Here is a 144,179-nt window from a genome sequence, read left to right on the forward strand (position 1 = left end):
TCGACTCTGGGTGAGGGGCGCGATGATGGGGTTGTAGGACGACCGAAAAGTACTCAGTACACGATGACAGGAGGAGACGTGAAGATCAGATATGCCAGGATACGTTACCCGCCCAGGACTGTGTTCCAAAGGGAAGCAAAAACAATGTGTTTGTTTTCTTTCCTGAGGCATAATTCTATTTCCTGAGAGCTCAAGAATGAGTTATTCATTTCTGTTGCTCTTGGCTCCACTTTGTCTATGCCAGAAATACAGTAAAATGGTAAGCGTTTCTAAGAATCTGAAGAAACTGTTTCCTGGGGGAAACAATTAGCTCTCATAAGTGTCTTCCATCTTTCGTTTTATTACAAGCAATACCTCTGTCATAATATCACACATCTGCTTAGAGCTTTGAGTTGTCAAAGCTGGACCTCACGGGTTATTTCATTAATCCTCACCGTAGTCCTGTAGGTAGAAAACAAATGAAAGCAAGTTGTTTTCGCCATTTTGCAAGTATATTAATCTGGGTTCAGAGAAGTTAAATGACTTGTTCAAGGTGATGTGATGTATGGTTGCGATTCACCTTAAGTCATCTCATTCCTAGCTTAATGTCATTTTCATTATAGCAGACATCCTTTTAGGAGTCACACACATAAATAGCTGAAGCTATTCATTGCAGCAGAACTTGGTGTTTGAAGCAAGATTTGATAAGCTTCGTTCTTTCCACAGTGACTGTCAGGTACCGGCCGGGGATGGTCCTGCCCTTGAGTAGCTTAAAGAGTGGCTTTGTTCTTTAGCAAATAATTGTCATTGAACAAATATCATTGAGCAAATAAATGAAATGTTGATTAATGACTTTTATCCTAAGTCCTATATAGAAAATGTACAGAGTATTTTGAAACAGACCAGAAGGAAAGAGTACTAAAAAGGTTCATACTCTTTAACCAGTAATTATTTCTAGGGAGAGGAAATAATCAGGGGTGTAGTCAGTAATCAATGGTGAAAAATCTCAACAAAATTATATGTATAATAGTAAGCCATACATGTGTCCAACAAAAGAGGAATGGTTAAATAAACTATGGCACAATCATATGATGGAATATTATGTAATGATGAGAAATTACGTACATGAAGAATAGAGTGAAAAAAGTAGGGATCAGAATACTATATATGTGTATATATGTGTATGTATGTGTATGTTCATTAAAATAAGACTTGAAGGAAATGGGTGGTGAATGTACTGATGATTTTCAGTGTTTCTTTATTATTTTGTGTATTTTCTAAATTTCCAACAATGATCAGGTATTACTTCTTTATTTCCTGACTAAAGGTAAAAAATTAGTTTTTAAAATCTACAAGCAATCATGAACGTATTCTCCTTGTAACAATTCTGAATGCAGGATTATGAAGTAATTATGAAGTAATGCTCTTCCCCAATCTTATTCTTCTCCCCAGAAATAACCCCTGTTTAAAACTATGTATAACCTTTCAAACGCTTTCTAAGCATGTGCTTTCACGTATGCATTCAGATAGGTTTTAAGTGATATTACATTAGTATTCTGAAACTTGCCTCTTGCATTTAATCATAAAACTTGGAGACCTTTTTAAGTCAGCACATTTTTTAAAGGCTTTGTGTTCAGTGTATGGCTTTACCATAATTCTTTAGACCAGATCACTGATGATGGACGTTAAAGATGTTTCTAATTTGTTTCCCTTTACAAACAATTCTGAAGTGGACATTTTTTACACACATCTTTGTGGGTACTGGCACTATGAGGATGGATTCTTAGAAATGGAATTTCTCATTTCAGATATCTGGGTATTTAGGGTTGTGATTTATATTGACAAAGGTTTTATGAATTTACTCTCCCGTTAGCAGTGTCTGAGAGAGTCCTTTGTTCTCCTTCTTGCCAACACTGGATAGTATTGATATTTATTAAATGTTTGCTACAATAATTTCTATCTTTTTAGAGTTTAAATGAATTGAACATATTTTCATGTTTGTTGATAATTTATGTTTCTTTTCCTGTAGTCTGCTCTTATCCTTTTCCTGTATAGTTTATTTTTTTTAGTTATTTACCTATTTCTTACTGATATTTAGCAGCCCTCTGTATATTAATCCTTTATCTATTATAATGTCACAAATATTTTCTCCAAGTCTGTTGTTGGCTTGTTTCCTTGCTTTTAACTTTGTTTATAGTGATTTTGCAGTACAGGGTTTCATTTTTGTATAGTCAAATCTGTTGCACTTTTCATTTGCACCTTCCAAGTTGTATCTTGCTCAGGAAGACCTTAGCTTTAGAATTTTAAAAAAAAGAAATACATTTTCTGTTTTTTTCTAATGCTTTTGTAGTTTAGTGTTTTACGTTTAGTTTTCTAATCCATGTGGAATTCATTTTTGTGTATGGAATGAAGGAGGGCTCTAACACCATTTTCAAAATGGAAAGCCCCAAAATAATTTATTGATTACAGTTTCTTTTTTCCTCCACTTTGAAATGCTACATTGTATACTATATGATCACACATTCAAGTTTCTGTATCTGAGCTGAAAATAATTATTTCTAACATATAACTGTTTCCAAACCAATATTGCTTATGTGTGTGTACGATTTCCCAGTATCAAAACCAAAATTAATTTTCTTGCAAGAAACAGTCTCCACCAGCATTTATGGCTAATTTTCTCTCTTCCATTGCATGTTATTCTGTGTTACTCTTGAAACAGTTTAACATACGAAGAAATTTGATTTCCCAAATAAATGGTGGCAGGACTGGTAGGTAGATGTTTCTCTTTTGCATATTTCCCAACTCTGTGTTATCTGGATATCTGAACTTAGCCAATTTCAGCAGACTGCCTTTGGATTATTTTTAGTCCTTGTTTTTGTTTGCTTACGGGAAAAATTACATGGTATCACAGAATCACGTCCAGATTCACAGATACCCTCCCTGAAGTTTCTGATTTATTTACTTGAAGTTTGATCCTGGAATCTGAACTTTTTGAAAACTAGGCCTTTGCTTTTCCTAAAGGCTAGTCTCTCATTTGTAAATAAGACAACAATTGGGCAACCAGAGCTGTGAGAAGAAAACATCTGGTGCCATAAATACTTCTCCTGCGTCACTCCCTGTAGTTTCATAGCAAGAGACAGTACAAACAAACCCTCAAGTCCTATTATTCCTAAAGCCACTTTGGCATTTGCTTCGCTGAAATAAGCTGGAGGTATCTTTCTAACTAAAGCAAAAAAAAAAAAAAAAAAAAGACAAGAACGAAAAATCCCAAACATCAGCTTGTAAACATCTCTGTTGAGTGTCCTGCTTTCTTTTACAATGAATGGGGATTGTGCCTTTACACCCACATACTTCTTTCTCTTCTAGACATCAGCAGAAAGAGTCCAGTACCGACATCAATCAGTTGCCTTGGAAGCTGACCCAGAATGAGCCATCACTCCTTTTTCCATCATCTTTTCTGGAAATTATTAAAAGATAAATGCCAGATAACACAATTTGAAAAAATTCCAGGAGTTAGTTTATTCTGATCTGGTTCCTTAGAGACGCAATTGCATGAAAGGAATTATGAACACGATGGATGGAATCGTATTTTAACCTGCCATCTTTGCATCAAGACCTAAAGGAATATTGTAATAAAAAGGCAAGCAGTGCTCTGTTTGTCAAGAGAGGAGGAGAAGGGACTTCTGGGAATTTTGCTTCTGACAGTTTGCTTCCAGACACAGAAAATTAGTTCACCATAAATGATTCCTTTTCTTGATGCCAATGTATATGCATTTAAGCCCCCTTGTCTCAGTACAGATCTACACACAAATGCACAGACAGAAACAGTGAGGCCTTTCTGTATGATGGCAAGACGGCTGCTGTATCTGGAGGTCTTGCATTCCTATTTTAGGCAGGAAGAAGGTGGAGGGATAAAAGCACAAAGTCAAGCCAGCAGAGTCTAACTCCTTAAAAGAGCTCTCCCGGAAGACCCACTCAGCAACTTCTTACTGGGTTGAAGAGTCAGTTGCAGCAGCAAGGATGGCTGGGGACAATGTGTGGCACTAGGGCATATTTCTGCCTTGAACAAAACTAGGATTCTGTTGAGAAAAGGGGGAAAAATATGTGCTCATAGGTAAGTAGCAGGATACACCTCTACTTACACCTTTTGTTGTGCCTCCAAAATATTTCTCAAATCTCCCACTTTGCTCCACCTCCACCATCAGCAGCCCATCAAACCACACTCACCCCTTACCTGGATATTGCCTCAGGCTTCTAACTGCAGCTGATTATCTTTATAAAATGATGTCAGTTTGTGTTGCTCTGCTGGTTAGAACGTTTAAAGGATTCTTGTTGTATGTTAGAATAAAATTCACACATTTTTCAATGACCCCCCAAGGCCCACATACTTTTGTGCCCCCCATTTCACTTTTGTCCCTCTTTCCTCCTAGCCTGCACAGCCCAGGCACATTGGCCTCCCTGAAGTACCTTGCACGTGGTGTGCTCTTGCATGTATCAGGGCATATATACTTGTTTCTTCCTCTGTTTGGCTCCTTTCTACCTTCAAGTTTTTGTTCAAATGTCATTTTTTAAATTCAGTTATTCAGTCAGACACCAAATGAGGTGTTCCTCTGAAGATATGTTGTAAATGTGACTATGTGTGTAGACGTTGTTGTAGCAAACCCAAAGCAGAGCAAAATAGAAAGTAGCAGCATTTGAAAGCAGGTTCCATAGGACTGCAGTTTGAACGCTCAATGAAATTGCCCATTAACTGCAGCTTCTAATACGTCTAATGCACTATAATAGGTCAGGGCACACAATACATTTAAAGGTGGAGGGTATCAAAGTCTTTAAAACCCATCAGCCCAAGAGCCACTGAACTGCAGGAAAATGCTTTTTATGGAGGGATCTAAAGCCATTGGGGGTGGGAGGCAATGGCCTGACTGTGGGGTGTCAGGGAGAACAGCGCCAATCTCATGGCACAGCGTCACACTGGAGGTCCACTTGCCTCAACCTGGTGCTCCCCAGGGCAGAGTCTTCACTGGGATTTATTAAGAAGTGCCAGTCTGACTTGCGCTAAGCCGGTCCGTATCATTTCTTCACACGAATGTCTGGTTATCGCCTATTACAAAAACATATTTTTCTCAATTTGTTTACGTTCTGTTTTGTGGTCAACATGTTTACAGGTTTTGGGAACTCAAGATCGTTGCTGTCATTTCGGTACTCAACAGACTAAAGTCTACAATTAGCTGATTCTAAGAAGGGGAAATTATCCTAGGTAATTTGGGTGGGCCTGATCCAATCAGTTGAAAGCAGAATTGAGGCTTTCCTGATGAAGAGGAAATTCCCCTTGTGGACGGCAGCTTCAGCCCATGTCCAGAGGGTTAGCCTGTCCTTCGCAGCAGACTGCCCTGCAGATTTTGGACTTGCCCAGCTGGCCTCCCACAGTTGCATAGATCAATTATTTGTAATACATCTTTTAATGTGTATAAAGTCAATCCTCATTATTTGCAAATTCTGCATTTGTGAATTTGCCTACTTGGTAACATTTATTTGTAACCCCCAAATCAGTGCTTGTGGTGCTTTCCCAGTTATTTGCAGACATGAAGAGAGCAGTACAAAATTTGAGTCATCTGATGAGCCCATTCCGAGGTGAGGTTGAATGAGGTGATACTCTGCCTTCCTGGTTCAGTTCTCTTACTATAAACAAGTGTGGCCTTTTCATGGTTTATTTAGCACAGTAATTTTTTTTCATGTTTATGTGTTTGTTGGTCATTGCACTGCTTAAAATGGTCCCAAGTGTAGTGCTGAATTGCTTTCTAGTTTTCCTAAGCACAAGAAGGCTGTGATGTGCCTTACAGAGAATATATGTGTGTTAGATAAGCTTTGTTCAAGCATGAATTGTAGTGCTGTTGGCCATGAATTCAATGTTAATGAATCAGCCATATATTTTAAATATGATGTCTTTAAAAAGCAACACACACAAAACAAGACGATATATTGATTGGTTGATGCAAATATTGTTACTAGAGGCTCACAGGAACCTAACCCTTTGTTTCTTCTAGCAGCAGTGTTTCAATATTTGCTAGTTCAGTGTTTGCAGTGATTGCATAAAACCTAACTACTGTAAATACTGAGACTCAACTGTATCTCCTAGTGGTTCTGCTTCTCTGGTTGAACTCTGACTGATACAAGCACCTTCCATCTACTTGTTGCTCTCTGTTTCACTGCCCTTCCTATTATCCCTAAAGCACTTGTTCCTATCTAAAATTATCTTATTTATTTATGTATTTACATGTTTAGGTTTTCCCCTACTTAAATGTCAGCTCCAAGAAGGCAGGGTCAGTGTCTTTATCATTTAGAACAATATGTGGTCAGTAGGCTGTGGTCAGTAAGCATTTGTTGAAAGAATGAATTAATGGAAATCTGGCAATAAAATTTAGTACACCAGTTCATTTCCAGATTCTACGTAGTTACACTTCCAGGGTACACCGAAAGCAATGATTTGACAAGACTGTAAGTTTGTTGATTATGACATTGCTGGAAATAACAAACAATTGGGAGTTAATTCATACTTCCAATGCTAGGAAATCTTTTAAATAAATTTTGGAATGTTCATTTGCTGAAATGTTATGTAACTGTTAAAAATATTGTGGATAGGAAATAATTCCAAGAAAGGAGGATATTGAACAACATATATAGTATGTTATATCCACAATATGAGATTTGTATATACATCCACAATATTATATACATATATATATCCTCAAGTGTGAGAGGAAAAAGATAACATTAGACTATATATTTTACTTTCAAAGGGATGCTTTATAAAATATATTTGTGAGTAACAAAACTTCTAAAGTGTTTTAAAGTATGGAAAATGGTGAAATTGCCTGGTTAAGTCATTGAAAAAAATTATCAAATGTAAGATTCTATTACATTAAAAAAAAAAAAACAGACAGATGGATTAATTAACATTAACTTTCGCCTGGGTTGCTACCTGAAGGTTGATGTGGTAAGGTAAATGCCATTCTTTCCTTTACTCTGACTCCTCAAAAGAGTATCAAGGGAATGTAATAATTATGTAAATAACAAGCTTTCTGGATATACTCTATTACCTATTTGGGCTAGTCCCATCTGGACTAATAACTTTCCACATATTTCTTAGTTATTTATTCATTCATTCATTCAACTAGCAAATTAACTGAGTGGCCTTGTGGGCGCTGAGCATGGGAAAGCACAGATTTATTAGCTATCCTCTCTCTTCAAGGAGTGTTTTAACTTTCTCCTGTGCATCTCTCACATTGTGTGATCCATATATTTCTCCAAACAGCTGTTGGAGGACAACAGGGTAGGTTTTATTATTATACGCGGAGACAGATGTGGAAAGACACCTCACAAGGATGAGTGACTAGTTACGGGGAACCCTGAATGGTCCCTTAACTGGCATCCAAGTATCTTTAAAAGCTGGAAAGTGCTCCTGGGTTTTTTGTTTCTCGACTCTTTTATAGAAGGGTGCTAAATCTTACTTCTTAGAAAATATTTGATTTTTCATGTATGGCTGATTCAACCAGAAGAATCAATGTGGAGGTCAGGAAATTTGGAGACAACAAATGAATAACATCGATATACAGTTTGATTCAATTAAAAGAAAACTTTATTCAACATGTCCTCTACCAAGTGCTGTGCAGGGAATTGAGAGCTATAAAGTAAGACAAAAGGCTATGTGTCTTAAGCAAGACATATAAGGAATGAATAATCTAAGGCAGGATAGGGAAAGATAAGACAAGCAGACACATTTATGTAAAGTAGTACTGTAAGATAGGTCCAAATGCTACTGGATTTAGGCAAAAACCAGATTGAATTATATGGGGAAGATCATGCAAATATTTTTTTAAAAGAAGTAGTATTTTCTTTAGGCCCTAAACGTTGGTAAGATTTTGACAGGTAGAAATTATTGGGAGAAGGAGGGAGGGAATTTGTGGGAGAAATTTTCAAAATTTTTAAATTTTATGTGAATGTGAATTATAGGAATTTGAAAATATGTATAGATACATTAATAAATTCTCATGTACTGTACAAAATGTGGAATTATTAATATTCTCAAAATTAAAAATAGGAATCATTGTATTTCCAAGCTGGTGGGCTCAGTGAAGAGTAAACTGTGTTTAAACTATCACTCAATGGCAATGCCTTTATTGCTGGTAAAACAAAATACTCACTATTTCATGTAGTTATCATTATTATTCCATGAGCCAATCTATTGTTTGTGGATACTGGGATTTCTATGCATGATAGAGACAATTATTATGCTATTATTTTAACATTGACAATTACTTAAAAATCTTTTATGTATGTTGTAACAGTATTAACCTAAACTTTTATTAAGTCCTGGTTCCAGGCCTGATACATAAAAATGTGCCTAAAAAATTCAAGAACTTTGGAATAAAGTTAGATGTGCTAAATTGCTCTGAAGGAGATCAATTAGTGGCAGTGGTAATTTAGAAGAATGCACTCTGCAAAATATTAGAGATAATGTTGAGGAAAAAAACCAGAGCACTTTATAGTGGATACACTCTAGGTTCACAAAAACTCTGTAATTGGACAAGATAATGGTGAAAAAGGGAAAACAGATGGTTACACATCTAGAACAATTTTGGTTGTAGATTTATGTGCTCAGAAAACTTATACTCCAAACTTGATATATATTCCCATGGGAAAATTGGTTCTAAGGTATGTGAATTGAAGAATCAATGCATTTCTCATTGATTCCCAGTTACCTCTAGCTGGGAAGATCATCCCAAGGTGGAGAGGAGTAGAGGTGGGAAAGCTGAGAGCTGTAGTGAAATGGTGATGGTCTGGCTTGGTGGGAGCACAGAGGAGAGGGAGCTGAGGCTGGAAAGGTGTGTAGGAGCACACATGGAGGTTCTGCAACTCCCAGGTGGGACACTGACATTCAGTCTGGTAGATGATTGGGGAACCACTGAAAGTTTCTGAAATGCCTGAGAATGTGGATGCTCAAACAAATTGAATATTAAACAAATGACTGATCAGAACCATCCTGTAGAAAGTTCTCAGTTACCTTTGCGGGGCAGACGTCACGTGAGTAGCAGCCAGGTCCTGAGTTTGAAAAGAGGTGTGCTCGTTTAATCCCTCTTCTACTAAGCTCAAGTGTCCTCCTCCTTCTATAGAAAGAGCTGTGACAGGCCCTTGGTCTTGATTCCTGGAATCTCAGAAGGAAAATCTGCTCTGAAATACATTTGGTCCATATCAACAAGGACTCATTGTAATAAGAATTTGTTGCTGGCAAAATCACAAAGCTGTTTCCTAAGTCAAAGATCAATTGGTTAGATTATTTTTACGGTGGCATAGTGGCAATTGCTTCTGTAAAACATCTGTTCTATAATTAGAACTAACAACAATTTCTTTGCCCCAACTTAGTATAGTTACTTAGGGGTAGCAGAGGGAAAGTTTCAGGATCATCATCAAAATTCAGTGATGGTTGTTTGTAGTTGACTTTTTCTTTTTTAATTCTTCTAAAGTAACTGGGAGGCTATAAGAAAATCAGTTTGTAGCATCTTATAGGCTGTAATAGAATAAAGCAAAACTCCCAAATCTGTGTGGTCTTGTTAATACTAATGACTGCAGTGAAGTCAATTCAGACAATTTGAATGAATTCCATTTTGAAAAGAACAGAGGTGGGAAGGCTAAGAGTGATGGTGAAATGGCGATGGTCTGGCTTGGTGGGAGCACAGAGGAGCTGGAGCTGAGTCTGGAAAGGTGTGTAGGAGCACACGCAGAAGCTCTCCAACTCCCAGGTGAGACACTGACATAAGGACTGGCAAGTCCATGATAGTTATAATTCCAGAGGATCCCTCAACCCCTTGAGTTTAAGGTTCACATTGGAGAAGATGAGTGCTATGTCCAACACAGGGCTGCTCTGATTGCTCCGTACCCTGATGGACCATGGATGCAGGCTTGTTCTGATTCCACACATCCCAAGAAAGTGCCAGTGTGGAATTTGTCAGCCTTGGCTGTTGCTTCCCAATGGATCATTACCACCATTCTCACCACCCTATACCATCGTTCCCTGAACTCTTACTTGTTTCTGCAGTTCTCCCTCCATCACAGCCAGGCCCTGATCTTGTTTATCCAGTCTCCTGAGCTTCCCAGCCTCAACCTTACCCTGATTTCACCAGTTTCCTAAATCCATCCTCACCAAACTCTCATTTGCACTGTGCCTGTTTCCAAAAGTAGGCTCCTGACACTAGTTGAACAAGGATAAAAACATCCATTCCTCTCCCCTTACTTTTCCATTGTACTTTGCAGGCTGCTTTTCCTCTGATCACAAATATTGATCAGTTCTTATAATTCTGTCCAACACTGTCTTTTTTCACTCTACACATACTCTAAAAGGCAGCTTCATCCTCTTCTACAACTTTAGTCACTATCTATTTGTTGTTCATTTGCAGACTTCTGAGCTATAGATTCTTGCAGCCAACCAGCAACTGACTGCCTCTTCTTGGATGTCTTACAGGTTTTCAAGCTCAAATGCCCCAAAGTGGGTTCATCCTCTTTGCCCCCAAGCCTAGTTTACTGCATCATCCTCACGGATGCTCCAGTCTTAAAACTCGGGGCTTCCTTGACTTCATACTACTGTTTCCTTGCTTCTCATAGCCAAACGATGACAAGTTCTATCAGTTGGACCTAAATATTTTTAAAGCTATATGTCTCCATTCTTGAGACCCTGTCCTCATCCAAACCAGCATTATCTTGCTCCCAGATTCCTGCACCAGCTGCACAGCTGGCCTGCCTCCTTGACTCTGGCCCTGCTCTCCACCAACTTTTCTCCACCCCAGAGCTAGAGTGGTCTTTTAAAAATGCTACTCAAATTGTTTTACTCCCTTGCTTAAAACCCTTCAGTTACTTCCCATTGCCTTTAAGGTAAAGTCCAGATCCCTTAAAGTGTATTTCTCAATACTTCTTACCTCCATGCTCCAGCCAAGGATTTACCTTCCTTCATTTTTCTAATGCATCATGTTCTTTCTTGCTTTTGGGCCTTTGAGCATGCTGTGTCCTCCATCAGTGTATGCTCCTCTATCTAGAACACTCTACCCTATGTTTAACAATGTATAGCTCATTCATGTTCATCCTTCAGTTCCCAGCCTAAGCTTGTCTGCTCTTCCTGAACGAGGATAGATGCCCATGCTATGTGGTCCCACAACACCCTCTTAGAATCTACTCCCACACACTTTGTTTCAATTTCTCATTTGTCTCTCATCCACATTAGCTTACACCCTCCCAAGAAGGTGAGTTGTATTTATCATTGAATTTCTGGTGTCTTGTACAGTGATTGGCATTCACTACTCCTCAATAACTACTTCCAGAATGACTAGGTGTTGAATAAAAACAAGACAGTGGGCTTCTTGGACTGAAGGTCTGTAGCAGATGTGCTCAGTGTCCTGCCATTGTCCCCTCTGCCTCCACTGGAGGTTACCACAGTGCATTTCCATGCACACTTTGAATTTTCTGTGTCTGACCATACCCAAAGTGCCAGGGAGTGAAAGCTTCAGGAACAACCTGTTTTGTTGTTGAGGGGGACAATTCTTGGAGGGCTCCCAGTGGGGCTGAGTCTCGGTTGGTAATGTTTATTATGACCTTTGTCTCTCTTCCTCCTCTCATTCTCCCTAGTCCCTCACCAGGCTTCGTGGGGTCACTCCTCAAATAAAAACTTGTACCCAAATCCTTGTCTCAAGAGTCTGTTCTGGAGAAACCCAAACTGCGGCAGATACCATTGAGGGGCAATGCCATGCAGAAGCCTACTTCAAGGCAGGAATGTCCAGAAACACAAATCCCAGACTCCAGCCTGATTATATTTAACTTTTAGCTAAAGAGAGGATTAGAGATCACCGGGTCCCACTCTTCACTTTACAGATGAGGAAGCTAAGCCCTGTCCAACCTCTCCCCCTCTTCACCTCTCTCCGTCACTCACTATCATATCTTTCTTTCAACGTTAGAACTTCCCCTCAGTCGACTGTTCAGATCACATTTCCCACTGAGGTGGCCAGAGTCCTAAGCCTGGAAGCCCTGGGTGTTCTTGGTAGCTGTTCTGCTGTGGCTGATTATGCCATGTTGCAAAGCACTTTGACGTGCTCCTAGGAATTACTGTTCAAAATAATGATGTTGAAGTTCAATGTTTGGTGGAGAAGACCATAAGAAATTATCACCACTCCGAGGAAGAATTTTATTTTGTTCCACTTTAGCCAAAAAAGCCCTTGAGTTTTTCAGCTGTTTCCCAAATCATCTTGCCCAGCTTTATGGGGGACAAATGGAATGCAAATGCACAACAAGAGTGGCGGAATCACGTCAGTCTTTGGTGATGCGTCTTCACTTCAGTTAATTCCTCCATCCGTAGAAACCCTTCTTCAGAGTTACTCTGTTCACGGTAGGATGTCAGGGTCAGCTCCCATCTGGCTTGAAAGGTGAGGGTCCTGGACTCTGAGCACAGGGTCTGGGCTCTACTTCAGTGACACATTATTGCCCATCTGCTCTCTGGATGTAGAAGGGACTTACAGATCTCAACCCAGAAGCAGGGACCCTGGAAATATGGGTGTATTCTGTTTTGTACAGCTCATTCCATCATTCAATAATAAATATTTATTGAACATCTTTTCTGCACCCTGCGCTGTGGTAAGGGCTGTGGATACCACAGTGAACAAAACAATGTATGTAGTGGGGGTGAGGAGAGACAGACATCCAATTTAACAGAGTAATATATAATGACAGGTGATAATAGATTCTGGAAGAAAAGTAAATCAGGGTGAAAGGATAGAGAGTGACAGGGATTTGTTTTTGATCAGGTGGTCAGTGATGGCCTGGTATTGGTGACATTTGAGTAGAGATATTTTTCCCAAGTTAACACATATGAGCACGTGTTCTGTGCTGAGCAATGCTCTCAGAGCTTTACATGTGTTAATGCATTCAATCCTCACAACAGCCCTATGAGGAAGGAACTATTGGTAGCCCCATTTCATGGGAAACAGAGGCACAAAGAAGGTAAAGAAGTTTCCCCAATTAACAAAGCCACTAAGTGCAAGAACCAGGATTTGAATATATGCTCCGTGGCTCCGAGCATATAACCACTCTTCTAAGCTGAATCTACATTTGGTTCATTGACTTACATGCATCATATCAAAGAAAGTAAAGAAATTAAAAATAAGCACATGAAAAGATATTCAACATCATTAGTCATTAGGGACATGCAAATTAAAACAACAAAGAAAGAACAGCACGCAGCTTTTAGAATGGCTGAAATTAAAAACACTTACCATACCAAGTGTTGACAAGAATATGGAGGAACTGAAACTGTCACACACCACTGGTGGGAAAGTAAAATGGTACAACCACTTTGGCAGTTTCTTAAAAAGTTAAACAAATACTTATCATATCAGCTCTCCCTTGCTCTAGAGTAAGGACAAGCCCATATATCTAGGACCTAGGGATGAATTTCCCCACCTACAGGCTAAACTAGCTTTTGAGTGTTCAACCTCACCTTCATTGGTGTGAAGCTACTGTACCTCCTAGCTCTTTCTGAGACCTTCAGACTAGATAATTCTGCCGTGCCTCCCACTCCCGTCAGCCTGAGTCTCTGCCATCTGCTGTGCCCTCTTCCCCACACTGTCATGTGGTCCTTCCTCTGTTTCCCTCCAACTTAGCCTTTTCCTTATACCTCTGGAGTCTCCATCCATGACCCCCAAATTCCCCTACACCCTCACCCTCTTTGCTGACTCCTTCACTTTGGCATTTAAACATACATGTTTACTTAATCATAAAACATTTCTGTGTCCATATATCCAACTACCCGTTGGACCCTAACCACTTACATATTCCATAGGGAACTTAAACACAGTATGTATAAAAGAGAACATGTCATCTTTCCCCTCGACTATGTCCTTTCTCCTGTGTTATTTTACATTTTTAATTGACATAGCATTTACATACATACTTGTCAGCCAGCTAGTTAATACTTTAACTAACCAGTCCCCATATCCCCATATCTAATACCAAGCATATCATATGAAGGGATCTTAAAAAAGTGAAGAGCATTAATTCCAGTGTTCCAATTTGGAATCTCAAGGCTAGCTGTTTCTTCACCCAGTCTACATATAGCACTTATTTTCTTCTCCTCCACATTTTCTTTTTTCTCAACGTGTTTACGTGTTTGTTGCCTCCACAACACTGTACACTCAGTAGGCACAGTTTCCTTATCTTCACACACACAACATAAGAAGCACCCAACACTGCACATGACATAATAAGTAAACCAGAAAACACAGAAGAGTTAAGATGGACTTGATCAGGGCTGTGATTTAGAATTTGAGTCATCACAAGGTGTTGTAGTGTATGTACTTCAAAGTACTTTAGCACAGACAATGGCAGTTTTTTTTTTTTTTTAAGTTCAGTTTTATTGAAATATATTCACATACCATACAATCATCCATGGTCTACCATCAACTGTTCACAGTATGATCATATAGTTATGCGTTCATCACCACAATCTATTTCTGAACATTTTCCTTACATCAGAAAGAATTAGAACAAGAATAAAAAATAAAAGTGAAAAAAGAACACCCAAACCATCCCCCCATCCCACCCTATTTGTCATTTAGTTTTTATCCCCATTTTTTTACTCATCCATCCATACACTAGATAAAGGGGGTGTGATCCACAAGGTCTTCACAATCACACTGTCACCCTTTGTAATCTATATTATTATACAATCGTCTTCAGGAGTCCAGACTGCTGGGTTAGAGTTTGGTAGTTTCAGGCATTTACTTCTAGCTATTCCAATACATTAAAACTCTAAGAGATATTATCTATATAGTGCATAAGAATGTCCACCAGAGTGACCTCTCGACTCCATTTGAAATCTCTCAGCCACTGAAACTATTTCATCTCATTTTGCATCCCCCTTTTGGTCAAGAAGATACTCTCAGTCCCACGATACTGGGCCCACATTCATCCCTGGGAGTCATATCCTGCATTGCCAGGGAGATTTACACCCCTGGGAGTCGGGTCCCATGTAGGGGGGAGGGCAGTGAGTTCACCTGCCGAGGTGGCTCAGTTAGAGAGAGAGAGGCCACATCTGAGCAACAAAGAGGTACTCAGGGGGAGACTCTAAGGCACAATTATATGCAAGTTTAGCCTCTCCTTTGCAGTGACGAGCCTCACAAGGGCAAGTCCCATGATCAAGGGCTCAGCACATCAAAAAATGGCAGTTATTTTAAGCCTTGACTTCAGAGGTGTTCGGTCACCCAAAATAAGAATTCACAGCCGACAAGGGTGCAGGTGGGGGAGGGAGTGGCTATCCAGTTAGCAGTACCAGACGGGTCACATCCAAGGCAGCTACTACAAGTGCTTCTGCTAACCAGGTTTTGATCAACACCTGAGGCCTTTTAGAAAACATAGTGAATGTCAGAAATGCTTTTATTGGTAAAATTATTATCTTGTTAATGAGCATGATGGTTGTTAAAAAGGAGCTGTCGTTGGAGAAATGAAAGTATTCAAGTTTTGTGAGCTGGCTAAAATGTTTTAGACACACTCCTTGCACTCCATGACTGGGGCATTGAAATCTTGCAAGGTTATGCCCGTACCTCTCGCATGGACATGTGAGCCTGGGTCACTAAATGGTCTGGTGTCCAGCCTCTGACTTTGGAGCATTTCTGATTGCCTGAAGCCAACAACTGAATTGTGTCTGCTCTGACCAACCCTTTCATTTAAAGGTGGTGTTCATAGCTCCCCAAGGTCGGAGAGCCGGAACTTCATTTGAGTCTTCCGAACTGATTGCACAAACTATCTCGTGCCTTTTTGCCAATGAATATTAAATAAATGCCCTGTGATAAGCAAAATTTGGTCTGAGACTTGCTTTCCTTATAACCTGGCAGAAAGGTTGTGAGGGGAAAATGAAATCATCCCCACCGTGGACTTTGGCAGCAGCTACCATAATCTACAAAAAAAAAAAAAAAAGCTGTTGTGCATAACTCTTAGTCTGTTCACAATATATGTCTATATAGAAATAGACCATTTCATTCATCAACCTATGAATTGAAAAATCAGACTCCAAATGGAAAAGTATAAAGTCCTTTATCTAGACAGGTCTAGATGAAATCTAGAGCAATTGCTCTAAAGGAAAACTTCTTTTAAGCCTCAAGAAATATCCAGGGGAAAGTGGAAGAGGAGGAATTCAAGATTAACTGGTGGCCATGTTAAAGCCCAAGAGAATGGGCACCAGGATGCCCACTCGTGAGAGACAACTGTAGCAGGGCCTGGTGGGGTGGAATAAAGAGGCAATGAGGAAAAGGCTTTGGTAAAGAAAAGACTTTGGTTAGGAAAAACATGTTCCATTGCAATTCACTTTGCCCATAAAGATTTGTGATTTATTTCCTTCTCTTAAATCAAGACCAGACCAGACCAAAATGGCAGCAAGTACATAATAACAGTGGCCTACCAATCAGTAGGGCTGTGGAATTTAGGGCAGAGCCATCTGGCCTGAGCAAACAGCAATTAAAGTTCAAGCCTCGCCTTGTCATTGTTTTCCCATTTCTCATTTCCTTTGGATTGAGACCCGAGGTCAACCTCCCGGGGACCAAAAACCAAACAGTAAATGACAAAGAAGAGGAGATTAGGTTTTTGGGCAAACATCTTCTTACCTAATCAAATATTTAACTGTGTATTTTAATCTCTGGACAGGATAGTGGTAAGAATGGGAGGTGGTTCAATGAAATGACTTCTGTAAATGTAGATAAACCCTCTGCTCATTCTTCCTTCTGTTGTTTTTAAATGTTATTGAAACAACCCCACATTTACTTCTCTTCCCTCCAAGTCAAATTACTTTCTTATTTTTATTCTTGTTCACATCACAACACACTGACTGACCCGTGAGTTACCTTCTGAACACGTGTTTGCAATTTCAGGGGGGAGAAGTTGAGAAAGACTGATCAGCCCAGAAAGGAAGGAGATAGGGATGGGATGATTTTAAATAACTGAAAGAGACAGCTGGAAAACCTTCCTAAGTCTATAGGTGTTCACTTTCCAGCTAAACTGTGCACCTTAAAGAGACCAGGGAGGTAGGGAATGAGAATGGAACCAGCTTGGAGGTGAACTAGTTGGGAGATAGGGAAACATAAAATGACACATGTGTTGGCCCTTCTCCCATCCAGTGTGTGTGGCAGACTGTACTTTCCTGTTCACTCCCGGGCCATGAAGGTATTTCCAGAGTCCTGAGTTCCCAGACTACCTGTGCTATATTTAAAAGAATGAGTTCTAGACCCATTGAGGACCCCAGGAGATTCATTGCGAGAAGCCCTCCCATTTTGCATGAGGAACCAGAGTCCCCAGAGCAGGGAAGTGACTTGCCTTGGGTGACCCTCTGTTGGTGGCAAAGCTGGGACTGGAGCTCAGGTTTCCTTATCTCCCTTCCCAAACCTAGCACCGCCTGCCTGGCTCTCTGGGTCTGGGATCACATGCTGCAAACCCTCTGTTTCCAAAGCGGAATTTGTTGAACATGCTAGTTCACACTTTCTACTCAAGTTCTTCAAGGATCTTTCTTATAAAAGTTAGGAAGCATGGCTGGTCCTCAGCAAATACTGATTGTTGATTATCCTCTGCAGACTGACTAAAGGGGAGATACTCTAAAAGGAATGGGGCTGAGTTGGGAGAACCAAAGGGTATAGTATAGGCTCAAAAAATTAGAAGGCCATTGGAATTAATGGCCTTCATTAATCCTGTTTGAAGTGCTAATATGAAAGATAGATTTGTTCCTTATTATACCTTAGTATCAACTACTCTAATCTGGTTACTGATGCCACAGCCAGTTATGGCAGCAGTATTCCTGGAGTGGAAGTTTTGATTGACAGAAGAGAAATTTTGAAGTTGGAAGGTAGGCTTAGGGGTGTTACAGGGAGGTTTGAATAATGTAACAATCAACAACAAAAACCTTGATGACTACAGTATGTTATCCTATTGTTTTATCTTATCACAGCCCACAGCATCCATCTTGTTTTCATTCAGAGAACTACTAAGTGATATGAGCTTTGCACTTCTGTTCCCTCTGCTTGGAAACTTTTTCTCTCCTTCTTCCCATCACTTTCTGATTTTCTATCTACCCCTTCTTATTTTAGCCCAGAATTCACACCTTCCAGGGAGTCTTACCTGATGACCCATGTCTGTGTTAGTTTCCCTTCCTTTGTACCCTTGTGTGCTACAAGTGTCACAGAACTTCAAGACTGTGCTGTAATTATTTACTTGTGTCTCCATCTAGGCAGGAAGCTCCAGGAGGACTGGGGGCTTCTGTGTCTGTACACTCTTGTGTCTCTAGCACTTAGCACAATACCTGGGACAGAGTAGGCTTTCAATAAATAATGGCGAATGAAGGAATGGGTCATTTCGTTCCATGAAGAATGTCAGGGGCAAAGAAAGGAAAGTCAGATGGTAACAAAGGCATACACTATAATTTTATTTAGGGTTTATTGGTGCTGACTCCTTTCCCCTTCACAGATCTAATCCCAATAAATTGGATCTTTGCTTGCACACCCTTGGCCCCCCATGTTCTTCTTTCTAAGGTACACGTTCATTGTGGTGGGGAAGGGGAATGTTGAAGGGGTCAGTCATGGTGAGCTGGATCTTTTTGTTCCACTTCCCAGGAAAGTCCAGGGTTAGGTGTGTAGCGCATAAAGAGGTATGTGTGAGAGGGTGTAGTGGATGCTGTAGTGTGTCACCAAGACCTGCCCCCCCCCCCCCTTTCAGGACTGGGTGCTCACTTCTACAGATGCCCCTAGTTGCCTATGGCTCACAGCTGAATCCTTCCCCTCAGCTGAAGAGGTCTGTCCCCTGCAAGAGCAGGGTTAGCCCACATCTAATGATTGGCTGATGCAAGTGTACAAACACTCAGGGTCACCTCAGCTTCGGAACTCCCCATGGGATGGGATGGGGCTTGGTTGCAGCTGCATCACAGCTCAACATCTCCTTGCTCCCCTCACTCCTTTACAAGTGTTGCTCCTAAGAGCACTCCCCAGTTAACTTTTAGCACACAAGTCTCAGAACCTGTTTCCTATGTATCCCATCCTAAGACAGGTAGTTAACGCTTTATATGCCCAAATGTCCTATACACGCATGGTTAGGTGAGAATCATTCATATCACACATATACTTGAGAACTTTAATGTAAGTTATGGTATCTCCAGGCTAACTGGCCTGGGGATCAAAATGAGTCCATATTAATAATAGCAATCAACTGTCTTGGTGTTGGCTCTGCCCCACTCACTATTGAAGGATGGAGGGCCCCTTCTTGGTCACCACCTTATTGCTGGCTGTCCTAGAATATGCTCAGAAATAAATCTTTGTGCTTCACCCAGCCTCTGCCATGTTCTTTTTCTTCCACCCTGGGCTGTCTGATGCTATTTTTGGTCTGCTGAGCTGTACGCGAGGACTTTGCTGAGGGTGCCCATCATGGAAGATGCTGGCATCTCCACCAAGGGCACTGTCTGCGGTTGGCCCAGAGGTGCTGGTGCTGCTTCCTGCTTCCCATTTAGGGTTCTAAATTCCCATTTAGGGTTCTAAATGCTGGAGGGTTCTCAGTGCTGGAGCTTTGGGAACTGCTAATTTTCTGTTGTCTCTGCGGTGCCAAAGTTGCCCATGTTTTCTCCCCAACAGGGTCTCCCCCTTCTCATTTTATATTACCACACCTGGGTTCCAGAAAATACTGTCTGAGATCCCACGGTCTCGTATTATTCCCATCATTTTGCTTGTAACCCGTTCTCTTTGGACTTAGGTGTAAGTCCTGAGGGACAAACCCACTCCCTCCACCATGCCATGCCAAAAATTGACCCTTGTCTCCCAATCATTTTTATTTGGCCAAATTATGTGCCCAAGACATCCCAAAGATGTGTCTAAACCTCCCTGAATCCACAGGGGAACACAGCTTAAGTTCCAGTCAAGATCCCTGCTACACTAAGAGCAACGGCAGGCTGCTTGCTTGAAATGCCTACGAGAGTTTTCAGTCTCTTTTGTTTGAAAAGGGCAGAGCAAAGATCCAGATCCTTCAGTTCTAGCAAGAACTCAGGGCAACTACTTTTAAAGCAATTTGCTTCTTGACCCGAAAATCTTACGGTGATTTTTTTGTTCATGCAGATGTGGAATAAGGATGTTTCTCCAATCTGCCTGTGAGCGTTCTACTGGTGCTGTCACAGAGAAGAGCGGGCAGGCAGATCCAAAAATTCAGACACACACAGGTGCCGATGCCATCAGAAAATGAGAAAGAACCAAGCCGGGTGGATTCTAAGGGGCAAGTGCAGTTCAGGGCAAGTGGAGACAAGGCCCCACTGAGCTGGTAAGTGCTGCCCGTCAGACTGATCAAATTATATCTCTGGGACAAGGACTTCATTAAAGGCCTGCACCTCCAAACATTTCGGCCAGCCACCGTGCATCATTATGAAAGACTGGGGATGATGATAGTAATTTAAATGAAAATTAAAAGAGCAGTTTGAATTAGAACAGGTATTCATGTTTCAACTTCTCTCAAGAAGAGTCTCTACTGAATGAAGAAAATTCACTGAGGGATCAGGGAGCAAAATAATCTTTTGAAGGTGAATTTTACCAGCCCTGGTGAGCAAAGTTCAGAAACACGCAGCACATTCCAGGGCTTCAGGGGTTCTATTGTTTTCTTCCCCATCATTTCATCACGGAACAATTTTCAGCAGCAACTTGGTCTATGCTATGGCTCAGTAAGTTATGTGGGGCTTTTCATCAAATGCCGAGCTGTCCCCACTAGCATAGTTACTGCTAAATAGCTGTATGGTTTCCTGTTAGGGAGAGTTGCAAATGACTCTCGTCAGGAATCCTGGATGCAGGATGGAGTGTTTTTTCTACGTCTGTCTCTAGCTGTGCCTCCCCCAGGCTCCACTGAGATCTTTCCTACATTCTTTCTGGCAGGGTACCTGCTACATAGCTTTTTGGGAGAAAGGGAGGGGAGAGGAACCATTTTCTTGCCAACAGAGGAAATGCACAGCAAAGGTGTGGGAGTCTAACTGAGCTGTGGTAAAAAATAAACATGGTTTCCTGTTTGACTCTTATTTTCATTTCTAAGTTGCTGGTACTTCCTGCCAGGACTAGCATTTTATGCAGGCAAAGAAAATGTGATTTGGGGACCAGAAATTATCAACACCTGCAACCTTCCTGAAATTCTCACCTCTCATGCATCAGTACCATTCCTTAAAAAAATATTTTGAGCATTTTAATTTGGGTTAAATTGTCATATTACTAGGAGTGTTGGCAGATGGGTGCCTCAAGCATCATGATTGTCTCATTTATCTGATTAGCTAGAAGCAATTCCAAGTTCAGAGAAATATTCAATCATCCATCCATCCATCCATCCATCCAAAGAGTGGGGTCAATGTTCCATGTTGAGAGAATAAAAGATGCAGAGGCTCTGAAGGATGACAAGCTTGCTGTTCCTAAGGAAAAAGAAATAGAGCACGGTGGCTGGGACATAGCTAAGACAGGGAGAGGATGCAGAGAAGAGGTGTTGGGGGAGAGGGGCTCAGAGAGGAGGCGGACGACTATGGGGGCCGGGTCATGGAGAGTTCTGTAGGCCATGGGTGAATATTTTTGATTATTTTAATCTCAGTGCAATGGGAAGACAGGAGGTGTCATGAATAAACTTATGTGCCAGAAAGATCACTCTGGCTGCTGCATGAGAGTGGGATTTAGAAAGGCGAAAATAGAAGCTAATGGCCCAAGAGTCCAAGACAGAAGCAGCAGTGCTAATGGAGAGATGGGACAGGTTCAGGATATAGAGCTGATGGGATTTGCTCATGAAACAGAGATGGAGAGCGAGGGAAAAGGACTAACCAAAGATGGCTGCTAGGCGTGTGGCTTGAGCAACTGGTCAGATGTTGACATTAACTGGCAGAGGAAACACTGAGGGATGAGCAGGTTTGGGTGAATGGAGGACAGTCAGTAGTTCTGTTTTATGTACTTAAGTTGACAGTGCCTATGAATCATTCAAGAGAAGATGTCTAGTAGTTTGGAGTATATAAAAGATTGGAGGTCAGGAGAGAGGCCAGGCAGGACTTAGACATTTAGAGGTCATCAGGAAATAGCAGATGCTTAAAGTTGTGAGTCTAGAAAAGATCACCCAGGAAGAGAGTGTGGTCAGACGCTGGGCACTCCAACATTGAGAGGTTGGTAAGAGGAGGAGCCAGCAACAGAGATGTTTAGTCTTCATTACCATGGATTGGGGCTCGTGGATGCGGAGGGTGGGAGAGTCCAAGTCACCCATCCATGGAGCGTGTTTACTGAGATGGGCAGTGGTCCTCATACCAGAAACCAACATTTTGCAGTTATGTTGACTGTCCACGCTGCTCAGGTGGATGAATTATTCTGTGTAGAACATGTTCTCTGCGGAGTACCTTAAGATTTCATAAAGTAGGAAAAGTTTAAGACATCTATGGTCCTTTGAAACTTTCATGGCTGGAATCCTGGGAAATTTTCAGATTATTGAAGTCAAGATACTCCATAACAGAACCTGGGTTCAGGTCCTGTCCTCTTCAGCTACTAGCTGTGTGACTTTGAGGAAGTTATTTAACTTCTCTGAGCCTCACTTTCCTAATATGTTATATTGAGTTGTTAGTAGAAACCACCTGATAGAACATGTGTGTGTATGTGTGTGTGTGTGTGTGTGAGAGAGAGAGAGAGAGAGAGGGAGGGAGGGAAAGAGAGAGAGAGAGGGAAAGGGCAGAGTTAGCACATGAAAAGTGCTTAGCATGTGGTCAGGCCCTTGTAAACAGTCATTCTAATGGTGGTGGTGATATTATCTACCCTTTCCTCCCCAAAGTGTCTTCTCTGTACCACCTTGTGCTCATTTTCACTTTTGTAGACGTGTCCCTCCCACCTCCACTTTGCAATGCCTTTTCTCTTCCTTTCTGTCTTTCCATTTCCTACGCATCTCTTCTTCTATGTCCTTTATTCAACATTCAACAAGCATTTGTTAAACTTGACCTATGTGTTCAGCTCTGTGCCAAGTACTGGATGCCATGAACTCTTCTCCAAATATCTCAGCTCACCATGTATCCATCAATCATCCATCCATCCATTCATTTCCTAGGTACTTCTTTACTTATTACCAGTTTTATACCATACAACCTTGATCTTATATAGTCTTGTGACTATTTATATCAGCTTTCCCAATACGACATAGTTTCCTGAGTAGAAAAAGAACACTCAATACTTAAAAAAAAATTCATCAGAGTGTAGAGCAAAAGGCCAGTCACTAAATAGGTATACAATATATTCATGTTAAAATAAACTGAGACGTGGGAATTGATTTGCCCAGCCTGGCTAGGCAAGTCCTTCAAACAAAGCCCTCCTCATACTCCCATGCAAGAGTACTGTTTTGTGGCCATTTTCAGACTGTGATTTACAAGATGGGCTGAACTGCCTAAATTACATAAAACACATTGTGCTGCCTAAATTACATAAAACATATTGTGCTGTCTAAGGGAAATGCCTACTGGTTGCAGGGCAGTCTGCTGACATTCATTTTCATTTTTTTTGGGTTTTCAAACATCCCGTTTGCCCTCTCTCACATGCATGTTCACCTCTGAGTCACCTTGCCCTCTAGCATCATCTTCAGTCCCTGCCACATTAATGTAAAACCACACCTGATTTTCCAAAGGCTGAGTGTAATGTTTTTTTTTTTTTGTTTTTTTGTTTTTAAATTCTTCTACTTCTTTGCCAGACATTTAATGAGTAACCACTGAGTGCCAGGCATTGGACTAGGCATAGGGGATTACAGAGGTAATAATGTATAATTACTGCTCTTTAGGAAATCAGCACTTTTAAGGCAGACAACAGACAACCACAATGGTTGTGATAAACATTGTAATAGTGGAGCAAAATAGAGAGGAACCAACTCTGCCTGTGAGTTGGGGGAGGCTTCCCAGAGATGGTGACTTTCCAGCCGGGTCCCGCAGGATCAGTAGGAATTCCTAAGGAGAATTAGGAGCAGGGCATTCCTGGCAGGTGGAATAGTACTTGCAAAGGTTCAGAGGAGAAAAAGAATTCAGGACATTCAGTGGTGGAGAGAACGTTGGGTAAAATGGGAAAGAGGAAGGTGGGAAAAAGGAGGAGATGAGCTGGAACAGTAGAAGGGCCCTGTGTGGCATGCTAAGGATTTTGACCCTATGCAGGCATTGGGAGCTATATAAGGGCAAGGAGGAAACATGGGCACATTTGTGTTTCAAAGAGATCACTCTAATAGAGAATGGTTACGGGGCTATTGCAAGTTCAGAAAACTCATCAGCTTTATGGGGGACATGGTATGTGGCAGCTTTATGGGGGAAAATGGAGGGAATCAAGTCTTTGGAGGCAATATGATGTTATGGATTTGGACATGCTGACCTTAGAGACACTCAGGCAAGTCTAGAACTCAAGGAGAAGGGGATGAAGATTCAAATTACATTGTTTCTGAGCCACAGAACTTCTCTGCACTTTGCTCTGCTTCTCCCATTCTCTTGCCCTCAGCACATGATTGACAACTTCAGTGTAAAATTGAAAGTTTTATTTTCATGAGCTTCAGCATTAGATAGGCTTGGGTTCAGATTCTTTCAGTGTCATTTTTACTAACAGCCTCCCTGCTGTTAGTGAACGGCCAACTGCTACTAGCCCACTTCTACATCTGAAAAATGGGGGACATTAATATCTGTCTATAGGGTTTTTGTGATAATGCGTGGAAACAGAGGGGGCACTCTGTAAACAGCAGCCAGCGTGGTGCAGAGTTCTAAAAAAGACCATTCTAAGGACTCTAGTAAGTTCTGTGCAGATTTAGCTATTCCCAAATTCCTCAAAAACAAACAAACAAACAACAACAACAACAAAAAAACAAAACAAATGCCCCCAAAAATTAAAAACTCCAAACCAGAAGATCATTTTGGGAAATGCTCCCAAGCCTGGGTGCAGGGATTCGCTTTGCTTACCACGGCCCTGGTGACTCAAACTCAATGACTTCTGGATGAAGGCTGCAGATTCCAAAGGATGCTGGGCCCTGAGATTCAATTCATGTGTTTCCTTTCCGGGCAGTCCAGAAAAAAAAAATGGAATTTAAAAAACAAAACAAAAAAATAACTGTCCACAGAGCAGCCCTCAGCATTGACTGCAATTGCTCAATTACATGGTTATTCATGAAGTGTGGATTATAGGGTTACTTAGCTGGGCACTATGACAGAGTGAGATAAAACTAGATAAATAAAAAAGAACAACATGTAAACACTGGACATTTTCTGAGCATATGGCTGCATTTAGTTCTAGTCAGCAAGAAACAGGAACAAAACACAACTGTAAGCAAGTTTTTTTGGACTTGTTTTGTTTTGTTTTGCTTCTCAAGGATATGGGTGTCTGAGCCCCTGGGCTGGGTTATAAGGAGCATGTCTTGTTTGAAAATGTCTGATATTCATGAAATGATGAAAGTACAGGTTATTTGCAATTTTTATATGGGCCCAGTTTCAGGTTTGTTGTTAAGTCTGTATTTTGGAACTTGCATAGAGATGGTATATCTAGGCCTCCAGGTCAGCTTTGGCAAATCTATTTAATACTGTTTCCACAAATGACACCACTATCCACCTGGCTGCTCAAACTGGAAAGGAGATCTCCTTCCCAGGTTTGGGCTGTGGGGAGGGAGAGGGGTTCTGCTCTTCACAATGGGACGGCAATTTCTTCACTTCCAGGGAGAAGAGTAAATATCAGAGAGAAAGGCTGTGTTCCCGTAATGGCCTGAGGGAGTGTTCATAGAATGTGAGGTTTCTATGTTGGATTTCATAGCTTCAGTCACGTCTATCACCCTTTCTGCCAGTTTGAATATATTATGTCCCCCCCAAAAAAGCCATGTTCTTTAATGCAGTCTTGTGGGGGCAGACATATTAGTGTTGATTAGGTTGGAACCTTTTGATTGAGTGTTTCCATGGAGATGTGACTAGCCCAACTATAGGTGATAACTCTGACTGAATTATTTTCATGGAGGTGTGGCCCCACCCATCCAGCATGGGTCTTGATTGGTTTACTGGAGTCCTTTAAAAAGAGCCACACAGGCCCGGCTTGTTGATGCTGATACTTAGAGATGCTTGGAGATGCCGACAGAAGGAGGTTTGGAGATGCTAAGTAAGAGAGGAAGCCCAGAGTTTGCCCTGGGATATGCTAAGACAGGACCCCCCAGGCGCTTAAAAAGAAACGCCCTGCAACGTGGAATATGACTCCCAAGGAGGAATGTAGACCCCGCATCGTGGGATGGAGAACATCTTTTTGACCAAAAGGGGCATGTGAAAGGAAATGAAATAAGCTACAGTGGCAGAGAGATTCCAAAAGGAGCCAAGAGGTCACCCGGGTGGGCACTCTTATGCACAATATAGGCAACCCTTTTTAGGTTCTAGTGAATTGGAGTAGCTAGCAGTAAATACCTGAAACTATCAAACTATAACCCAGAACCCATGAATCTTGAAGAAGACTGTATAAAAATGTAGCTTATGAGGGGTGACAATGGGATTGGGAAAGCCATAAGGACCACACTCCCCTTTGTCTAGTTTATGGATGGATGAGTAGAAAAATGGGGGAAGGAAACGAACAAACAAACAAAGGCACCCAGTGTTCTTTGTTACTTTAATTGCTCTTTTTCACTTTCATTATTATTCTTGTTATTTTTGTGTGTGTGGTAATGAAGGTGTCAGGGGTTGATTTTGGTGACGAATGCACAACTATGTAATGGTACTGTGAACAATCGGATGTACGATTTGTTTTGTATGACTGCATGGTATGTGAATATATCTCAATAAACTGAATTAAGAAAAGGAAAAAAAAAAAAAAAAAGGGAAACGCCCTGGGAGAAAGAACCAAGAACATGCTGCAGCTGAGAGAGACATTCTGGAGACGGCCACTGAAGCACACTTTTGCTAGCCCAGACTTTTCCTGGGAGAAATTAAGAGAACACCCACAGAGGCTTAGAGAGAAACATCCTGGGAGAAAGCCATTTCAAAACCAGAACCCCAGAGCAGATGCCAGCCACGTGCCCTCCCAGCTGACAGAGGTGTTCCGGACAGAGTGCTGGGCACTTTCTATGCATTGCCTGGGAGTGAGAGAGGTACAGTATGATCTCCACCACTTCCACGAGAAACACCGAAGCTCAGCTCACATGGCAACTTACCCAAGGTCCCACACCTTGAATCCACCTTCAAGCTCCTACCATACAGGACAAACTTTAACTTGCTCCCTCCCTTTCTCCTTACCTCTTCCCTCTAAGTACATTGTGCAACTTCTAAAGCTCCAGTGTCTCTCTCACAGAGCTCTGACTTGGCATGGAACCTGCTTTCCCCCAAATATCTACCAAACTCAGGTCCCGGGAGGTGGGATTGACTTTCTCACTTCCGTGTTTTTGCAGTAGCAGGCTAGTGCTACCTAAAAGCAGTGATAGACGAATCCATTAGCATTTGTTGTAAGCATGGGTTATTTTATCAGGAGAGGTGAGAAAAGAACATAGAACAAATCAACTGGAGGGCAGATTGGGGGTGAATCTGTGAAAAAGGTTAAAGATAACAAAAACCAGGAATAGGTTTTGTTTTTGTTGGCTTGGTTAGTAGCTTCAAAAGCCCGAAGCAAGGAAAGGATAGGCCAGGAAAGAGGAGCTGGGGCCTCAGTAACCGCGACCACCTGGGAGATCAGCCCAGGACCCGGAGGTAGACCATTCGGCTCTGAGAGATGGTGGGCACTGGTGCAGGAGACAGCCCAATCGAAACTGTGGGAAAAAGCTTTAGGACCAAAGAGAACCTCCACATTATTGATAAAGGCAAGAGACTGAAAAGCCAATCTAAAAGTTCCCAGATGCAAACACGAGTTATCTCCAAGTGGTGGGATTTGGGGTAACTATTATTTCCTCACTGATGCTTTTGAGTAGTTTTTATTATAAATATATATGACTTCTGACATTATTAAAAGCCCTTAAGAGGGAGGAGGCTGTTAAAGCAGCAGCCTTACCCTTTATGCTTAAAAATTACAAGAAGGCAGATTATTGCTCGGCATCAAGAGAGCTTTCTCACTGTAATGGTCTGGCTTGCAAAATAGTGAGTGTCCCGCTGTGGCAGGCATTAATTGCTTCCTCATCAGCCATTCTCCTGTTTTCCTTTCCTGTTGACAGAACTTGCCTCCTAGAAAACATCCAATACTCATTTTTCCAATTTCACTGTTAAGGAAGGGGTAAATCATCCCATACTGGCCAATGAGAATTGATGCAAAATCAGCTGAGAGGCTCCAGGGAGAGCTTTTCCTTCCACCCATGTGCACTTGGCTGTGTGTGTGTGTGTGTGTGTGTGTGTGTGCTCGAAGAGAAAAATCACCCTTCCTATGCTTCATGTGCTCAGATGAGGATGAGGTGTTTGGGACTGTGGCAGCCATCTTGTGATCATGAGGAGATAAGTCTGATGCTTCCAGCCTACACTGAGAATAGTAGGGCAGAGAGATAGAAAGAGCAGGATCCTTGGTGGTATTATTGAACTGTAACCATCCCCTTTCTCTCAGCTTCAGACTTCTGAGATAAGTGCTCTTACTGAGAATTCCATTCTGGTTGGGTATTGTAGTTCCTAGTTGTTTCACCCTCCCCCAAAAGGGTTCACACAGAGGCATATTGGTGACATAACGAGTTACTAAATGTTAAGACAGGCTTGACCATGTCTTGGCATTGCTGAGTTCCTGGGCTCTAATCATTTTAAAGCAGCCTTTGCTCAAGGGTCCAGAATACAGTTTGACAACTTATTCATTCATTTATTATTTCATGTTGTTAGATTTGGTTACTCTAACTATTGGGGGAAATAAAGGTGTTCTAATGTGGTTCACTGGTTTCTCTTTCTCATGGTTGTTGTCATCCTTTCCCAAGTCGAGCTCTGTGGAAGTCAAGGGTAAATCCTGGAGAATTGCATCGGGGTTTCGTGAAGCACCATTCCTTTGCATCTGGGGACTCATGGGCAGAGCTCGGGGAAGCATTGGTCTTCGCATCTCCTAGGAGGAAGAGAATAATGGCAGTGAGCAAGTGGTTAAACCCAGGCTCTGCACTGACTAACTCAGTAGTCTTGGGCAAGTAACTTAACACGTCTCAGCTTTTGTTGCCTTCTCTATAAAATGGGAATGATGAGACTAGGGCAGAGGTCATGAAGAATAAGTACTTGTAAAGTCTTTGGCACTATAACTGGCTCAACATATGGGTGATTTTGCTCCCAATACATGGGACAGCTGCTTTTTCTGAGTGGTGCTGAGAGCAGAGGGGGTATCCCTGTTTGGGGTCTCTGTTCTTTAGCAAGACCTTAGTGGCTGTTTTTGCAGAGAGCAGCTCAAACTTGGATAACCTTAATTTCCTTCTGGATCTGTCAATTCATGGAGCAGTTCTGCTCATTTGTATTCCATAGGATTTGTGTTTGTAGCATGATTTTCACACGTGGCTCAGTTTCCTTAGCAGATTAGGAGCCTGTTGAGAATAGGGGTTGGGTTTTCCATTCCTGGGCTCTCTGCAGGATCTAATACCGGTCTGTGCCTCCACACTCGCTTAGGGAATGTTGGCCAGTGAATGTATAGATTCCTGTGATACGAGGAATGGGGGCTGGTTCTAGCAAGCCAATGGAGCAGAGGTTTTCAACCTTGAATACACATTGGAGTCACCTGCAGATGAGGTGACCATCCATCCTGGTTTGCTCAGGACTGAGTGGCTTTTTGGGACATGAGGCTTTCAGTTTTACAACTGGGGCTGGGGGGCTTCCTGGAGCGTGGGAGTTTCAGCGCTAGAATCAGACAAATCCTGGGCAAACTGGGATGAGTTCTTCACCCTACCTGTGGAGATTAAAAAATGCTGATGCCTAGAGCTTCTGATTTATTGGTCTGGGGTTAGCCTGGGCATGGGCATTTTGCCAAGCTGTCAAGGTGTTATGGATTAAACTGTGTTGCCCAAAAAGACATGTTGTAGTCCTCATCCCCAGAATCTCAGAATGTGACCTTATTTAGAAATAGGGTCATCACAGATAGAATTAGGTGAGCTAAAATGAGCTCATACTGGACCTTAATCCAATATGGCTGCTGTCCTTATAAGAAGAGAAAATTTGGGCTCAGACATTGGGGAGAACACCCCAGCAAGCCACTGCCAGGAGCCAGGAGGAGGCATGGAACAGATGCTGCCCTGCAGGCTCCAGAGGGAGTGTGGCCCTGTTGACACTTTGATTTGCTACTTCTGGCCTCCACAACTGTGCAGCAATAAATTTAAGCAACCTCCTAGTTTCACCCCAATGTGCCCTTCAACAATAATGATTTTTTTTTGCACATGCTGTGAAGTGAACATGGTTGGAGGCACTGGCTGAGTTATATTGCATTAGAAAAAGGAAATTCTAAGGCTCTAACCACACCCTGAGAATTGGAATTGCCACAAGCCTGGGAATCTGCATTTTAATAAGGCTTTCCAAGTGATTCATATGCATTCTTGAATTTTTAGAACCACAAAAATGTATATTGAGAAAGTCTCACAGAGTCATAACAATAAGTTTCAAGGAAATGAATTTTGGGGTGGTCCTACCTTTTCTTTGAATTGACTTGGTTCCAGAAGGCGGCAGGTAAGGTAGGGGGACGGAAAGAGGAACCATCTTCCTTTCTCTCACAAAAAACTTCCCCCTCCCCAAACTTCTTCCTTGCCTTGAAATGACCTTATCCCTGGACACCACAGCTGCAACCACCTGCCTTCGTCTCTTCCCCTAACCCTCAGGCCACCTCCCTACAGGTGGGATGGATCTGGTCCCTTGTGGTCGATGGGGTTATTGCCCCCAATTCTTTACTCCTTCCTGCCACGTGAACTTGTGAACAGAGAGTATATTTCTCTGCACACCACTGAGAGAGAAAAATAGATGCCAGCTATTGTAAGCCACTGAGTTTTAGGGTGGTTTTGTACACAGCGTTTTTGTGACTAGAACTGGCTACTACATCCCTCAAAGGGGTGAAAGAACTGGGGGTTGTCACGAGTGCCACCCAAAGACTCTCAGGCCCTTTACAAAAGACGAGCTTGCTCACCATCGTGGCCAGGGCCTGGAAAGGGGAGAAGGTCCGCCCAAACTGGTAGCACTTGTGCACGTCGATGTCTCCAAAGCGGCTGCGGCGCTCCTTCCGGCCGGCCAGCCTCTGCTCCAGCATCCTGTCCGTCAAGTGCCGGAAAGGGCCCTGCGGGGCAGAAAGGGGGCCGGCATGGAGGGGCGCGGACGGCACGTGGTTACCAGGTCCCAGGGCTCACACGGAGGCAGGGCGTGTGTAGGAAACCAGGCAGCTCTGCTTCAAGCCTCTCAGGTATTAGTGGGACTCTGTTTCCCTCACATAATTTTCCTTGGGAGGCAGATAAAAGGGCAGTTCCTCCATTTTTGCTGGGCGTTTGTCCCAGTTGATTGGGAATCAGGGTGCTGAGTTCTGGCCGTGGCTGGGACCGTCATGGTGAGATTAGACTCATTACCCACTGCCCTAGTGGATTACTAATTAAGGTCTTTTTCCAGTCTCGAAGTGGCGTGATGTGTGTGACAAAGGTTTACAAACCCAGCAATGAGTTGAAGGCCATGTTCCCAGAGGCAGGAGGCTGGACCTATTGGAAACTCAGGAGCTTGGGAGCAAAGTAACCCCGTTTGTGTTCCATTAGGAGTGGCCCCAACATAGGCTGCCCACTCAAGGACTTCCCCAGCCCCAGAGCTACCCTTAACAGCATCCTCTCTGCCTAACACAGGCCTCTGGGCTTTGGATGGAAAACAGCTCCTGCTGGGAGCCCACAGCTCCAGAAGCTCACCCCGGGCCCTGCCCATCACAGCTTGTTTTCCCAGTTTCTGACCATCTCCCTCTTATCTAGTTCCTCTGGATGGACAGCACCATCCCAAATTCTGCCTTTCCATTGGTTTCTCCATTACATCGGTGCCTTCTCCTGCTCTGCCCCTGTGTGACCAGTGGGAGAATGTTGCCGACCCTGGATTCTTGAACACTGGGTTCCCCCTATTTGGGCAGGAGGCCCAGCAAGTGCTGTCACCATGCACCTCTTGGTTCTTTTGCATGTCACAGAGGTGGGGATGTGGTTGGCAACATGGTGGATGAACCCCAGCTGCTGCTGACCGACTGTGCCTTCCTTCCTGGACATGACATCTGGGAGCGTGGGGGTGTGCTAAGAGTAGGCAGCTGGACACACCACAGGAACCTCATCCCAATTAGGGGGTGAGGCCATTTCCTGCCTGATTGGTTTCCTCTCACCCAGCCAGCCTCCCACACGGCAGGAAACAAAGATGTGTGGTTTTTAAAAATTTTTTCCAGTATGGACCTTAAGGATGTCATCTGGGAACTGAGATGGCTCTGGAGGCAGGCAGGAGATAGAGATGCTGACAAAAGTCAGAGGCTATGAGGGATTTCAGAGATCACGCACCCCACTCCTCAGACAAAGGCGCTGAGAGCTGGCAAGGTGGGGGCACGTTCCTGAGTTCTCACATACTTGATTTTGTCCATTTCCCTTACACCAGGCTTAAATTCACATATGCAGCTCAGGGGTGGCAACTCTGTTCCAAAGAAGGTGGTGCCAGAGTCTAGCTTGAAAAAAAGAGGTGGCTCAATGCCAATGGGTCTTAGATTGGGCCAGCCCACCCTGGATACTTGGGATTGGGCCAGACCCAGACCCCAGCTGTGTCTGCTCCTGGCCGCTCTCAGCTCTGCTCGTGTCCCTGATTTGCCAGGTTGCGTTTTTTAAGCAGAGTCTGCAGCAGCTGAGGCAGCAGCACATTTTTAACAGTGGAGCTGAATTTTGCAGACACCCCTTTTCCTGACTGCTTTACCTTCTCCACCCCTTGGCTCTTTTACTTCCTCCTGCCTCTCTCCTATGGCTCTTTCCAGACCCTGATTTTGGCTTCCAACTAAGTGTCACCCTGCTGGAGATCTTTGTAGTCCTCCAATCAGAGTTAGCTCTTCCTCCTTTGGGTGTCGTTACCACTTACCCTGGGATGTGTCCCTCGCCCTACATGACTTACTGCTGGTGTCTGTTTACTGATCAGGCCCCACTAGACCAGAAGGGCCTTGACTGCAGGGCCTGGATTTTGTCCATCTACGTGGATTCTATGTCATGTGTAAACACACAACAGAAGTTTGTCACATGAGGACATCTCCGAATTTTAAGACAATTGGGAGAAAGGGCTAGCTTTACATCAAACTTATCCAAAACACCTTTTTTATACAAAGCAAAACGACCCTGTTAACTACAGTAAGGCATTATTAGGAACTAAAGACACAGCATCTTCTATAAGGCAAGTGCAGCAGAAATTCAGGACAGGGAGGAGGACAAAGATTCCTTGGGGCTGGAGAAGACCTTTAGGAAGTTCAGAAAACTGTCAGATTCTGAGGATTTCTTTCTTCTTTCATTTTAGGGATTCCTTTTAAGGATCGTTTAGGTTAACGATGCATGATGACACGTAGTTGGGGCTTCATTTCTCTCCCCACACTCGGTGGCAGGGAAGTGGGGATGGGGGTGGCGGTGAAGAGAAACCACTTACTCCTGCTCTTTTGGTCTCCATCACAGCAGCACCTCATTTGCTCAGCTCCCCCCTCTATGGGGCACATTCTCACTGCTCAGTATGCAAAGGATAATGGAAAAAAGGGATCCTTGAAAGACTTACGTCGTGTATTCGGAAGCTCTTTGCTACTCGAGGAGATAATTCCCAGCTTCCTCCCCCAGCTTTGGTGCTCACACTTGAGGAGACCAGTGGTGGATAAACAGGTCCTGGGGGGATCGGCAGTTTCCAATCTGTTCCAAGAAGCAGGGGAGAGAAAGACTACACTGTAGGATCCCACGCGCGGTGCTCGCTTCTTCCCCCACTAGACCAGATTGGTTTTTTGTGGCCGACCCCAAAGCATAACAAAGAAGGGGCTTGTGCAACTGAGAAGGAAGGAGACCCTCAGTCTAGAGCCAAGGATGAAAGCTCTTGTGAGGAGAGGCATAGAACCTGTGTGATGTTTGAATTTGCTTTTCTGGAAGTACTGAGAATGTGATAACGGTGGGCAATTCTCTTTGACAGGTGCATTATTGATTAGTAAGTTGTTCTGCTAATGCCACATGTGTTGAATTCTCACTCTGGGGGTTTAACTGAGTAGAGAAGCTCCTTAGGACTCCAATATGGTCATTTAATTCAGTTATTAAAGAATCAGTTATGTGAGCCTCTCCTTTGCTCAGGACTTTCCTTTTAACCTTAGTGCAGGAATCGGCAGACTTTTTTTGTAGAGGGACAGATAGTAAATATTTTCTGATGTCTGTTGCAACTCAAGGTAGCTGTGGAGGGCAAGTGTAGCTGCAGACAATATGTGAATGGATGGGTGTGGCAGTGTTCCCATAAAACTTTATTTGTGGACAGCGAAATTTGCATATGTCAAAAAATATCATCCTTCTTTTCATTTCTTGTCAATCATTAGAAAATGGCAATGCCATTATTAGCTCATGGGCCATAAAAAAACTGGTTGCAGGGTGAATTTGGCCCAGCGGCCATATTCTGCAACTCCCTGTTTCAACGGATGCTTTGACACATCACCTGTTTCAAGGAAACAAGCTCTGGTTTCACACATGGCCCATGACCAAGCCTTAAAAGAAGCAAGCTCAGGCTTTCCTGTCTAATTCAAATATAAAATCCAGGGCTCTAAGGGACTTCAAAGTCATTCTGTCCATGTTCTAGACTTTAGATGTGACTACATTTAAACTAACTCAGGGATATAAGGCTCCCTTCTGTTTCAGGGGGAAAACCAAACAAAAAACTACTCCCAGAGAAAATGATCTAATCATCTTGTCCCTTAATCACACATTCTCACACTGGCCAACTTTTGGGGATGCGATGCAATCTTGCCCCATGTGTAGCGTAACTTCCTAGTGTAGTTAGAAAGGGTTGTTTGTTCTCCTTTACATGCACACTGAGGGGTGAGCACTGTCAAGTCTCCGTGTCTAGCTTTTCTTTGACACCCTCCCTTATTGGGCCAGCCATGGCCTGAGGATCTGCTTATTTTCTTTCCTCCAGATTGAAGGAGCCGATGCTGTGGAGAGCTCAGGTGGGAGACCTGGGTGGGGTTCACTGATGTGGTTCCTGAATTGCCCCAGCAGCCAGGGCTGCAGCAATGCTCTTCTAACAGAATTTAAAAATAGAGAATAAAGTAAGCTGAACATAGCAGTTTCCCCAGGATGCCAGAGTAGGTATAAAAAAATAATTCAGAATGATTCTTTCTGGGGACTGCCAAAACAATTATTTTTTGAGGCCATGGTGCGACTCTGATATTTAAAAAAATTTAATGGGTGAGGGAGGAGGATGCTGGCACAGCCTTGCACAGTGTCTTGCATGTAGTAGACGTGTAATAAATGTTTATGAAACAAATGAATGAGGACGGGTGTTTGGAAGGCTGTTTTGTCTGAGCAGGCTCTTTGGTCTCTATCCAGCTGAGCTGCCCCCCAGATCACACCTCAAGTCTTTGTAGAAGCATGCAGTTTTCTGGGTCCCCTTTAGACCCAGGCAAAACAAATCCAGTCTTAATTTTACACCATCTCAAATGGTTGCCACTTTCATCCATTTGAAAGATGAATCCAGTTTCCCTGGGCTTGCCAATGCCTCCCTAGTCAGAAAGAGTCTACTTTGTGCTGCATTTGATCAGCTCAGTTGAAGCAGGGATGGTTCAGCAGGCAGAAAAGGGGGGCCCCCACCCAGCCCAGGGGGCGTCCCTGGATTGGGAAGTTTGCCTCCTTGTGTAGGAGAAGAACTGGTGGGGATGGGGGCAGTGAGAAGGGGTCCGGGAAGGGGGGCTGGGCTCCACATTGCTTTTTTCCTTGTGAGACAACCATGGCCTTTTAGCAATTTTTAGGTTCTTATCCTTTTGCAACATATTTTGTTTGGAGGAGAGAGGGAGTGAAAGAAGACGGAGTTGGAAGGAGGCTGCTTTCTGGAAGTGGTTAAACTCTAGAGAGTAGCTTATATTCATAGAAAACAAAATATTTTTAAACGATTGCGTATAGTCTAAAATCTAATTCCATGCCCTTGGTGATGAAATCGAGCCCTTCTGCTCTGGAATAAAAGGGCATCTTTGCTTCTTGGCATTTGATTCTGTGTCCTTAAGGCAGAGCGTGGGTCCTATTGATCCGTGAAGTCCTGGCACCCAGCGGGAAGCTTGGCATGCAGCAGGTACTTAGTACATGTAGGGGACAGAGTAAACATTAGATGGACAAGCAGAAAACATCCTGAACACCAGCAGCTTTCTGGGATATGTGGGACATTGGCTCTTTTCTGAATACTGTTCCAGCTTCTCCCCACCACAGCAGCAGGCTGTCCCTGCTGGAAAGCAGCAGGCAGCAGTCCGGACCTGGGGTAGTGGTTTGAAAAGATGTGAAATGTGTTGAGATTTAATCTCTTGGCTGAAAGTAAATGGAAAAGTGCTTTATCGCTGCTCCCATCTCTTTAGCTGATCACGTCATCAGCAGTTTCTCCTTAAAAGAATTTAGCTTTCAGATTATTGGGAGGCTTCTAGACTTTGGTTACAAAAGCAGTTCCCAACCCTGGTGGTGTGTTGGAATTTCCCAAGGGACTTTTAAAAATCTTGAAGCATAGGTGCACCCCAGGCCAAGTACGTCAAATCTTGGGGGGTACGGGGTGGGGAGTGGGGCCCTGGACAAGCCTTTCCAGGTGATTCAAATGTGTACAGGTGAGATTAAGTTAGTGGACTAGAGTTTGAGCTTGCCTATCCTAGAGCAATAGATCAAAATAACTGCTCCTTTGAATATAATTTAGCAGAAAACCAGAGGCTTTTAGGGCTGAATAATAATCCCGTGGATTATCATATATGGTTGGAGTTAGCACTTATTATTTTTGACAGTGGCTCTCACAAGCCAAGAAAAAATCCTGAGTCTTTATATCAAAAAGTTGTTTAGTTGGATTAAAGTCCAACTGCTTTTTGCCAAATTTTGAACTGAGGAAAAAAGCCTTAATGCTGGGAAAACGCCATGATTTCTTTTAGAACAAGGTTTGTGTTATTTTTTGAATCTCTAGCACCTAGCACCTATCATCTTCAAAAATGCTAAAAAAATTATAGCAGCCGTCGCTTGCTGGGTACTGACTATGTTATAGCCACTATCTTGTTTTATCTTCAAAACAACCATATGAGATAGGTCCTATTAGTGTCTTCATTTTATAGGGTATGGTAGGCAGAATTCTAAAATGACCCTTAAGATTTCTGCCACCCTGTTGTGCATGCCCTATATAATCTCCTCCTCCCTCAGCGTGGGCAAGTCCCGTGGATATGATGGGATAGCACTCTTATGGTTAGATTATATTATGGAAAAGATGCAGGGCTATTGCAGATGAAATGAAGGTCCCTAATCAGAGGAATAAATTAAAAGGGAGATTGTTCTTGGTGGGCCTGACCTAATCAGGGAAACCCTTTAAAAGTGGACCTAGAAGGATTGAAAGCAGGGACTTCAACAGATATTTGCACCCTGATATTCATAGCAGCATTATTCACAATTGCCAAAAAGATCAAAGCAACCTATCAACCAATGAATGGATAAACAAAGTGTGGCATATCCACACAATGGAATATTATTCAGCCATAAAAAGAGTGAAGTACTGATACATGCAACAACATGGAAGAACCTGGAAGACATCATATTGAGTGAAATAAGCCAGACACAAAAGGAAAAATGTTGTATGAGGTTACTGATATGAAATAGTTAGACTCTAGAATACAGATTACAAGGGAATGGGGTGGGGATGGGGAATGAGAAGTCAAGGTTTAAAATGCATAGGGTTCCTATTTTGAAAGATGGAAAGGTTTTGGTAACGGATGGTGGCAATGATAGCACACCATTGTGAACATAATTAACAGCAATGAAATGTATATCTGAATGTGGTTAAAAGGGGAAATGTTAGATCGTATATATGGAAACAGAATAAAAATTTTTAAAACATCCATGAAACTACCCTACCCAAACAGTGAACCCTAAGTTAAACTATGGACTATAATTAATAGTACAATTATAAAAATGTGTTATCATCAATTTTAACAAATGTTCCACCTCAAAGCAAGGTGTTAGTAATAGGGTGGTATATATGGTAATCATGTATTTTATGTATGATTATTCTGTAAACCCACAACTTCTTTAATAAAGAAAAAAAAAGTAGACCTAGAGGTCAGAGCCTCAAGGCCTGCTGCTTGAAGAAGCTTTGCATCCTACAAGCTGCAAGGAAATGATTTCTGCCAACAAACCTGAGCTTCAGATAAGACGCTGAGCAGAGGGCCCAGCTAAATTGTGCCCTGACTCCTGACCCACAGACACAGTGAGATAGTAAGCAGATGTTGTTTTAAGCCATTAGATGTGTGGTATTTGTTACGTTTGTGGTCGCTAATACACTGGCGACAAAATAACGGTACAGAGAGGTTAAAGTTCTTGGCTGAGGACCCGTGCTGGGAGCTGGAGGAGCTGACACTTCTCTGTCTCCACGTTATTACTCTCAGCTTGTAAAGGAGGCTCATCCTGGTCGTCAGTAAGCTATAAACTGGGACAAAACCGAGGTGGATCCCAAACCAGCTGCTTTTTAAAATGAAGTGGAATTAGAGGCAGGGGAGGGGCCAGTCCACCCCACACACGGTTTATATGCACATATAGTTGGAGATCTGGGCTGGTGGTATGGGAAAGGTATCTTTTCAGACCCATGCCCCAAGCTCTCCTCCAGAGTTCACAAATACGTAAGCCATGCACAGGAGAAGGGCTGAGGGAGGCTTTTTTTAAAATCAATCCTGGGAGCACGAAGCACAATTCACTGAAAACTAAGGAAATCTTGAGAAAGAAAAAGATGCTGGCTCCCATCTGCTTTGCTCCTGCTTTGCTCCTGCTTAGAGGCTGCCAGCCTGCTTTTCTGATCAGATTCAGAGTTTAGACTGTTATAATTCTTTTGGCTCCCCTACCTTAAAGAAAAGCTAACCTTTCCCTCCAGTACTATCGTGGGTTTAATCGAGATTTTCCATTTTGTAAAAATGAAGAGAGAGGGAAAGTCTGCTTGGGGGTTTGATTACTCTGGGACTGGGGCCACCTGGCTTCACTCTGCTGGGAATGGGTGCGCTGGGAGGCCGAGATGATGGGGCAGATGCGTGTGTTCTAGTGGCAGAATCTGAATGGGTTCTCCGAGAGTGGTCACCACCCCTATACCATCTGAAATCATACTCTTACACAAAGGCCAGGGATGCCCCACACAAGAGCAGATCGCGGGTGTTTATAAGCCGAGAAGTGCTATGTGAGCTCTGACGCTGCCAGTTGTGCATTCTTGGAGTCAGGAATCAGCTGAATCTTGCTCCACTGTTTAGCAGCTGTGTGACCTTGGGTAAGTCACTTAGCTTAGCTGAGCCTACATTTCCTCTTCTATAAAACAGGGACAATAATGCTTGGGCAGACCTGCTACTCAATCCTGACTGATGAAGCAGTGCACCCCAGCTAAAAACATTTCATTATTGTGTAGCTGGGATGGCCCTGTGATGTAATTCTGGTCAGTGAGAACTGAAAGTCTATTGGAAAGTTATTGTTTTCCTGTACTCAGCTGGAATGTGCCTTTTTCTTTTCCTTCATTCACCCTACTCTCCTCTTCTGCCTGGAATGTGGATGTGATGCACAGAGGTGAGCAGCCCTATTGTGAACATGAGGATAAGGTGGAGCAGAAGGCTATGAAGGGCCTGGGTCTCTTATGGCATCATGAGTCACCTACAGACCTGTACTACCTTCCTCTGGACACACTGTCATATGGGGAAATAAACTCCTCTTTCTGTTGCTGATGATTTTCTTTTTATCCCTGAGGCCAAATGCAATTCTGTCTGATAGACAAATCTGCATAAGGTGCAGCCCCCAAGAAGTTGATAATACTTGAAAAACTTTTAAGTGTTAAAATGTGGAAGGAATAATTCAATATCTTCGTTGTAATTTAAGGATCCCTCTCTAGAGCTGTCATCAGTGTGAGAGGTGAAGGGACAGGATGCCTCTCTCTTTCAGTACTGACTCATCGGAAGCACCGACACTGATGTGGGGTAGGGACTGGGCTGGCCTAAGCAGGGTTTAACTAGGATAGCAGATCATCTCCCAGGCCTGATGCATTCTAAGTTTACCAGAGGCAGAGAAGACCTAGAACATATATTTATATCTTCAGAGCATCCTTGCCTGAGGGGTTAAGATCTCAATAACTGATAGGAGTTCATGATGACATAAATGGTCACATTCAGCACATATGCTAGTGAGGCTGTAATCTGTGTGGTAGGTTGCATTGGGTACTCTCCCCCATCCCCCCAAAAGACACATGTTCTTAATCTGCATTGCTGTGTGTGTGAATCCGTTACAAACAGGACCTCTTGAAGATGTTATTTTTAGTTAAATGTGGCCCAACTGAATGAAGGAGGATCTTAATCAGGTCGCTGGGGTCCTTTAAAAGCAGAAGAAGCTCAGACATAGTGAGAGAAAGCCATGAGAAGGAGCCAGAAGTCAGCGGGAACCCAGAAGAGAAAGGAGAGGACAATCACCCTGAGACAGAAAAGCCAAGGAAGACAAGGATTGCTATCTAGCCAAGACACCACCAACCCCAGGAGGTGGCAAGTCTTTCATACTCCAAAACCGTGAGCCCATAAATTCCCGTTGTTTAAGCCAATGCCCTGTGGAGGGTTTGTCGTAGCAGCCGGGAAACTAAGACAGCCTGCCTCAATAGGCACAGGATTTGGAAGAAGACGGGCACATTCCACTTTTGTTTCCCTGGTCCAACCCCTGCTGAATCCCTGGATTCAGCTCAGTGATGAAGATGTTGCAGAAAATCAAAATAACCCAGTTATTTGGGAGCAGGCCTGAAGGAGGGGGAGTAATTATCCTGAAGAGGAATGGACCCAGTGGGAGATATGGTGGTCATTTTTCAAATATCTGGAGGGCTGCCATGTAGAAGGCGCTCAGACTCATCAGGTACACTGAGGGGTGAAGTTGGACCAATGGTGGCAGCTTCAGGGAGTCTGATTTGGATTCAGGGCAGTACATGCAGTGCCAGCAGCCACAGATGCCAAAGCCAGAGTGGCCCATCTCAGCAGACAATCCCACTGGTGGTGGCATTTAAGCACTTACAGAACTAATACTTGCTGGGATGTTATGTAAGGGATTTCATCATGCATTCCCTTGTTGGTTTCTTCATTCGCTTCATTAATTGGTGAATTAAACAGTTATTTAGCACCTGCTATAGGTCAGGTTCCTAGTGATCAGACTATAAACTCTAAGATCCCTTTCAATTTTGTGACTCTTTGATACTCCAGTTTGCACAAGAGTATTCCAAGGTACACAGGTCTGGGAAGAGCTGCATGGAGGCAGCATGCAAGTGGCCCACTTTACATTCTCTCTGAGACTTTACTCTATCTCTTCTCCTTCCAATCATCTGTTCCTTTCAGGAAAAAAAAAAAAAGCACAAAACCTAAATCATATTCTACTGACCCATCTTGCCTTGGTGAGCCTGTTTGGACATGGTGTGCATTTATTCAATATTGGTCTGGAAGATGTGTTTTCCTGACTCTGGACAAATTGGAGCAAGCTCTGCCTTTGATCTGTGATCTTCCAAATCTCCCCAGATGCCCTCAAGCAGAGGTGGATTATGTGCAAGGGCTGCGGCTCAGATTTCCTACAACACATCCTTTCCCGAGGGGAGTGGCTGTGGATTCTTCACCAGATACAGGCTCCCCCGCTATTCTCTGCATTTTGTTTCCAAAAATTGTTGTGGAAACCACACATTTCCAAGCAAGCCTGTTTCTTTTTAAATGTTTCTGAATCTCTCTTTTTTTCTCTCTCTCATAGACACACACACACACACACACACACACACACACACACACACAAACATACACACACACTTCACCACGCCACTGCAAACCTTATGTCTGTGGACATTTCCTGCCAGGATCTCTTGCCTGGCAGAAACTGCAGGAGTTTAGAAACACTCAGGCAGGCAGTGAAAGCCAACCTCACTTTTGCAGCTGGGCATTCCACAAGTGAGCAGGGCTTTCCAGCTAAGCCTCTGCTTCTACGTGCGTCAGGCTCGCAAGATGTAGCAAGAGCAAATTGGCAGCTGTGTAGGACGGTCTGACGCTAGTGAAAGCATCTGTTGGGAAACTTGCTTTGTAATTTCCTAAGCCTTTCACAGTCAGAAGTGGGTAGAAACCCCCAAATGGAAGAAAATCCTATTTACTTTCAAGTGGGAGGAAAATAAGAAACAGACAGATTCACATTGGAGTAGTCCGTGGATTCTGAAGATTCCCAGGGTAATTGTTTCCAAAGCTCCACACTCTTAGGAAGCCAGCCCTGACTTTCTCCTCAGTTGATTTACTTGGACCAGACTGGAAGATAAGTGAGCGGAAGTGGTGTTCAAATTTGCCCTTTCCCAGACTTTGTTCTGCAAGGCTGGAGAGTAATTGGAGACTGGAATGGGGCTACTGAGTGCATTCTGTGTTAATCTCTTTGATCTTCTGAATGGTGTCATTCACTGGTGTATTTTCAGCATATAGAATAGTGCCTGACACACAGTAGGTACTCAATGAATATCTGTTGAACGAAGGAATGAATTTTTTTGTATCCTATGCACTTTCTAAAGTTCCTGTCACTTAGTTGACTATAAACGGTTGCTGCTTGAAACTATGGTCAAAAAGCAAAGGGGACTCTAATCTCTCAACACAACTGGAGGGGGATGTAAGTTAGGGAAGTTGGAAGAGAAGGCAGAATCAATATGGCAGGGTGGCTGGGGTAGGGGAGCAGGGGTATCTAGGCAGGCTCATGTGCAGACCCACAGAAAAAACATCTGAGCAGGAGCAGACCTGGAGTTTCTGCCTCGTGCCTTTTTAAGTTTCCATCTCATTCTCAACTCTGTCTGCGGTGAAGATTTCACACTCACATTGCTTCAAGGATGAGCCCTCTGTCCTAAGAAAAAGGGTTTCCCCCTTTTCTGCCTTCCACTTTTGCTATGCCTCTTCCCACCCCTTTCCTTACCCTTATTCTTCTTTAATTGCTAGTTTCAGTCCTGGGGAGTAAGATCCAGGCTTTGCAAAAGACCCCCCTCCCCCATCCGGTTCACATCTTTACAGATTTCATTGGCCTGAATGTGACTAAAATCAAGAAGACGTTCAGGGAATCAAAACTGATTTTCAAAATGTGTGTAGCATCTGCATAACTAAAAATCCTTTCTGATTCTGTGTGAATAGGGCTCTAGAGGTAATTTGGAGAATATACGTATCCCTTTCTGGCAACTACAGTTTGTCACTCCATTTAGTACTTGGAGTAAGTGACAGCTCTATGTTAATGATCAGGAAGGTTTGCATCCTCCAGTTGGTAAATGAGGTGGCTTAAAGATAACTGTTCAACTTAAACATATCTCCTTGCTTTCCACTCGCTGTTAATGAGGCACACTTAGCAGAAACATCATGTAGACTGATTTGCAAACGTTTGCTTTCCTAAGCTAAGGAAAGAACTAGAAACCCAAAGGTGAATTGCCTCTGTGCTTTCCCTCAGCTCTCTTAGCAGAGACAGTGTAGGCTCATCCATATGTCTAATCCAGGGTTGATACATTAGAGCTTTGGGAGCCATGGGCAAGGATAAGTAATTTCTGTGGGAAAGGGACAATGAAGGAGAGACAAGGAGAAAGAAGTTACAAAAGGAGAGAGAAGAGATCGTGATGTGCTTCTATATCCAGTTTAATTGCCACTCCATGGCTGCTATGCCCAGATCTGAAAAAATGATAGATATTTTTTAATGTGGATAATTAAAAAATTCCACATTTAAAGAGATATCTCTTTGGCTAGTGGATGTCCTTGCCTTAATGGGATCTGCCTTGGGCCCAGGTATGGGCTTAGCTGGAGTTGGAGACTGGATCCAACGTGGAAGGACCTACCTCTGCCTAAGCAAAGGCAATTGGGCAAGGAACTGTGGGCCTTCCTCCAGAACCAAGCCATCCTTCAGAGATGGTGCTGTCTTCTTTTCCTCCAATAATCAGATTCTCCTTCTGCAAGGACAAAGCTGACTCTCTGGGACTGCCGACGCCATATGTGGTAATTGAGCTAATTGGCATGTGTATGGCCAACCCTGGATAATAACTAAATAAGAAAATTAGGGTTTTGGAGCCAGAAGCTCAGTCATGAATAGCGGTAGCTCTGCAGACCTGCTATCTACAGCCTTGAGGTTTTTCCCTAATAGGCTTGTCCTGTGGCATCCCTTACCCTCGGAGGCTGCAGCTCCAGGTCCCCACTTCGTCACACCTAAGAAGGATACCTGGCAAATGCACGGGGACTGAGTTCATACCTGGGCTGGCCGTACCCTTGGAGTCCTTTCGCGGTTCTGTTATGCTGAGGGAAGGGCCTTCCTCAGGAGCTTGGTCCCCTTCTGTCTCCTTTGTTTTGTCCTCAGAGCCCTGGGCACCTTCTGCCTTCTGTGACATCTGACCCAGAGCCAGATGCTGATCTTCAGGCAGCTCCTCTTGCTTCCTGTTCTCCCTCTTCCTCTCACGGAGAGCTCTAAATGTAGAAAGTCCATCATCAGGTGGGAAGTTCTAAGTGACTCAACAACCCCCAAATGAGCAGCCCAGCATGTGGTCATGAGAGGAAGGGGTTAAACTGAAACCCCCAATTTCACGAAAAATTGTTTAATCTGGAAATAAAATAAATCGGTGCTGTCAGCTTCTTCTGGCTCATGGTAGTAATGAGAGAATGGTGGGAATCCTCTCCTGAGAGGTAAGACAGCTGGAGAGCAGGTGTTCCACATTAAGGCCTCCCGTGGTGGCACCAAGGGAATGAAAAGACATATACATTAAAAAATATGTATTTGGATTCCAAGGGTTGTTTATTTTGACTCATTGCTGGTTTTCCTGGAGAAGAGTAAGGCAGAAAGTTGTTTTACTTTGGCTAACATATGATGCACGCAATCACACTGAGCCCAAATTTCAGATAAGTCAGTGGAGGCGGCACAATGGTCCAATCTTCTTTCACCACCTCCAAAATTTATACCATCAGGGGTAGAGAGAAGGGACGCTTCTGTACATTTCAGCTTAAGAGAAACGAAGGCGAGGCTAATCTACCATTGAAAATACCTACTAACTCAAAGGTGGAAAATGCACAGGCCTCCCTGTCCTACTCCACCTTTCTCCCTCCCTGTTCCCCAGTTTGGGTCCTCTACACCGCCTTGTCACCCTGCACTACATTTTCTTAGTGCTGCCAGATCACTGTGTTGTCATTGCTCTTTACAGAGGGTGTCTCTCCCTCTAAACTGCAAGGCTGCCTGATGGCTGAATACATTCCTGGCACATAGTAGGTGCACAATAAACATCTGTCAAGCTATCATATATCTATATCTGTATCTATATCTATATCTTTATCTATATCTATAGCTGTATCTATATCTGTATCTATATCCATATCCATATCCATAGCTATATCTATGTATCTACTTTTAATCTATCAATCTATCATCTATCTATCAAGTAGAAATAAAACAATTCTTACACGGATTAAACAGGTGATTGTTCTTGAGGGAGAGCCTAAGGGAAACATCTACGCACTAGTATTTCATCTTTGTGTTGTTGGGGTTAATATACTGCATGTCAAATTGTGTATTCCGGTTTCTTTTTTTTCCCTGTTTAACATTTTAGCAATTATTTTTATTTTTTAGGAGGGTTGACCATTCTTCAGTGACCCTCAGACACCCAAGTCATCTCCTATTGGGATCCATGCAAGCCCCACAAGGTCTTCTGTGATCTGACCCCTGCTCACTGCTCTGTCCTCTCTCCTCCTCGACATAGTTAAGTTTCACCGGAAAACCCTTCTGTGTCCTGGAAATGCCAAGGCTCTCAGGCTTCTGTGACTCGGCTTGTGTTTCTCCCTCTTCCCTGGGTGCAACATTTCCCCTCTTTTCCTCCCCTTCCCTCCCATCCTGCAGGAACACCCCTGTGGCCACTTCCATGCCACCTCCCCACTCCCACCCCCAGGCGCTGGTCAGCCGTGCCTGGTGAGAGCCTCCATTTTAGTAATGACTGGGTGCATTATGACAGTTTTCACTTCTATTTAAACTTAAGAGATTATAAGTTCCATGAGGTCATGGATGTGTCTACATTTGTTCATCAGTGTATTCCCAGCACGTAGCACTGTGTCTGGAAAGAGGTAGCTGCTCAATCCATATCATATTTGTTGGATGAATGGATAAATGACAAATAACTGGATGAGGGTAAAGAGAAACAAAAGACAGTGGATGCAAAATATTAACTACATGGAAGGGAGAGTTTGGGGGAAGTGGCATTTTTTTAAAAGCCCCAGATCCAAAACAATGACCAGCCAGGAGCAGAAAGTCAAGGGCTGCTTCCCTGCTCATGAGGGCTCCTCTGGGATTGTCAAGTGTCCTGCCATAATAAGGGCTTGGAAAGCAGGACATGACTTTGCTTTGGCATTTTGTGGTCATCCCATCTGCAGAAACACTAAGTGGTAACACATCTAGTGGGTTTAAATTTTTTTTTTTTCTGAAAGCCAAAGAAATTTAATCTGAAAACCAGCATCTTGGAGGTGATAATTAAAAGAAAAGTTAAGGATTTGGAAACAACAGAGTGCCTATCGGTGGCTTTACAGCATCAGTCATTGAACCATCCTCACTAGTATTGGAAAGAATCCTGAAATTTTCTGTATGCCATCCAAAGAAAAAAAAAAAGTGCATCCTTTTTTTTTCTCTGCGTTTCAGCTTGGTGGTTTCTGAAGTCGTGGTTTCTGAAGCCTTACTTCTCTTCCAATGGCTCTTTCTCTCCTTTCCAAAGACCCAGCTCATATGCTGCACAATCTTGAGTAGCTGCGCAGATTTTAGGAATTTCTTAAGCTTAGAAGAACATCTGCTCTGTGTCAGATTACTAGAAACTTCCAGCTTTTCTAACAACTTATGATATTTGAACTGACAACCTGAAGGCATATTTCAGAGCATTAAGGAAATCTGCACTCCATTGAATGTGCTATTTTGCATTTCTCTACTGCCCAATTCAAGGATCTTAAAGTGCTTCACTCACTTTGGGATTTTCATTTACAAAGTTGTAGCTAAGTGTCACCTTCTTCCAAACCAAGAGAGATATGCAAATGAGCGCAAACCCACAGGACTCAGTTGAACCACGGCTTGTCAAGAGGATTGGGGCAAGTCAGTAGGTGACTTCTTGGGAGCTGGGGATGTCCTGGACAGAAGTGATTTTTGGCACTTAAAAATTATTGTCATAAAATGTTGAAGAGAAGAAAAACAATTTTTTAAGGGTCCCAAATTAAGTAGCTAGTGGGGAACTGACCAGATTTCCATCTGCTTCAAATTAAACTTGTTTATTATGTTAACATCTTGTTCCCCAGCTCTGCATAATCACTTAGAAAATATCTTCTGTGATCTTAACTGAAGGCATGTTTTTATAAGTTTATCTGGCTGTTTCTTTCACATACAAGGCAGTGATATTTTGTTCATTACTTTGACTCTGATGTGTGCTTTATTGGAGCTCTAGGAAGGTGTTTATGGGCTCCGTTTATTCAATACTCATTTTCTTGTCCCCCATGATGTCTCAGACTTTATGCTAGGCGTGTGTGTGTGTGTGTGTGGTTGGGGGTACAGTGGGAACACGGCAGTCAGTAAATAAACATATAAGTAAAGTGCTTGTAAACCTGGATGGGCAGAAAAAGCTCTTTGGGTAGAAGACTTTGGAGCTGAGAACTGAAGGGTGAAAAAGAAGCCACTCAAATAGAAAATGAGGGCAAGTGTTCCAGGCAGAGGAAACATTTGCAGAAGCTTTGAGACAGTCAAGGGCTTTGAGTATTTGTGGACGAGAACAGCCAGTATGTTTAAAATGGATGGAGCAGGAGGGCTCCTGGCATGAGATCAGACTGGAAAGAGGCAAGGACCTGGTCAGGCAGGGACTTATGGAAATGTTTAGGGTCTTAGATTTTATTCTGAAGGCAATGGAAAGCCAGGGTGGAAATGCCATATTTGGATTTCCATTTTATGAAGATTAGTCTGGCTCATTTTTGTTGTTGTTGTTGTTTTTTGTTTTATCATTATGCTTTATGTATTTTAGATCCTGTAGGAAGTAAATAGTGGAGTTACAAATAAAAAATACGGTAGTATTGGTATTTATATTTACCAGGTGATCTTTACTGGAAATCTTTATTTCTTCATGTGGTTTCAGTCAGTTGTTTAGTGTCCCTTCCTTTCAGCCTACACAATTCCCTTTAGCATTTCTTATAGGACTGATCTGCTGGTGATAAAGTCCCTCAGCTTTTGATTATCTGGGGATGTTTTCATCTCCCCTCATTTTTAACCTCCAGGTATTTGTGAATTTTCTAAGTCTCTGATGGTTATTGACTTCTATTTGTATTCCATTGTGGTCAGAGAATGTGCTTTGAATAATTTCAATTTTTTAAAAATTTATTGAGGCTTGTTTTTATGTCCCAGCATATAGTCTATTCTGCAGAAAGTTCTGTGATCACTAGAGAAGAATGTGTATCCTGGTGATTTGGGATGTAATGTTCTATATATGTCTGTTAAATCTAATTCATTTATCAGATTGTTTAGGTTTTCAGTTTCCTTATTGGTCTTCTGTCTGGTTGATCTATCTATAGGAGAGAGTGATGTGTTGAAGTCGCCCACAATTATTGTGGAAACATCCATTGCTTCCTTTAGTTTTGCCAGTGTTTGTCTCATGTATTTTATGGCACCACGATTGGGTGCATAAACATTTGTGATCGTTATTTCTTCTTGTTGAATTGCCCCTTTTATTAGTATGTAGTGGCCTTCTTTGACTCTCATAACATCCTTGCATTTAAAGTCTATTTTATCTGAGATTAATATTGCTACTCCTGCTTCCTTTTGGCTGTAGCTTGAATGAAATATTTTTTCCCATCCTTTCACTTTCAATTTCTTTGTGTCCCTGTGTCTAAGATGAGTCTCTTGTATGCAACATATTGATGGTTCATATTTTTTGATCCATTCTGCCAGTCTATATCTTTTAATTGGGGAGTTTAATCCATTTACATTTAATGTTATTATTGTGAAGGTATTTCTTGAATCAGCCATCTTATCCTTTGGTTTATGTTTATCAGATATATTTTTTTCCCTCTCTTTTATTGTCCTTTAATGAACCAATATTGAATCTCTTTAGTACTGAACCTTTCTCCATATCCCTCTCTCCTTTCTTTGTTTCTCTGTTGGTAGGGCTCCTTTTAGTATCTGGAGTAGGGCAGGTCTTTTATTAGCAAAATCTCTCAGCATTTGTTTGTCTGTGAAAAATTTAAGCTCTCCCTCACATTTGAAGGAGAGCTTTGCTAGATAAAGTATTCTTGGTTGGAAATTTTTCTCTCTCAGAATTTTAGATGTGTCATTCTGGCTCGTTTTTGAAGAATGGATTGGAGAGGGGGAAGAGTGGAGCAGAGAGGTAGACAGGAGCTGTTGCATCAACTAGGGAGAGATGGCAGCATCTTGCAATGGGGTAGCAGCCCTGGAGATGGAGGCAAGAGGATGGGCCTCAGGGATGCTTTGGAAGTAAAAATGGCAGGCGGGTGAGGGAAAGGCAGACCTAGGGAGCTGCTAGTGTTTTCACCTGCGAAACTGGGTGGATGGTGGTACCATTTGCTGAGGGGGTATCCAAGGAGAGAAACTGTTTGAAGCAGAAATGAAGAATGGAAATCTGTTTTGAACAGATCAGTTGGAGAGACCTGTTGCTAAGCACTATGACGAAAAGAAGTCTCTTGCCAAGAAGTCTCCTGAAAGGACAAACCTTGTAATTTATAATCGTCACTCAAGAATGATAGAAACATTTGGGAGACCATGAGATGGAGCTTGAGACAAACAAAGATTGAGGAATTAGAGATAATTCAAGGGTTGGCAATAAATCTAGTGGATGATTCCATATAGAAACACAAAATCCTGTATTTTCGTCTCTACTTCTTGTCTGATCAGAACTGCATTCCTGCACTCGAATAAAAATGCTGGATGAGATGTGGGTGCAGAGATCTGAAGCCTCTTGTGCTGAGAAACATGACTGAAACATCCAAAGAGAAAGAAGAGAAGTATGATCCAGAAACAGAAGGAAAGGATTGGGGTTTGGTGGGCATGTCTAGAGGATGATACAGTCTACATATTTGATACTATCTTGCTCACTTTATTTTTTAAGCTACTCTTTAAAATGCCATTTTCTCTATAATCAGGCATGGAAAAAAAAAAAACAAAACACAACAAACCTAGGGCCTCCTCTTAGCATTTTTTCAGCGGAACCTCTTTGCCTTCCTATTATTTTCCAGTAGATTCTGTTTGCTTTCCCACCTGTCTGCCCACTTTCAAGTACACATTATTTCATTCTTTACTTTGCTTATCTCTTTTGCTGTTTGTGTTCTAAAGGTGTCCATAGTGCTTTTAGGAAGCATAATATTTGAATGGTTGGTGACCAGCTTTAAAAGCAAAATGTCTTTCTTTCTTTAAAAACAAATGTCAGGTTATCACTGGTAACCGACTTGAAAGGATAGATTGCTCTGGTGGGTTTCTGGTTTCTGGGCCTAGAATCTTAGCTGTGCAGGAGAAAGTTCCTCTACTGGTGGTAGAAAAAGCCTTAAATTTTGTACTCAAAGGGGCCTGGGTTCAGTCTTTAATTTTGCTGTTTTCTATTTTGTGACTTTGGGCTTGGGACTTAATGTCTTTGAACCTAATGTTTTCATCTGTAAAATGTGGATAATGATACATATGTAAATTGTGGGGTTGTTGTGAAGATTAAATGATGAAACATATAAAGTTCTCAGCATGATAACTCTTTATGATACCCACAGTCTATTATCTTATTATTATTTAACTTGGAAACACAGTGGTGATCAGTTCGACAGGGAACAAAACATTTTGATTTATAACCCTGTAAGGGCTGTTGACAGGAATTGCAGACATGGATGCAAGGGTATGGGGTTATGGGGTGGGGTTTTTCTCTTTTAGAATCTAGCAAAAGGTGCAAGCCAGAGACTCCTGCCTCTTTTCCACTTTTCCACTGGCCTGTCCCAGAATCCCGGTTCCTGCTGGTCTGAGAGAGCCTGGGCTTAGATCTTAGAATGACTATTGACTAACTTGTGTTTAACTCTCTTCCTCTCAATTTCCTCATCTGTAAAGTGAAGGTGACAATAATAATGCCTACCTCAGAAGGTTCTTTTGAGGATCAAAAGCATAGCAAAATGTTTTTTCCACAGTGCTTGGCAAACAGAAAGCACTTAAAGTTTGCTATTGCTATTATCATCAGAAAGCTTTCAAATCAGTGGGCATCTCCACCCATATTTGAAATGCATCCTAGACGGACTCAGACAGAAATTAAACTGTGGGTCAGGCAGACATGTTACAGGATATAATATTTTTGAAACATATTAATGAGCATTTCTTTTTTCAACTTTCCTGTACTTGATCGCCCACTCACCTCCTCCATTTCAGAGAAAAGCCCTTTTTTTAATGGACATCTTTAGTCTGCCCACATCTCCTCTCTACTTTTCCCCCTTCAGGGGCTGCCTTGTATGGTGTCCACTTATGTTTGCCCCTGCCTCTGGCATCCAGTTATGTTTGGCCAGTGAAGGCCTCCAAAAGGATCAAAAGAAGGGATGAAAATGATGTCAGTATGTATTCCTCCAGCTGGCTTCCTCCCTGGGGGGGCTGCTCCTCTTGTCCACTGAGACCTAACTGAGTGCTGCTGCTTCCTCCTTCTCCCACACACTCTCTCCTTCTGGGTCCGGTCACCCTCTCTCCTGTCAGAACATGAGCCTATGGCGGGCGGGACCTACTGCTACTGGTCCCAGGGCCTTTCTTGCAGTTCCTCTACGCTCCTCCCATCCTCTGTAAATTGTCCGTTTTGTTAAACCCACTTTGATTTATTCTAATTTGTGTGAGTCATTGGCTGATATAGTGTCTACTGTCATGAAGATTAGGATGGTTAAAGTGGAAAGCTAAGAAAAAGGAGTTAATTTTGAGGTGCTGATCTCAGAACGGTATTTTGAATCCTCAGCAACAAGGTAACAGTCTTAGAAATCAGGCTTTCAGGAGAGGGAAAAGGATTTTGTAAATTTCTGGAGGTTTCCTTTGACATAGAAAGAGCCAACCTTTAGATCAAGTAGGAGCAAAGTCATGGTGTATAGCAGATGGAGGACATGACTTATGGGAAATTTCTACCAAACAGGAAGAAGAAATAGAAAGCGTTGCCACAGGCGGGAGAAGGGAGATTCTAAGAGGCTAAACCTAGGGTATGGATCAGATCAGACCTTGGTCACTGAAAGGTGACTGCCTCTTGCCCCAGTCCCCCCAGTCCTCCTCTTAAGCAGAATTAGGGCTGGGGATAAAGCGGCATTAGAAACCCTCACAGACACCCCAGATGGTTTGAAGAAGAGCTGGCACATCTTGGCTAGTCGCCAGCCTCACCACTGGGACTGATGTGTTATGGAAGTGGAGGAGCAGAAAGGGCAGAGGGAGTCAGGGCTAGATGGGCCTGAGATGCTCCAGGTCCCTCATGGGTTCCTGTCTGCCCTGCTGGGGGATGCCAAGGTGCCGAGAGCAGCTGAGTCCTGGCGGAGCTTGTGGTCGAGGCGAGGAAGCAAGAAGCCGTGACATACAGGGACTTGGTGACTTCAGGGACCACAGGTTCAGCAGCCAATGCCAGCAGCACACCCACAAAAGACGTGAGGACAGCCTCACCTACGTAAACACCAACCCAGAGTATTAAGGGATGAGACCGTCTGCAGCTGAGGACATCCAGGACTCCAAGGATGAGGATATGTCAACTGCCCCCTGCCCCAGACACCATCTTGGAAGGAGTTGTCGGGGCAGCGATCAATTGAAAGAGGGAAGAAATAGCCTTTGCATTGACTGGATATTTATCCAAAGGGGGCTGAATCTCAAAGAAAAGGATCCAAACAGATACAGAGTATGCTACCTTTAACTGGCAATTTTACCTTTTCTCTGCCATCAGCAGGAATGGAGGCTCCGGTGTAGGAAGAGAGTAGTGATGAACAGTAAAGAATTTCCTTTTTTTTCTGTACGTCTGAGTGATCTGTGTACATTTTGACTTCCTCTCTCTGACTCCCTCACAAGATTGACCTTTACCTTCAAGCTACTGAGTCATATTAAATAAAAGTGGTGAATACATTTTATCTAGCACAATCATTACTTTTACTGATTAAAATAACTTTTAATATTATAACATTAAAGGAAATTAATACAGAGAGAAAAGTGTCCATATCTCCTCCACTCTAACCCAATGACATCCGTTTTTTGTGGTTTCTTTGCCCATGTTGTTAAAACGCTGGCTGACAGAGAGGCCCAAACTGTTGATTGTCCTCTGCCTACGAGCTTCTCCCTGGTGACATAAAGAAGAGAGATGGAGGTGAGCTGATTACCTGATGTTGTCATATGCTGCCGGGCTTTTGTTCGCTTGGGTGACGTTCCACTTCGTGAAATGGGACATTCTCAGGATGACGTCTAGATTCAGTAGTGCTGATAGGCGCTCACTCTTTATTTCCTATTCCTTAGCCTTTGCCCTTATACCAAACCCCAGGATTCATGGGCATTCCTTTCCATCGTTTTTCTGGCATCCTAGACCTTGATTCTGAGACTGGGGACTCCTTTGGAATGTTGACATTATGACGTTCCTAGGAGAATGCTACAGATAGAATTTCTAGACTTCATTTAGCTGGAGTCCTAAAGAACAGATTTCACTTTTGCATACACGAGTGTATTTTTTACCTGAATTAGCTTTGCTTACCTCTGCATGTTTTCCCCCTTGGTGCTTTAAGGCACATGATATTTTGAGGAAGTGTTCTACTTGGATGACTGCGGAATGAGCAGTGAAGCAAAACACATTTCCCTGCTCTTATTTGTATTGTTTGATTTAGCAGCTGTGCCAGTTTGAATGTATTATGTCCCCCAAAATGCCATTATCTTTGATGCAATCTTGTGTGGGCAGACATATTAGTGTTGATTAGTTGGTAATTCTTTGATTGTTTCCATGGAGATGTGACCCACCCTACTGTGGGTGATAACTCTGATTGGATAATTTCCATGGAGGCGTGGCCCTGCCCATTCAGCATGGGCCTTGATTAGTTTACTGGAGCACTATATAAGCTCAGACAGAAGGGGCAAGCTTGCTACAGCCAAGAGGGACACTCTGAAGAATTCACAGGAGCTGAGAGAGGAGCTGCAGTTTACGGAGACATTTTAGAGACTGCCTTTGATAGCAGATTTCGCTCCGGAGAAGCTAAGAGAGGACAAATGCCCCATGAGCAACTAAGAGTGATATTTTGGAGAGCAACTGAGAGTGACATTTTGAAGAGCGGCTGCAGCTAAGAGAGGACAAAATGCCCCAGGAGCAACACTTTGGAGAACACCATTTTGAAACACAATCTGGGAGCAAGCAGATGCCAACCACATGCCTTTACAGCTAACAGAGGTTTTCCAGATGCTAATGGCCTTTCTCCAGTGAAGGTACCCTTTTCTGATGCCTTATCTTGGACACTCAATGGCCTTAAGACTGTAGCTGTGTAACCAAATAAACCTCCTTTATAAAAGCCAATCCATTTCTGGTGTTTTGCATTCCGGCAGTATTAGCAAACCAGAACAGAAGCATATACTGCTCTGAACTATTGCTTGTTCATGAGCTCCTACTTACTTGGGACTCCAGAGGGACAGGATCTGATCTTCTCACATCCATGAGTGGGAGAGATGCCTGTTTGAACAGCAGTGCCTACCAGTGTTAATCTAGAAGTAGTATCATGAATCGGGAAACCTATTTGTGATAAGTGAAAGTAGCTGACATTTTGAGATTCCATTTGGTTGTCTGCCCAGGTATTCCCATGGGAGTTCCCTCAGCAGCCCACAGTTTGTAGGTTCTGTCAGAGGTCTTGGGGCCAACACTGGTGATGACCTGCCCATGGGCTTTTCAGCTGTAAGGAAGGGAGCACTTTGTGGATGTATAAAATTGAGGAAAGACTGAAAATAACTGGACACAAAATCTGCAGACAAATGGGTGAGATGCTTCTCTTGAGGTTTCTAAAATCCAGGCAAGAAGAAGACACTAAAAACACTAAGAAGTTAAGACTCTGTACTTTTTCCCTTTAAAAAACAGACAAATGATGATGATGACAATGATGACAGATTGTTAGTGACTGTCCATCAAGTGCTGTCTGTGTATGAAGTACCAGGCTGTTCTAGTTTGCTGATGCTGCCAGAATGCAAAACACCAGAAATGGACTGGCTTTTATAAAGGGGGTTTATTTGGTTACAAAGTTACAGTCTTAAGGCCATAAAATGTCCAAGGTAACACATCAACAATCAAGTACCTTCACCGGAGGATGGCCAATGGTGTCCAGAAAACCTCTGTTAGCTGGGAAGGCACATGGCTAGTGTCTGCTCCAAGTTCTTGTTTCAAAATGGCTTTCTCCCAGGATATTCCTCTCTAGACCACAGCTCCTCTTCAAAATGTGACTCTGTTGCTCTTGGGGCATTTGTCCTCTCTTAGTTTCTCTGGAGCAAGAGTCTGCTTTCAATGGCTGTCTTCAAACTGTCTCTAAAATAAGCTGAAGCTCCTCTCTCAGTTCCAGCGCATTCTTCAAAGTGTCCCTCTTGGCTGTAGCTCCTCTTCAAAATGTCACTCTCAGCTGCACTGAGTTCCTTCTGTTTGTCAGCTCATTTATATGGCTCCACTGATCAAGGCCCATGCTGAATAGGTGGGGCCACGCCGCCATGGAAATATCTCATTAGAGTTATCAGCTATAGTTGGGTGGGGAGCATTTCCATGCAAACAACCTAGTCCAAACGTTCCAACTTAATCCTCACTAATGTGTTTGCCCCACAAGATTGCATCAAATAATATGTTTTTTTCTGGGGGGCATAATACATTCAAACCAGCACACAGGCTAAGTCCTTGTTTTATTTAATCCTTTCAAAGATAGCTTTTTGAGAGAGGAAATATTTCCATTGCACAGATGTAGCAGCTTCTTCAATGTAATATAGTTGAACAATGAGAAACCCAGATTAGAACCCACTTCTGGATGACTACAAAAGCCCATCCTCTAACTACTAAGCTCTATTTTTCTAGACCAACACATGCATTTATTTTTTAATACTGCTATCCAATCTGCTCCAGGTTATCTGGTGTCCTCATGACTGCCCTACCCACCTCCCCCAACACCGTTATCAGGCTATTTCTTGTATGACTTTGTTCATGCTCTTGACCCATTAGGATATTCACACTTCCCCACCCACCCTCACTATGCCTATCCAATTACTATCTAATTTTCCAAATCCAAGTTCAAGCCCAAGTGCAATCCACAACAGCATATCTACCTCCATTGCTACCAAGGTCTTTCCGCTCATAATTTCTCTTACGCTCATCATCCACACCTAATAATTGCACAATTCTTTGTGGACTTCTTAGTGTTTTTAGTGTCTTCCTCTTACCTGGATTTTAGAAGCTTCAGGAGAAGGGGCTTCACTACCCCCATAGTCTCTCCTACAAAGCGGACCACACAGCAGGAATTCAGTAAATACATGAATATTTACTGAGCACCTGCCTACCATAGTCCTACCAAGACCCCCAACTCTGGTGACCTTGGTTTTTCCAGGTAAACTCACACCTGAGCTCCATGGAAGTATTCCACATGTGGATAAATGCACAGGTGTCTCCAGAGACCAGGATGCTTTTTATATGTTCACACATCACCAAATCACAGGTGCACATACAGGGCATGGGGCATAAAATGTGCCTGGGTACAGTGGAAAACCAAGAGAGTCATTTAGTAACTTTGGTTGATTTAGTAACTGAATTTAGTTCATTCGGTTCTCACAATTGTACAGTATTTTGCCTTACTTAGATCATGTTTCTAAAACTTTAATGAGCCTCTATTAGGAGGGCTTGTGAAATGCAGATTGTTGGGCCCCCACCTCTCTGATTCTGTAGGTCTGGGACAAGCCAGAGAATTTGCATTTCTAGCAACTTCCTAGGTAAAGCTGTTGCTACTACATGTAAGAACCACTGTTTCAGATTAAACGTGATGGGAGATTCTGTATCAGGTGCCTGACACCCACCCCTTGAGTAAATACAATCCAATATTTGATTCACTAGGTCTATGGAATAAAGATTGTGGTTTGGCCTCCAGGGGCTTTTAACCTTCAGTAATTTGACTCTTGGCTGAATATCTCAATCCAAGTCCCAAAGCTAATTACATTTGACAGCACATTGTTTGTTAATGAGGGCTGAGTGGTGAGGAGCATCTCCTTTGATGATGGAATTTAATAACTTGGACCTCAAGAAATTGCCAATGGCAATTTCATGGGGTTTAACCTAATCTGTTTTTCCCCCTAAACCATGTTATTTTTTTTTTTTTTTTTTTTACTTTTCTATGTTGCTCCATTGCTCACACCCTCCCTCTGCATCTCTCTCTCCTTCTCTCCTCTCACTGACTCTCCGCTTGTGTTTCTGCCTCTACTCCCAAAGCTCTATGAGAGGAAAGACTGGAACACAGGAAAGAAGTGTGAATCCTGAAGCATTCCGTGAGCGCGGTGGTTAGAAGTGGGACTCTGGAGCTGGACTGCTGGCATGAACAGGTGTCATCTGCGTGACTCTGGGAAAGCTGTTTAGCCCCTCCGTGCCTCGTGTCCTCCTCTATGAATGGAGGATGATGAACATCCCTATCTCACAGTTTGTTGTGAAGGCTAAATAAGTTAATACATATAAAGGATATAGAAACTTACAAGTTAGATGTACAAAAAAACATTATTTAATTTTCCGGGGTTAAAAATCTTCTTTTTCTTTTTCTTTTTTTAGTTTGGGGAGTAAGTTGAAAGATGCCCACCATATATATTGAGTGAAAAAATAGGTTTACACAACAATATATGCTATATAATTTCATTTTGTAAAAATATCATCTGTGTGTATACATACAAAAGGAGAAACATAAAATTCCCTGGATTTTGGGTTATTCACAGCTTTCTTTTGCTTATCTGTATTTTCTCATTTTTCTCAAATGAACATATATTATTTGTGTAATAAACCAAGCTTTAAAAACATCTTGAAGTAGACTTGACCTACTTACATGTTTGCTATATGCAGTATTTAAGTTAGTGAGTTATAAAATAAAGAAAGACTGTGTACATATGTGAGAAAACTACGGATAATTTTGTTCACCTGTGTAGGACGCAGCTGGTAGACAGCCAAATCAGGTAGGTACTTGCAGTCTAATTAACAGAAAATATCCTTCCAACAATTCTAAAGCTTTGGGTACACACAAAGGACTCTATAATTCTCACCTATGCCTGGGATAGGATTTTCTCAGAGAGAAACAGGCCATTTCGTTAAAGTTCTTGGGGGATAAACTGTACCTTGTGCACCTTCTGAAGGAGAGTAGAGAGCCTCAGGGATCTGGGCACTAGAAACTCCACCTAAAGACCTGGTAAATTACTATTGCCCTTTGCTTCCTCTTTGCCCACTCCTTTGTTCTTTCTTTTTCTTTTAAAAGAACACTTTCTGGAATGTTTTTAAAGGAACACTTCTGGTGGCCAAACGTCCTGGTTTTCCCGACAGAGCTGGCCTAAGCCCTTGTCCTGGCTGCGATGTCCAGTTACGTGTCTCCTCACACCCAAAAGTGTCCAAACCCAGTTCCACGCAAGCCTGGTCATGGCTGATTGGATACCCAGCTAGATCCCCCCACTAAGCTGGGTCAGTTTGGAAACTGGGAGCCACGACATGGAAACTAAGGCAGTTAGCCATGATGTCACGGAACCGAAAGGCCATGTAGGACTTGGGATGGCCGTGGTGGGGGCCCTGTGGGGAGTGATGGCCAGCAGGAGGGCAGCGAGGCTGAGGTTGGGACACGTGGCCCAGGACAGGGGCACCCAGAGAGGCTCTGCCTCAGTTCCCAGCGACAGTCCTGCTGCCAGGTCCAGTTTCTCCAGGGCTTGGATTGTACTCAACAGGTTCAAAGTAATTCCTGTTGTGACTTTATGATCCATTTCCCTTTTTGTTAGCTGGAGTGGGTTTCTGTTTCTTGCAAACAGATGCTCTGGGAATTTTCACAGTCTGATTACTGTAAATTAGAAGGGACAAAAGAAGGCCTTCTGAGAAAAGGTTCATAAAACTGCAATTGCTCAACTAGAGAAGCAGCTGAGGGACAGTTCTGTGTGGGCTCAAAGGTTGACTCAACAAAGACAGTGTGTTCTCCAAGGGGCTGGTTCTACATGTAGATATTGGTGATCATTGTTGCTCTTATCTCAGTACAGAAATAGATTGAGATTTGAACATAAAGTGTGTGTTCTAGTTTGCTAATGCTGCAGAATGCAAAACACCAGAGATGGATTGGCTTTTATAAAAAGGGGGTTTATTTGGCTATACAGTTACAGTCTTAAGGCCATAAAGTGTCCAAGGTAACACATCAGTAATCAAGTACCTTCACTGGAGGATGGCAAATGGCGTCCGGAAAACCTCTGTTAGCTGGGAAGGCATGTGGCTGGCGTCTGCTCCAAAGTTCTGGTTTTAAAATGGCTTTCTCCCAGGACGCTCCTCTCTAGCAAGCTTGCTCCTCTTCAAAACGTCACTCACAGCTGCACTCCGTTTCATCTCTGAGTCAGCATGTTTATATGGCTTCACTGATCAAGGCCCACCCTGAATGGGTGGGGTCACACCTCCATGGGAGTATCCCACCAAAGTTACCACCCACAGCTGGGTGGGGCACATCTCCATGCAAACAACCTAATTCAAACGTTCCAACTTAATCCCCACTATTCTGTCTGCCCCACAAGATTGCATCAAAGAATATGGCTTTTTCTGGGGGACATAATACCTTCAAACTGGCACAGTGTGTAAGTTAGATGCAATGCAACCTCCTTTAAAGCACTAATTCTGAAGTTATAATTATTTAGATGGAAAAAGGCTGACATTTACTTTCACATTCCCTTAAAAAAGAGAGAATAGTAAAATTTTCTTATACTTTAGAAATATCTATTTGTGTAAGATGTTCAGTACGTTAATTAAGTATTATTACTATCTATTCATTAAACAGATTTCCAAGTGTTACCACTTCAAAAACTTTTGGCGCTAATTGAAATCACTTCACATATACATGAAAAGAATCAAGACTGATTTCTTGAAACTCTCTGAATTCATACACTTCACTGAGATCATTCATTCAGTCAGTCAGCAAAAATATCTTGAGTGCCAACTCTGCACCAGGCATTATGCTCATCTTGTCCAAAGTGGAGAGGTATCATTACATAATGCAACAAGTAAAAACAACCTCTTTTCTTGGATTTCTTCTTTACAAGTCACTTTTAATGATTTTTTTTTTAACTGATTTAGGAGAGTTTAAACACAAACATATGAGGGTTGGATGGCATTTCCAGTCACAAATGACAAATTATTCCTTTGTCTTTTTTTTTTTTGAGAAGTTGTAGATTTACAGATAAATCATGCAGAAAATAGAGTTCCCATAAACCCATCCCCATTATTAACATTTTGCATTAGTGTGGTACCTTGTTACAATTGATGAGAGAATATTATTATAATTGTCCTATTAACCAGAGTCCGTAGTTCCTTCATTTTTAAAGACGAATGGACTTGAACTAAGCATTTATGTCTTAATAGGTTGGTGATGGAGCCACAAATGGTTTACTTAGAAAAAGGCTTAATTGGGGGTGGATAGAGAAATTTTTGTGGCACATACTGTTTTTTAGTGACCGTACACAAATGATTCTTTTCATCCAAGCATATCATGTAACCTCAAACTTGGCCCCCAAGAAGAAACAGAATTCAAACAAAATATTGGAGGTTTGACTCAGATCTTTCAAAGAGGCAGAGAATGTCATTAGTTCAACCGGGACATCTTCAGTGCAACAGGACAACTGAGCACCAAAGAAATAAACAATTTGGGGGGAAGAACGAAAGCATCTAGGGGCCTTTAGCGAATGTCCTAATGTAGAATAGGTTGGGGATGATTTGGAAGCATAGCGGTTGACTGGAGCAATCAGGGGACTTTATTCTGATTCATCCTATCTAGAAGGGAATAAAGGAAATGTATAATTATTGGTCATCTACCCTGGGTTAGTCACAGTATTAGATTACACATACAGCACATATTATATGCATATGTATTAGATTAGACATGTATACATGCATACATATTTATAATATAATAATGTCAAATAATGCACTAAATAATTTAAAGTTTTGCAGGACATTAGTGCCACCGTGGTGGGCATTATGGCTTCACTCCCTGCCTGTCATCTATACATCCCCTGACAGGCAGACCACGTGCTCCACATGCAGCTGTCCATCTGCTTAGCCCATATTTAGTGAATACTTATAGTACTTATTTACATTGGCTATGTATTTGCTCCAAGAATTTGTTTTTGTTTTTGCAATTCCTTTATTGCAGTAAAATACACATAACAAAAGTTACCACTTTAACCATTTTAAAGTATACAATTCAGTGTCATCAAGTCCATTGGCAGTGTTGTACAACCATCACCACCATCCAGTTGCAGAACTTTTTAATCACTCCAGTCCACATAGAAATCACATGCTGATTAAATAGTCCTTCCCCATCTGTCCTTCTCACCCCAGCCCCTGGGGAACACTAAGCTTCTCTATGGATTTACCTATTCCAGATATTTCGTATAAACGGAATTGTATATGTAGTCTTTGTGTCTTATTTCTTTCACTGAGCATAATGTTCATCCACATTGTACATGTATCAGAACTTCATCTGTCTTTATTTCTGAACAATATTCCATTTTATTGCTAAACCACAATTTGTCTATCTATTCGTCTAAAGATGGGCATTTGGGTTGTTTCCACTTTTTGGCTGTTGTGAATAGAGCTGCTATGAAAATTAGTGTACAAGCTTCCATTTGAACATATGTTTTCAGTTCTTTTGGATATATACCTACAAGTGAAATTGCTGGATGATAAGGTAATCTAGGTTTAACTTATTGAGAAACTACCAAACTATTTTCTACAGTGGCTGCACCATTTTAGATTCCAATCAGAAATACTTGAGTGTTCTAATTTCTCCACATCCTTGTCAACACTTGCTATTTTTTGTTTTTGTTATTAGTTTTTTTTTTATTATAGCTGTTTTAGCGGTATGAAGTGATTTCTCATGGTTTTGATTAGTATTTCCCTGATGACTATTGACATCGATATCCTTTCAGGTGCCTGGGGATCATTTGTATATCTTCTTTGGAGAAATGTCTATTAAATCCTTTGACCATTTTTAAATTGATTTCTTTGGCTTTTTGTTGTTGAATTGTAAGAGTTTTTAATATATTCTGGTTATGAATCTTTAGATATATGATTTTCAAATATTTTCTCTCATTCTGTGTTTTTTCACTTTTTTATAATGTCTTTTGATACACAAAAGTCTTTAATTTTGATAAAGTCCAATTTATTTGTTTTTTCTTTTGTATTCATACATTTGATATCATATCTAAGAATCCATTGCCAAAACCAAGGTAATGAAAATTTAACCCTATGTTTTCTTCTTCCAGGAATTCATTTTTGCCATTGTTTGTGTTGTGAAGTAGGTCATGTGCTCAGCTCCAAATGTTTGTCTTCATTTACTGCTCTATTGGCAGATGTTCTTCCCAAATTAATTAGCTTTTAAAGGCATAGTCTCCTCTTTTATCCATCCATCCATTCATTCAGCAAATATATAATGAATGCTTTCCATGTATCCAACAAGTGGGGCATCAGAGATGGCCACACTCTTGATTACAGTAGGGATAAGACCTAAACTTGAACTGTGATTAAATGGCTTCATACATAAAAAGTGCTTAGAATAGTGCTTGGTACCCAATAAATATTAGCTGATATTTTAAAATCATCGTTATAACCATTACTACTACTGTTACATGCTAGGCACTATATTGGGTGCTGGGGCTACATCCTTGAATAAAACATGGCACTTCCCCTCTAGGAGTTAGGTTTGCCTATTCTAATTTATGATGCCTATTTCCTCTTTTGCATTCTCCCAGTCTCCAGATGGTGAATTCCTACCTGGATGTAGGAATTTAAAAATCGATCTAATCTAACAAAATAATCAAAGAAAATCTAAACAAATGAAGAGATATTCCATGTTCATGGATTGGAAAATCAATATTGTTAAGAAGTCAGTTCTTCTCAACCTGATCTATAGATTTGACACAATCCTGATTGAAAGTTATTTTGTCCATATCAACCAATTGATTTTAAATTTGATATGGACAGGCAAAATACCCAAGCTAGCAACTACAAGAACAAAGTCAGAGGGCTGACACTACCCAACTTCAAGGCTTACTGTAAGCTACACTACAGCATGGTATTTGCAAAAGAATAACAAATAGATCAATAGAACAGAATAGAGAGCCCATAAATAGACCCACACAAATATAGTCAACTGACCTTTGACAAAGAAGCAAAGGCAATTCAACAGAAAAGGAATAGTGTTTTCAATCAATGGTGCTGAAACAACTGAACATCCATATGCAAACAAACAAACAAACAACAAAAAAGGAATCTAGACCTTATACCTTAAACTCAAATGGATCAGAGAGAACCCAAGATGCTGGCTAGGTAAGACAGGGCAAAAAAACATCTCTGTGAAAAACACTAGATAAAAGCCAGAAAGTGACCCAGAACACCAGTTCCAGCAATGCACCAGCCCGACAAGGTCTGCTAAATCCACAGGGACTGTGCTTTTGGTGAAACCGGAAGTCTGCATTCTGGCTACGCTGCAGTGTGGGGAAACCGTGGGTTGATGTTTGGAGATGGACTCATTCTTTTTTAAAAAAAAAAAAAAAAAACAAACCTGGGACCGAAAGCAGATACAACAGTGAGAACCACACAGTGAAGCACGGCAGGAGCAGGCTCTCCCAATACCTTGGTGTCTGGTGTGGAGGATAGCCCTACCTACACCTGCTGCTGATTGTCTCAGGGCCAGGGGAGCAGAGGGGAGCCAAAAGGAGAAAGAAACTGCGCCCCTTGCAACTGTCTCCCTGGCGGGCTTGGGACGCTCCCACCCAGGGCTGGACCCACAGCCCAGAGCCGTGCCAAGAAACCCAGTGTGACGGGGAGTGATTCCCGCAGCACCGTGCACACACCACAGTATCAGAGCTGGGAAGGCGGAGCTGTGTGAAGAGGGGGAAATTAACACGACCCATTCAACCATCTTTACAGCAGGCTGGGAATGCCCCTGCACAGCCCAGTGGCCCAGGGCTTCCCTGGAGGGCCAGCACACACTTGTGACATGGTGCAGCCTTCCCTCATCAGGGGTCCTGGAAGAGCACAGCTGAGAAGGGGGACCCGCTTGGAAATCCCAGGGACCCTACGCCAGTGCCAGGGACTTGTGGGTCAGTGGCAGAGACGATCTGTGGCAGGACTGAGGTGAAGGCTTGGACTCTTTCAACAGCCTGATCTCTGGGAACACCTAGGAGGTTTGATTATTAAAGCTGCCCTGCCTCCCTAACCGCTCAGACACATGCCCCACATTCAGGGCGGACAGCACCAATGCACCCAAACTTGGTGCACCAATTGAACCTCACAAGAATCAGACCCCCACACACCAAAAAGACAAAGCTGGGGAGACTGACTTGAGGGGAATAGGTGACTCGTGGATGCCATCTGCTGGTTAGTTAGAGAAAGTGTACACCACCGAGCTGTAGATCTGACAAATTAGAGATTGGTATTTTATAGACCCTGAAAGAACCCTATCAAGTAAAACAAATGCCAAGAGGCCAAAAACAACAGAAAATCTTAAAGCATATGATAAAACCAGATGATATGGAGAACCCAAACCCAAACACCCAAATCAAAAAGATCAGAAGAGACACAGTACTTGGCACAATTAATAAAAGAACTAAAGTCAAACAATGAGAGCATGGCACAGGATATAAAGGACATAAAGAAGACCCTAGAAGAGCATAAAGAAGAAATTGCAAGAGTAAATAAAAAAATAAAAGATCTTATGGAAATAAAAGAAACTGTGGCCAAATTAAAAAGACATTGGATACTCATAATACAAGATTAGAGGAAGTTGAACAACAACTCAGTGTCCTCGAGGCCCACAGAAAAGAAAATGAAAGAACAAAAGAAAGAATGGGGAAAAAAATAGAAAAAATTGAAATGGATCTTAGGGATACGATAGATAAAATAAAACATCCAAATTTAAGACTCTTTTGTGTCCCAGAAGGGGAAGAGAAGGGTAAAGGTCTAGAAAGAGTATTCAAAGAAATTGTTGGGGAAAACTTCCCAAATCTTCTAAACACTATAAATACACAAATCATAAATGCCCAGCGAACTCCAAATAGAATAAATCCAAATAAACCCACTGCAAGACATATTCTGATCAGATTGTCAAATACTGAAGAGAAGGAGCAAGTTCTGAAAGCAGCAAGAGAAAAGCAATTCACCACATACAAAGGAAACAACATAAGACTGAGTAGTGACTACTCAGCAGCCACCATGGAGGTGAGAAGGCAGTGGCATGACATATTTAAAATTCTGAGAGAGAAAAATTTCCAACCAAGAATACTTTATCCAGCAAAGCTCTCCTTCAAATTTAAGGGAGAGCTTCAATTTTTCATAGACAAGCAAATGCTGAGACATTTTGCTAATAAAAGACCTGCCCTACTTCAGATACTAAAGGGAGCTCTACCAACAGAGAAACAAAGAAAGGAGAGAGAGATGTAGAGAAATTTAACAGACATATATGGAACATTACATCCCAAATCACCAGGACACACATTCTTCTCTAGTGATCACGGATCTTTGTCCAGAATAGACCATATGCTGGGACATAAAAACAAGCTTCAATAAATTAAAAAAAAAATTGAATTTATTCAAAGCACATTCTCTGACCACAACAGAATACAAATAGAAGTCAATAACCATCAGAGACTTAGAAAATTCACAAACACCTGGAGGGTAAAAATGAGGGGGAGATGAAAACATACCCAGATAATCAAAAGCTGAGGGACTTCACCACCAGTAGATCAGTCCTATAAGAAATGCTAAAGGGAATTGAGCAGGCTGAAAGGAAGGGACACTAAACAATTGACTGAAACCATGTGAAGAAATAAAGATTTCCAGTAAAGATCACATGGTAAATATAAATACCAATAATATTGTTTTTTTGATTTGTAACTCCACTATTTACTTCCTACAGGATCTAAAATACATAAACTGTAATGATAAATCAGTGGTTTTGGACTTAATGTAAAATGTGTAATTTTTTACAAGAACTACATAAAGGTGGGGCAATGGAGGAGTAAAGGAACATAGTTTATGTGTCCTACTGAAGTTAAGTTGGTATCAAAGAAAAACAAGATTGTTATAGACTTAAGAGGTTAAATTTAAGCCCTACGGTAAACACAAAGATAGTATCAGAGAATATGACCATAGAGATGAAAAGTGGAGTAAGGGTTATGAGAAGTGGGGGAAGGGGCAATGGGGAGTTAAGAAATGAGTGTAGGGTTTCTGTTTGGGGTGAAGGGAAATTTCTAGTAATGGGTGGTGGGAAGGTGATGACATTGCAACATTCTAAATGTGATTAATCCCACTAATGGAATGCTAGGGAGGGCTTGGAATGGGAAGATTTAAGCTGTATATATGTTTCCACAAGTGAAAAAAAAAAAAGACAGTCTAAATAGACAATGACAATTAAATGCCAAGGATGATCCTGGATGGGATCTGAGGTTGGAGGAGAGGAGGCTCAAAGGGACACAGTTGGGACATAATAATAATAAAAAAAAAGGAAATAGAGAACACAAGCTTTGTATCAATGTTGAATTTCTTGAACTTCTTAGCTGCACTCAATAGGGATGCATGAAAGAATGTTCTTGTTTATGGGAAATGTATATGTGAATTATATTGTTTGTTCAAGGATGTGTGCAGCTTGCTCTCATGTTCAGAAGACAGAGCAATAGATTATGGATGATAGGGAGGGAGGGAGGGAAGGAGGGAGGGAAATAAAGAAATAGTGGTGTGACAGGATGTTAAAGTTGGTGGATTGGGGTATTGGGTGAGGGGAGTTGGGGTATGCTGGAGTTCTATGTATGGGGTTTGTATTGTTTGTGCAACTGTTCCTGTAAGTTTGAATTTATTTCAAAAAAAAAAAAAAAGAAAAAAGACATGAAAATTCACTAAAAAAAACAAAATTCAAATGTATCAAAGACCTAAATGCAACACACAAAACTATAAAATTCTACAAGATAACATAGGAGAAAATCTAGGTAACCTAGGATTTGGTGATGAGATTTTAGATTCAACACTAAAAGCACAATCCATGAAAGAAAATGTTACGTTGGACTTTATCAAAATTAAAAACTTTTCTGATAAAGATACTGTTAAAACAATGAAAAGACAAACCAGAGATGGGGGGAAAATATTTGCAAAACATATATTTGATAAAGGACTTGTAAACAACATGTACAAAGAACTCTTAAAGCTCACCAATAAAATAACAACCCAATTAAAAAGTAGGTAAAAGAGGTGAATGGACACTTTTTCCAGATTGCTAATGCTGCTGGAATGCAAAATACCAGAAACTGATTGGCTTTTATAAAGGGGGTTTATTTGGTTACAAAGTTACAGCCTTAAGGCCATTAAGTGTCCAAGGTAAGGCATCAGCAATAGGGTACCTTCACTGGAGAAAGGCCATTGGCATCTGGAAAACCTCAGTTAGCTGGGAATGCCTGTGACTGGCATTTATTTGCTCCCCAGTTGTGTTTCAAAAGGGCATTCTCCAAAATGTCAGTGTCAGCTTTCAATGGCCATCTTCAAAATGTCTGTCTCAGCTGCAGCACTAAGTTCCTTCTGTTTGTCAGCTCTTTTATATGGCTCCATGATTTACTTAAGACCCAAACTGTAGTATATCAATACAATGGAGTATTAGTCAGTGATAAAAAGTAATGAGCTATAAAGCCACAGAAAGACATGCAGAATCTTTAATGTATGTTGCTAATTAAAATAAGCCAGTCTGAAAAGGCTACATAAATGATTTTAACTATGTGACATTCTGGAAAAGGCAAAACTATAGAGACCATAAAAGAATCAGTGATTTCCAGAGGGAAGGAGAGGGTAGAGGGATAAATATATGGAGCACAGGGGATATTTAGGGTAGAGATACTATTGTATATGATACTGTAATGGTGGATACATGACATTACGTATTTGTCAAAACCCAGAGAACTGTACAACACAGAGTCAACCTAATGTAAACTATTGACTTTAGTTAATTATAATGTATCATTATTGGTTCATCAATGTAACAAATATACCATAAAATTGCAAAATATTGATAATAGGGAAAACTGCGTGTAGGGTAGAAGGGAGTATATGGTAACACTTTGTACTTTTCTGTGCAATTTTTATGTAAACACAAACTGCTCTAAAAATTAAAGTCTATTAATTTTAGAAAAAGATGGGCCTTCACCTACCATATGACCCAGCCATTCTACTTCTGGGAATTTATGCAAGAGAAATGAAAACATATGTTCATACAGAGACTTGTACATGAATATTCATAGTAGCTTTACTTGTAATAGCCCCAAACTGGAAACAACCTAAATATCCATCAACAGGTGAATGGATTATTGTAGTATGTTGATATCCTGGAATACTACCCAGCAACAAAAATGAAAGAACTATTGATGGAGTAACATGGGTGTATCTCAAAATAATTATGCTGAAGGAAAGAAGCCAGACCAAAAAAAAAAAAAAAAAAAAGGATATGGTTTTTGGACCCATTTTATAAATTTCTGGAAATAACTGACTAATAAGGGACAGAAAACAGATAAGTGGTTACTTGCAGGCAAGTTAGTGTAGAGGTAGAAAAAGATTCCAAAGAGGCAAGAGGAAACTTGAGGATGATAGATATGTTCTTTATCTTGATTATGGTGATGATTTCACAGGTGTATTCTTATGTCAAAACTTATAAAATTGTACACTATATATGGCAGTTTATTGAATGGCAACTATACTTCAATAAAGCTGTTAGAATATACAAAAATATAATCTATTTATGCTCTTCTTCCTTCTGCTAGAATATCTTTGAGGCCGTGGCATTCATATTAAAAGATTCCTTAACTTTGATCCATTGTAAAGCTAGGTGTGTGACATTCACTAGAACTTTCCAGTTCAAAGGAAATTCCGGGTCCTGGTTTTACCATGCTTGCCACCAATACTGTGTTGCAGCACCCAGAACTAAATAGTTCGAGTACAACTAGACACATGGAAATTCTGTGTCATGGAGGACACAGCTATTTTATCTGGATTCTCTTAGGTGATGCACCCAAACGTTAGAAGCTTGAATCTTCTGTGGGTTTACTGCCATTATTTTGCCACTGAACAGATTTTGTTAGCTCTAGAGTGAAATAAAAAATAGAACTAGACCGATTATGTAGGCTTCTTGAATGTGAGGAAGCTTTCCCATTACCTCTTCTGGTGTCACGTGCTTACTCTTTCTGAATCAAGCTGATCTGAGCTCATCCTATGCATATGAAGACATATCAGACACCATTTCAACCTCATGCGATGTCAGAAGGAAAAATGAACACAGGAAGTTGAACTCACTCTTATCCCTTAAGGAAGAATTAAGAAAACGTCAGATACACCGAGGCATTGAGAAATACTCATAAATAAAAACATCTTTCAGTCCTTTTTAGTTTGAATGAATTGTATTTCTGAAGATTGAAGTTAAATAGTCAAGTGCCACACCCTGCCATTTTGAAGAAGGGAGTGGGAGTTTTGACGATCTGTCAATTTGGATTTTACTGCCCCTCTCAAATCAGATAGACAGTGCCCTCTGTTCACAGTGAGGGTAAAAATACTATCAGCAGTAATATAGCCAGCATTGGAATATTGTTAACTTTCAGAGAGGAGAAGCATGCGTTTTCTCATTTGATCACTTCAAATGAGTGGCGTGCTAGCCACTTACCTAAACTGCTGAGCTTGACTTATCATCTGTGACGTGGAGGAGAATTCATTGTGGGCATCTTGCTCCCAGGCGGGTGGAGGTTGACTTAGACCAGTTTATATAACGGTGTTTAGCATCACGCTCAACCCTGCCCTTAAAACATGGCAGCTGCTAGAATAATGAACATAGCAAGGAGGTCTTGGGTTCTTTTTTATGTGAAGTTGGCATGGGCCTCCCTGGTACCATGGGCGCTATTTCTGCCCATTCCTTCCTGACACACTGCAGTATCTGAAGGCCAATGTCACAACCCACCTATCCACCCGTCACACCAACAAGATGGGTTTCCCCTTGACAGTGAGGATCCCAAGGCTGGGGACAGGCCCCAAGGTCCAGTGAGGAAGAGGTAGAGCTTGTCCCCTTGGACCTTCCATGGTGTCACACATCCCCAGTACCTCACCCTTATTCTTCTAGAAGAGTCCCATAAAGATGTCTGCAACCCAGAGGAGGGACAGATGACGCAGCATCAGTCAGAAGCTCATTAGCTCAAGAGAGCTTTGGGAATGTGGAAGGGGAGAGCAAGGTTCTGAGGGGAAGGGTGCAGGCCCCGTCTTCCCGGGGTCACATCCTGCAGCAGCGGGGCAAAGCTGGGGCGGCTGGATCCTAAGTGTCTTCCGGAGATGAACATGCACCCCATGGGCTTTGGGGAAACTTTTCTCTCTTTTTCCAGGAGAGAGAGGCCCCTGAATGCTGTCCACTGACAGGCCATGGTACAGTGGAGGACATTGCAGATTTTTTTAGGACTCTGAGACCATCCCAGTATCTTCCTCCTGCCCTGAGAGACAGTAGCAGAGTGGCTGGGAAATCAGGCTCTGGACTTCACCTCTCTAAGCCTCGGTGTTTTCATCTGTAACGAAGGGAAAATAACCACCTCACATGGTTGCTTTGAGAAATATTCGGGGTGGGAAACTAGTTATTTCCATTTTAAATTGAAGAAATTGAGATTCAGAGAGATTATGAGCCTTGCCGACCATCACAGAACCACTGGTGGTGGACTCAGCGTATGAACCCAGATCTTGACCTAAATAATCAAAATATTTTTTACTGCATTTCATTAAAGCAATGAACTTGTGTAGTAAAGATTGAGGTGTATAAAAATAGACATCACATGATACCAAAAATATATGACATTTATAAGCAAATGCCAAAAAAAGAAAATTGGTTCATAAAATTGTTCTAAAAACAGCAACCCCAGGTCTTCAGTGGATGCTATCCATTTCTACTAGTCTACTAAAATGTTTTTCCAGGCAGATAGGTAGGTGACTATTTGCAAAACTGCTCAATGGAATGGTTTAGTTTTTTAAGAACAGTTTTCTAGTTTTCTGGGCCACATTGACACATTGCTAAATTGTGCCATCAGGAATTCTTAGGATAGTCAAATATAGAAAAGGGAAGCCTGCTGATTTATCCAGTCATTAAGATGATGTTACAGGAAGAAGATAATAAGAGTCTTTCATACAAAATGGTATTTCTTGAGATTTATGTAAAAAATATTGAATACAAATGAGTATGGAGAAGATAGCCTATTAGCAGAAAAGTTCCCTTTTCACCTACTCGCCAATTAAAGTAACTTGGAAGGAAGCCAGCGTGACATCTCCTAACCTTCCTTTGTCATTCAACATCGCTCTGAGAGGGACAAGTACTGACCTCCAGAGCCAGCAGCAGCCCTGCTGGGATTCCACGTTCCGTATAATAATTTCTCCATCAAAACTGGTGATCATAAGAAGATCAAGAAGAGGAGAGTCATCTGCAGCAAAGATAACTTCTGTGCAAGGCTGCCCTTCCTTCCAGGATTGATCTGCAGCCACACGCATCTTCTAGAGACTCCTCTGGTTGCCAGCAGGGATGGATCACTGTTGCAAAGTGCACTGGGTGGATCTTCTTCATGATCTCACACTCCTAAAAGAGCTTTACGAGGTCTGGGGCAGATCTCTGCTGATCCCACCCTTTCCACCACTGGAGAACGTGCTGTGTGAGGCCCCTTCCAGGCTGCATTCAGGGTTTTCTCCTCCTGCTTCTAATGGCTGGGTCAACCAGAGACCATAGCAGCCTCCTCTGTCCCCAGTGATCTGTGGTTCGTTTCTCCCACCTTACCCATTCATTCTTCCCCCTCAACGTACTTTGGAATTACTGTATTTTTCTCTTCGTGTTTATGCCGATTACATATTTGTTGGTCTTGTCTCCCATACACCCTCTTTAAAGGAATGGTTCTTTTCATCCCTGGGCATCATCTGGAGTTCCTACTTACAGGAGGGGATGTGGAAAGGCTCTTTTAACCAACTTCCTAATTTCCCTTCCACTCTTTTACTCAGGCAGGTTGTGTGGCCAAACCTTGGTTCGGATTGGGCCAAGGCAAATCAGGTCAATCTCATTCACAGTTAGTAAGTTCCTTCAGTGACAGAAGCACAAGGCTGGGATAAGACAAAAGCTGTGCCTTTCATGGCCTTTCAAACCGGAAGAAGAGTTTGCCCAGCAGTTTTCAGTCTTACTTTTAAGACACTCTGGTGGGTCCTATTAGTGGTGAGACATGTCATCAGTAATTTGTTACTAATAAGAGCTAAAGTATTGAGTGGGGATGACTTGATTTTTAAAGATATATTTGAGTGGATTCAAATTTTTTCAGGATTATTTATGAGAGTGAAACTCTGTAGTTTTCAACTGGTTTTTCTCTGGATGCACCTGCTTTCCCCACTCCCATGGATCATATGAGAAGTGGTACTCTTTTCAGCTGAGACGTAGACAGTAGTGGTGGATGTGGGTCAACCAGCTTCCCAGCTCTGATGCCATGGCCTTCTTGCCAATGCAAGGAACTTTATCTGAATGCAAGTCATTAGCAATGACATTATTACAGACACCACCTACCAGGGGAGAGGAAGATCAATTCTGATGAGGAAGAAAAGAGAATGAATGGGTAAGGTTCTTGGCTTAGGGCAGACTGAAGCGAGGCTTTGAAAAATGGGCACAACTTGGAAGCTAACTCTGGGGTACAGGGGCCAACGGTAAGAAGATTTGGGCAAGTATCAGAGAATATGACCATAGAGATGAAAAGCAGAGTATGGGTTGGTTACGAAAAGTGGGGGAAGGGGCAATGGGGAGTTAAGAAATGAGTGTAGGGTTTCTGTTTGGGGTGAAGGGAAATTTCTAGTAATGGATGGTGGGAAGGTGATAGCATTGCAACATTCTGAATATGATTAATCCCACTAATGAAATGCTAGGGAGGGGTTGGAATGGGAAGATTTAGGTTGTATATATGTTTCCACAATTGAAAAAAAAAAAAGAAAAAAGACAGTCTAAATAGACAATGACAATTAAATGCCAAGGATGATCCTGGATGGGATCTGAGGATGGAGGAGAGGAGGCTCAAAGGGACACAGTTGGGACATAAGAAAAAAAAAAAGGAAATATAGAATGTAAGCTTTGTATCAATGTTGAATTTCTTGAACTTCTTGGCTGCAGTTAATGGGATTTCATAAAAGAATGTTCTTGTTCATGGGAAATGTATATGTGAATTATATTGTTTGTTCAAGGATGTGTGCAGCTTGTTCTCATATGTTCAGAAGACAGAGCAATAGATGATGGATGATAGGGAGGGAGGGAAAGAAAGAAAGAAATGGTGGTGTGACAGGATGTTAAAGGTGGTGGATCGGGGTATCGAGGGAGGGGGGTCGGGGTATGCTGGAGTTCTGTGTATGGGGTTTGTATTGTTTTTGCAACTGTTCCTGTAAGTTTGAATTTATTTCAAAATAAAATTTAAAAAAAAGAAAAAGATTTGGGCAAAGTTGTGTGGGATGAAGTGCAGAAAGTGTTCAGGGCAGAAAGAATTGCCCAATGTGGGAAGGAAGATGCTGGGAGGGTTGTAAACAAGGCTGGAATGAATTATGAAGGGCTGCAAAGAGAAGATGGAGGTGTTTAGATTTTACCCTGTACATAATAGAGAGCCATCTCTGGGATGGTTCATCTCAGGCTTAGAACAATTCTAGAGGACGAACTTCTAATTCCATCCCCACTGCTACGAAGGTGTGCTCTTGAGTAGGGACCAGGCCAGTCACTTCTGTACTGTCTACCACGTCCAGCTTGTGAAGACTGGGGGCTTTGTGAATATCTCAGTCCCATTTCCATAGAAAGTGGGGGGTTATTTGGTGCCTACCTGCTCCATAATTGAGGCAGTATAAATTGCTTCAGTATCTTTGTGATAGCATTTTAATTGTTTCCTAAGGAAGTGGGTTGTTGTTCTTTGTTCAATTCTTTGAACAAATATTTATCAAATGCCTTTATGTGTTAATCATTGAGGATATGAAAGTAGTTCTTGTTTTTTGGGAATCTGATATTTAATGGTTCAAGGTGATATCCACATGAAACTTATTTTTCTTAACTTCGGGAGTCACTTAAAAATGATCCAAGGTCACTCTCATTAGGTTATCCTAGTGTTAAGCATGTGAAGTATTTGCCCATGAATTAAAAGAAAAGATTTGTCATTATATTTTTAATAAAATTTTTAAAAGTCCCAATATCAGTGCTTGGGACAGGACATGAATTAGATCAGATATGTAGGTTCAATTGCTAAGTGGGTCAAGTATTAGTTTCCTATTGCTGTTATAACAAAAAATAACCACAAGTATAGTGGCTTAAAACAAAGTAAATTTATTATTTTCTGGTTCTGGAGACTTCCTCTCTATTAGATTATACTGGAGAAAATGGGATGTTCAGAAAAACAAATCCTTAACAAAATGACTTAACTTAGCTGGCCAGGTTGGGAGGCAGGTAGCTTCTGTTGAAGAGATGTTCATGTTATCTTTGAAAAGAGAATTAGAAATGGATGGGTTGTGTCCTATTCCGTGCTTGAATAGTTCTGTGGGTTTAGATATAGCTCTCCCCTCTTAAGGCTTTTGAAACATTATCTGTTACTATAGCACAGTGGTTAAGAGCCCAGACCCTAGAGCCAGTTAGTTTGGGTTAAAAAACTGGCTCCATTACTTACTGGCTCTAGAACTGGGTTCACTGTGACATGGGGAAAATAAAAGTGGTTATTTTATGGGGTTGTTACTAAGTCTTAAATGAGTTAAAATATGAGTGCTTAGAATTGGCACTGAATAAGCACTCAGTAAATGCCAGCTGTGAAAATGATCACTGACTGTTGTCATTACCTTTGCTGAGTGGCGTTGAGGTTATTCTCTGGTCTTTTCCTGGTGGTGTGGGTGAAATAGCACCTTCTTACTAATAAACTCATATTTGTTATGTGACCACTGAGAGTCACTGTGTTATGTTCTCTGAGGGACACAGAGAAGTAAGTCATGGACACGGCCCTCCAGGATATTCCAGTCTGATGAGAAAAATAAGACACTTGTGTGGAAGAGCTAATTGACAGCAAACCAAAATCGTATCCATCTATTGGACAGGAAAACCCATTGCCAAATGAAGTTTCTCTAGGAGCTTGGAGAAGCATTTGATGGCTTGTGGATTGGAGGGATTTGGGAACTCTATGAATGAGAAGGGATTTAAGTTTGGGGAAAAATTAGATGTTTAGAGATGAGAAGGAGGTACTTCTGACATGTCTGGATATTTATTTAATCTGATAGTGCTTGTCAAATTTTTCCCTCTTTCAGTTATGTATTGGTTGGTATTTTAAAGTGTTTTCTAAATTTTCTCAAGTTCTGCTCTGTCTATGTTCCTTGTCCTTTCCTTATCATCTTTAGCATGCCTTCCCTGTCCCCAAGATTAGGCTCTGTGTGTATTGTGTGTTCAAGACATGATCTTCCATCTCCAGTTCCATAATTTATAAATATGGCCATTGCATTCATCTCTTAGAGACAGATTAATATGCACATTCAAATCTTTGCATTAAAGTTTTGAGAAATAAATTCTGTGTTTTGCAAAATTCTTTTTCCTATTGTTTAGTGGGCAACTCCTTTAGTCTCCTAGGCTCCTGAAAGCAGATACCCTGAAATGGGTTGGCTAAACAATGGGAATTTATTAGCTTGCAGTTTTGAGGCTGAGAAAAATGTCCAAATCAAGACATCACCAAGGTGGTGCTTTCTTTCCAAAGACTGGCTGCCAGTGATCCTGGACTCCTATCCCACAAGGCAAGACACATGGTGGCATCTGCTTGTCTTTCCCTTCTCCTCCAGGTTTCAGCTTCTTGCTTCCATGACTTTTTTTTTTCTTTCCCTCTGTATTCATCTTTTTAATAAAGGACTCCAGTAAGAGGATTAAGACCCATCCTGAATGAGACGTGTCACACCTTAACTGAAGTAACCTCATCAAAAGATCCTACCTACAGTGGGTCCATGCCCACAGGAATGGCATAGGGTGACTCTCCATTCACTCCGCATCTGTTTAAAAAAAATGCTTCAACGAGAGCTTTGCAATATAAGCTCCACTGACTCCACTGAAAGAGGGGGAGGAGCAAGGGAAAAGGAACCAGATCGGGATGCCATTTGTTCAGTTTTGTCAATAACAAAGACAAGGCAGCCATGTATAAGAGAAGTGGAACCTGGAGATATTTGAAACAGGTGGGCATCAAGACGACTTTAAATTCTATCTTTGCTATCTCCTGCTCTTGATTATTCTTTATAATCTGCCTAAATTTTTTCTGAAGGGGATAAACACCAGAGAGGGAGGGATTGCCTGTCATGTCAGACAGATGGCCTTTAGTGTGAGTAAATGTTTGCGGAAAGTTCCTTGACCATTACAAAAGGAAGCAAAGGGCACGGTGATGGACAGAGGATGGTCAAGACCATAGGAGGCAGCAGTCCAAAGCACATGTGGAAGATTCCATGAGCAACCATATCAGGAGGTGATTCTTATTCATCAGTGCCAGAGTCCTCCATGACCAAAGGATCCAGGACAGAGCAAAAGGATAAGATCACAGGGGGGAACAGGAGTCAGTGGGAGGGTGGAGCCTTTCCATTGGCTCCGAGTATGTGTTGTGTGGTGAGGCGGACACTCTGCATAGCTCACCTCATTCTCTCTTGTTCAAGCTCACCTAGGTACACCGTGGCAGAGCCCATATTCCAGTCCCAGTCTGTTTGATTTATTCCATGCTCTGCTCATGAAAACACCTTCCTTGGGACCTGGTGAAGGGATGTGTAAAACTGCAATCTGGATCACTGACTTCCTGTTTGTGTGGGCATCCTAAGAGGATCCTAGGAGGAGATGTAATGGAGGATCCAGTAACTGGTCTAGCTGCCTTGCTGTGCTGTGCTGTACGAAACACAGCTGTGCTTCAAGGCTGAGAAAACACAAGCTTGGGCTCTTGTCAGCTCGGGGTGGCTGGGATCCAGGTGACCTGGTCCTTCTGAGACCTTAGTGGAAGGAGAGGGGATGTTTCTTTCCATCCCAGGTGCCGAGGAATTCAGCTGGGGAACCCATCATCCCATCAACAGTCTGCTGAAAAGATGCTCTGCTTTTCCATTACTTGTCAGTATTTCCTGGCAGCAGCCTCTGCCTTTGTTCCTGCCCCCTCCCAGTCTAAACACGGGACCAGGGAAGCACAGGGCTGAAGGAGGTGAATTCAGGGTCCATGAAGAGGAGAGGGGCTATGGGCTGAGGGATGAAACGGCTCCATCTTGTTAACCTTCCCTATTGTTAGGACCAAGAAGGAGAAGGCCTGAGATGAGAAGGTAATTTTCTCATGATCCATTTCTGCCTTTTGGCAGCTTGAGTTGCAGGACTGCAAAACCAGAGCAAGTTTTTCCAATTGCTTTGGGCAGCAGAGCGAGTCCCAAATGTCACATGCCTGAGTTTCCCCACTTCTTGAAGTTACGGCCAGCTGCTTTACAGCCAGCAGCTGTGGAATGTGGAAGTGGATGGGAGGCATAAAACCCACCATCCCACTTGGCTTTTTGCTCCATTGGGCACTGAGAACAGAAGGAAGGGGGGGGGGGCATTGTAATTGTTTTATTCTTCAATGGTTTTCTTTCCATGGAATCTATGATTTAACTAAATAAGAATGATCTTTTAAATATTTAGTATATCAAAAGTTATACATCCCAGGAAATATTAAACCGTCTCAATGTAGTCATCTTGATTATATGCTTATTCCAGATCTTCGCTGGAGTGAGCCTCTTCTGTAGTCATTGCATTTCTGTTTTCAGAAGCCACGCATAAAAGCCCATACATTCATCACAGAGAAGGCAAATCAAGAATAAACATATCTGGCATGTCAGTAGCTGGACATGGGCTAAATACTATGATAAAAAAATATAGTACAGGATTTATAAAGCAAAACCCTACTGCAAACTAAGAGACACATTTAAAACAAGGTGACACATAAAGTTTGAGAATTAAAGGATTATAAAAGGTATGCCAGGCAAGCACAAATTAAGAAAGCATGAATCCTCAAGTTAGCACCAGACAGAGTTGAAGCCAAGGCAAAAATCATTAAATGAAATAAAGAAGGGTATTTTTACAATTTTAAAGAGCGCTACATTCAAGAGCTAACATATGGTCCCATGATCCACAGGCACGAAGATCTGTTTTCTTTTTGTTTGTGTATTTTGTCCAGTTCTATGGTAAAAAAAAAACTTAGAATTTATTGAGAACATTTTATAAATAAGCATATTTCAAATTTTAAAAAGGCATTCAAATTTTTAGTTTCTCTTGTAAATTTGGAAGATCTGGCAAACACTGGGCCAGGCTTCTCATGTGCATTAACCATCCAGGCAGGGGTTGGCAAACTATGGTCTGTGGGCCAAATTTGGTCCACCACCCAGAGAAATCCAAGCCAAAGAAATCTATTGTCGACACATAATAATCAAACTCCTAAAACTAAAGATGAGGGAAAAAAATCTTGAAAGCAGTGAGAGAGAAATGACACCTTAACTGTAATCTTTCATCAGAAAGCACAGAGGCTGGAGGAGTGGCCCAACTTTTTCATGTGCTGAAAGAGAAGATCTCTCAGCCCACAATTCCGTAGTCAGTGAAAACATCCGTCAGAAGTGAAAGGAAAACTAAGAGAATTTGCTATCAGTGGATCTATCCTAAAAGAGATTGGTAGAGTAGAATAAGAAAGGAGGAAAGGTTCAGAAATATGTGAAATACCTGAAACAAAAAGTTGGTCTTTGAAAAGATTAATAAAGTTGTCAAACCTCTAGCAAGACTAACAGAGTGAAGACACAGACTGCCAATATCAGAATGAAACAGGAGGTATACACATATAAATTTGACAACTGAGGTGAAATGGACCCATTTTCCAAAAGGCACAAACAACAGCAATTATGAAATAAATAGTCTGATTAGTCCTATAACTATTAAAGAATTCAATTTGCACTTTTAAAATTTCTTTAAAAAGAAATCTCTAAGCCCAGATGGTTACGCTGGAGAATTATTCTGCCAAATGTCTAAAGAAGAATTAACACCAGTTCTAGAAGAAACACTTTCCAACTCATTTTATGTGGTCTGTATTACCCTGATCCCCAAACCAGATGAAGATTGTACAAAAAAGGAAACTAGAGACCAGTACCCTTCCTAAATAGAGCTGTCACATGTTTTTAAAATGAAGTTTTATTGGTACACAGCCATACCCATTTATTTACTTATTATTTCTGGTTGTTTTCATACTGTAAAGGCAAAGATAGGGACTATATGGTCCACAAAGCCTAAACTATTTCTTATCTGGCCTTTTACACAGAAAGTTTGCTGACTTAATTTAGAGCTGAGAAGCAGCTGTCCCCTTTAAATAGGGCATGTCTTCTCAAGTTAGCAGGGTCCTCTGTATCTTACTGTCTTACACCTGGCCAGTGTCACTCATTTGTATTTTTCCTGCTTAGTCTTTGCACATATTTGAAAACCGCTTTATAAACACACTTTGTATTTTGCCTCTGCCCCTCAAATACAACCCTAGTTGATGATTAGCTCTTTTTGCTAGAATTGGTTGTGGCTGATTTGTTCATTCTCAAATCTTTAAAAAATGAAGATTCTGCTCCCAGCAACTATGAAATGACTTGCAGCAAATCGACAATCTGGCTGAAAACAATTAGGAAAGATGGATAAAATAAAATAAACATCTCCACGAGAGCACCAAAGGGCAGCCAAAGCAGTCAGACATGAGAGGTCAAGATTTTGGTGGGAAGAGAAATAACTTGAGGTGACCTCTATGTTTGCTTTCCTCCTCTCAGGCTTGCGAGTTCCAATCATGAGTCAAAGAATTTGGAAAAAAATGAGGTTTGTGTAAGTTGTACTGGAATAGAGGGATAAAACTTGGCAGTCAGGATTTAGGGGTGAATTTCCCAGAGACAAGTGAAGTGCAGGGAAATTAGCCTAACATTCCTAAACTGCACTTCTTCAGATCACAAGCCTAAAAAAATCAAGCAGAAGAGAGCCTTTGAGAGGCTAAAAAACTAAGCAGATATTTTAGCCATCTCAGGAGGATCCAAGAGGAAGGGGTCTAGTAAATATCCTAGGCATTACATCCCCTAAAGTAACATGCACTGGAATTAAGGTAAACCAGAGATTGAACAGATCTCTCAAAGCCTAAAACACAACTTTGTGTCATCTCCGTTTCTTTTCGGATCAAAGTTATCTGCATTCACCACATTTACTTGCCAGACCAGTACCTCTATAATTTTCATATGCAATGTCTGGCATTCAACCAAAGATTGCCATACATGCCAGAAAACAGCACCAAATGACCCAAACCTAGGAGGAAAAGCAAACAGTAAGAAAAATACCCACAGATGATCCAGATATTATACCCAGAAGACAAAGACTTAAAAATAATTATGATTAATATGTTAATGAAAATGATAAAAATATGGAGAATTTCACTATGGAATTGTGAGATATTTCATTATATAAAAGAAAAAGATTATTTAATTGAAAAACAAAATAACTGAAATTGAGAATTAAATCTATAGGTTTAATAGCAGATTAGACACAGACAAAGAAAAAATTAGTAAATTGTTTTCTATGGGTAGAAAACATCCAGACTGAAGTATGGATAGAAACATGAAAGATGAAAAAGCATGTAAGAGATATATGGAACTTTGTGAAATGAACCAACATATTTAAGTGGCGTGCCAGAGAGAGAGGAGAAATCTGCAGGGAGGAAGCAACATTTGAAGAGATACTTATTGAGAGTTTCCTCAAACTGTCAAGATTCAATTCATAAAAAAGCCATGCTTTCTCCCCAAAGTCTGCAGCACTCTGGTGTGGCCTGCCACAACTGGGGGCTCCTTGGCTCACCTCTCTGCCTCCCGTCACATGGGGATCTCACTCTCCTTGTGTCTATTCTTGCAGTTTCCACTAAGTTCTTGCTTCTTCCCATGGCTTTCTCTGACTTCTGGCTTCTCTTTATAAAGCCTCCAGTCATACGGACGGAAGGCCCAACCTGCTTCAGTTTGGCCACTCCTATATGGATCTTAGATGATCCCATTCACAGATGAGTCCACACCTTCACTGATAACACATCTTCCAAGCGTCCCATTTATAAATGGGTCCACACCCCAGGAATGTGGATTAAGACTAAGAACATGTCTTTTGTTGGGATACATGATTTACTCTACTACGCTTACAGCAAGAATGAAAATCGATTCTGTATGGATCACTGACCCAAATGTGAACGTTAAATCAGTGAAGTTTCTTTGAGAAAACAGAAAAGTATTTTCATTAAATTTAGGTGGGCAATGATTTCTTTACAGAATACAATACATGCTAACCATAAAGGAAAATTGATATATTGGATTTAATGAAAATAAAGAACTTCTGTTCCTCAAAAGATGCTAATAAGAGAGTAAGAACAAAAATCATTGACTGGGAGAAGAAATTTGAAATACATATATCTAACAAAGGACTTGTATCCAGTGCTTATACAAACTAATAAGGAAAAACACCTTTTTTAAAAACGGGTAAGTTGAATAGGTACTTTACAAAGAGATTATCCAATTGAATAATCAGCAAAGAAAAGATGTTTGAAATTATTAGTCATAAGGAAAATACAAATTAAAATCACACAAGACAGTATTAGACACCTAAATGGCCCAAATTTTTAAAGCTGAAAATACCAAGTGTTGAGGACATTGAGTAAATGGAATGTTCATATTTTACTTGTCAAAGTATAAATTAATACAACCACTTTGAAAAACCCTTTGCTGATAACTATTAAACCTATGAACACATGCATATCCTTCTGCACAGAAATTACATTATACCCAATAGGAATGAGGGCTTATGTCTACCAAAAGACACATGCAAGAAATGTTTATAGAAATGTTATTCATAATAGGCAAAAAGTCATAAAAACTCAAATATTCATCAAAATAGAATGGATAAATACATTGTGATATATTCAAAAAGTGGAAAACCATATAAGAATGAAAACAAAAATAAAACCGCAAACTATGGCTACATGAGAGAATAAGAAATTAGATTCAAAATTTATGTATGTTATTATTCCATTAATACAAGTTCAAAAACAGGAAAACTGCTACATAGTGATAAAAGACAGAATAGTGCTTGTCTTTGGGTGGAGGCTATAACTGGGAAAGGAAATGAGGGAGCCTTCTGGGAGGCAGTTACATAAGTGTTTTGACTTTGTAAAGGTTCATTGAGCTGGATACTTAAGATTTGTGCATTTTACTTCATGTACATTTATTTCAACAAAAGTTTATAGAAAAGATGGAAATTTGCTAGTGCCGAGGAAAGCCAAAGGAATGTCGTCACTGGAAATAGAATCAGTTCCTACGCTGATTGCCAAACCATTCAAGAAATGAGAGTTGCAGGAAATAATTACTTTATAAGGGACAACATTTAGATGTTCAGCTATGCTTCTTAAGAAACAAAATCTAGTCTTCTTATGGGCAGTCCTTGTCAACCAGGGTCCTGTGAGAGAATTAAGCCTTGCAGAAAATGATTTGAATGACTCTTTTCTCAATTCTCCCGGGAGTAGTACATAGTTAGGACCATTCAAGACACAAAAGAGAGAAGTTAATTCATTGCAATCAGTGGCTGCCTTAGGGCGTTAGGACTTAATTCCCTGGCAGAACCCTGGTTGAGAAGGGCTGTGACTTTAGAGCCTCACCTGGCAGTGTGGTGAAAAGTGAGGCTGGATATCCTATCTAGTCTGCCAGCCTGCTCTTTGACTCTTTCAACATAAAGGCTGTTTATTTCCAGACAGTGGAGGGTATTCGTTTTCAACATTCAAGGAGTCATTGTGTACTTGAATGTTTCTTTTTTTCTTCTTTTTCAGAACAGATCCTTTGAAGCACTTGCTGGACTTGGATATCCCTTTCTCAGTTCCACAGCACTCACCTCTGCCACTGGATAATGTTTTCTATTTAGGAATCACAATTGAAGAAGTGTTTGAGCCATTTATGATTCCACAGACTATCGTTTCTGGACTGCAGATTATGGTGAGGCTATAAGAAGATAATGGCAAGGCTAAGCTTTTGGCAAAACAAGTATCAATTGCGAATTGCCTATGTCTGGGCATTTCTGAACTCATATGAGGATTGTATTCTTTTTCCTTTCACTTCACACTTACTTAGTTTCACTGTTCAGATCAGCAGCATCCAGTGTAATTGGGGAGCAGGCTACAGACCAAATCTAACTTTGCCATGTCCTCCTCATGGTCCATCACTGTGGTCTAAAACCCTAAGAGGTTTCAATCACAGAAGGGATTGGTGGTGGTAGTTGTGATTGCACAAAGCTCCACACATTTGGGTCCTGGTGCAGGTTGGCTGTCTGTCATCTTAAGCAGACAGGCATAGTCAGCACAGGAGACCAGGTGAAGGGGGACAGGCTGCTGGACAAGCAGAAGGGGGAAGTTCCCTTGCTCTGGTGGGGGATCCAGCGAGATCACAGACTGCAGGCATGTGTAGGAGAGAATGTCCCAGGGAAAGAAGAAAAGCCCACATTTCCACGGGGTTCTGGATTGTTTGGAAACAGCCTTGCACTGACATCTATGCATGAAGGAAGATGATAGCTTGTTGATTCTGGTAGCTATAGGGAGGCATGGATCAGAATGAATTTTTATCTTACCTTTATCTGTGTCATTTAATAAACATTTATTGAGTACTTGCTATGGTATGTTCTGTGGAAAATAAAACATGAGCCCTGCCCTCAAGGAATACTCAATGTATCTAGAAAAAGAGACATAAACAAATAGCTAAAATGTCATGTGATAAGATTTTACAAAAGAGATGCAAACAATAATGTTTTTCTTCTTATATATCATGAAAAACATCATCATTACTCTAGGAATGTAGAGATGAGTCCTATAACATGACTGGAAGGAACAGGATGTGCAAATGAATGATTAGAATGACCATAATGTGTTTAGGGAACTTCGAGTAATTAGGTAAGGCCAGCCAGAAAGAATGGTTGAGGGAGAGCCAGAGAGAGCCAGAGGGGGAGGGGGAGGAAGAAGGGACAGAGAATGGGGAGATTGTGTGTGCATGTTTGATTTGGGTTGGCAGGAGTGAGAGTGGAACAGGTATTAAGGATAGAATGATAAGCAGAAACCCTTAAAAACCATATTACAGAATTTGGTCTTTATCCATTAAAGAGGCTTTAAGAATGAAAGTGACATGATCAGATTAGAGATTAAGAAAGATCCCGTGAGAAGCAATGTGGAAGATGGATTAGGAGAAGACTGGAGCTTTCAAATTGAGACAGTAGAGACAAGGAGAAGGTGAGGTCAAACTGATTAGGCTTGGAGAGCAATTGAATGTAAGAAATATTCATAAAGTTGAGGAAGGAATCGTCAGCTGACTCCCAGGTTTTACATATGAGTGACTGGGAAGATGATAAGGATGTTAACTAAGATAGGAAATACAGAAGCTAGCCTGGGCCGGACGGCAAAGATAAAGACTTCATAGTTTGGCACATGGTGGAATACAAAATCTCTTCTCTTCTCCAACAGAGATGATGGTCTTCCTATCTAGCTGGGTTCAGGACTTTTTCCCTGCTCCCTCTATCGCACTAATTCTGGTCTTAGTTTGTTCCATTCAGAAGTTAACAGAGCCAGGGGCAGATCCTTCCGGCCCTTGTAGGCAAGAGAAGGAGGTGGGATTTTACACCAAGGATTAAGGGAACCCACTGATGGATTTAAGTGGGAAAGGGATGTGATCTGATAGAATCTTTAAAAGCCTAATTCTAGTTTTTGGTCAGAGAATGGGCCCAGGGAAACAAGGGCAGAGTCAGGGAGACCAGATGGGGGAAAACTGGAAAAAAGAGATAGTTTCTTGTTTGAGTTTAGAGACATACAAATGGAGGCCATCAATTGGGAGAGAGCTAAGATTACACCTGATATAGAAAGTCATGATATTTCAAACTATAATTAATAATATAATAATGAAGCTAAATACAATATTTATCAAACACATTCTATGGGTGTTTACTCATCTCTATAGCCTTGAGAGGTAGGAGGACAGCTGAGTCACTTTTCTAAGGCTACCCTCCCAGCTGGTGGCAGAGCTAGAACTGGAACCAGGTCTTCTTGCCGCCAACGCTGAGCTTGCTCAGGCTACATCCCACCGGGCAGTGAGTTCAAATGCTGTATTCCTAGCAACACACAGGACAAGTTTTCTTGATTGCAAAGTTCATTAACTGCAGAATCTCTTTCAACAGGGCATTTCTATTTATCTGAGGGAAGAAAAGAAAGCGGATTCCTTCCTGTAGCACTTATTGGTTCTCCCCCACAATTTTAATTTGCCCATGTAGCACATACACTCAAGGATGCTTAACTCTTAACCCCAGGAAAGTGTACTTCAGCAGATGAATGCAAGTGTAAAGGGGTGTCTGTGAAAGAAACATATGCTAATGAGTTTTGAAATGGGCAGGACTCTGAATGCTTTGATTGCTGGGAAGAACCAAAGTCACACCTTGAATGAGAAAACAAAGCCACACTGTGAGGGCTTGACTCAGGAGGAACAGAAAGTTACTGAGCTTTTCTATTCTGCTTCTGTTTAGAGCTCCTCTGTTTCCTCTGTTTTAGGCAGAAGATTGCTCCAACCTGAGAGGTGAGACTAAAAAGCACCATAAAACTACCCAGACCTTCTATTTACTCTCACAATTGGGTGAATTTGTCAGTTCATGCTTCAGGAATAGTTGGTTGCAAAGGAAGAAGGCTCAACCAGCAAACATATAAGGAATAGATGACTGCACTCATTTAACAGCCTTGTAACCCCCTCTCGTTGCAAAGGCAAGTCGCACAATGTTGAAACTATATATTTTTCTTTTCCTTCTGATTCCAACCAGATGTAGTTTTTTTCAAAAGGGAAGAGGGACCAAAAACTTACTAGCAAAGTAACCTTGTGCAAGTTGCTTAAACGCACTAAGCCTTGGTTATCTCTATTTTAACAGGGGATAATAATTGTATTCTCTCAAGTTGTTTAACAGGGGATAATAATTGTATTCTCTCAAGTTGTTAGGATTTGATGAGAAAATCTACGTAAGGCACTTAGTATACTGCCTAGAACATAGCAAGACCTTAAGAAATGAACTGTCATGGGTTTTTCTTTTAGATCTTTATCAATTAGTTGGGACTTTTTTAATACTTAAAAACTCTTTGAAAAGTCCTGTTGACTTGACTTCATTTTAAATCTTTCTATCCCTTTCAGAAGATTTGTGTATAGAGCAAGGTTAAGAAACCAAGCTGCTGTAGTGTCATATTCTAATAAACTGATCCAACTTCCCTGTGGTTATGAGGGTGAATCAGGGTGATGAGACCTGAGGCTGGAAATTCTGGCACCAGATCTGTCCAAGGGTTACTGCAGCTGATATAAATAGCCGTGAGTCTCCAGGTGATTTGCTAAGGCACCGCCCCATAAAGGAGGGAGGTACAAGGGGTTCTCTGCTAAGGGAAAGCAGTCAGGAGCAAACATCTTACTCTCCCTTCTTTTTTTTACATTGTGGGGAAAAAAAATCAGAACTTTGTTGGGCTTTCTTACACATATTTTGCAGTTTATTAGTGTCTCTATATTAAATTATAGACCACAAGGGACAACATCTCCACTAGGGATGGGGAGACGGTATCGAGTGATCTTAGATTAACATCATTCAGCATTTGAACCCTCCATCCACAATCTCTTTTGGCCTGGAATTTTCCTTCACCTCATGTCAGGTGATGTCAGAGTGGGATCTGATGAGGGGAATCAGCATGGGACATATGTAGTTTGGGTTGAGTGGAACAGATTAATGCAGCTGGTAGACTTTTCCACTTATAGTTAAGTTATCACTAGCTGTCCTGATGTAGGAAGGCTTCCGGGAACACCTACCACCCTCTGTGCAGCCTCAGCTGGTGGTTGTGACACAAAGGAGCAGGGTCAGAGGTCACACCCCCTTAGAAACTGCCCACAGTGCCTCACACCGAGACCATGTGGGTGGTGGAGAAGAAATAAGGTGTGAGACGTAAGGAGCTGGGAGCTGGTGTGCAGAAAATTCTTCTAATCATCAGAAATGGAAAATGTAAGCAGGGGATGTTTCCCCATGTGCAGAGCGTCAGGAATGCCCTAGGGAGAGCAAGAGACAAAGAAAGCCAAGCCCACTCACTGTATCCCTGGGATAGCTGAGGCTCTGACCTTGAACTTTACAGATGGTGACCCCAGAATGTCTAGGAAATGTCCTTGGAGAATGGCCATCAGGTGGTCGTGGAAATCAACGGGGTCAGCGGGGCCACGCTCCCTCTGGAGCCTGCAGGGCAGCATCTGTTCCGTGCCTCCCTCCTGGCTCCTGGCGCTGCCTTGCTGGCCATCTGTGGCCTTCTCCCCTTTGTCGGTCTGAGCCCAAATTTCCTCTTCAGATAAGGACACTGGTCAGATTAGACCAAGGCGCACACTTCTCCAAGATGACCCCATTTTAATTTGCCTAATCCCATCTATAACGACCCTGTTTTCAAACAAGATCACATTCTGAGTTCCAGGGATTAGAACTTCAACCTGTCTTTTTAGGGGACACAGTTTAATCCATCGCAGTAACCAATAAGTGTTTGTCAGCTGGACTGAACTGGGGTCTCCATGTGGTGGTCTCTGAAAGCAAGGCTTCTAGAGACACTGTCACCTTACATTCTTGCAAACACACAAAACTCCCTTTCCTTTCTCCAGACTGGAATTCAGTTCTATTTTTAAAATTGTTAATTAATTAACTAATTAATCAATTCTTTAATTTATTACTGACAAGGTGCTATAGTTAGAAACACTGCCATTCTCTCACACATGCGCCATAAATTATTAACTTGCTTTACTCACAAGCACCTAGCACACTGCCTGGCATGAGTTTGCATAATATAACATTGCAGCCTGTTCCAGTTTGCTAATGCTGCCAGAATGCAAAACACCAGACATGGATTGGCTTTTATAAAAGGGGGTTTATTTGGTTACACAGTTACAGTCTTAAGGCCATAAAGTGTCCAAGGTAACACATCAACAGTCCGATACCTTCCCTGGGGGATGGCCAATGGTGTCCGGAAAACCTCTTTTAGCTGGGAAGGCACGTGGCTGGCATCTGCTCCAAAGTTCTGGGTTCAAAATGGCTTTCTCCCAGGACGTTCCTCTCTAGGCTGCAGTTCCTCAAAAATGTCAGTCTCAGTTGCTTTTGGGGCATTTGCCCTCTCTTAGCATCTCCAGAGCAAAAGTCTGCTTTCAACGGCCATCTTCAAACTGTCTCTCATCTGCAGCTACTCTCTCATCTTCTGTGCATTCTTCAAAGTGTCCCTCTTGGCTGTAGCTCCTCTTTAGAATGTCACACTCACAGCTGCACTGAGTTCCTTCTGTTTGTCAGCTCATTTATATGGACCCAGTGATTTAATTTAGACCCACCCTGAATGGGTGGGGTAACACCTCCATGGAAATTATCCAATCAGAGTCATCACCCACAGTGGGGTGGGGCACATCTCCATGGAAACACTCAAAGAATTACAATCTAATCAACACTGATACATCTGCCCACACAAGATTACATCAAAGATAATGACATTTTGGGGGACATAATACATTCAAACTGTCACATAGCCTAAAAGCATTTGTTGAAAAAATGAATATACTCTTTTCAAGGCTCGATTTAAATATGCAAGGAGAAGCATTGCTATCTGCTAATACAATGTTGAGAGAATTATTCTGTTTAATGCGGGTATCCTCATTCAGGCAGGTGTCCTTTTTTTTTTTTAAATCAAGACCCAGAGTTGACTGGGATCAAACTCAACTCAGATCTTTATTTCTGATGGTGCAAACTCCAACCACACAAGTGAGCTTAGAAGCAGACCCTCCAGCCCCAGTTGAGCCTTCCAATAACTGCAGCCTTGTCTGACAGCTTTGCTGCAACCTCAACTTCAGCTTGGGTGATTCTGGATAAACTCTTCCCAAATTCCTGCCCCTCAGAAATTGTGTAAGATAATACATGCTTGTTGTTTTAACCTGCTAAGCTTTGGTAATTTGTTACACAGCAATGAATAATAAGGCAGTTTCTTTTTTTAAAGATAAATATTTTCTCTTTTATAAGATTTAGTCAGTATGACTTCTGCCACCATTACGCAAATTAAAAAGCCTTCACTCCTTTCAAAGAGTAACTTTCACAGTTTATTCAGTTCATTCTTTCTTTCCTCTCTCTCTTCTACCACCTCCTGCTCTTATCTTCCTATTTTATATTTTTAATATATCTCCTACTGTAGAGAGGCAGTGGCGCTTAGTAGCAGAAGATGCATGGGCTTTAGGGTAGTGATTTTCAGTTTTAGAAGTTGTAGGATCTTGGACGGGTACTAAATCTCTCAGAGTCTTGGCTTCCTTATGAGGCATTGTAAGGATGAACTGCAGTTAAATATGTAAAGCTCCTAGCCCAGTGTTTGGCAAATAACGTGCATTCCATAAATAGTAGTTATAATAAAATAACCACAGCAACAACAATCACAAGGGGCCCTTTGATCCCCTTTTGATGAAGATTCCTGAGAGTCTGTATGGCCCAATCAATGGCTTTTCAAATAGACCATCTTGAGGATGGCGGAAAGAGAAAATACTGAGTTCTCCAAGTCATCTTCCCAGGGTAAGAGTGAATTGCTCTTACAGACAGACAGGTGGGAGACAAGAAGCCATGTCAACCATCAGATGTGGGTTGAATAGGGAAGGCTACAAGCTCCTTGATGAACTCTATGGGCAGATTTTGTCATATCTCTCATACTTGAATCCCCAGAATCCCAGACTGGAAGATCCACTTCAGTTATGCTAAATCTTTATGTGTGAGGCCCACGAAAGTGAATGCACCCAGAAGCTCCTTGTGCCAAGGAGCAGATCATCATAACCCTTTGTGCTAAGTGCCCAGGGTGCAGGAAGATCTGCCCCAGGTGCTAAGGCCTCAGAAAGGAGCACACTTAACTCAGGCCAGGCTGTGTGGACTGGTGATCAGGGGGGACTTCCTGGAAGAAGCAGGCCTGAGTCGTTTTTCATTCTGGCTTGGCAGGACTCAAGTCATTCAAGGTAGTTGGATTCTCTTTCCTTAAAATCTTTACAAAGGAGACCCTTTCATCTGCTTTGGATCCTGAACATTAGGAAGGAAGTATTTAGGTAGGATTGTTTCTAAATGTAGATATAATGGGTCTAATAACTGGCATGACTTTCTTTGGTAGAGTTTTTGTTTTTGTTGCTTCTGTTGCTTAGTTCTTAGGAGAATATATATGATTAACAGAAATCTAATTTCCACTAGAAGGAAGAGCTTTTAGTTCCTTTTGTCTTTTTAGGCCTAGCACTAAACTTTCGAAGAAGTACTAGGATTCCTGACCCGATGTGAAGGTCTGCGAGGGCCTGAAAGTAAAGACAAGCCTTACTGATGGATCTCGAAGCACAGGTAAAAGTCCAAGAAAATCACCCAACATGGGACAACTACCCTTGCTCAACAGTTTTATTTGAAGTTAATGTGATTTCTTAGTAGATGATCCAGGAAACTTCCAGTGAGTTTGAATGCTAACATGCAGTTACATTCAACAACAAATTCCTGCCACAAAGGGCTATTGTGGGGTCTTCAGCCCCCAAAAGACTTTATGTGCACACATCTCCCTAGCTACTATGGCCATGAAAGCTGTGTGGGAGACGTTAGCTATGGTGCAAAGCTGTCCACTCTCATGAGCAAACAAGAGAGAAGAAGAGTGTGTTCCTGGAGGAGAGTTAGAGCTTTTATCATCGTACGGAAAAGAAGCACAGCTCTGAGGTAATGCCTTTGGTTTAGGAAGAGATGAAGACTTTTTTTTGAAAGGAATATCCTGATAATCAAGCTGTCTTTCAAGGATCAGGTGACTGAAGGTGTCTGGCATCCAGGCGTAGAAGGGCTGGAGGGGGCCTTGGGTGGCTGTGTGCCTCGGAAGGGCTGGATGGGCCCACTGTAGATAGGAGAGAGGAATGTTGAATCTGCTCCCTGCTCCATCACGTAGACTTGGCAAGCTGCCGTGGCTTGGCTTCTGTGAACTGATAGGTTGCCATGGGAGACCGATGACTCTAAGAGGCTCACTCTCTGCATTCTGGAATTCCTCGGCCTTGCAAGGCGGATGATTCCTAGGGGTCCCTGCCTAGGACCCAACCCTACGTTATAAACAGATTATTGTTTTACTCAGCATTTCCAAACTGGTGTTCCACAGAATGCTCTTCAAACAGCATTAATGGGAGGGGTGGGGGAGAACTGATGTGAAAAAAAGTGATCTGTGTTAAAGTAAGTTTGGAAAATATGTGGTTAAGTAGAGTGAAGCTGTTTATTTTCTGCAGGATTTCTCAACTATCACCTGCCATCTTGAGCTGTGCATCCTCAGAGGGAGACCGAGTGTCTGTTTCTAAAGTCAAACCCTGAGGTAGAAGTCAGGCCATTGGCACATTGTTTAGATTTGCAGAAACCAGAAACGGAGTTGTCCACAAATGTGTATGTTTTTAAAAAGGACTAAACAAATGCCACATGCATAAGGAAAGAGTCAGTAGTGGTCAGACCGAGGAGGACTGGGTGGCCAAGATTTAGGAAAAGGCAAGTCCCCGGATTGAAGGCCAAGAGGCCACAATTTTAATCCTGAGTCACTGAGTGACCTTCCCAGGGTCACAGACTATCTGGTTTATTTTCCCCATTTGCAAAGCAGAAAGTAAAAAAGTAAAGTCGCCTCCAGCTTTTCTTGCAAAATATTACAAGGGTTAAAGGAGCCCCTGGCATTAAAATGTTCTGAGCTTGTGCTCAAGCACACAACCTAATGACAGGGTCGGGTCCTGCCAACCGGAGATAAATGCAGAGGTTCACCGAGCAGGGACAGACAGAGCCTGTCTTCTAAGGACTGAGGGCAACCAACATCCTGGGATCAGCGTGAGTCATGCCTCAAGTGCATAAACACGGGCACACAGGCTGCACCCTTGGGCTACAGAGGCTTAAATCCCCAAAGACAACCCTGAAAATTTAAACGGGAAAGAAACCCAAGAACAAGTTGCAGATAGCCTCTCTCCTGTTGCCAACAGAAAGACAAAACGGCCAGCCAACCTTCAACGAGCCTGGTGTCTTCCTTTCTATTAGACTCAGGGTTTTCTAATCACTGGGGCTTTTTGTGGTATTTCCCAAGTGGTTATTTGGGTAGAGCACGCTAATCCTACTGAAGAGATGGAACTCTTCAAAGACGGTCCCAAGCAAGGACACATCCACATATGACTCTTCCTATTGCGTACATTGGGCAGGCAGGCAGCACTCAGTGTCCAAATTTTGTTCCTCCTCTTTCCCGTTGCTGAGTCATTGGACTGTCTTCAATCAGTTCTGAGGTGTGGCCAGCAACAGTAAAACCTGGCTCTTTTGAGTAGAGCACGAGCGCCACCTTGAGTTGTATGTGAGCAGTGCAGGTCTAAATTCAATCCTGCAAAAAACAAAAAAAACACAGTTAATGCAAACTATGGACTATAGTTAACGGTAATATTGTAATATTCTCTCATCGACTGTAACAAAGGTACCACACCTATGCTAAGTGTCAATAATAGGGGGGTATAAGGGGTATGGGAATTTTCTTTTTGGAGTAATGAAAATATTCTCAAATTTATTGTGGTAATGAAGTCATAGCTCTGTGATTGTACCAAGAGCCACTGATTCTACACTTTGGATGGATTGTATGGTTTGTGAATAAAACTGTTTTTTTTTCTTTTTAAAGTCTCCCCTATTTGGATTATTCGCTGTTCTGAGAGATGAGGCAAAGGGACTCATTCTCTTTTGTAAAAGAAAGCAAGAAAGTAAGTCCTGAGTTACTTCTATGACATCCTGAATTATTTTTAGCAAAAAGGGAGCAATATTAGTAGAGGTAGAAAATATTTTTTACATTAACATATATCAACGATTCTTCACTTGTTTCCTTATTATATGGCTTGAACTCTACTTCAGGTCACCCTGGGTCCACTGCCATTTGAAGCTATTCCCTGAAACACTGGGTGAGATTCTGATGTGTTGCGGCCAGCCTACAATATGTGTTGTATCCCTTCCCCCAGTGCCATCACAAAGATATTTGGAATATGTTTCCTAATGAAGAGGATGGTTTCCCAGGGCAGGTGTTTGTGTGTCTGCGTGTGTGTGCAGTTGCCTGGCTGGGACACTTTCCCATGTGGTGTAAGGCAGTTTGAAGGGCTGGTCAGGACTTCTTCTCAGAACCGTCACCCTTGTTCCCTAGAAGCTGGTGGTTCTCTGTCCAGAACTTCTGGCAGAATTTGAGAGTAGAGCTTTCTGTCTGGGTGGGCATCCCACAAGGGAAATTGTTAGCCTGGCTAACACTCCCATGTTGAATATGTCAAAACAAAGTGAACTCTGGCCTTCTTGACCAGTTTTCACCTCCTATAAGTTTTGAAGGAGGGATCTGTGCTCCCAAACACTGAGAATTCCTCCTCTTCTGGCACTCAGAAATCACAAACGAGGAGGGCAGGAAACGGCCAGGTCTCTCGTGATTGGTTATTGGTAGAAAGAAAAAAGAAGTTGAATCTCACTGGAAATCTCTGGCCAGATAGCAAGGGCAGGAAAATCCCAGAGAGTCTGCTAAAGGAAGAGATAGAATCTACAACACCTCTAAAGAGACCCTAAGGGACGTACTTATTGGTATGTAACTCCAGTTTCCATAATTCATCTAACCAAGTATTTCTAGATTTTAAATTCATTGACCACTTAACATCACTATTCAATGTGCTAGTTGTATTTTTCTAGTGCTCATACGTATGTATGTGTCTGTGAATAAAAAATTAAAATATTCTCCCATGTCCCAAGTGTAATAATCCTACAGAGGTTGGTTCAGTTCCATAACTCATCTGCTTGAAAAACCCTGATCAGGTGCATTTGCTCAATTCAGGTACAAACATTAACCATGTGTGTCTAGTTGCTGTAGAGTTAATGGGAATTGCAACAAATCAACTTTGTAAGATTCTTTATTCTATCAGGTTTCTATGATTATGAGGTTTGATGTCATTTAATAGGTTTGAGTTTGCATGTCTAGCAGACAAAGACTTATTCTCATGAGGCAGTGGCTTTCAAGCTTTTTATACTGTGGCTTATAGTAACAAATATATTTTCTATTATTCACTAATATACACCCATCAATATACATAATGGAAATGAAAATTTCATGGAATGATATTTTCCTTTACTATATTAAAGACAGCTGTTTATAAACAAATAAAAACCAGAAACACAACAACAAAAGAGGAAAGACTTGCTGCTCCATTTGTAACAGATCTTGCCAATTTGTTCTCTGCTCACAACTTACCCTGGGTATTTCTGTTTTTTTTTTTTTTTTTTTTCAGACAGAAGACTTGTCCCTGTCCCCCACTTATTCAGCAACATTGCCCCTCTTTGACTGTTTTCATCATGGGAACGCTGGTCTCAGCCAACAAAGGGAAGACTGAAGGACCCTACCATGTGTGGATAGCTTCAGGAACTGTCCCTGGGGTTTCGTGACTCGCTGTCTTCCAAAGCCAGAGGCTGCATCTATAAATGGTCAGTTTCTTTACTAAGCTTTGTAGGGTGCAGATGAAACATGCCTGTCCTGCTTCATCTTCCAGCTGAAACTGCCCTGGCCCCAGGGCCCTGCCCAAGGAAGGATGGGCAACTAGGATGCAATTAGTGATGAACCTTTGTCAGAATTTCCCTTCATCACCAACCTGATTTTCTCCCTTTGTACAATTAATGCTACAGACAAGGAAGGAGTAAGGAAGAGGAGGATGTGATGAAGACAGGCTCCTACCAGACAGAGAGAGAAAATGAAAGGTCCTTCTGATTTCTGGTAAGGACAGTGAAATCAAACTGGTGGGAGTGAGCATCGTGCTTGTGAGGGACAGTGCAGATAGAGCCTCCAGATTCACAAGACTCACAGCCAAGAAGACAGGCCAGATGGAGGAATATCTTGTTTGGAAATGCTCATAATTATCAATCAATGGGTGGATCTGGAAGATAATGATACATGGCCAGATGGTGACAGTCTATCTCTTGTGCTAACAGAACAGAAAACTTGTGTTTCCCTGCTAAAAATATCAACAGAGAGGGGAAGATAGCTGAATAAAGGGGATTCTCTGTCTGAAAGAAGAACAGAAATGCTACAGAGGCCATTTTATCAAATAAATTGTAAGCAGATAGCAAAAGACCTGATCTAGAATAGAGCTGCTGGAGGGTTTGGACCATGGCTGCAAGGGGCAGAAGAAATACATACTCAGATTATTCAAGATTGTTCTTCATCTAATCTGAAGGTGTTGGGAAACAGAATTTAAAAACTGATGTAAAATATCTCATCAATAATTTTTATATTGATTACATAATGAGATGATAGAATTTTGGATTGTTGGTTAAATAAAAGGTTACTAAAACCAATTTCACTTGTTTCTTTTTTTCATTTTATAAACAAATCTACTAGGAAAAAATAACAAATAGGCTCACATTGTATTTTTTTATTTTTTGCAATGCTGTTGTCCAGTCTGCAAAAGTGAAGCCTAGAACTTCTGTAGACATTTTCCCATTGTGAGGAGTGTTTGCCACCCTGAGCACGAAGCCAGTACTGGAGAAGGACAGAGCTGAGAGAATTATGGAGAAACGGGAGCAGAGATCTCTTCCAACTTGCAACTGATGCATTTCATACCTGGAGTTGTACGAGTCAACAAATACCCTTTATCATTAGAGCCCGGGTTTGTATTATATGCAACATAGAGCTCCTAAGGGAATCTGGCTTACACAATACATCCATAGCTCATGTATCAAAGTCCTTCCTAAAACTCTCCAAACCAGAAATGCTCCCCTCCTTGGATAAAACTCAAGCTCCCTTAGCATGCACAGGCCTCCTGTTCTAGAATCGTCTTCAATCACTACTCTCCCTCTCCTTTCCCAACCCTGCCTCGATGTCCACTCTATGTTCATGAAATTCCTATTTTCTGAACATGTCATGTTCTCATAGGACTGTAACTCACTGACTTGCTCTTTCTTCTGCCTGTAATATTCTCTCTCCCTTATCGGCCTGACTAAATCCTACTTATTATTTTGTTTCAGCTTTAATGTCTTATGTTTTGTGATATCTTCCCTGATTCCTTCAGGTAGATATAAATATGCCCATGATCAGGTTTTCACAGCACCCAGCTCACACCTTTATTCTACCACATCTCTTTCTATTGTGGTGCTGATTTGCTCATAAATCTCCCCAGCAGACTTATGAGTCCCGTGAGTGCTGGGATTGTGCATGCTCTGCTTCTCTTTTTTAATGCAATTTTATTGACATACATTCACACACCCTACAACCATTCGAAGTGTGCAGTCACTGGCTCCCAGCATCGTCACATAGTTGTGCATACATCTCCATGATCAATTTTAGAACATTTTCATTACTCCAGAAAAGAAATAAACATAAAAATAATAAAGAAAACCCAAACCCTCCCATACCAATTATCCCCCCATTATTGACTTATGGTATTGGTGTGGTTCATTTGTTACTGTTGATGAAAGAATGTTAATATATTACTGTTAACTATAGTCCATAGTTTGCAATAGGTACATTTTCCCCCATAGACTGTGGTATTAACTCCTTGTAATAGTGTTGTATGGTTGTTCTAGTTCATGAAAGAACTTTTTAATATTTTTGCAGTTAATCACAGACATTGTCTACCACAAGTTTCACTGTGTGCACGGCATTCATTTTTGTATACACAGTGCCTCTCGTGGCCCCTGGCCAGGACCAGGGGTCCTATAGGGTGGTGACACAATTTATCATACTCTGTTCTCTGATCAAACGACTTCCTCCCCCTAACCTGGTCCATTTACGCCTGTGGTATTTTGCTCACGGGTTAAAAAACACAGAATAAAAATTTTTACTTTCTCTCCCTTATCTCCTCTGCTGAATTATTATTAAGCCTTATACATTTCTATTGCAACATTCTCTCAGATTGACTCTTTTTTTCTCCAATCCTGCCACAAACCTGACTGGTTACTCTTAAAACATCTCACTTTGTTTCCCCGCAGCAGATTTTCTATGTAGTTACTCTGGATAGATCTGCTTCTTAAAATGCTACTTTTATCATTTCAGACTCCTACTCAAGGGCATTTATAATGATTCCCTGTTGAATCCCACAAGACCCTCCAAAACTGAGCCTCACGTTTTGACGCAGGCTGACATCTCACCATTCCCCTGAGGTCCTCCTGTGGCCTGCGTCACCCCATTCAGCAGCCCCCCTGCACACCATGCTCACTCCTCCCAGGACTTATGGCACACTTTTAGCTGGTAACATACCATTAAACACCGTTTACATGCCACCCATGGTATGTATTAGTCCTCTCTTCCCAGGGATTTTGTATCTTTCACTTTCTGCTTGCTCAGCTGCAGGTACAAATTGTTTTGTCACAAATTTAGACCACCTGGATCTTGGATTAATGAGCACCTGGGGTGGCAGTTTCTCATTGCTTTGCCTGTGTATTTTTCATAGTAAATTAATACGATAGCACCCTATTTATACTTTGGCCTCCTGTGTAGTTTACCTACAGGAGAAAATACATTGGGTGGTAGAAAGAAGACCTGGTCCCCTTGGGAGTCTCAATACTCATTGGAAATTTTAAATTATAAGTTTCCTACTTGATTGCCATCATCAGTTTTGGGCTCCTGGTTAGTGAATTTTCCTTAAATATATAAAGAGATGGGGTTCCTGAGCCTGAGGATCAGGCTCTGGGTCAACCCAAATTCACATCCAAAGCATCCTTTCATGGGGCTTCTTGCCAGCTGGACTGTCTGGTGATGTGTCTCTGTCTTACCTCTTGCCTTCTCTGCCAACTCAAAAATCACAAATATTTGTCTGTTTACATTTCTTTATCCAGTACTATCCTAATATGGACCCGATAATACAGGGCAAGAAATCATTAAATGTGATGGCTCTATGTAACTCTGTTGGTGGATGTGTGATGGTGTTAACTCAGGAATGTTAGCTGCAGCATATTTATCCTTAGTCAAGGCTTGCATCAGAGGGGTTCTGCTGTGGACAAAAAGACCAAATACAACTTTCCTTTGCTGGAGGGTACCATGGCAACCGCCTGTTTTTAGGACCCTGGACAGCCTGGGATTGACTCTCAGATCTACTGCTTTATTCATTCAGTGAATGTTTATTGAGCACCTGTCACGTGTTAATGCTCTTCTTTGTGCTGTGGATAAGTGAATAAAACAGATAAAAATCCCTGCTCTCATGGAGCTTAAGCTCTAGCAGGAGGAGACCAACAACAAGCATTATAAATAAGGAAATCATTATATTAGAAGGTAGCACTTCCTAGGGTTATTGTGAGGATTAAATGAGAAGGTGTCAATAGAGTGTTTAGCATAGTGCTTGGCACACAATACATGCTCAGCAGATGATAGCTGAATACATAGTTTCTAGCATTATTTGAATCAAGATTCTACTCCCCAGAGTGGGAGAAACCAAGAAAATTATTCCCTTTATAGACATTTGTCTTGGCTCAGGTTTATTCTGTTTGAAACTGCTACAGGTCATATTATATGCTGGTGATAAAAATAGATAGGATATTTGATATGGGAAGTAGGACAGATGCATAATATATTTCGAGAAGCCCTCACATAACATAACATATGGATTTGTGCTAAATACATTGAGGTACTAAAAGATCTACAGAAATTTTGAGCCGGGGATGAAGATGATGATGATGATGGCAGATTATAATAGCAGTTAAATTTATAGAGCATTTACTAAGTGGCAGATATTCTTTTAAGTATCACCTATCAATTAATTTAATCCTCACAACAACTGTTTGAGGTAGGTACTGATACTATTCTCGTATGAGGATGCTGAGGCACAGAGAAGTTATGTAACTTGCCCAAGGTCACCCAGCTGAAGTGGCAGAGCTGGGAATGGACAAAGGCAGCATCACTCTGGGGTTCTGGGAACCACAAGAGTGGGCCTTTGGCATTTGAAGTCATTCTTGAAGGACGTGGAAGGGGAGAGGGCGGGAGAGAGTAATTCTCTTGGAGTCAGGCATTTGTTCAAACCTAGAAAGGGTATACCAGCTTGCTTACAGGTTAAAGTAAATATTCCCATTTGCCTAGTGTATGGCTTGTGTAGTGACAACGGGAATGACAGGGCCATATTAGATTGTGGAGGGCTTTGTGGTTCAAGGTTAATTGTATGTTTAGTGGACAGCACAGACTCATGTTTAGTAAGCTTAATTTGGAAGGAATTATCTGAGTGGCTTGAAGGCTGTTGAGAGTAGAGGTGGAGGAACTAGTTATGGGGCTCCTTCTCTCTACTGGAAGCAACTGGGCCACATTCAGGAGGCAGAGCACATTGTGCAGCAACATAGAGGATGGCACTCACTTTGCTGTCCATACTTGGCTCTGTGTACTGACCCCTGGGAGGCAGAGGGAACGATGGGGAAAGCATGGATGCAAGAACAGGAGATCGTGGTCTTTCCACAGCTGATAGGCTTGGAGGAACTGGGTGAGTCCCTTCGACTTTCCAAACCTCTGTTTCCTCACAGGATTGTTGTCAGGATTGAATAACATTATGGACAATTGATTAGACACTCAATACGTGTTAGCTATCCATTCTCTCTTTCCGTCCCTCTCTCTTTCTGTCCTCTCTCCAGGACTGCTGGCTGTACAAAGGAAGGCGCAGATCCAGAGAGAAACATGACGTCAAGAGTGATGAGTCACAGACTTGGTGAATCGCTGGATGTGTGAGTCACAAAGTGGAGGCTGTACCTGAGGCTTCGAGCCTGTGTGTGGAAGGAACAATGTTTTTGTTGGTAGATAAAGGGGAAGGCAGGAGGGGAGCCAGCCCTCTAAAGTCGACTTTCCTAAAGTGCTCAGATGAAAAACAATTAGGAATCGTTTTGAAAAACTCTCCTTTGCTCATAGAACAGGCATGGGAAACTTTTTCTCAGAAGCCTTTGCCCAGGCTAAGAACCACATGAAGATATTTATAATTTAGCATGCAAAATTATACTTCTTTTATTGATAATTATGTCCTAAGAACTTCTTCTAGATTTTGCCTTTAGCCCAAGTTCCTTCTGCTGGCAAAAGAAGGCTGCTCAGCATTGATTTAACATGCTTACTTTTCCATCTTTTCTAATCATTCCACTGTATCTCAGAGCATCTTTACCTTCTGATAATCCCTTTAAATTTTATTTGAAAGATATATTGCATTTCTCACAACTTCTCCGAATCTTCTGCAAGTTATAACTCTGTGACCTTAGAGGGAGTATTTTATTTTCCCCTCTACTTTAATTCTGCATAGCTGAGGTCATTAGAGAGTAGAATCGTGACATCATATTAATTGAACTTCACATCTTTAAGGAGCTAGATTGTAGCTGATGTGTGGAGCTACACATCAGCTGGGAATATAGCCCCTTATTTTCTGTACAAGGCTTGGAAGGAAAACCCACAGAACTCAAGATGCTCCTTTCCCACTAACTATCTGGTTTTATGGAATAACCTTATAAGCAGCCTCTCCTACCACAAGAATGGGCTCTGATGAACTCTGGGTCCAAAATGTCCTCATGCTCATCTGATTTTGGGGACAGTGTGCAATCAGTGGTTTCCGCAAAAGAAAAGACCTTTAAATTTTTTTCTTAACATTGTCTCTTTTTATACTTGAACAACAACTGTGTCCAGAAGTCATTCTAATCAACAAGATTGTCACTGGCTCTATTCACCTCAAAAAAAAAAAGAAGAGAATGTACAATCCATAAAAATGAATGTGCTGTGCTTCTGAGTGATTGCTTATAAAACTCTTGAGATTTATTTGCCCTGTAGATGGCAATATTTCCCCTTGCCTGAAATCCTTTCACTATTCCATACACATCAGCAAGGCAAAGTAGCTACATGCAAGGAGGACAGAGATTAAAGAGAACCTTATTTTTAACCACAAACGTCCACTGGAAAGGATAAATCATTGTCAGTGCACTTGATTATTGCTAGAATTTGTTCCTTTGACTTCCTGGATGCTGGAGTTGAAAACTGAGCATTAAGGAAGATAGAGACAGAATGAAAACGGGGGAAGGCCAATGAAGCTTGTAAAATGTAGTGGGGAGGGGGGGAGGATTTTCACTATAAGTAAGAAAATTCAAATTCTCATAAGGTCATGCAACTACTACAATCACTATTCCAGGCTAAGTTTGCCACTCCTGGGTGGGAGTTCTCTTACCTTCTGTTGGGGACATACCCCATACTTGCTGCCAACAAGGGTTGTATATTGTAAGGCTGAAGTTGAATGTCTTGTTGAAAAGGAACTTTGTCTGGTGACCGCAGCACTCAGAGCAACTGAGAACGAGCCTTCTGGAACTCAGGGAGAATGAGGTGGCAGCCATAGTCAGGAATTCCTGCCCCAGGATACCCCTCAGCTTTCCGATCCTTGGATTCTTTCAGAAGCCCAAAGGGAAAAGCAAACAGTTCCTCCAACATTGCAAATGACCCAGGTTTAACAGCTGTTCCTGAACTTTCTCCTCACCTTGATCACAGCTAGATGGAGAAAAATGCTAGGGTGTTACTTTCACCAGATAAATGAGAATATTGCTCTTCAGAATGTCTGTAAGTCCCTGGTGACAGTTAGGGACTTGATCATATTGATAGGAACTCCTTTGGAAAAGTCCAAAAGGATCCTAGAAATACCCAACAGTACAAGACTTACTGAGTTACAGAGAGCAAGGTCTCTTCTTCCTAGGGGATTTAGGATTAGGTCTTTGAATTTTTCAACCTGGCCATTTTACCTTTCCCTCTCAAATTTATTTCTTTGTCATGAAACATGGCGGCAGCAACATTACCAAGCAAGGGCTTGCTGCCCTTGCACAGAGTCAAATAAATGACACAGGGATTCAGAGCAAAGAAAGAGGCTCAAATCTGTCTCCCCAGGAACCAAGGGAGACTTACAGGATGTAAACAAAGGGAGGTGGGGACAGTGATGGGGATTAGGGATTCAGGTTGGTATATTCTGGTTGGTTGTTTATAGGACTGTCCATATATGGTAGAAATAAGCCAGGGGCCGCATTTTATCTTCCTTTTGAGGGACCCCTTGCATTTTAGTTGCTTCCAATGACTCCTCATACAGTCACCTTGGTTCCGAGGAAAGCGATTTTTGTTCCCGGAGTCTCAGGGGTCATTTAAGGGGCAAGGGCGCCGTGTGTCTGCCTCTGCACAAGCTCCATCGGCGGCTGGGGCTGACGGCGGCTGAGCTTGACTGCCTGTAAGACAAACTCAGGAAAGAACTGTCGTAATGGGAGAGGAAGGAATTCTGATAAGCAGAGGTTTTGGCCTGGATCCGGTTTTTCAGTTAGGACTCCTGGCTATCTGCTTCTGGTCTCAGCAGTTTGTGATCCGAAATCGCTCTGTCCTTTGGTCAGGGTGGGCAGAAGTGTCCGTGGACAGCTCTTTGGTTGTGTATGGATTTTCTCCATAGCAGAGTGAAAAATGATTGGAGGAATCAGGTCCAGCATCCTTCCATGGAGGTAAAAGTTCTGCTCATGAAATCAACCAGGCAGCTCCTCTCTGACCCTTCCTGAAACGAGCAGGTCCTGTCATAATCACCCCCTTGTAATGGTATTTCAGGTTGTGCTTCTTCTTAGAAAGGAGATGGGATCTCTGTTCCCAACAGCGTGTTGTGAGTAGGTCTCCAGCGCATGGTGCTAATCCTCTCTCACTTGAAGTAGCAAAATAAAGGGGAAACAAATTCTTGCAGAATTCCCTGTGGGAGATGAAGGTCAAGTGGAAGAAAAAGTGTGGTCAGTTTATGATTCACTGCTCTTGAGAGGCAAAGGACATTGAGTTTCTCCAGGGAGATTTGCTTAACCCTTATCAGATTCAAACCCATTTGTGAATTCCCAGGAGATTATTATGTTGCACACGCCAACCCCCCCCCCCCACTCCCACCACAATCAGGAAACACAATGTCCTGTGATGGTAACCCAGAAATAAAATGTGGTTAGGCCTAGTATGAGAAACACACAAAGAGGTTCCTCCCAAGTCTAGAATTGTAGGAAAAGAAGCAAAAAGGAGAACATGATGGATTTTTTTTTTTTTTCGATTCACGAGCCATACACACTGCAGTGTTATGAAATCTTAAGGCTGCAGAGACCCTTTCACAAGCCATCCCAGTCCATGCATTCTCATTTTGCAGAAAAGACACTGAAATCCAATTCTTTTTAGAAGAATGAGCTAGAGAGCAAGACTTCCACAGGGTTTAGTGGAGACAGAATATTACAGTAGTTACATCAGAATCCAGCTTTCTAAATGCCACTTGGTTGATTCACGTCATAACTTCATAACCAGGTGGTGCAGGCTCTGTGCTACACTCAAGGCCAGTAAGTCACCTGCCATTCTGGTTTCCTAATCTGACCAGAAGATGCTTCCCTGTTGTTTTAACTACAAAATGTGCTTTCGTTTCCTGGAATTCAGGTAGTAGTTATGGGCTAAGGCTTAGTGAAATGATGTGGATGTGTCCACAGCTGCTCAAGGACCTATTGTTCAATCTCTCCTTCTTTGCGCTGATGTCATAGGGTTGTTTTCATTGTTTCATTGCTTTGTAACAATTGTTTTCATTGTTACAAAGCAACTGTGCATCTCTCCATGTTCTGGGAAATCACCATCATCAACCACAACAAAAATCTCACCTACCTGCTTGTTTTATGAGCAAAGTTGTCTGCTACATGACCCTTAGAGCTCAAACTCCTTGAGATCTCATTAGCGCTTCCTTTACATAATTATTTCTTGGCCAATGAAGTTTGAAAAATTTGATGTTAAGAAAATTTAAACTATTAAAAATTTTTATTTACCTCCAAATTCCTCAAGGCCTTCACAAACATGTGCATTGTGAATCTCCTAGGAGGCAGATGTACCGTGGAGTATTTCTCCAACTTTTTTTTTGGTTACAGACACCCTTTTCAGTCAGCATCTTGAGGGACCGGTATTCCAAGGAACATACTTTGGGGAATGCTGTATTAATTCAACCTTTTCCTTAAGACCAAGTTCTTTCGGCAGCTACCTATTACTGGAAAACAAAACAAACAAACTGCAAACTAAGGTTTTAACATGAAATTGTATAAAGCAGTAATTAGACATAGTCTAAGGATTCACCTTATGGCAAATCAGGTACACAGTTAGGCCTAGATGTGGATATGTCTTCATATCCTGCTCTTTTGTAAAACATCTATATTGATGCATTTCATAGCGAATAACTAATTCATACTGCTTTTTTGTGTTATTGTTTGTTAAAATAAAATTTACTTTTTTCTCCAAAAAGCATAGCCAAGTTTGGAAGTGTGTTTTGTACCAGCTCCCTGTACATAGAACTGCCAGAGTAGTGGTGTTTCAGCAATCTGTAGGTACCAGTTTACAGAGAGAGTCAGTTATATGCATATGTTACAAGCCCAACCTACTAGATTCAGAAAGTGCAAGTGAATTTTGTTCTGGTGAGAGCGGCTGGTCCCAGAAAAGGAGTCTGTTCAAATATCTCCCACCCCCCACCCCCACCCACCCAACTCTTTTATCAAGGAGGGGCACTGGGCAGAGGGAGGTTTTAGGGGCATCCCAGGAATCCAGAGCTGAGTTAAGCTGTTGTTTAGACCTGCCCAGGGCTTGAAGCCCTTCACAAGGTATTGCAGAACTCAGCATCTTGTGTTTGCCTCTTCATAATTCTAGTCTTCCTTGAAGCTTAAGTGTGAGGTAGACCTAGAGACGCCTTCCTCCTGGGTAAACCTGCCTTAGTTTCCCTCCATTCTGCCCTGGGATGGCCTGGAATGGATAGTTTGACCTAGACTTTTGAGCTATAGGAAGAAACTTTGTTATTTGTGTGGCTCTTTAATCTGGGTTCATTTTTTCTTGCTTCTTCTTTCCACCAGATATTGGCTTAAATTAAGATGTGGGTCCAGGAAAAACTGGCCAAAAGAAGTCACTCATCTTCTGTTTCTTGGGCTTGGGGCAGAGGTACAAAAGGAGTCTTGGTGGCTCATATATAGAAAGAGTCCGTCACAGAGGCTGGGGAGAAAAGCTTATGATAGTAAATGAAGGGGTTTTCCTAGAATGACCCCTTTGCATATATCTTCAGTCAACCTTTGATCTTAATAAATGAACTGGGGATTTCAGATCCTGAATCCTGGTTCTCTCGTTCTCTCTTTTTCAGAGACATGAAAGTAGTTTTGAGTATATCCAGACAGCTAAAACACAAACAACTTATTTATCTGATGATGGTGGCAGCTAAGAACATTTTAGGAAGGTCCCATTTCCCCTTTGCAGAGAGGGAATCTACATCAGAGCATAATGAGTAATTGCTCTTTAGCAAAAACATGTGCTTCCATGAACTTCTGAAACTGTCCCATGATTTGACGTTGAATGCATTTCAGCTGTCACCTCCCAAGAGGCCTGCATTAGGTTATTAGACTCTGGAAGGACAGATGTTTCCTGCCTGCACTCCCGGGTGGTGCAGGCTCTGTGCTACACTCAAGACAAGTAAGTCATCTTCCACTCTGGTTTCCTAATCTGACCAGAAGATGGCACAGTGTGAGAGACTATTTCCCATTTCAGTAGAAACAAGGGATTTCTGTTTTTCATACTGAGGTCAAAGATCCAAAGCAGTACTGGAAAAAGACCAAATACTGTAAAAGACCCTGATTCATATCCTGAAGACTCTTGCAGTCCTTGAGGGTATTCCTATGGGAGATCTTTGCCAAAAACAAACAAACAAACAAACAAAAAACAAACAACAAAACATGGGCAGAAGAAATCCCATGTGTACATTCTGGGAATGTTAGAGGCAGCTTACCATGTTCTTTTAAAAGAAAGGTACTAAAACAAAGCACTTTTCTGTTGGTGTAAATAAGTAGGGGAAGGGATTGGAAGAAGGGCTTTTCATTTCTCTTCTAGAAAGAAACAGCTTCATGATTCCATTTCCATGACCTTTCTTGTTGCCCCAAGGGAGCAGAAACTTCCTGACTTGTACAATAGGACCTTTTGATATTTCTTATTCTTACGGAATTTAAGAATTGGAAAGGATTTTTGAGGACATTTCGTTCAACATTTATCTAGCGTGGGAATCGATCTCAACATCTCTCTGACAGATGGTAGAAACACCATCTAGTTGCAAACCACACTTGGTTCAACAGGAGCCCATTCATGCAACTTCATTTCTCATTTTCACACTCACTAGATGTAGTTGTTGCTTTTGTGATGCTACTGCCATGACTGCTAATAACGCTTGTTGAGTTCATTTAACAGGCATTTACATGAGGCTTCCTGCCAGGCATTTGGCAATGCAAGTTGCATGTCTTACCTCACTGAATCTACAACCAGCACCTGAGACAGATCTGGCTATTAGCTCCCATTTACAGACGAGGATGATTAAGCAACCTGCCCAGGAAAACATATCTAATAAGTGATGGTGATGGTGGAAAGGCTTACTTTGAACCAGGTCTGTCCTATGATGTTCTCTTGTCTCCCAAATTTCTCTGCAAGCGGATTGCCCATTAGGGATCTTGCCTTCTCACTCTGCCACTTGAATATTTTCAGTTGAACTTCGTTAGTATTGTCTGCTCATAGGAAACCTGGATGTACCTTGTGCTCTGCATCTTCACAGTCTGAAGTCTGCTTCTTCCATATGATAATTCTTCAAGTATTTGAATGCCACGAGCATACCTTGGCATGCATTTTATTTTATTTTATTTTATTTTTTTTAGGCTAAAGGGACCCAGTTTTCTGAACAGCTCCTTAATAGACATGGCTTTTGACCTCACTATCCTATTGGCTCCTTTTGCAAGCTCTTTAAATTGTTAGTGTCCTTTATAAGGGTGATCAACCAGGCCAGAGAACAGGGGTTATGGCCGCTTTCCTTGATGTGCACAGTGCTCTATCAAGAAATGGGTTCTGATTATATTTCTACAACATGCCAGCTATTATACAACCCCATAAAAATCACTTAACCCCTTTGGGATTCTGTTTCCTTATTTGTAAGGCTCCCTTTCCCTGTTGTAACCTTCTGAGACTTGCAACGACTTGTTGGACACCTGTCTTCCCTAGTAGACTCTGTGCTCTGTAAGGGCAGAGGCCACAGCTATTCTGCTCACTTTGGAATCTCTAGGGCCTTGGTCCATTTCTGGCATGGGATAGCCAGAATCTACAAAATGGGGATAATTATACCTTCTCTTCCTCCTCTTGGCAGTGTTGCATGAAACAAACGTCAAGATGCTGCATGTAAAAGTATTCTGTAATGCTTTAAAAAATGCTGCTATCATTACCAAGAGACTCAATTGCATATGCTTTTTTAAAATGTCATACTGATTTACACAGAATGCAAAACTCCTCAACCGTTTATTCATTCATTTATTCAGTTGTTCATTCATTCACTATTTACTAAGAGCCTACTGTGATGGTTAGGTTCATGTGTCAACTTGGCCAGGTGATGGTACCCAGCTGTGTGGTCAAGCAAGCATTGGTGAGGACGTTTGTGGCTGGTTAATAAACCAACAGGCTGGTTTATTAAATCATCAATCAATTGGGTGCAGCTGTGACTGATGAGTCAATGAAGGGTGTGTCTTCCACAATGAGAGAATGCAGTTGGCTGGATTTAATCCAATCAATCTGATGAGATATTTCCATGGAGGCGTGGGCCCACCCATTGAGGGTGGGCCTTGATCAGCGGAGCCACATAAATGAGCTGACAAACAGGAGGAACTCAAGTGCAGCTGTGAGTGACATTTTGAAGAGGAGCCACAGCCAAGAGGGACACTTTGAAGAAAGCACAGGAACTGCAGATGAGAGACAGTTTGAAGACGGCTGTTGAAAGCAGACTCTTGCTCTAAAGAAGCTGAGAGAGGACAAATATCCCAAATGCAACTAAGAGTGACATTTTTGAGGAACTGCAGCCTAGAGAGGAACATCCTGGGAGAAAGCCATTTTGAAACCAGAACTTTGGAGCAGACGCCAGCCACGTGCCTTCCCAGCTAACAGAGGTTTCCCGGACACCATTGGCCATCCTCCAGTGAAGGTACCTGATTGCTGATGTGTTACCTTGGACACTTTATGGCCTTAAAACTGTAACTGTGTAACCAAATAAACCCCCTTTTATAAAAGCCAGTCCATCTCTGGTGTTTTGCATTCCAGCAGCATTAGCAAACTAGAACACTCTCATTGATTCTTTTTCCCTAGAGAACCCTAATTAATACACCTACTATGTGCCCCCATGCCATAGTTTAGTCTGAAGTACTATTTATAAGTTCAGCAAATCCTTCTTGTCTACTTGAGTCACACTATTTTCCTTGTCCCTGATTCTGGCACTTTTTCTATTGTTCCATCTACTTATATCACTTACGTATGTATAGCCTAAACCTACTACTTTTACTGCAGCATGCAATGACTTAATTAGGTTTCAATTTGTGTTGGAAGAAGCCATATGCTTGTTTTTGTTTGTTTGCCTGAAAAAATATATTTGACAGAATAGGGCTTATTTCAAATACAGGAAGGTGCTGACATGGTTTAATCTGTTTTTACTGATGAAAGAAGTGAAAGAAAATGGCTTAAAGAGACTGAATTACACCAAGGAAAATTTTATTGTGTTCGATGGTAATCAGTTCCTAGAATAGTTTGCCCTGTTTAAGCTTACAGGAAACCAAAAAGAGAGGATATCATGAGAAATCAAAGCTGGTGATGAAGGTATATTTTCTTTTTTGCTAGAAGTCTTTTAAAGTAGGTGAAATTCCTTTCTAGAAACTACAAACTGTGTTCCATGGAATTTTATCTAGCAAGACTCTATACATAAAATCTAGTCTACCATATGTCCTCTGGGAGATTTGTAATTTACAGTAAACAAACCTGTTTTACCTTCTTTACTCAATGTTTTCCAATCTTACTTGACTATAGAGTCCTTTATTCCTAGGACATCTTGGGAAATGTGGGTGTGGGATGATTTTGGATGGATCCTTCTAGAAGTAAGAGTCCCAGTTATCCTCTAGTAGTCTCTTCTTTCTAGACATTCTTCATTCTTAGGCATATGCTATCCGTAAAATTATCCAGCAAATACAAAGAGGCTAAACATGTTTCTTCTCTCACTGTAATTTGTTTTTTATTTTATTTTGAAATAAATTCAGACTTACAGAAATAGTTGCAAAAACAATACAAACCCCATACACAGAACTCCAGCATACCCTGACTCCCGTCCCCTGATACCCCGATCCACCAACTTTAACATCCTGTCACACCACCATTTCTTTCTTTCCCTCCCTCCCTATCTATCATTCATCATCTATTGCTCTGTCTTCTGAACATGAGAGCAAGCTGCACACATCCTTGAACAAACAATATAATTCACGTATACATTTCCCATGAACAAGAACATTCTTTTATGCAATCCCATTAAGCACAGCTAAGAAGTTCAAGAAATTCAAACTTGATACAAAGCTTACATTCTATATTTCCTTTTTTTTTTTTCTTATGTCCCAACTGTGTCCCTTTGAGCCTCCTCTCCTCCATCCTCTGATCCCATCCAGGGATCTGTCATTATCTATTTAGACTGCCTCTTTTTTTTTTTCAATTGTGGAAACATATATACAGCTTAAATCTTCCCATTCCAACCCCTCTCTAGCATTCTATTAGCGGTATTAATTGCATTTAGAGTGTTGCAATGTCATCACCTTCCCACCATTCATTAGTAGAAATTTCCCTTCACCCCAAACAGAAACCCTACACTCATTTTTTAACTCCCCATTGCCCCATCCCCCACTTCTCGCAATCCATACTCTACTTTTCATCTCTATGGTCATATTCTCTGATACTTTCTTTGTGTTTACCATGGGGCTTAAATTTAACCTCTTAAATCATAACAATCTTGTTTTCTTTGATACCAACTTAACTTCAATAGGACACATAAACTATGTTCCTATATTCCTCCATTCCCCCACCTTTATGTAGTTCTTGTCAAAAATTACATATTTTACATTGAGTCCAAAATCACTGATTTATCATTACAGTTCATGTATTTTAGATACTGTAGGAAGTAAATAGTGGAGTTACAAATCAAAAATACAGTCGTATTGGTATTTATATTTACCATGTGATCTTTACTGGAAATCTTTGTTTCTTCATGTGGTTTCAGTCAATTGTTTAGTGTCCCTTCCTTTCAGTCTGCTCAGTTCCCTTTAGCATTTCTTATAGGACTTATCTACTAGTGGTGAAGTCCCTCAGCTTTTGATTATCCGGGAATGTTTACATCTCCCCCTCATTTTTACCCTCCAGATGTTTGTGAATTTTCTGTCTCTTATGGTTATTGACTTCTATTTGTATTCCATTGTGGTTGGAGAATGTGCTTTGAATAAATTCAACTTTTTAAAAAAATTTATTGAGGCTTGTTTTATGTCCCATCATACGGTCCATTCTGGAGAAAGATCCATGATCACTAGAGAAGAATGTGTGTCCCGGTGACCTGGGATGTAATGTTTTATATATGTCTGTTAAAATTTCTCTCTCTCTCTCTCTCTCTCTCTCTCTCTCTCTCTCTCTCTCTCCTTTCTTTGTTTCTCTGTCTGTAGGGCTCCCTTTAGTATCTGAAGTAGGGCAGGTCTTTTATTAGCAAAATGTCTCAGCATTTGTTTGTCTGTGAAAACTTTAAGCTCTCCCTCAGATTTGAAGGAAAGTTTTGCTGGATAAGGTATTCTTGGTTGGAAATTTTTCTCTCTCAGAATTTTAAATATATCATGCCACTGCCTTCTGGCCTCCATAGTGGCTGCTGAGTAGTCACTAGTTAGTCTTATGTTGTTTCCTTTGTATGTGGTGAATTGCTTTTCTCTTGCTGCTTTCAGAACTTGCTCCTTCTCTTCAATATTTGACAGTCTGATCAGAATATGTCTTGGAGTGGGTTTATTTGGATTTATTCTATTTGGAGTTCACTGGGCATTTAAGCTTTGTGTATTTATATTGTGTAGAAGGTTTGGGAAGTTTTCCCCAACAATTTCTTTGAATACTCTTTCTAGAACTTTACCCTACTCTTCCCCTTCTGGGACACCATTGAGTCTTAAATTTGGACTTTTTATTTTATCTATCATATCCCTGAGATCCATTTCGATTTTTTTCCCCATTCTTTCTTCTGTTCTTTCATTTTACATTCTGTGGTCCTCAAGGAGGCTGAGTCATTGTTCAGCATCCTCTAATCTTATACTATGAGTATCCAGAATCGTTTTAATTTGGCCTACAGTTTCTTTTATTTCCATAAGATCATCTATTTTTTTATTTACTCTTGCAATTTCTTCTTTATGCTCTTCTAGGGTCTTCTTTATGTCCTTTATATCCTGTGCCATGCTCTTCTTCACGTCCTTTATATCCTGTGCTATGATCTCATTGTTTGTCTTTAGTTCTTTGATTAATTGTGCCAAGTACGGTGTCTCTTCTGATCTTTAGATTTGGGTGTTTGGGTTTGGGTTCTCCATATTGTCTGGTTTTATCATATGCTTTAAAATTTTCTGTTGTTTTTGGCCTCTTGGCATTTGCTTTACTTGATAGGTTTCTTTCAGGATACAAAAAATACCAATTTCTAATTTGTCAGATCTACAGTTTGGTGGCGTACACTTTCTCTAACTAACCAGCAGATGGTGTCCATGAGTCACCTATTCCCCTCAAGTCAGTTCTCCTGAGCTTTGTCTTTGTGGTGTGTGGGGATCTGATTCTTGTGGGGTTCAATTGGTGCACTAAGTTTGGGTGTGTTGTTGGTGCTGTCCGCCCTGAATGTGAGGTGTGTTTCTGGGTGGTTAGGGAGGCAGGGCAGCTTTAATGATCAAACCTCCAAGGTGTTCCCAGAGATTTAAGGCTGTTGCAATAGTCTAAGCCTTCATTTCAGTCTTGCCACAGATGGTCTCTGCCGCTGAACTACAAGTCCTTGGTATTGGCGTAGGGTCACTGGGATTTCTGAGTGGGTCCCTCTTCTCAGCCATGCTCTTCCAGGACCTCTGCTGAGGGAAGGCTGTGCCATGTCACAAGTGTGCGCTGGCCCTCCAGGGAAGCCCTGGGCTGCCAGGCCATGCAGGGTTGTTCCCAGCCTGTCATTTCAGAATGCAGACTCCTGGTTTCACCGAATGCATGGTCCCTGTGGATTTAGCAGACCTTGTCTGGCTGGTGCATAGCTGGAACTGGTGTTCTGGGTCACTTTCTGGCTTTTATCTAGTATTTTTCACAGAGGTGTTTTTTTGCCCTGTCTCACCTAGCCACCATCTTAGGTTCTCTCTCTCACTGTAACTTGAGTTTGAGATGCAACTATTAGATGAGGCCTCAGACTTCTCTATTACAACAGTAATTTATAAGGGTTGATTTAAGCCCTGACTGCCCTCAGGGAGGGGGGGGGGTTAATGCCTCAGAAATCAAAAGCAGCTCTCATGAGTTCTCTCCCTCCCAAGGGGGATCTATTCTTCAAGTTTGGCAACATGGTCTATTTGGCCTGCCTCTATGGGGAAAGCCCAGAAAGCTAAGGAAAGTGTTCCTTCCATCCCCAGCCATTCTGCTTTGGTTCTTCTGCAGAAGCTGGGGCTGAGTGCTATGACATTCCAAGCTCCAAGCAATGGGAATCCCACTGTACCCAACCCTCAAGACACTTTTTTCAAATGCACCTGGCTTGAAATCTTGCCACTGGAAAAATAGAGTTTTTCATTCTGATCTACACAAACTCTATTATAGCGAACTCTTTTATCTTACCCTGCTTCTCCCTTGAAGGATTTGTCAGACAGGGTCTTGTTGTTCTTGTATCTGTCTTATAGGAAGAAGAGACTGCTAGAGCAGCATGTCTTTGAGGTCTAAGCTATTTAGGGACTCTCTCAATTTCTCTGGTCTTAATCTCTGTTTTTCCATGGCAGTCCCAGGACCCCAGGTTCACTCAACTCTCCAGGATCAGAGCTCAATTCTACCCATCAACTGATAGGAAAAGATGTCTTCTTCTTGAGCATTTGCACCATGCTAGGCCCTGAGTCCCTGCTCCAAGCCACAGCCAGGGGCTCTATGCCAGCATCCCTTCTGGACTGAGCAAGACTATAGGCTTAATTCGCCCTAAAAGAAAGGACTTCACTGGTGCTCTTTAATCTTAGTCCCTCAGTAATGGGCAGCCTGGTCCCTGCGTCTTCCCTAGTCAACATCAGTCATTTGGGCATGATCTCAACTTCTCATTTACACTGGAGGATAGCTGGTTCCCTGGAATAGGTTCAGAGTCTTAGGAGAAGGTAAACCATGGAGGTTTGGTACATGGAGTCTGAAGTCATGCTGACTTTTTGTTCTGGCCCCACTTCTGCAGTTCCATATTTAGTGCCATCTGGCAAGTTACTGATGTGTTCTAAGCTTTGATTTCCTCATTGTAAATTGAAAGTAACAAACCTGTATAATAGGGTAACATGAAGAATGTAATTATGAAGAGAAATACTGAACTTCAAGGGCCTAGCACAGTGTCTGGCACAAATAAGTTCTCAGTATATAATAAAGGAAAGGAGGCATCAAAAATGGCTTCTGGGCCTTCAATCTTTAAGGCCTGGGGTCTCAGCTCATAGCTCCTGGAAACAGGGTTGTTGTCAGGAACATCAAGTGCATCCTTCTATGAGACCAGGCCAGGCTTTCTCAACTGAGGCACTACTGAAATTTGGGACTGGATAATTCTTTGCTGTGGGTGGCTGTCCTGTTTGGCAGTGTTTCCGGCCTTACTCCCCCACCTCCACCCCATCCCAATAATCAAAAGTATTTCCAGATATTGCCAAAAGTTCCCTGGGAGGCAAAATAGCCCCTATTTGGGAACCACTTCATTAGATCTTAGTTGAGTTTATATCAGAAACAGATTGCTGAAGCAGCTTGAACACAATATATTACCTTTAGTCAATTATTTGTTTCTAGAGCAAGACTGCAGTTTTCATCCCAATTTTTGTTTGTCCACTTACTTGCTCCCACAATGAAAAACATTTCATGACATATCAACCTAAGGACCTACATTGCTAAGGAAACTAAATGTTTATTTAATAACCAATAAAATATTTTTCAATGGGAATTATTAAAATATTTGATATTGTGAATTAATCATGGAATTATAAAGCTAGAAAAGACTCCAGAAATTAGGGTCAGATAGGAAAGAAGGGGATAGATGCAGTCACTTATGGAATGTGCTCTTTTTCAAAAAAGTATTTATATTGTGTTGTTGTTTCCATTTAAATCTTTAATGTAATTTATTCTTGGGTAAGGCATGAAGTAAGGATCAATTTTGTTTTTTTATTCCAGATGGCTAAACTTTGTTCCAGTATGGAAAATTCCGTATTTTCCTTACTGACCCAAACTAGCAACATATCCTATAACAAACTCTCCTGTGCCCCTGACCTTTTCTGGAATGTCTGGTCCAGTCTTGTGCTGGTTTGGATGTATTATGTCCCCTAAAACTCCATGTTCTTTGATGTAATCTTGTGGGAGCAGATGTATTTAGTGTTGATTTGATTGGAATTCTTTGAGTGTTTCCATGGAGATATGACTCAATCAACTGTGAGTGAAATGTTTGGTTGGATAATTTCCATGGAAGTGTTACTCCACCCATTCAGGGTGGGTATCATTGGACCACTGGAGTCTTACAAAGGAATTCACGGACAGAGAGAACTCAGAGCAACTGAGAGTGACATTTTAAAGAGGAGCTGCAGCTAAGAGAGGGCAAAATGCCCCAAGAGCAACATTGTGGAGAACACCATTTTGAAACACAACCTGGGAGCAAGCAGATGCCAGCCACAAGCCTTCTGAGCTAATAGAGGTTTTCCAGATGCCAATGGCCATCTTTCAGTGAAGGTACCCTTTGTTAATGCCTTACCTTGGACACTTTAAGGCCTTAAGACTGTAACTTTGTAACCAAATAAACTCCCTTTATAAAAGCCAATCCATTCCTGGTGTTTTGAAAAGAGCAGCATTAACAAACTGGAACAGATTTTGGTACCAGAAGTGGGGTGCTGCTTAGATGGCAAATACCAAACATGTTGGAATGGCTTTTTAAATGGATAAGGGGGATATTCTGGAAGAATTGTGAGGAGCTTGATAGAAAAGGCATAGATGGATTTGAAGAGACTGTTGGTAGAAATATGGACTCTAAAGATACTTCTGATGAGGCCTTGAGCAGAAATGTTGACTGTGTCATTGCCAACTGGAAGAAAGGCAAGCCTTGTTTTAAAGTGGCAGAGAATTTGGCAAAATGGAATCCTGGTGTTTGATGGAAGGCAGCATTTGAAAGTGACAAGCTGGAATACTTAGCTGAGGAGATTTTAAAATTAAATATTGAAAGTGTGGCCTGGCTTCTGCTTGCAGCTTATAGTAAAATGTGAGAGGTGAGGGATAAGCTGAGAAATGAACTCTTGAGTTCAAAAAAACCAGAACTGACAGTTTGGAAAATTCTGGGCTTCCAGAAAGTGAGACCCCAGAGAGTACAGCCCCACATGAGGATTTAACTAAACATGGAACCCCCAACCGCCATTTCAGTACAAGCCAGGATTGGAGATAGAGTTATCCAGAAAGGATATGTGGGAAGTCCTATTGTTTGATGGCTTTGACCTCTGTGTGCTTCATGCTAAGCCAACAAGATTTTTGCAACATCTGTATAGATGGAGCCACTGCCAGTCTGGACTGGAGGGAATGGAAAAGGAACAAATTAAAGGAAAAATTTCTTCAAGGACAGAATCATGGAAATTGAGGTCTGGAGTCAAGAAATCTTGGGCAAAAAGAGCAGAGCAACCCAGGAACATGGAAAGGGTGAGTTTGCCCTGGAGGCAGAGTGCAGGCCTTCTGCCTCAATGCTCAGGAAGAATGCTGTCACCCCAGGCCCCAGAGAAGGTGGAGCACATTCCCTGGGAATGGGAAGAGCCTGGCTGCTATCCCACTATTCAGAGAGGGGAAAGCCTTTGGTCCTGAGGCAAAGTCTGGGTGGCACCCTGGTGTTTGAGGAGGATGGGGTCAAGAAGAAGGTGGTCTCCCCAATGTGTGAGTGTGAGTGTGTTGGAGCACTCACCTCAGTGATTGGAGAGAAAAGGGCTGCAGCAGAGTCTCTTGGAAAGTGTGTGACTGCTGCTCTCTCAAGCCTCAAGGATACATTGTTCTGTAAATGATCCTCAGACTTTGAAATCTAGTGGAGTTTGCCCTGCAGGGTTTAGGAACTGTTTTGGTCCCTTAAACCCTGTTTTCCTTACTGTTTCTCCTTATGTCAATGGGAATATTTATCCTATGAATGTCCCTCCTTTGTATATTGGAAGCAGATAACTTGTTCTAAGTTCACAGGTCCACAGCCAGAGGGGAATTTTGCCTTAGGACAGACTATGCCTGTAATTGATTTTGATGGGATCTTTTATTTAACTATTGTTACAGAAATGATTTAAGCTTTTTTTGATATTGTGAGGGGATGAATGTGTATTGCATATGGAAAGGTCATGTCATTTTGAGGTCCAGGGGGTGGAGTGTGCTGGTTTGGATGTGTTATGTCCCCCCAAACTCCATGTTCTTTGATGCAATCTTGTGGGGGCAGATGTATTAGTGTTGCTTCGATTGGAATTCTTTGATTGAGTGTTTCCATGGAGATGTGACTCAATCAACTGTGAGTGAGATGTTTGCTTGGATAATTTCCATGGAAGTGTTACCCCACCCATTCAGGGTGGGTTTTAATTGGATCACTGGAGTCGTGTAAAGGAATTCACAGACAGAGGGAACTCAGAGCAACTGAGAGTGACATTTTGAAGAGGAGCTGCAGCTAAGAGAGGACAAAATGCCCCAAGAGCAACATTTTGGAGAACACCATTTTGAAACACAACCTGGGAGCAAGCAGATGCCAGCCACAAGCCTTCTGAGCTAACAGAGGTTTTCCAGACACCAATGGCCATCCTTCAGCGAAGGTACCCTTTGTTGATGCCTTACCTTGGACACTTTATTGCCGTAAGAAAGACTGTATTGTAGCCAAATAAACCCCCTTTATAAAAGCCAATCCATTTCTGGTGTTTTGAAAAGGGCAGCATTAACAAACTGGAACAATTCTCTTGTCCTATTCATGGGCCATCTCAGTTGGTGACCCCCGATTTATGGAGCACTTACTGTTCTGTGTTTTTCTTATTGTTTTGTGAGTTAAAAAATTAAGATATAATTTACATAACATTAAATTCACCATTTACAAATGTAGAATTCAGTGGTTTTTATTATATTCACAAGGTTGTACAACTGTCAGCACCATCTAGTATTAGAACATTTCAATCACCCCATAAAGAAACCTGCACCCTCCTCTGTCCATCCTCTCCTGGCAACCACTCATCTATTCCTGTCTCTACGGATTTGCCTCCTTCTGGAAATTTCATATAAATAGAATCATGTAGAATGTGGCCTTTCCAGCCTGGCTTCTTTCACTTAGTGTAATATTTTCAAGGTTCATTCATGCGGAACCATGTATTCTTACGATTGAATAATATTCCATTGTAGGGATAAACCACATTTTGTTTATCCATTTATCATTTGAGGGACACTTAGGGAGTTTCCACTTTTTCACTATTATGAATAGTGCTGCCATGAACATTTGTGTATAAGGTTTTGTTTGAATATCTGTTTTCAGTTCTCTTGGGTATATACCTGGGTGTGGAAATGCTAGGTTTTATGGTAACTATCTTTAACTGTTTGAGGAACTGCCAAAATGTTTTCCAAAGTACTGCTCCTTTTTTATTTTTGTTTTTTTGATTCCAGCCATCCTAGTTGTGATGAAGTGGTATCTCATTTTGATTTTGACTTGCATTTCTTTAGTGACAATGATAAGCATCTTTTCATGTGCTTATTGGCCAATTGTATATTTTCTTTGGAGAAATGTTATTCATAACTTTTGCCCATTTTGAAATTGGGTTATGTGTTTTTTTTTTATTTTAGAGTTTTAAGAGTTCTTTATATATTGTGAATACTTGACCATTATTGGATATATGATTTACAGATATTTTATCACATTCTGTGGATTGTCTTCACTTTCTTGATATCGTCCTTTGATGCACAAAAGTTTTTAATTTTGGAAGTCCAACTCACCTATTTTTTCCTTGTTTGCTTGTGCTTTTGGTGTACTATCTGAGAAACTGTTGCCTGAGCCAAGGTCATTAAGATTCATATATATGCTTCCTTCTAAGAGTACTATAGTTTTAGCTCTTACATTTAGGTCTTTGATGTATATTGAGTTAGTTTTTGTACAGGATGGGAGGTTGGGGTTCACCTTAATTCCTTTGCATGTGGATATCCCCAAATGGACTCTAGGTTTACACTCTTATGCTGGGAAAAACCTAGCAGAGTCTTGGCAGTTATGCAGTTCCCCAATGGGAATCTGGCTATGTAAATACACTTGTGAGCATGTGCAGCTGGAGCCGTGGTGTGTATGTCAGCTGTTAGTGGACAAATGCTCATTCCAGCAACACCAAGGGACTCTTAAATTTTCAGGGTGGCTTTTCTGTATAGAATTCTGAAGCTTCAGATCATGTTCCAGTCAAGAGGCCTTTGGCGAGGATGGAGACATCTTTTAGGCAGATGGGGATTTTGGCAGCAATGGCATTTGGGTAATGGAATTTGGCTAGCAGCAATCTTGCAACCCTGAGTCCTGGGATTGAAGGTGAATAATGTGATGACAGGGTTGGTGAATGGCCTAGTTTCAGGGTGGAGAGCAGGCTCTCTTCTGGGGAATGCAATATCTCTCCTTTCCTGAATGCCACAGGCACTTAAAAACATGAGCAGTACCAGGCATAGAAAAATGTTAAAAATTCAACCCTTTCCATAAAGGAGAGACAGAGGTGAAATAGAGTGGTGCGGAGAATTTTACTCCCAGTCAACCACAGATAAGCTGATTTTTCACCCTTAATGAAGTGTCAGGCCTCTGAGAGCTTTTTTTTGGAGGGGTTCATTTTTTAATCCATCTCCTCACTCTTTGTTTAATATTAAGTGCCCAAAGATTTTATTAGGACCAATATTTCTGACAAGCCCCCTCCACTTCCCCTGGAAAGAAAAACATCATTGAAGAGCAGTTAAAATGTGACTCTCCCTTGATCCCGAGATTCAGGCCAAGAGTCCAACACAGACAGCTCCTTCGAAAAGATTCAGGGGTTACTTGTTGCCTAGTTGCTGGGTTTCACATGAAATGAACGTGCATCGTCCTGGCCAAGCTGGGAGCCTGGAATGGAATGTTGTGTCATCACTTGGGCTGATAGGAGTTAGGTTTGTAATGAGGCTTGCCCATCTGGGACTAAATGCCCAGTCCTGAGGACATCAGGCCCCTAGAGACAGGATTGCTTGTTTTCTTGGCCCAGAGAAGGCCCACACTGTGTTGGTGAGGCATTGTGTGCCAGTGTCCAGCAGTGATGAGGGGACTTGAGCATCCTTAAGTAGGACAGTATCCAAGACATCAAGGATCTGCATTTTGTGGCCCTTCTATGAACCCAGTAGCTTTAAACCCTGGGAATAAAGGGCACGATGGGATGAGGTGCCAGGGATTTTTTTCTCATAAGCCCTGTCACTGTGAGAACTTGCCTGTTTGGCTCTGAGACTTTCCTTCACCCTATTTATCCTGCTCACTTATTTGTTCATTGCCAGTAGTTTAAGAACAATAAACATTTGAGTGGAATTTATTCAGATTACAGTTTTGAATTCCCGGTAGAAAACACAGAATCACAGCTTCAATAAACTCCTGATGCAGAATAATTATTCATTATCCTTATTCACGGAGCTGTAAGACACCCGGGCCTAGCGTGCAGACAAGAATGCAATAAGCTCTCTCCTGCCACGCGATGCTCAAAGCAGCAGGGGCTTCTGTTCTTTTCCAACAGAGTACAAATGTAATAGCAATTGGCATAAAAATATCCATTCCCCTCTTCACAATTAAGGTTGTTAAAGGAACAAACATGCTCTGAACATGTAGCGCATTGTTTCAGAAATACGATGCTCATTTTATGTAACATAAACACAGGCCTATACTGGAGCTGAGCTGAAACCAGTCAGGAGAATGCTCTGTGGCTTTACATTGTACCTACCAATATTTCTTTTGCCTGGGAATAATTGCGGCCTAAGATCTATTGTTTGTGGATCACATTCGATCTTTAACCCTGACTACCATTTATTTTTAAGACATGAGCCAGAAGTAGTCAGGCTGTACTCATACAAGATTTTCTGTGCATTTTATATGCTATAATGCAATTCATTGCTGAAAAGCCACATGGGGATATGTTTAATCTTTACAATTTGTCTACTTTATTGCAAACAGCTTAAATGATTTCCTTCTTTTTTTTTGGTCATATTTTCCTCCATTTACCTCAAATAGATTTATTAAATTTCATTAAAGCAAATTAATAACACCTGGCAATAAAAAGGTATATTGAGGCAGTCGGCAAGCAGTGTCTGTGACTATGTCATATGTCAGTAATAACAAAATTTCTGTTGTGGAAGCTTTCAGTTGCCATGAATGGGAATAAATCGTTGTTCAAATTTCGGGTGGTGATGCTTTCGCTAACATTTATTAAGTGCCTACCAAGGGCCAAATGCATGCTAATAATGGGCTTTCTGGTGGTTATACCACTTAATGCCTGTCATTCATTTACGAGGTAGGTACTGTGATCAGCCATGTATTACACATGAGGAAACTGAGGCTGGAGAGCCCACAGAACTTGCCCCCAGTTGCCCGAGGGGTAAATGGCTGATCCAGTCTGACCATTAACCACTAATTCCTTACGTGCTCACTCTCTGCTGAAGTTTTAAAAATGCTCTCAGGTCTCTTATCTTATTAAGCTCTTCACAAAGGATGGTGTTTGGCATTTTGGAAGCAAATATCGGTGATGTATTTGCCATTCAATTAGAGAAGAGGAATCATTCCAACAGGCCATCCACGGATTCCTCTGGGAGGTGCTGTGGACAGTGACACAGCTCCACGCCGGCTCCCCCGCGACACACAGCTGAGGAACGTGGTTCTGTGTCAATGTCCAGTAGCTGCCTTTGCCCGAGTAGCAGGACATCAGAGCTGGCCTGAAGCTGGAGATCACAGAAGCCACATAGGCTGGCTAACAATACTTGGTGGCACGATTGGATGGCGTGGTGTGTGAGGGGGTGAGTGGAGAGAATGATTGGGCTAGTTAGGGCTTGGTTCCAAATTTGGAAGTACTTCTAGGTGTCAAGGAGAGAGACAGTGGAACCACTCTCGTGGCTCTCCTGTGTTCTGAGGCCATAGACATGAGTGAGGGGTACCACCTCCACAGCCCTGGAGCTCCCGTGTAGCTGTCAGGGACTGCATTTCCCAATCCACAATCTTTTGGATCAGCCAAACCAGGGCAGACACAGCTTCAATACACAGGTATTGCTGTGTTGTTTCTCTTTTTCCTCTCCTCTCATCTCCTCTGTTTTCCCCCCTGCCCCTTTTCTTTCTTTTGTGTTTAAGGGCTTAGTGGAAATATTCTAGACTTTGGAGCCAGACATCCCTCTATTTGTATCAGGCTCAATCACTGGTGAGTTTTCCACCTCATCTCTTTGAGTCTCAATTTCCTGATACACAAAACCCAAGATTACACAATAATCTCTAAGAATAATATAGTTCCTGGTGCATAATTAATTCTTTAAAAATTGTTTTTGCTTTTTATAAAAACCATTTCATTGATGAGAAATCTAAAGTAAATGGCAAACCCGTTTCTTTCAAATGAGCGCAATTTAGTTCAATAAACATTTACTGAGTATTCACTGGGTGTCAGTTGCTGGAGTTATAAACAACCCTGAGTTAATTGAGAGGGGCACAGACACTGAGAGCTCAGATGGTTTTCCCGGTGTGGAAGAGCCTCTGTGGAGAAGCTGTGGGATCCCAGAGGACAGGGCTGAGCCCAGCCGGAGGGATCAGAAATTTCTCCCTCTGTGTGAATCCCGGAGAATGAGCTGGAGTTGGCAGGAGAATGGGAAGAGGATGAGGGTAAGAGAGAAGAACCACCCAAGTCAAGGGGAATGACATGAGCAGGTGCCCGGAGATGTGAGTCAGCATGTTGTAGGCAGGGGACCACAGTGGCTGGAAATGAAAATTATTGTCACAAATAGGTTAAGAGGGTAAGAGAACAGAAATGCAAGAAACAAGGGATACAGCAACATCTCTTTCAGGGCTCCGTGTTTGTCTCTACTAACTTTGGCATTATGTCATTAACATGAGCAGAACGCATGAGAGAGTTTGGCCACATTTTGAAGACCTTTGGTGAGGCTGCTTCCACCTGATAGTCTTACTCCTATAGCATCATGAAAATGTTGCCCCATAGCAAAATAATGCCATGGGGATGAGAAAGATCTACAACACAGCCAAACGAAGAGGCAGCACCCAAAGGTGCTCCCTTCAGCCAGAGTCAAGGTGTGGGTGATGAAGTTGGGCTTAAAATCACACAGAAATTAACAGAATACATATGAAGTAAAATATTGGTTTTGGCACCTCCATGTTGGCAGGCATTTGGAACTAGCACTAGCCCAAAGAGCCACCTATTACAGGAGTCACCACACATTTTGCATCAAGGATGCACAGATCTTTGTGGGTCATGTGGAGGGGCCCTCAAGGAAGGTAACTGGGCTTGAGCCATCTTGCCTCCCAAGTGGGCTGCCCTCAGGATGAGAGTTCCCCAGCAGCAAGACGCTGTGGGATGCACTGCTACTAGTGGAGACTGGGTTGGAAGTTGTATCTCCTATGCTAGGGAACTGGGCAACAAGGAGGGCCCTGCATGGAACTCAGAAATGTTCCAAAAGAGAGCCAGCCTTTGAAAACCTACCTCTCAGATAGCAATGAGGGCCAGTGTTGGCAAGTCCGCAGTCAACAGGTAGAGACTGCAACAGCAGCCAGTGAAGTAGAGAAATTTATCCTGTCTCTCTCCATCCCACATATCCCAAGGAATTAGGCTTGTAGGAGGAGGATGGAAGAAACATTTTAGAGTCTGCCCCACTTTGAGTAGTCGAAATCCTCGTTCAGGCCTGTGTTTGGGGTCTAGGATTTGAGTGCTGTGAAAGGAGAAGATAAATGACTGGGGGTGGGTGGGTGTTATATCCAAAGATAGGAAAAAAGATGACAAGGATAAGACCAGAGATGGGGCTGTTGGGTCACGATCTGACCCCGTGCACAGTCATATATCACATCTGGGATACCGTCTGTGGACTGAGTCATGACAAGCTCTGCCAGTAGGTGAGCAACTGCTTCAGGTTTGCCTGGGACTTTTCTGGTTTTAAAACTTAAAGTCCCTTGTCCTGGCATGCCCATAGTTTTGGGCAATCCCTGTCAATGACAGCTTTATCCCTTCATGTCTGACACCTTCAGCAACGCAAAATGAACCAAAGGTGGTAGCTTATATAAGAATAACATGTGGGCCACTGGACTCTACATTGCAAAGCAGATAATTAAGAGATGAGAGGAAGGATTTTTGGCTGTTTTTCTCTAAAAACTAAAAATCTATCAACAACTGTAGGAAATCAGCAATTAATATCAAACATCACATCCACCTAAAATGTCCAGGCTAGGCCAAATGTCAGAAATAGTAAATTCCAAACTCAACATAGAGATCCTGGCAAAAAGGCAGAGCTGATGTCCTCATTTTCAGTTAGTGGGAAGTCTTTTGAGCTAGTCCTCATATTAAAAGCCAGGCATTTCATTCATTATTCTTGATTAATGTTTTTCAAGATTCAAATGAGGCATTGAACAATACTAAATGTTCTATGAAGCAATAGGAAAGTCAACAGTTTCTGACTTTTTTTTTATCCCATTCCAAAACAATTATGTTAATCTCACTCCAAGATTCATAGCAGCTGGTTGAGTAATATGAAGGAGTGGGGGAAGAATATAAATAATATCAGGAAAAAAGGGATCGACAATTGTCATGCAATGAGGGACAAAGGAAGTAAGAGAACAACTAATGAAACCTAGCTGTGTAGGATGTTTTATAATTTACAAATATTGTTTATATTTTTCTTACATTGAAGGAGAAAGAATGGGAAAGTGGGTGAAGAAAAGGTTAAAGAAATAGATTCAATAAAACATCTATTGCCTATTTACGTAGAATTTAAATATATGGCAATTGGAATATAAGTAAGAGTAAGAAGCAAGCAATACTGCTTTTCCCAAAAGTCATATTATTATAAATAATACTAGGAGGCTAATTTTGTATAGTTATTTCCATAAACATTGTTACAGAAAAAAATAGGAGGTTTCGAGGATTGGGTATTGCCTTTTTGTGGTTCATAGACCACCAGATAAGTTTATCCAGATGACAAATCTTGATGGAAGACCAAATTTTAGCCTTACTCTTCACCATCTTGTCTCTTCTCATAAGTCCAGACCATCATTGACAAAAATTTTTGACAATATACATTTTGTTATTTTTTCTGCATACTGCTTCTTGGGATTGGGGGATATTCTGCCATGAAATCTAGGTTACTAAATACAGTCACACCAAAATACCCATAGTAGATTAAAATTACAAAGGGATGTTTTACCATGGACCTGGTTCTTTTGTTGATCAGTCATGCTTTCCGGGAAAGCAGTGTTCCAGCATCTTTTATCACTTTTCTCCAAAATCATATCCCAGGTCTCCAGGGCTGTGGCATTGTTATGGTTTTGCTATAGGTAGACTTCGCCACACTCTGATTCCCTGTAAGTTCTTCTGAGCGTTCTACTGTTCTTTGCTACAGTAATTGACCAATGCTACATTCCAAGAGGGAATTCAAGGTCAACCTTCAAAGCCCATGCCAAAAGGAAATGCATTTAATTCTGGGGTTGTTTCTGGAAGTTTCTAGAAGCTTCAGTTCTGTAATCTTTACTTTCCTCAGGGTTTCTGAATAATGATAATTGAGTAAAAATGGACATTAAAATAAATTTAAGAATAAGTGATTGGATTAAAAGTTTACTTTTTTTCTAAAAGTTTTTAAAAGAGAAGGCAACTGAGTAACTTCCAAAACTGCCTTTCTGCAATAAGACACGTTAAAATATGGAGTGATCTTTTCATTAAAATTCAGTTTTTTTTTGAGTATAAAATTTAAGCACATGCATTACTGATTTATTTTTTTAAAACATAGCATATATCCATGCCTCAGAACTTCTTTCTCCCCTCAGATGGAAATCCTCTCTCCCAAGCAATACTTGAATGCAGTCAGGGTCATTATGATTCTGGCTGTGAAAGGATACCAATCATCCCAGAAAGAACATGTAAAAAGAAAAGTATCAACTTGTAATTATTCTCTATTCTTTGTTTCCAAGTCACTCAGATTGTCCAGAAGCCTGGAGCCTGGGTCACTACATCATAAGTTATCTGATTCACAGATGAGATCCTAATGTTAGATGTTTGCAGTGCCTCATTCAAAAGTGAAGACCTGCAACAATGTATTTTGAAAACCTTGGAAGTGAATGCTCCTCAGCATTTTTAAAAACAGATTCAGATGAAAAAGGCAACATAAAGCAGCAACATGATTAAACGCATTCTAAGCCACTTGTCTTCTAGTGGACTTTGGACAAAGTCACAGAGCCAGAGGGTTGGCACTGGATTATTTGAATGAGAAGCTTCAAGTCTTTGCAAACAAGTACGTCATCTGTCTATGACTCCAGGCACAGTGAATTATTTGAAGCTTTTAGAATAAGAAACGAACCATTGAAGTGGCTTGGCCATCCAAATAGCACAGAACTATGACTTCCACCGTCATGTTCATTTAATATAGGGGAAGTGCTACCCCTAGAATGCCACTATATTCCTACCTAAGGCTTAAATAAATCAAACGTACACAAGTGAAGAACTTTATTCTGGAGCAATATTTTACTTAGGTGAAGGACTTTTTTCCTGGATATGCAGAATGACCAGGAAAAACACAAATCCTTCAGGTTGACAGAAGAGGGAGCAGATGTAACCTTGAAATAACAGAAACCATGGTTTTTGCTTGTGTAACAGACTTTGTCTATTTTTTTTTTTTTTATCAATTCATTTTGCAGCTGCACATAGTACCAGATGTTCTTGCTGTGAGGTTTGGGCTTAGAAACTGCTCCCAAGGCCCCAAGCTCACACTGTCTTCAGGACTCCCACCTACTCCATCTCTTTCCATATCATTTACACAGAACAACCCATTGTTGTTACCACAATGCAACTTGGCAGCCTGTAGAATCCCTTAAGTGTGGAAAAAATAAACACAAGCAAGCTAGAAAGAAGATGATGGAAAAGAGCCGGAGACCCCAGAGCAGGGAAAGAGGCGATCAGGGAAGAAGCTAGAAAATAAGGTGGAGGAAATGTTTATACTTGTGAAAATAAGTGGTTGAAAAGTTAAAACAAATTTAACTATCCATGTACTTTGTTTTCCTTTATGCAAAACATGAGGTTTGGTGGTTTTTATTTTTCCATGGAAACAACTTAATTGCCACCTTACGGATGCAAACAGAAAGATAAAATATGACAATGAGGGATCCGGGTCTTGGTTCACAGGCCTGTACTTTTTGATTGAGCCATAGGAAATTGCCAATGAGTGAGTGTTTTTGTCCTACGGAAATGACAGCTTCCTATGTCTCAACCTGATATCCTTGCAGAAGAGACAAGTGGGCTGGCTTAAATTATAACTCTGCATAGACATAAAATGAGTTTTACAAATAGTCGTTTAAAGTTTCTATACCTTGTACATTTTCAGAGTTGATAACAGCATACAATGAGGACAAACAAAAATGTTGAACGCTGATTTCTTCAAACATTTATGCTTTTCGCTTCTATTTTTTTCCAATTTTATGCTTTACTCTAAAAGTTAAATCTTCAGATAATTCAAAACTTTTATACATGCTTTAAATCCATAGTTCAACATTCTATTGTTAGCTCATTTTCATTCTTTTATTAGATGTTTTTAGACATTCTTTCTTTAAAAGTATAATTTCTCATTTCTTTTTCCCACAGGCACTTAGCTAAACTATTTCCCTAATTATTTGTGCAGTGTTAATCTCTCAGGGAAGTGGCTCTTCTGATTCCGCCAACATTTCTTTTGGTCTTGACCAAGTGTAATGCATTGTGTTTCCTTTTTCCCTCTTTCTTCATACAGGCTTGCAAAAAACCTTAGCTGTATCATTCTCCTTTTCCTGGGAGGTCTCCCAGTCAGCTTTCTTGGCAGAGTTTTCAGTGGTTAGGGAAGTGGGAAATGAGGAAAAGATGGAAATAGAAATAAGATCATTTGTGATAAATCTGGTTGTGAAAGGAAGAAGGACAACAGCATGATAGTTGGAAGGGGTAAGAGTATATTAGTCAGGGTTCTCCAGGGAAAGAGAACTGACAGGAGAGATCTGTGAATATTATGAAATTTTTATAAAAGCTGTCTTATGCAACTGTGGGGTTGGGCAAGTCCAAATTCTGTAGGGCAGGCCACAGTCTGGGAACTCTGATGAAGGTTTTTGATGAATTCCCCAGGAAAAGCTGGCTGGCCAAAGTAGAGATGGAAATTCTGTCTTCTGACTGCTGGAATCTTCACTTCTCCTTTTAAGGCCTTTATCTGATTGGATGAGACTTCTCTCCTTGATGAAAGCAATCTCCTCAGCTGATAGTAGGTGTAATCAACATAGATGCAATCAACTTACTGATGATTTAAGTCCATGAAATGTGCTCACAGTAATGATCAGGCTACTGCTTACTTGCTCAGCCAACTGGACGCCATAACCTAGCCAAGATGACACATCAAAGGGGGAATCTGATGAAGTTTTGTGGTTGTTGCTGTTGTCTTCCCCCAGGTTTTTTCACGACTAGGTGGTGATTTTGTGGGTGTCCTTTACCCATAATATGTCCAATAACATAATTCACCTTTGTTGGTCAAAATGTTTCCTTACCATAATGATAAAACTACCCCACATAAACGCATCAGCTTTTTATCATATTCTCTTTCAGATTTTATATTTTGTTCATTTACTTACAGTCCACATTATTCAAGAAAGTATTTGAGGTGACACTTTCCTTGTTGATGGAGAAGTGAAAATTAGTATATTACATCAATAAACTCTTTTCCTTTTTAAAAAATATGTAATGGTATTTTGCAAGTCAAAACAGTGTTTTGAATTCTTGAGTTCTGTGGGTTGGTTTTCCACTGATCAGCAGAAGAGTATATCCATTATAAAATATAATAGCTTCTCACAGACATGTTACAAAGAGATGGGAGAGGAATGTCACAAAGTTTCTCTAGATTTTTGTGAAAAATAAAGACAACAATACAATTTAAATAAGGCCTTAAAGACCTCACCTAGCAAAATCAGTATATCCCATTCCAGCAGCTGAACTGAAAAGTTGGAAAAGCCATCCAATGTAGGAAAAGCATATACAATAAAGCATCAGGGAAAATTGTGAAAGACTTTGAATTGAGATTTAAAAAAAACACACTCACACAAACAAACAAAAACAAAACAAAACAAAAAACTACTGAGTATCCTGGATTTTCTCTGCCTTTCATCATCTTGAAGCTATTTTTCATCTCTGTAAATTAGAGAAAACTGATGAAATGCAGATGAAACCGCTACATAGAAATGAAAGTGATGTGTCCAGTGGAATGCAACTGATAATTGTCCCGTGGATAAGACCCTTTTAACATCCTTTTGTAAATTCTGTTCAGCATTTCTCATCTGACTATGTATGTACATTACTTTAAATTCTCCTTTGAACTGGTTGTAACATCTTACTGGTTCCTTCATAAATTAATGATTGAAATAAAATTTGTGATATATTCTTCTTTTGTATCTACATGACAGTTACAATTATGAATAACTTTTTAAACATTATCTTTTAACAAAAAAAAAACTATAATTTTCGCTCTATCTTCATTTATGCTTCCATGTGTACTTTTTATTTGATTGCGGCATTCTCTTTACCCCTAATGGTGACCGTTGGAAGTAACCTAAGAATAGGGTTTTGCTCAATATCGCGTTCACTGCCCTGTGGAGTTTTGCACTGTTAGATTGAAATTACAGTGAAGGAGAGAGAAGTTCTAAGAAACAGCTTTCATTAATTAATTCCCAACTCCATTAAAAATTCTCTACCACATTTGTAAAAAGATTACTTTCAAAAGATAAAGCCAGATCTTATTTTTTAAAAGGCAAACATTGTGTAATTACTACTGAAGGTTTTTAAGGAGACGCTAGTGGCTGACTTATTTTGAGTGATTGGAAATGCAGAGCCAAGCTCCTACCAATGACCTTGTAAAACAGCTCTTGGTATTTTCTCCAGTCCCACAGATTTTATGCATTAAAAAGCATTTCCCAGAGGCCCTCCATGTCTTCTTCACAGATGCCCTCCACCTTTTGGCACTTCACGCTTTCTGGTACTAACCCCAAGTGCTCTGTGTTTTCATGCTAGTCCCTGGCTCCCCAAAACTCCCCTGGCAGCATTCAACCTCTGGCCAATAGGACACTTAAGTCCCAGGATTCTGCAAGAAAACCAACAGGATTTGACTCCAGACTCCACTTAACCTTTCTAAGTCTCCATAGGCAATTTTTTCTTCATAATATTTTTAATGAAGAGTACAGAAGTTAGCAAGTATTAATTACTTAGCACAAAGCCTAGTTCATTGGAAGTATCTAACACTGTCAGCTATTATTATTTTCCTTTCTTTTGTGTCCGCTGCCCCCTTTCCTTTATGAAATCCCCTTGTTCTCTGCCTAATCAAGCTAGGAAGCTAAAATGGCACATTAATTCACAATGAGAGGATAAGAAGAACCCGATAATTATTTAATGCTTAAAAGGTCAGGTTCTTTGCAGCATCATCTCACATAATTCTCACAACAGTCTTTTCAACAGAGGTGTTTAATAAGGCTCTTTTTTGCAAAAGGTTAAATAATTTATCTAACATCACACAGTTGGAAGATGGCAGGGCCAGCCTCAGAAATTGTATCTGCCTGGTGACAAATCACAGGCTCTAACTGCCTCCGATTTAGCTCTCCTCCCTCAGCAACTTCTGTTCCCCACATCTCCTCCTCCCACCACTCAGTCCCCAAACTCGCATTCCTTCCCCACCCCAGGGAAGTTCTGCATTTTAGCAGAAGCCTTTGATGCTTTAAGCTAGATCAGGAAGCAGTAGTTTTTCTGTGAAGTTCCCCATAGTAAATAATTTAGGCTTTGCAGGCCACATAGTCTCTGTCATAGTTATTCAACTCTGTGATAGTAGTGGAAAACAGCCATTGACAAGATGTACATGAAGAAACGTGGCTTGGTTCCAATAATCCTTTATTTATGAAAACAGGAAGTAACAGTGTAGAATATACTGACCTCTGACATGGATAATAACCCCAAATGGAAACTTCAGGCATCACACAGCCAAGCCCAGAAGAGATACTGCTAGGGCTTTTTTAATAATAATTGTTCTACTTGTATTTATTTAATGCTTATGACAGGGTGCAAAGTATGTGCATAGACATCTCATTCATCGCATTACCAGTCTCTGTGATGTAGTTGCTTCCATTAAACCCATGAGGCAGAGAACAGCTAATTAACTTGCCAAAAATTCTCAGCAGGTAAGGGCCAAGAGCTGAGATGAGAAGTCAAGCACCCTCTTAACCACTTGCTACACCATCTTGCTTCCCTCAATTTCACAACTCTCGTGCATGAACTTCTTGAGATGCAGCGTCACATAGTACTTAAGTGCATGCAGGGGCCTGAGGTCAGACTTCCTGGGTTCAAATCCCCACTCCAGCTCTTCCCAGCTGTGCAAAATGGGGATAGTAGTGTTTTGCTTAGAGTGTTTTGGTAGCATGAATACATGAATACTTGGAACAGTGGCTGACCCATAACTAGCTCTCAGTAGATGCTAGGTCATGATTACCATCATAAGAGCAAAGAAAACAAATAAAATAAAAGCAGTGTGCGTGCTGAGCCCTCCTGGGGACACCACACACTTTTTCTGCAAAGGGTCAGACAGTCAATATATTAGGCTTTGCAGACCACTGAGGTCTCTGTTGCATTGCTTCTCCTTTTTCCTTTTTAACATCTCTTTAAAAATACATGGGTTGCACAAAGCAGGCCAAACTGAGAACACAGGCCAAGACACCACCTTCTTTATGATATTTACCAGAAGGAAACTATTAAATGACCAAACTGATTAAAGTCAGTTTGTAACACATGTGATCATTCCATGCGTTAGGTCTGGGCCCTGGGCCCAACCCCCATTTCCCTCTTTTGCAAAGCCAGGCTGCGTTGCTGCCCTCTCCGTTCTCCCATTTTCACACCACATTTTCTCGCCACTTTCTTTGTTCTCACCCATCACTGTCCCTCTCTTCCTTTCCCCCACTTCACATGCCACATCTCCCCACCTCTCCTATTTAAATGTACAAACCAGGCATTGCCAAAGGTATAAGATAAACTACGTGTAATCCCCTGTTGGCCAAAACTCACGTACCTTACATTTTCAAGACCCCATGTAACACCCTGATTGGCAGAAAGCCCTATAAAAAGGAATTCCACCACTTGACCGTGTGGTTTTCCCTCCAAGCAGACCCTTTCTGCTGGTTGGGGCTGCCCTAAGGCTTCTCTTATTAAACTTTATTGTTGCTTGCCATTTGGCTTCGTTGCCTGTCTTTCGAACCAAGCTACCTGGGGCTGGCAAATCTTTTCTGTAAAGTGCCAGATAGTAAATATTTTAGGTGTTGTGGGAGAAATGGTCTCTGTTATAACTGCTTAACTCTGCTACTGTAATGTGAAAACAGACAGACAATATGTAAATAAGCAAGTGTGGTAAGTGCTCCAACCAAACTTTATTTACAAAAATAAGCGGTGGGCCAGATTTGGCCTATGGGCCATAGTGTGCTATCCCTGATCTAGAATTTTGTGTCTGTAATCCATAGGCGACCATGCTTTGTGCTCACCAGACCCATTTCATTTCCTCTGGATACATAGGTAAACTATTCTCCGATTTTCCCTCTAGTCAGGTAGGTAGGTTGTGGGATTAGATACTGGTCAATGGAATGTGGCAGGAAGTGATGTAAACAATGTCTGGCCCTGGCCCCTAAACATCCCTGAACACTCTCCTTGCTTTCTCACCTCCCCTGCATCTAACCCTAAGCAGAGCATCTAGAGGACACACTAAGGAGCTGCAGGAGGGAAAGAGCCTCATTTCTGAATCACTGCTTGGAAGGTTGCTTGCCAAACACCTGAAAAGATCATGACAGGAATAAATCACAAATTTTAACTTTGTTAAGCAACTGAGATCTGCATGATATGATATAGCAGCCAGCCTACCCTGACTAATACCCAACACACATTTTTGTCAATTAGATGACTTTGAGAAATGGACCAAAATGCTAGTGAAGGGACAGAGCAGTTAGTGTTGTGTTCAGCTTCAAGTACCAGAAAATCTAAAGAAACAGAAGCTCTGACAGAAAGGAGTAGATTAGTCCCACACCACAGGAAATTGGAAAGCAAGCAATCCTTGTCTGATATTGTGGCTCAATAATGACACCAAGGAACAGGCTCCTTCTCTCTCCTTGCTCTGCTGTCCTTAGCAATGGCTGCTGCACCCCAGGCATCTCGTCATTCCTGGCAGGGGAAAGGCAGAAGGAAGGGAAGCAGCACTACCAGACCTCTCATTGGTTGGAGTTGAGTCACATGTCCAGCTCTAGCTGCAAGGGAGTCTTGAGCTTTCTAGTTCCCATAGAAGAACAGTGTAAGTGAGAAGGAGGTTGAAATTGGCATTGAATATACTCAGAGTCTCTATCAATTTTTGAACCATACAAAATTTCTTTTGGCAACTAAGGCTTTTCGCTAGTAGACAGAAGTAGGCAAAAGATTGTTATGGGAATACCTCTTCCCAAGAAGTCTTTTAAAAATAAGCCTCAGCAATTCTTTCACTTATAGTAGAATAAACCTAGAAGACATGATAGTTTACAAAGCAAAAATTTTACATAAAATAAATTTAGGCATGAATAGCCAAGAGTTAAAGCAGAAATAAATCATGATGATGATGGTGGCTATAATATTTGCCTGTGCTTTTATCAAGTTGAAATCAGAAATATTGCTAAATATAGAGAAAAATCTTATATATTTGACTGGCACGTGTCTCTTCTTACTGAACAAAATATTGTTGAAACAACACATCAATGCCAAATAATTATTTATTCTTTGGGAAATGGAAGATACACTTCATCGTTTTCAGTTTTCATGCACTTATTTTAATTTTAAGAACCAAATCTTATGTGTCCATAGAATTGGACACAATTTTTATTAGTATTAGGAAAATATTTTTAGTTTCAACATTATAATGGAATTTGTTAAGCTAATGTAATGTATTGTAATTTTGCATTGGGAAGTCCATAAAAGTCTACCTTACGTACCTATCACCCTCTCCAAGCATCCCTAAGTAGGATGGGCCTATGTGATTTTCTGTGCAATTCTATTACTCTGGTCACAGTTCATTGGAACATAACCAGCACCTTAGCTAAAGGCACACATTTATAGCCTCGACATAAGAGAGGTCAGTGGCCTCTGGCAGCAGCTTGATGCTAGAACTCCAGCTAGACAATGGGGTCACTCCACATTGGACACCAAGAACTCATCCCAATAGAAGACTCTCTTGGGAAGTTGTGAATTTGAGGCTTACAGAAAGAAGTTAATAGCAGTAGGAAGAAATTGAAACAATAAGATGAAGTCAGAAAAGAGAAGCAGAAGGGACAATCTTATGCCTTTTAGAGCAATCATAAGCAATGCAAGTCACCCCAGTAGTTTCTGGGTCACTAGAGCTTATTATACATGGGGCTGATGATGTGCCTGCAGAAAACTCCTCTGTATACCTTTTTAAGGGGAAGAAATCCCAGTAAATAGCACACATATTCTCTGCCTGGCTACTGAACAAATTTAGAAACAAGACAAGAGAAGCCAATGGAGGCCAAAGTAACACCTTTATTACTGATGAAAGATAAGTTAGGGATTGTAACTTAGGAAGAAAGAGACAAATGGGTCCAGTAAGATACCTTGAATTAAACAGACTTACCCACCCAGTCTAGGCAACATTAAATCATAATAGGCCTCAGTATGGGGGGAGGTGAGACTTATGACATAGAAGAGCAAAGGAAAGCTGCTCCATTTAGGCAGCTTGTTCCCAAGAAATATAGGGATGGGTCCCGTGACGCATGACAGGTTTGTCTTCCCAAATTTGCTAGTCAGATAAGCCCATGGCCACCTTTGCCATCAAGTGAGAAAAAAGAGCAAAGGATATCCTCATTGAGCACTTTCATATGGAAGGGGACATTAGGAACGAGGAAAAATATGTTGCCCCAACATTTTTCAAGGTCTCTGTAGAAACAAAAATTAGCCCCATCCCCTCACACATTTACGTATCTCTTTTTCTTTCAATAGGGACGTATACAGAGTCAACTTCTAAAAAATTAAAACTTATTTTTGATTACTTGATTTTACCTGCATTTATGAACTAAAAGAGGAAAGTCTGTGATTCTTTGAAACCTTACACATTTTTATAGCAAGTGTTCCAGGGGACAGTTTAATCTGTGTTCCCATAGATAACAAATCTATAAAAAGTGATTCACTGGAAAAAGTTTATTCATTTCAGTATATAAATTTCTTTAACTTAAAAAGAAAAAGACAGAATAAGTTAGTTTTGTTCAAGTTATCCAAAACTTTTTTTCTCCTTAAGAAAGTTGAATCTGATAAGATAAAATGTAATACAATTTCCTTCTCCTGGACAAACTATACACTAGGTGGTAAAGTGGGAGATAAGGAAGGGAGATAGATTAGTTTTCTAAGTTAATTGAATATTTTTTATTTGAATTTTAATTTTTATGCCAAAATTTTGAACTCAGTGTTAAGGAGCTGAATAGATATGTATTTGGTAATTATCTTGTCTCAAATATTTGGGAGCTTCTGGGAAAAACAAAATTAAAAACAAAAATTGAAAAACCAAGAGTCTGGCAAAATGATGATTCCAGGTAAGTTCTGCCACCTAAGGAGGTTAGGGCTCGTCTCACTAAGGCACAGATATTCTAGCAATAAAAGTTCCAGTGGGTGCCATTTAGATAGCATTAGCCTGAAGTTAGTCTACTTCTGGTCATGGTCTCCAAAAAGGATAAAAGAGCATTACCCATAAAGAACTTTTGGATGACATCAGGATGAATTCAACATTGATAGGAGGCCTCTTATATGCTTTTTCTGGATTTAGAGCAAACCTGGAATTTGGCTGGTCTGAGGCTTGTATGTGAGAGGGAACTGCTAAGCTTTGTTTGGAAAATTTTTAAAATGTTATAATTTCTTCTAATATTTTTAGTGTGCATGTGTGTGTGCATGTATGTGTATGCATTGTTCAGTAATGAATTTGGGGACTTTATTTCAGAAATGTGAAGTAGAGGTCTATAGTTACTTTTCCAACAATTTTTGGAATTGTAACTCTTCCAGCACCATTTATTAACATTGTATCTTTTCCCCACTAATAAAATACTCACATTGTATGGAAATATGTGTGTAAAAGACTTTAAAATAGCTGTGTTTGTAATACAGTTTATAACTGAAATATGTACCACTACCTAGCTGTGTTCTCATTGTACTTAAGTTTATTTGGATTCATGAGGGTCTTGACTCTATGGCTTTTTATTTTTACCAGTTTGGGAAAACTCTCTGCTTGTCTTTCCTCAAATACTGCTTCTGTCTTATTCACTCTCTCCTCTCCTTCTGGGGTTCCATTTATATGTATGTTAGACTGTTTGACGATATCTCACATATTTCTTGTGTACTGTTCTATCTTTCCTTTAATTTTTCTCTTCGTGCTTTAGTTTGGCTATTTTCTGACACTGTGTCTTCAAAGTCACTAATTCTGTTTTCTGCTGGGTCTAATTTGTTATCAAACATATACAATGGGTTATTAATTTCAAATGTTGCATTTTTCATTTACAAAATGTCCATTTGATTCTTTTAAAAAATCAATTCCAATTCTCTGGATAATTCCCCATCTCTGTTTTGTTTATCTAGTCTCTATTTTCTTTAACAATTCAGGATGGCTGTTGTCCTTGTTTGATGACTCCAATATCTGAATCCCCTGTGGTTCTGGTTTTCTTTTATCTGCTGTTTCTCTTAGTTTATCGTCAACTGATCCTTTTAAAATCATTAGCCCATATGGGTCATGGAAGATGTTTTCCTTCAAAGAGGGTTAAATTTTCTTTTGGCAACAGATAAATAACCAGCAGTTCCCATGACCATGAGCTTTTTAAGTCTTGTCTACTTTAGCTTTGCTTTTCTGGTTTTCAACAGGTTTTTCAAGAGGTTTACAAACCCCTCTAACTTAGCCATCTTTTCAAGTATGGTGTAGCTGCTGAAATCTCTGTCAGGTCTTTACCCTCCTTCCTGCTACTTTCTATTAGGTTTCTTGGAGTTTCACTCTTCACACATACAGTTCAGGTATTAGCTAACTATTTGAAGGGGATTTGTATGTAGGTTTGGGGGTTTACTTTCTGTGGCTCTGTCCTCTCCGGGATTGAATTCCAGCTACTGTGGAAGCCCAGAATTCTCATTTCCATATCTTAAATTCAGTAAGATTCTTACCTCCTACTTGGACTCTATTTCCAATGCTGGATAGTATTGGAAATTTTCCTTAGAGGAAATGCTGGGTAAATATGGAATTCACCTAGTGTGCACCTGTCCTTCAAGGGGCATATCCACTCTAATTTTTTCTGATTCAGCTGTTCTTCAGAGCCTTGGAACATTTCCCCTTCCCATCCCCCAAGTTTCATAATTGTTATCCTCAGGAGGGTTAATCAGACACTGGCTAGTTTGTCCTGACTTGTATTAACACTCACTGATAAAGATTTAAGTTGAACATTACACTCAGAGGAGTAAGACAGGACTTTAAAATTTGACATGATAAATTTTTTAATGGCTCAAATAAATAAGGGACAGTAAAATATTTTGTGTTGGAACAATCTGCAGATTCCAGGATTGATGCTGCTTTGAATATGTAGGAAAGGCTGGAAAGCATATGACTTGTGGGGTTCTGGTTCCTTTGGCAGGAAAGATCACTCTGGGGCAAGACCTTATTCCCAGTGTACAGACTGGATGTATTTGTAAGACATAATATTGACACTTAAAAGCTGCCTTCAAGTCTGCAGGCATTACACTTCTGAATAATTCACCCTGTTGGAATGCATTTCCCGCCAGTGCCTTCCAAGAAGCGTGGATTAGCTTTTCAGAACACCAAGGCATTTGATGCCACCCAGGTGGCTGTAAGTAAAAAGTAAATATTTCTCTGTTAGTGCAGTGTCGCTGGATGTTAAGCCTCTAGAAGCATTCTGAAATTGGAAGCCCATGTATATTTTAAAAATCAGACCAAAAGATGGCACCCTTTGGAAATTTAGCTTGGCAAATGAAAGGAAAAAAAAGAAAAACACATGTTCTTTATGTCAATTCCAGAAATGTAATGCAGAGTTGGGAAAAGAACAGCTTTTAAATGGCATCTTAATACAGTTTCAAGCTTGGAGGGATTTTTGTTGTTGTTGTTAAGTTGTTTTGTTTTGAAAAATTGGCAAAGAAATCTGATATGTCCTTTGTGGGAAAGCTGGAGACATTTTACAATGTTCCAAAGAAAGTTGCAAACAAAGCCTTTTTTGTTGATGTAAATAACAGGATGGAGTCAGGAGGTTTTGTTTTTTTTTTTTTTTTTTTTCATTCTCTCTTTACTAGGTAAGAATAGTTGTTTGCTAAGGAGACAAAAAACACAACACAATACAACACAATAAAATAAGGAACCAAGTCCTGAGACTTTATACACTGATGTTATGTACATTCTAATACCTAGCATTAAGGTTAATTAGTTCTTTCATAGTGAACCACGAGTGCCCTGTATATGAGTTTCACAACAATCCTGCTATATTTAGAAGTTGTAATATGTAGGAATCTCTTTTACTCTAACTCAGATGGTATTCATATCCCATCCCCATATCTTGAAAGTATGGTAGTTCCGAAATAAAGGAACACAGAATTTAAAATTTTGCTTAGATTACTGTTATAGAAAATTGGAAAACCCCCTTTGTTCTTCTACTCTTCAATATTCCTAGCTTTGAGGGTACTCTAGGTTGACTTGAGATGATTTCTAATGAGAGAGTTTCATCTGCTAGAGTGTTCTTGCCTTACCAACCATTTTTCTGGAGCCTGAGATAAAACGAACAATTTAATATGTGTGTTGATAAAATAAACAATTTAATATGTGTGTTCGCCAACTTCAGGAACATACCATCTACACTTGTAGTATTCAGAGCTTCTCGGCTCTAAGAAATGCCATGGAGCTTGCATGCAATCTCCTCTGCATGTTGGGAAGGAGAATCTTAGTTTCGCTTTTATTCCTCCTCCAAATTCATTCCTGTCTCTTCACCCCTTATACATTGAGCCCTCTTTGCCCAACCCTCCTCATTAGTCCTCAAATGATCTCTCTGCCCAGTCTGTTCTCCAACCCAGCTCCTCTTTATGAAGCATTCCCAAAAAGTAGTAATGTTACACTAAGGAGAAGTAGGTTTGGGTTCAATGGATGGGGGTGAAGGAAGAAGGAAAAGAGAGAAATTTAGGGGAAATGTGGTTTTGGTCAATGAGGAAGCAGCACATGGAAGCACCAAGCTCCTGAGCACCATGCAGGAGATACATGGTAGAGGGATTCCGACACACACACACACACACACACACACGCACTCTGAGGCAATCCCCAAGAGATAACATTGCTTACTTTGCAACTCTGCTGGGGGCTGGCTGTGTTTTCTTGTTTTCTAGAGATGAAATTTATTGTTCCACCCAAATCTATTTGGAGGTAAATAATTTTGGTATGATTTTTTTTTCCTGCACACCACAGTGTCAATGCACAAACATACAAATGGATAACATCAATATATTTGTCTTTGTATCCCACACTGATCAATGATCAACTGTTTATTTGATGTGTCACTGGAAATCAGAACACCTCTCCATCCTCTAAGCAAGTTATTCCTGCCATACTGGATGACAAAACCTCTTGAACTTGCCTCTACACCTAGTTTGATTCTGTTTTCTGCTTACAATATCTTTCCCATCGTATCCACCCAACCACAATTCTGCATGTGAGCGTGTGTTCCTCAGAGCCTATGAGGATGTACCTGTCTCAGTATTACAAAATCTTTTTCTAGCCTCTCCTTAACCAACCTCTTTACCCATCATCATCACAACAAAAAACAGGAGGAAGCTTCAGTTGTCATTCTTCATGAGTCCCATCCAATGCTCATATACTCTTCTTAAGGGTTCTGGACAGCTTGTAACCTACAGCACTTGTCAACTAGCACTGGCAAAGTTCAGATGTATCGGTGTGCTTCCGGCATCTGAGTAGCAAGTATACTCCCAACCCACACTAAATAAACATGCATCCCTACATGGGACAGTGGAACCAGACAGCACGGGATCAGTTCCCAGTGCAGACACTGGGATGAAATTAACAAGTAGCCGAAACAACCAACATTAATGAAAGGACAAATACAAATAAAATTCAAAAAAGAAACCCTTGAAGGTTTTACTTACAGAACTAAAATTCAATCTTATTAAAATATGTGTTCTTCTTTATAGAATTTGATCAGGGTTCTTTTTTTTATAATCCAAAAGTCTATTTATACTTACATTTTGATTATATTATTTTTGAGAGTTTCTACTAGTCATATTTTCATATCAGTCAATAGAGATTGAGCTTTGTAATAAGCTCCAGATGTTTTTCGTACTTTTCAACTTCATTTAGATACTAGAATATCAGATTGTTATTATAAATGTGGAACATTGGTTGGGAGTCTGGACATTACTTTTGGTGTATCGCAAGGTATTACAAACAAGATAATAGATTGCAAGCACCAGTATTTACTTCCTCTCAGTCCAAAAGCACTGACATACTTTTCTTTATTCAAGTATAGACCAACTTTGGAAGAAAGTTGGACCCAGGAATCAATGCTGCAAAGGGGTCCATGAACTTGAGGGGTCTGTGTGACAGTTTTAGAGGCAGAAGGCCCTTTCTACAAGATTTTTTGTTTTAGATGCCACCAGTAGCTTCATGCTTTATCTGCGTTGTAGGTAATCTGGGGCTGCTGTGCTCTGCAAAGGGAGAGAAACAGGGCTAATTGTGAGTTTCTACCTCTTGGTCTTGAAATTCCATGTCTTTACCATGTGCTTCCCACCACCAGCTAGTGCCCTAGGACTTAGGCTAAAAACTGAGGTCAGTAAGCTGGAGAAAGGAGTTAAAAGGGTTTTCAGTGGAAGAAGTATATCAATTAGGCTAAATACTATAACAATGATCCTCAAATCTCATTGGCTTAATGCTCAAAAATTAAGGCTCCTTCCACATGGTGCAGACTGACTTACTCTGGGGTTCACAGAACCCAAGTGTCCAAAGAAAGAATTCAGGGGTCCATGAATTTGGATAGGCAACAAGTACATCTTTATTTTCATTAATACCAACTAAATACTGTATGGGCATTATTTTTCAATATGAATGGGGCTTGCTGCCAGGGAGCAGAGTTGTTTATTCATTGCCTATGATATATGAAGCTAAGAGAGAGATGGGGGAAGATGTCTCATGAAGAAACCAAAACAGAGAGCCAAGCAGCTAGTCCAACTCAGTCATGGATCCCAAAAGACAAAGACGAGAATAGAATGCAGTTATAAATTCAAGGATGGAGTTCAAAGTTGAGAGAGGAAGGCAGAGCGTGGAGGAATTCTCTGAGCTTTAAGAACATTTTATAGATTTCGTAAGTCGCCTGAGGCCTTGCATACAGGCAGAGAGTTTTTAAGAGCTCTTGTTTGGCTCAAGGGGGGAAAGTCAGGGTGTGATAACAAGGTCAATTCTTGTCCAAATTTTACCATGGGTTTATTTGGCAGGATTTGCTAGGGGCTGTGGTGGGGGAAACAACTTTTATTTACCATGTGTTTATTTCTGAGTCTCTGGTTATTGTCTAACCATTTCAAACTGTTTTCACTTAGATATCAAAGAAATTCAGCCTTCCATCTTCCAGTCTGTTTTAGTTTCTTGGCTGCTAAAACAAATACCATACAATAGGTTGGCTTAAACAAAAGGAATTCACTGACACATGGTTTTGAGGCCACCAGAAGTCCAAAATCGAGGCGTCAGCTGGGAGATGCTTTCTCCCTGAAGACTGTAGCCTTCTTGGGCTGGCTGCCTGTGATCCTTGGTCCTTGGCTCTTCCATCACATGGCAATGCACATGGCAGCATCTTGTCCTTTCTCTTTCAGGTTCCCTTGACTTCCAGCTTTGGCTGCTCCCTGTGGCTTCTCTCTCTCTGCCTGAATTTCATAAAGTGGTCCAGTAATCTGTATTAACCTGATTCAGTTAGACCACACACCTAAACTGAAATAACATCTTCAGCAGATCCTGTTTACAATGGGTCCACACCCACAGGACCAGGGCTTGGGAACTGAACATGCCTTTTGTGGGGTCACGATACAATCCCCAAGACAGACTCACAATTTGTTGTCCACACACAGTGGACATAACACACAGGTAACAGAGTTACCCTTTCAGAATATATGCCAGCATATCACTTCAGAGCTCAAACTCTTTGGTGGCTCTCCATCCCAAAAGACTTACAATGCCTATCCTCACCCTGGTAATTTCCATGGCCTTATCCCACAACCTCCTCTCCTCCTTCATATCATCCTTACCTTACTCTCGTTCCATCTGCCTGGAAGATTCTTTCATGTCTTTAACTCCTCATTTTCTTCAAGTCTTGACTCAGAGGGTACTTGATGAGTTCTACTTGAACCACTCTGTTTTTTTTAATATACGTCAGCTTATGCAGGTAAGTTTAATGATTGGAACAAAATGGGATCAATTAGGAAAAAGTATATGTAGGAGATGCCTTACACAGAATAATACATCCTTTACATGATGACTATTTTAACTGGATTTAGAACAAGTGTTTATTCTTGTCTTCTGAATTAAAATTGCTCAGATGGCCATAAAGTCTGCAAATGCACACCAAATACATAATGGTTTACTGATAATGTACGCTATATTCAATGTGTTGTTCCTCACTAACAATTCAAATTTCAATAAGTTGTGCAAAATTGCAATGAACAATTAAAGCAGCATTTCCATCAGTCCTTGAATACACATCTGCAATGCATTGTCTTAGATGATTTGCGTCTCTAATTTTCTTTGAATACATTTGCACCTTCAGCATACCCTAGAAGAAGTAATCGAGGGAGTTCAATCTATTAAAAATATATATATTGTGTGTGTTTCCAGACTTTGTGATCACCTGTATTTTATTTTTTGTAAGATTTATCTATTGTAAATCTTATAAGCATTTTTACTATTTGTATAATCCAAGAAACTTTGGGTACCAATTATGAGAAAACGGAGGAAACAGTAACAAAAATGTACCTTATTGGTTTTCAAATAATTCTGGACCAAAACATTTTGGTGAAAATGAAGTGATTTTTAATCTATAAATAAAAGATTCCCTGAATGACATTGAGGATATATTACAAGTTTGGTTTTAAAATAGATTTAAATTTAAAACAGGTCTTACAATAATTTCAATAAATCTGCATTCCAAAACACAGTGTGGAGGTGCAACAATTATGTGATGACTCCCTAATGCTCTAAGGGGATAAAGATCTTTTTTAAATACAGAAAGAAATTTGGTCTTTCTACAGTGTTAATCCTAAGATCTATTCTCCTTTATAGACTGCAATATTATTGTCAGTTTCATATACTTTTACTTTATAAAGCACTCCCACAGGAAGAAATTTCTGAAAGTTTTCCCAGATATATACAGCCACATTTTCTGTTGTACTCACAGCATCAGTGAGGTTTGGCACCTCCAGATCCAGAGTCTTGTGATCGGGGGCTACATAATTGCCTCCTCCACATACTCTTTGAGGTCAGTCAAGTTCATAACTATCCCTGTAACAGAATCAATCTCTCCATGCACTGTCACCACTACTTTGTAATTGTGCCAATGGCCATTTGGATTGTTGCATTTCCTGAACAGTTTCAAATTTTCTTCATTACTCAGAGATTTGCTTATAATTGTATTAGTTACAGTAGCTCATGCTCCTGGGACAAGTTAGCTAACAATTATTGAGTGTTTATGATGTCCTGGATACTGTGCAATGTGGGCAGATTTAATTCCTTTAAACTTCACATCAACCTTTTGAGCTAAACTAAGGAAATCTGGGAGACAAACTTGCTTCAGGTCACAGAGCTAGTGGTGCCCCTTGATTCTCACTCCGCAGTCAGCTCTGTTCACCACCATGCTTTAGCGCCTCAAGAGCCTGGTCAATTCTAGTTGCCAATGTTATTTTTGTTGTGGTCAATAATAAAGCTCAGCTGTCACGTGAAGGCACCCAGCCATGTTGCCACTCTGTCCTTAAACCACTCTATTTAAAAGAGCAACTCTCTCTCCATTTGCTCTTCAATTTTTTAGTTTTTTTTAATGCAATTTTATTGGGATATATTTTCACACCATACAATCATCTGAAATGCACAGTTGTTCACAGTATCATCATACAGTTGTGCATTCATCACCGCAGTTTTTGAACATTTTCATCACTCCAAAAACTAAAACTAAAGACAAAAATAAAAGTAAAAATAACACCCCAAACATCTCATACCCTCCCCCTATTATTCATTTACTTTTTGTCCTCATTTTTCTACTTATCTGTCCATACACTGAATAAAGGGAGTATGAGACACAAGGTTTTCACAATCACACTGTCACACCATGT

At 41.3% G+C, this 144,179-nt stretch overlaps 1 protein-coding gene across 1 annotated transcript; it reads right to left on the minus strand.

The window, feature by feature from the left end:
* Positions 1–28,814: 28,814 nt before the first annotated feature.
* LOC119514810 lies at positions 28,815–99,844 on the minus strand. The gene is made up of 7 exons (XM_037810530.1): positions 99,766–99,844; positions 87,579–87,822; positions 44,310–44,603; positions 38,435–38,453; positions 33,679–33,856; positions 31,089–31,240; positions 28,815–29,045 (listed from the first exon to the last, which is right to left on the minus strand). The coding sequence occupies exons 1-7, from the start codon at positions 99,842–99,844 to the stop codon at positions 28,815–28,817; spliced, it is 1,197 nt and encodes a 398-aa protein (XP_037666458.1).
* Between the last annotated feature and the right edge of the window lie 44,335 nt (positions 99,845–144,179).

Source organism: Choloepus didactylus, chromosome 18 (genome assembly GCF_015220235.1).
Source record: "Choloepus didactylus isolate mChoDid1 chromosome 18, mChoDid1.pri, whole genome shotgun sequence".
Classification (NCBI taxonomy): Eukaryota; Metazoa; Chordata; class Mammalia; order Pilosa; family Megalonychidae; genus Choloepus; species Choloepus didactylus.

What these genes read in the sequence shown, in the direction of transcription:
- LOC119514810 (XM_037810530.1), bottom strand. Translation starts at nt 99,844, where the DNA reads ATGGACAGCAAAGTGAGTGCCATCCTCTATGTTGCTGCACAATGTGCT. An exon ending in TCAGCTATCCCAGGGATACA is followed by an intron (nt 44,604 to 87,578) that starts GTGAGTGGGCTT and finishes TTCTACATTTAG; the next exon opens with AGCTCTCCGTGAGAGGAAGA. An exon ending in AAGTCTTTCAAGGATCCCTT is followed by an intron (nt 31,241 to 33,678) that starts TTTTCCATTATC and finishes CCCTTTCTGCCC; the next exon opens with CGCAGGGCCCTTTCCGGCAC.